The 105,594-nt window shown below is 42.0% G+C and overlaps 2 protein-coding genes and 2 long non-coding RNA genes across 6 annotated transcripts; 1 reads left to right on the plus strand and 3 right to left on the minus strand.

The window, feature by feature from the left end:
* Window positions 1-15,106: 15,106 nt before the first annotated feature.
* Window positions 15,107-27,791, plus strand: LOC116373957 (uncharacterized). The gene is made up of 4 exons (XR_004209652.1): window positions 15,107-15,303; window positions 18,706-18,796; window positions 20,355-20,475; window positions 25,909-27,791. It is a non-coding gene; the product is annotated as an uncharacterized LOC116373957 (long non-coding RNA).
* LOC109889079 (zinc transporter 7) lies at window positions 27,028-54,135 on the minus strand. Of its 2 annotated transcripts, none has more exons than XM_020480250.2 (11): window positions 53,956-54,135; window positions 53,311-53,412; window positions 52,759-52,872; window positions 49,515-49,602; window positions 49,196-49,328; window positions 42,440-42,631; window positions 41,190-41,237; window positions 39,995-40,130; window positions 28,713-28,803; window positions 28,468-28,617; window positions 27,028-28,076 (listed from the first exon to the last, which is right to left on the minus strand). In XM_020480250.2, exons 1-11 carry the CDS (start codon window positions 54,033-54,035, stop codon window positions 28,029-28,031), a joined length of 1,182 nt encoding a protein of 393 aa, XP_020335839.1. In that variant the 5' UTR covers window positions 54,036-54,135; the 3' UTR covers window positions 27,028-28,028. The 2 variants fall into 2 exon arrangements, with proteins under 2 accessions (XP_020335839.1, XP_020335840.1); XM_020480251.2 differs by having other exon boundaries at window positions 42,440-42,628; window positions 53,956-54,134.
* An 18,911-nt stretch (window positions 54,136-73,046) lies between these two features.
* LOC109889081 (vascular cell adhesion protein 1) lies at window positions 73,047-94,003 on the minus strand. 2 transcript variants are annotated; one of them, XM_020480253.2, is made up of 15 exons: window positions 93,743-94,003; window positions 93,361-93,642; window positions 92,870-93,063; window positions 92,026-92,283; window positions 89,214-89,489; window positions 84,644-88,685; window positions 84,028-84,303; window positions 82,423-82,713; window positions 81,765-82,025; window positions 81,283-81,558; window positions 79,935-80,204; window positions 77,193-77,504; window positions 76,557-76,832; window positions 74,161-74,421; window positions 73,047-73,763 (listed from the first exon to the last, which is right to left on the minus strand). In XM_020480253.2, the coding sequence occupies exons 6-15, from the start codon at window positions 84,678-84,680 to the stop codon at window positions 73,603-73,605; spliced, it is 2,421 nt and encodes an 806-aa protein (XP_020335842.1). In that variant the 5' UTR covers window positions 84,681-88,685; window positions 89,214-89,489; window positions 92,026-92,283; window positions 92,870-93,063; window positions 93,361-93,642; window positions 93,743-94,003; the 3' UTR covers window positions 73,047-73,602. The 2 variants fall into 2 exon arrangements, with proteins under 2 accessions (XP_020335842.1, XP_020335841.1); XM_020480252.2 differs by lacking the exons at window positions 89,214-89,489; window positions 92,026-92,283; window positions 92,870-93,063; window positions 93,361-93,642; window positions 93,743-94,003 and having other exon boundaries at window positions 82,423-82,743; window positions 84,644-85,614.
* Window positions 94,004-101,747: 7,744 nt separating this feature from the next.
* Window positions 101,748-103,118, minus strand: LOC116373958 (uncharacterized). The gene is made up of 2 exons (XR_004209653.1): window positions 102,069-103,118; window positions 101,748-101,968 (listed from the first exon to the last, which is right to left on the minus strand). It is a non-coding gene; the product is annotated as an uncharacterized LOC116373958 (long non-coding RNA).
* Window positions 103,119-105,594: the final 2,476 nt, after the last annotated feature.

Genomic DNA, 105,594 nt, shown 5'->3' on the forward strand with positions numbered 1-105,594 from the left:
CAGCATTGTTTTGTGTATCAGTTCATAAACCATGTGCCATGGAATCGCTACATCAAAAATCTCTTCCCTACTATTTTGTCATCTGTATGACACAGCTGTCAATGAAACTGGTATACTTTTTTTACTTATCACAATTTCTTTAGCCAATTTTGGTCTTTAATGCAGGTCCGACAGACAAGTTCCTTACTTTCTCCCCCTTCCACTTGCCTCTTCCATTTTTTGCAGTAATGCTGCAATTAGTTGGTTGTAATTATGAGTAGAGCAGACATTTACAAAGATTTAACCCTTTTATTTTATATCCAAAAAGATTGGATTTTTAATCATTAGTATATTTGAGTTTAACCATAATATTTGTTGTAATATTTATTCTGTCTTTTCTGGTTGATTAAACTGAAATCACAAACAACTTCCTATGGCTTGTTTAAAAATAGTGTGTTTTTTTTTTTCGATTTTCAAATAACTGAAAGTGAAAGGTTGTAATCTGAATAAAAGGAAAAAGGCCATTCTTGAACATGGGGTGAGACATTCTTACTAATCTGCTAGAAAACCAGTTCAGATTTAAATATTACTTTTTGAGTGACTGAAGCTTTTAGTGAGAGTTCTATCTTGCATCTTGTTTTACCCAAATATCTAGAATTGCTGAACAGGAAACTGAGTTGCTACCTTACTTTAGTTATGACACTGTCTTTTCCATCTAATTTTATGTGTTAATCTCCCATAATCTTCTACTTGTAAAGTGGATTCTGGATTTTCAAATTCAACCTTCCGCCTCAGACAGGACATTCCAGCTGAGACAACTATAATTCCTTGCTTCCAGATCCTGTTTGCATAATGTATGAAGGTGGGAAAAGCACTTGACCAGAAATTGGACAGGAACTTATGGATTCTCTTGATGTTTATTCAGCTGTAGCAGAAATAGGCTATATACAAAGTGCATTCGGAAAGTTTTCACATCCCTTGACTTTCTCCACATTTTACAGCCTTATTCTAAAATGGATTGAATATATTTTTTTCCTCATCAATCTACACACAATACCCCATAATGACATCACAATACCCCATAATGACATCACAATACCCCATAATGACATCACAATACCCCATAATGACAAAGCAAAAACAGGTTTTCATACATTTTAACACATTTTTTAAAAATAGAAAACTTTATCACATTTAGATAAATATTCAGACTCTTTACTCTGTACTTTGTTGAAGCACCTTTGGCAGCTATAACAGCCTTGAGTCTTCTTGGGTATAATGCTACAAGCTTGGCACACCTGTATTTGGGGAGTTTCTCCCATTCTTCAATTCAGGTCCTCTGAAGCTCTGTCCGGTTGGATGGGGAGTATCGCTGCACAGCTATTTTCAGGTCTCTTCAGAGATGTTCGATCGGGTTCAAGTCCGAACTCTGGCTGGACCACTCAAGGACATTCAGAGACTTGTCCCATATCCATTCCTGCATTGTCTTTGCTGTGTGCTTAGGGTCGTTGTCCTGTTGGAAGGTGAACCTTCACCCCAGTCTGATGTCCTGAGTGTTCTGGAGCAGGTTTACATCAAGGATCTCTTTTGAGAGATGGTTGTCCTTCTGGAAGGTTCTCCCATCTCCACAGAGGACCTCAGGAGCTCTGTCAGAGTGACCATAGTGTTCTTGGTCACCTTCCTGGCCAATGCCCTTCTCCCCCGATTGCTCAGTTTGGCTGGGCGGCCAGCTCAGCTCCCGGAAGATTCTTTGTGGTTCCAAACTTCTTCCATTTAAGAATGATGGAGGCCACTGTGTTCTTGTGGACCTTCAATGCTGCATACATTTTTTGGTACCATTCCCCAGATCTATCTGTGCCTCGACACAATCCTGTCTTGGAGCTCTACGAACAATTCCTGAAATCTCATGGCTTGGTTTGTTCTCTGACATGCACTGTCAACTGTGGGACCTGATATAGACAGGTGTGTGTGCCTTTCCAAATCATGTCCAATCAATTGAATGTACCACAGGTGGACTCCAACCAAGTTGTAGAAACATCTCACGGAGGATCAATGGAAACAGGATGCACCTGAACTCAATTCAATTTTGAGTCTCATAGCAAAGGGTTTACAAATACTTACGTAAGTAAGATATTTCAGTGTTTTTTATTTTTAATACATTTGCAAAAATCAAAAAAACTGTTTTTACTTCTTTACATTATGGGGTATTGTGATGTCATTATGGGATATTGTGTGTAGATTGAGTAAAATGTTGTATTTAATCCATTTTAGAATAATGCTGTAACGTAACAAAATGTGGAAAAAGTCAAGGGGTCTGAATACTTTTGAATGCATTGTACCTGCAAATATCTGCAGTATTTAGCAGCTAGAGAAATAGGTTCACAAGTGCTCAAAGGAAACAATGTCAAGGACTTTGAGAAAGTTATTTTCCCAAAAAACATAAATCAATCCCAGACATTCGTGCTCTGTTTGTTTATATGCATTTATGCAAAAAGTTACACAATTGTTGGAGCAGAGTGTTTGGAGAGCGTGATGAGAATGACAGTGGTGAAGAGAAAGAGGGGAGGGAGATAGGGAGAAGGAGGGGAGGCCCAGCACTTCATTGTTTGCCCCAACAGAACCATCTCCAATTACTGCACAAAGGGGGCTCATTCAGGCCCCGTGGACTTGAACACTGTGCTTCAATGAATGCTAAGAGGAGCCCAGAGAACGAGAGGGCCATTCTACAGGGATTCACCCACAGACTGGGGTCTGCTATCAAACACTACTCTACCCTGCTCAATCACAACCATACAGGCTCATTTACCTATAGGGCCAGATTCACTAGACGCTTTGTGTCAACATTGGCTGGCTACAGCTTTTAAATCAACCTGCATTTTTTTATTGGTTTTATACTGGGAAAAAAATACAAATGCAACATGCAACAAGTTACAGTTCAAATGAGAAAATTGGTCAATTTAAGTAGTTTAATTAGGCCCTAATCTATAGATTTCAAATGGCCTCACGATAGGCCTCAGGATCTTGTCACAGTATTTCTGTGCATTCAAATTGCCATCGATAAAATGCAATTGTGTTCGTTGTCCGTAGCTTATACCTGCCCATACCATAACCCCACCGCCAGCATAGGGCACCATAGGGCACACAGTATACTGCTCGCCGAAATGATGCCATACACGTAGTCTGCGGTTGCGAGACCAGTTGGACGTACTGCCAAATTCTAAAACGACGCTGGAGGCGGCTTATGGTCGAGGAATGAACATTAAATTATCCGGCAATAGCTCTGGTGGACATTCCTGCAGTCAGCATGCCAATTGCACGCTCCCTCAACATGAAATATCTGTGGCATTGTGTTCTGTGACACAACTGCGCATTTTAGAGTGGCCTTTTATTGTTCCCATGACAAGGTGCACCTGTGTAATGATCATGCTGTTTAATCTGCTTCTTGATATGACACACCTGTCAGGTGGATGGATTATCTTGACAGAGGAGAAATGTTCACTAACAGGGATGTAAACACATTGTGCACAAAATGATAGAAATAAGCTTTTTGTGCATATGAAAAATTTCTGGGATCTTTTATTTCAGTTCATGAAACATGAGACCAACACTTTACATGTTGCATTTATATTTTTGTTCAGTGTACATTTTCACTGTTAGCATTCATTTACTCCTGAAGTTGGGAAATTTGTGCGGCCTCAAACATTTCCGAATGCCCCATAATGTAGTGTTAACCTTTTTATTTTCAGGAGATCCAGGTGAAAACATCTGGTTATAGCATATTAAAAACCCTACTAAGGAATGTATGGCTGGATGCTATTAGTCAACACCAGCTAAATGGCGTTAGGTTACAGTAAAACTATGGCCTGAACTACTCACTGCCTCGTCCCCTCATCTTTTTGATCAATTGCCCAGAGAACATCCCATTGTTACCAGAGCCATATTTAGGTTGTCACATTTTGCAATTGCAAACTCACCTCTCCAACTTTTTCCTTTGAACTGAGTCCGTGTGTGTACCCTACAATTGTTGGAGAACGATGTATGTATCACTGTGGGTTAGGACACGCTACTGACAGGAAGCCTGGATGTCACCAGGAAATTAGACATTCTCGTCTGTACATCCCATTGCATCACATTTCTGGAAATGCATTGAATTCCTCTCGTAGTTTCAGGGATGCAATTGTAAAGGTGTTTTCTCCTGGTAGTCATCCACATAGCGAACAGCTTCGTCACCTCTCACATTGACCTTCCATTGTTTGCATGTTGGGTTTATCCGTCGTTAGGATATGTGTTATGATATGTGTGTGTAAGGACTTTTCTAAGTCCAACAGTTTTGTCTCATTGCTGAAACATGGTTATCCTGCCATGAACATTGCTCGTCAGTCCAATGAAATGCATTTGGTCGAAATAATCGTTGTCATATTTCACTTAGTTATTTTTATAATTCACTAAGGCTCATTAATAAAATGTAGTTTTTATTTTTACTCATTCTTATCCAGAATGACTTGCAGGAGCAATTAGGATTAAGTGCCTTGCTCAAGAGCACAGACATATTTTTCACCATGTTGGCTCAGGGATTTGAACCAGCAACCTTTCGGTTACTGGCCCAATGCTCTTAACCACTAGGCTACCTGCCACCAGCAATGCTTCAACTTGTGAAGTACTCCATCCACTTTTCTCTTAGTCTGAGACAAAAATGTTGTCTCCATGGTTCCAGTGATAAGACGTCATCTATGGTCTTCTACCCTCATTTCCATGTTACAATACCCCATCCACCATTTCAAGAGCAGGTTTCTCTCCAGTGTGAGCCTTGGGGGTTGTTGAGGGCATCGGGGTGCTATGACAACAGACCAGGTCTAAAGAAACACATTCTTGACAATTCCCCTGACATACATTATCTGGTTCACAGTCAGCAACATCTACCTGACATAGGGGACACTGTGAGATGTGGGAGAGGTCTGACTGCAGACAGTGGAGGAAACTAGTCGTTTCATGCCCAGATAAGAGCGTAGGAATACAAGGCAGCCTTCCTGCTGTTTATATTAGTTGCTTGTCGTTTGTGCTAAATTTGTTTCTACTAATTCTAATTGTTATACTGCACTGTCATGTTGACATGTGGGCAGTGATGCCTGCTGGCTAGGCCAAGGTTATTGGTTCTATTCCAGTGGGATCACATAATTGTAAGTGGCTTTGGATAAAAGCATTTGCCAAGTGGCATATATTATATTAAAATAAGATTGAGAAACTTATTTTTAATAAAATGTCTCCAAACAGCCACATTCAAACACCATATTTATGCCCACTCTCTTTTAGTCCACACTGTATCTCACTTTCTCTACACATCTCTCCCCATCCCCTCTCTGACTCCTATCCTTTTTGGGATACAAAACAAGTTGCACCTTTACTCTGAAAGTCCTCCCGATGCTGAGTTATAGTAGATTTAACCAAGGGGCTAAGGACTGGGAAATAGTTCATGTTCATGTGTGTGAGGAGGACACTCACCAGAACACAGTCCAACCATATTGTCCCTCACTGCAAGGACAATTTGCCACTGGCTGACTGGACTCAAACAAAAAGGGAGAGAAAAGGGAGCACAGGACAACAGAGTTCCAGTGAAAGCTGGCAGACGGAATCCGCTCAGAGGAGCACAGAATGCCATTACATAATCAGCCACTAAAAAAACAACCACAGCCATTAATTGGGCCCCAATCGCAGGTTTGGGGAGGAGCGGTGCCAGGGGAGAGCCAGGCTGTTTACCACTTGAAGGGTTAATCAGAGAGTCTTGCAATATTAGGTGAATTAGGTAGAGCTGATAGCTTGATAAGCCTAGATACCTAATACTAGACAGAGAAGAGTGGCACGCTTCAAAAGTGTATCATATCATCTACCCATTTTTCCAGTATAATTATAAGGAGAGACAAAGCAACACATCTATTATACTTCATAAGGAAAAGAGCATCATTGCAGAGTATTGGGAGCCGAGAAGCATCAAAATTGCTGCTCTAATAGAAAAAGAACACCGTGGCCCAGACATTATTCCTTCAAGTACTGTACATAAACAGGCACAGGGCAGTCCATGTTGAGTGTCCAAGGAGCAGAACTCAATTCCTCTTTCCGTCATCTCTCCCCCTCTCTTTCACCCCCCCCCCCCCCCCCCATTTCCCCACACCACTTGTGTGAAGTAAATTCTCATTAAGAACCAAATTGTTTTCAGATGCTGGCCGGGTGAAGTTTCCCAGGAAACGGCTGGGAAGCAGGGAACAGGCTGGGGTGGCAGGCAGTGTTGGAATGGGCAGAGGGAGGAAGAGAGAGATCCGGGCATGCCTCAAATCCCATTGCCAGGGTTCAGTGAGCTCCTTTTGCCATGTAAAATGTCTGCTGCCAGGCTCTTTTTGGATCTTTATAAATGGCAAGGAAGAAGCACTGTCAAGCCCTTAAGGAAATCATTTTCTTTCACTTACATTACGAAATATACAGTATTTAATTCCTCACTTTTAGGGAAAACAAATCATTCTGATGTTATGCTAGAAACAAAGTTTAAAAATGTGAAGTAGATCAAATCAAATTTTATTTGTCACATGCCCCAAATACAAATGCTTACTTACAAGCCCCTAACCAACAGCGCAGTTTTAAAAATAAGAGTAAGAAATAAAACAAACAAGTAATTAAAGAGCAGCAGTAAAATAACAATAGCGAGACTATATACAGGGGGTACCAGTACAGAGTCAATGTGCGGGGCCACCGGTTAGTTGAGTTAATATGTACATATTTAAAGTGACTATGCATAGATAATAACAGAGTAGCAATGGTGTAAAAGAGGGGGTGGGCAATGCAAATAGTCTGGGTAGCCATTTGATTAGATGTTCAGGAGTCTTAAGGCTTGGGGGTAGAAGCTGTTTAGAAGCCTCTTGGACCTAGACTTGGCGCTCCGGGTACCATTTGCCGTGCGGTAGCAGAGAGAACAGTCTGACTTTGGTGGCTGGAGTCTTTGATCATTTTTAGGGCCTTCCTCTGACACTGCCTGGTATAGAGGTCCTGGATGGCAGGAAGCTTGGCCCCGGTGATGTACTGGACCGGATATACTACCCTCTGTAGTACCTTGTGATCTGAGGCCGAGCAGTTGCCATACCAGGCAGTGATGCAACCCATCAGGATGCTCTCGATGGTGCAGCTGTAAAACCTTTTGAGGATCTCATGACCCATGCCAAATATTTTCAGTCTCCCGAGGGGGTATAGGTTTTGTCGTGCCCTCTTCACGACTGTCTTGGTGTGTTTGGACCATGAAAGTTTGTTGGTGATGTGGACACCAAGGAACTGCTCCACTACGGTCCCGTCGATGAGAATGGGGGCATGCTCAGTCCTCCTTTTCCTATGTCCACAATCATCTCCTTTGTCTTGATCACGCTGAGGGAGAGGCTGATGTCCGACAGGAAATACAATAAAACATTTTTTTTAAATTAACTTTATTTAAAGGGAATTAAATATTGACAACCATGTTTCAATTAGTAACTTGAATCACAAAGAAACAGATAATTTGACACGCTATTCAAATAACGACCTTTTACCAAATGGTTCATTGGGGACGTGTTCCAATTCTTTCAACTCTCACTTCAACTGTTAGATCTATAATACCACATTCAATTAAGGGGCCCATTTAATCATTAGGTTTCTAGAGAAATCCAACCTTGGTCTTCAAAGATGTACGTTTGGATGCGTGTCCTCAGCAAAACAATGCTTAGAGTGAAACCAAAATCCACATTGATTGAAAAAAACCTGTGAATGACTATGTGACTGAATGGTATGTTTAACTTACCCCAAAACCCAGTTTGCAGTCTTGATTGAGTAGCTTCGAATAAATATAAACCACCTTCATCACATGAAGTCACCCGTCCTCTTTTTCCTGTTTTTCGAGATGGAAGATAAAAATATCTGATCTTTTTAAATTGGTGTTCATTTAATTTACACCACAGAACTCTTCCCCAGACAGTCCTGATAATACCTTTTATTTGTTTCTGCACACAATGGCAGGCTATCAGCTCTAGACGATCTTTTACAGGCAGTTGTATGACTGCCCTCTGTCGCTCTTCCTTCAACCAAACCCTTTCTCTAAATCTAGGTTTTCATTACCAAAGTTCTCCATTTGGTGCCAAAATGCTCAACATGTAGGAAGCCTACATAGAAGCAATCTCACCAGATCAGGTTTCATATGTCTTCAAATAGATCATAAAATAGTCTTAATTTCCTCACTTGGTGTCAGTGATATCACACTCTGATCTTGTGAGAGTTAACCCCTGTTTACTGTAAATTTTATGTGATGGCTGAAATGCTGGCAAATGAGTCCAAGACTGGAGGTTTAGGAAACACACTCTGCTTCCCTATCCCAACACAATGGTAGTGCCTCACTCACTCTGTTCATTCAAAGCAGGTCATTGAAAGAGCTGTTGTGTAGAGACAAGATGGGGCCCGCAAACCCCTTCACTGTTGGCCTGCATGTTGGCCTCAAACCCTTTCTCTAAATCTAGGTTTTCATTACCAAAGTTCTCCATTTGGTGCCAAAATGCTGCATTTCTCTGAACATTATATTGATTTAATGAAACGTGGTCAGATAATGTCAAATACTTTATTGAAGGGAAGGAGATTGGATTACAGGTCTTTTCCACATAATCTCTAGGCATCTTTGTTTACACTGTAGGCTACACTGATGCAAGAGCTTGGGTATTGCCTGAACCAGCCCCATAAAAGTTCTGCTCTCTGGGTATAGTTTTACAATACACGAATGACCTAGAGTACAGTGAATCAACTAGAATCTAAACTCCAAACACATTCCAGTCAGATTAGAGCAGGGGCCTCAAACTCTTCTTCCTTTTTGGTATAATGGTGTTTGCAACAATTATATGTGCATTTCGCCACCTACTGTACAGGTGGATAATAATGATCCAAAAAGGAACAAATGTGGGGTAAAATATTTAAATTCCTTACAAACTATCAATAATGAAATATTAAACTAAATCAGCCTGGTTTTCTGTTTTAATCAGGTCCCGACACAGGCTCAGAAGGATTCTGTGATGGCAGGACATTTCCTGGCAGTGCTTCTGCCGTTAAGTCTTGGAGGCCCAAAACCTTCTCTGCTGCAGATATAATGTCCAGCTTCTTGGACTTCTTGGACACTTGTGCAGTACAATTAATAACTGTGACTATAAATGCTACAAAAACCACCTTTTCACAATAAGTGTATCCAGATCACTTGATTGAAGTATAACATTTGCTGTGGCCTCTTGCCCTCTCAATGCTCTTCACTGCCTCCACATAGGAGATTTGCTGTACAGCCTTGATCCTTGACACCTCAACCCCTTTCACCCTAACAGGGCACTCGGGGAATTCGGGAAATATGATCCCCACCAAAGTTGCAACATTTTAAATTCAGACTTTTCAAAAACATATTCCTTCCGTCTGTAAACACTTAACACATGACCAAACTTTTTACACTTCTTTCATTACATCAGGTTTTGCATGAACGCTCTTACGGCGATAAATAATCATCAAACATCAATAATACAGATACACTTAGCTCCCTTTTCCCTCCATACTAGTCAAGCGACGTACATTAACTACTCCTGGACTTTTTTCCCAACGATATTGATTATCATTGTCCAACCGATGCCAGAGACAACACCTTTTACTGGTGCCCTGCTCTGAAAATCAAAGCCGTTCACTTCATGCGTCGATAATTTCGTGAGGCACAATGCACACTGCTTTTGCTCTTTAGATACACAACATATTACTCCTGGTTACTTTGACTACATCCACTTTTTCCAACGCCGCCTTCACCATCCTTGTGGCTTCAAAAGGGTTTCCCATATAAACATCTTGATCCAAGTAAACATCTTTCTCCAAATAAACATCTTGATTCAAATAAACATCTTGATCCAAATAAACATCTTGATCCAAATTGATCCAAATAAACATCTTGATCCAAATAAACATGTTGATCCAAATAAACATCTTGATCCAAGTAAACATCTTGATCCAAGTAAACATCTTGATCCAAATAAACATCTTGATCCAAATAAACATCTTGATCCAAATTGATCCAAATAAACATGTTGATCCAAATAAACATGTTGATCCAAATAAACATCTTGATCCAAATAAACATCTTGATCCAAATAAACATCTTGATCCAAATTGATCCAAATAAACATCTTGATCCAAATAAACATGTTGATCCAAATAAACATCTTGATCCAAGTAAACATCTTGATCCAAATAAACATCTTGATCCAAATAAACATGTTGATCCAAATTGATCCAAATAAACATGTTGATCCAAATAAACATGTTGATCCAAATAAACATCTTGATTCAAATAAACATCTTGATCCAAATAAACATCTTGATCCAAATTGATCCAAATAAACATGTTGATCCAAATAAACATGTTGATCCAAATAAACATCTTGATCCAAGTAAACATCTTGATCCAAGTAAACATCTTGATCCAAATAAACATCTTGATCCAAATAAACATCTTGATCCAAATTGATCCAAATAAACATGTTGATCCAAATAAACATGTTGATCCAAATAAACATCTTGATCCAAGTAAACATCTTGATTCAAATAAACATCTTGATCCAAATAAACATCTTGATCCAAATAAACATCTTGATCCAAATAAACATCTTGATCCAAATTGATCCAAATAAACATCTTGATCCAAATAAACATCTTTCTCCAAATAAACATCTTTCTCCAAATAAACATCTTTCTCCAAATAAACATCTTTCTCTAAAAAAACATCTTTCTCCAATTAAACATCTTTCTCCAATTAAACATCTTTCTCCAATTAAACATCTTGATCCAAATTAAACATCTTGATCCAAATTAAACATCTTCATCTTGATCCAAATTAAACATCTTGATCCAAATTAAACATCTTGATCCAAATAAACATCTTGATCCAAAAAAGTACTCCAACAAGCAATGATTCATCACTCATTTTCCACAACCATTTTAGCCCTTTTTGTTCCATTCTTGGACTTCAATGTTGTCCACTCATCTCTCTCGCTAACTGTACTGGACGTCCTTTCATCTTCAAACAACACTTCTGCTTCCGTCATCTTACGGTCAAAGCTTTCCAGCCACAAACTGATTCCATGGAGGGCCTAGTGTATGCTGGTTTTTGTTTTTTTCTTTCAAGTAAAACCTAGACAATCAGGTGAGGGGAGATACTTACTTACTTACTTACTTACTAATTAGTGACCTTAATTCATCAATCAAGTACAAGGGAGGCGCTATGGAATGAGTTTGACATGTGGATTAGAGGAACTCTGTGGCACAGGAGGTTGGTGGCACCTTAATTAGGGAGAATGGGCTCATGGAAATGGCTGGAGTGGAATAAGAGGAATGTTATCAAATAAACTCAGCAAAAAAAGAAACGTCCTCTCACTGTCAACTGTGTTTATTTTCAGCAAACTAACATGTGTAAATATTTGTATGAACATAACAAGATTTGACAACTGAGACATAAACTGAACAAGTTCCACAGACATGTGACTAACAGAAATTGAATAATGTTTCCCTGACCAAAGGGGAGGTCAAAATCAAAAGTAACTGTCAGTATCTGGTGTGGCCACCAGCTGCATTAAGTACTGCAGTGCATCTCCTCCTCATGGACTGCATCAGATTTGCCAGTTCTTGCTGTGATATGTTACCCCAATCTTCCACGGTTCCCATCGTGAAGCAAGTTCCCGGACATTTCTGGAGGGAATGGCCCTAGCCCTCACCCTTCAATCCAACAAGTCCCAGACATGCTCAATGGGATTGTGCAGGTGTTGTTACATGTGGTCTGCCACTGCGAGGACGATCAGCAGTCCGTCCTGTCTCCCTGTAGCGCTGGCTTAGGCATCTCACAGTACGGACATTGCAATTTATTATCCTGGCCACATCTGCAGTCCTCATGCCTCCTTGCAGCATGCCTAAGGCACGTTCACGCAGATGAGCAGGGACCCAGGGCATCTTTATTTTTTGTGTTTTCCAGAGTCAGTAGAAAGGCCTCTTTAGTGTCCTATGTTTTCATGACTGTGTCCTTAATTGCCTATCATCTGTAAGCTGTTAGTGTCTTAACGACTGTTCCATAGGTGCATGTTCATTAATTATTTATGGTTCATTGAACAAGCATGGGAAACAGTGTTTAAACCCTTTACAATGAAGTTCTGTGAAGTTATTTGGATTAATACGAATTATCTTTGAGACAGGGTCCTGAAAAAGGGACGTTTCTTTTTTTTGCTGAGTTTACATCAAACATGGCTTCCATGTGTTTGATGCCATTCCATTCACTCCTTTCCAGCCATTATTATGAGCCGTCCTCCCCTCAGCAGCCTCCTCTGGTACGTGGGGCACAGTTCCAGAGCTAGACTTGGGCTGGAACATTGACAACTGTATCCTTTTTACTTTCACTATAGTCTCTACAATCAGAGCAAATCACAACCCCATGATCTCATCTGACTAAATAAATTGTGATTGTGAATAGAGGCTAGTAAAGGCTTAGTGACTTTAGAAAGTGAAATATGTGTATATTTGGTGAGCAATGACAACATGCCCTCTGCACTGTGGTTGTATGATCTTCCTACATGCCGTTAACAATCCCATTACTTTGTGCATTTATACTTATTATAAACAATCCAAATATGCAACCTTTGCCTACTATACCTGACGATCCACGGTTGTCTGACTGTTCTAATGACGGCTGGAAAATGGCCACATTGCAGGAAGACATGCAAAATCAATAATATTTTGAGTCAAGACGTACATTACCAGTCAAAAGTTTGGACACACCTACTCATTCAAGGGTTTTTCTTATTTTTTAAATATTTTCTACATTGTAGATTAGTAGTGAAGACATCAAAACTATGAAATAATACATATGGAATCATGTAGTAACCAAAAAAGTGTTAAACAAATTTGAGATTCTTCCTAGTAGTAGTAGTAGTTGTATTGATGACAGCTTTGCACACTCTTGGCTGTACTTGGTAGTCACCTGGAATGCATTTCAATTAACAGGTGTGCTTTGTTAAAAGTTCATTTGTGGAATTGCTTTCCTTATTAATGCTTTGAGCCTATCAGTTGTGTTGTGACAAGGTACGGGTGGTATACAGAAGATAGTCCTATTTGGTAAAAGAACAAGTCCATATTATGGCAAGAACCGCTCAAATAAGCAAAGAGAAACGGCAGTCCATCATTACTTTAAGGTCAGTTAATCCTGAACATTTCAAGGACTTTGAAAGTTTCTTGAAGTGCCATCAAGTGCTATGATGAAATTGTCTCTCATGAGGACCGCCACTGGAAAGGAAGACCCAGCGTTACCATTGCTGCAGAGGACAAGTTCATTAGTTACCAACCTCAGAAATCGCAGCCCAAATAAATGCTTCACAGAGTTCAAGTAACAGATGCATCTCAACATCAACTGTTCAGAGGAGACTGTGTGAATCAGGACTCCATTGTCGAATTGCTGCAAAGAAACCACTACTAAAGGACACCAATAAGAAGATACTTGCTGGGGCCAAGAAACACGAGAGATGGACATTAGACCGGTGGAAATCTATCCTTTGGTCTGATGAGTCCAAATGTAAGATTTTTAGTTCCAACTGTGTCCAGCTGTGTCTTTGAGACGCAGAGTAGGTGAACAGATGATCTCTGCATGTGTGGTTCCCACCGTGAAGCATGGAGGAGGAGGTGTTATGGTGTCGGGGTGCTTTGCTGGTGACCGTGTCGGGATTTATTTATAATTCAAGGCACACTTAACCAGCATGGCTACAGTACCACAGCATTATGCAACGCCATCTGTTTGGTTTGCGCTTAGTGGGACTATCATTTGTTTTTCAACAGGACAATAACACAACACACCTCCAGGCTGTGTAAGGGTTATTTGACCAAGAAGGAGAGGGATGGCGTGCTGCATCAGATGACGTGGCCTCCACAATCACCCAACCTCAACCTAATTGAGATGGTTTGGGATGAGTTGAACCACAGAGTGAAGGAAAAGCAGTCAACATGTGCTCAGCATATGTGGGAACTCCTTCAAGACTGTTGGAAAAGCATTCCAGGTGAAGCTGGTCGAGAGAATGCCAAGAGTGTGCAAAGCTGTCATCAAGGCAAAGGGTGGCTACTAGGAAAAATCTAAAGTATATTTTTATTTGTTTAACACATTTTTGGTTACTACATGATTCCATACGTGATATTTCATAGTTTTGATTCTACAATGTAGAAACTTTTGACTGGTACTGTATGTGAAAGCGTATAGTGGCTAAACAAGCTTTTAGTGCCAAGTGGCTCCAAACAGTTTTGTAAGAATTGTGCTTTGTATTCTTAAGTGAATTCTTTAATGAATGCAAGCATGTTGTAGGTACCAGCTTGTATATCTTCTGTCATAACTAATGCTGGACCATTTTAAAACTGCAGCGGTCTGTTTTCTGCTAGGTTTAGCACTTTAGCTAGCTAGCTAGCCTACTCTGTGGTCAAGACAGTTGTTAAAACGTGTGGTGTTAGCCACACATAAAAAAAGCGTGATATTTTGACATTACGAAGCTGTACTTCATTGGGCTTGGGTTAGTAGGTGCAAAGGACATCACCGTAAAGGGATTAGAAATTGTAAAGCAATACATTTGTGTCAACCAGGAAATGTACACGTCCACATTGACAGTTGCACTGGTATGGTTAATATTATATACTACTTGTGAATGCGGTGACAGACTGACAGTGATATTGTGTGCATCCTACAATCGCTCGATCACCTGTACATTTTGAAGTCAGCCCTCAAGTAGTCCAGAGCAGGTGATAACTGCATCAGGGTATAATCCCTTCTAAAGTGCATGTTATTGACTTTGCTTCTAGTTTCAGATCAAAACAAGAGTACTGGTATGACATTACATTCAAGTTTCTTTAGTTGAAATGACCATTGTAGTGAGTGGCTGGAAATCTTACAGACTGCGGCTTCAGTGATAGTTCCCACTCCTAGTGTTTTCTTAAGAATGGAGTAAAGGTCACAAATTGTATAGTTTATAGACACACACTGTATGTTTGCTGAACAACTGCTCAAGTTGGCAGAATGGGGACAAAGGTTGCCATCAGATAAAGTGAATCCATTATTGCATATAACATGACACCACTGTTTTTTAAGCAAATTCAAAGACATTGTGTGTTTTGAGTGTGATGATCTTTGACCTTAGGAGGCTATGGACGGAAGCTGATACTGGCCGACGGGGACATGGTGAAACAGAAGGGGACATGGTGAAACAGAAGGCTGATGAGCTCCTGAAAGAGTCTGAGGTCAGTGACGTGGAATTTCTTGTGGTAGGAGATCCATTTGTGACAGGGAGACCATTGATTACTGGACTTGTTTTTTATGCTGTAAAAGTTGTTCATTAACCTATTAACCCTTAGCCAAACTATCTCACCACTGCTCCAATAGGGTCAAGCCGACTTGGGGGAGATCTTAAAGAGCCTAGGATTGTTACACTATCCCCTCTGTTGCAGGAGAGCATGTCCCCACACTTCACTATACCAAGTCCCTCATGTACACTGCTCAACAAAAATAAAGGGAACACTAAAATAACACATCCTAGATCTGAATGAATGAAATATTCTTATTAAATACTTTTTTCTTTACATAGTTGAATGTGCTGACAACAAAATCACACAAAAATTATCAATGGAAATCAAATGTATCAACCCATGGAGGTCTGGGTTTGGAGTCACACTCAAAATTAAAGTGGAAAACCACACTACAGGCTGATCCAACTTTGATGTAATGTAATGAAAACAAGTCAACATGAGGCTCAGTAGTGTGTGTGGCCTCCACGTGCCTGTATGACCTCCCTACAATGCCTGGACATGCTCCTGATGAGGTGGCGGATGGTCTCCTGAGGGATCTCCTCCCAGACCTGGACTAAAGCATCCGCCAACTCCTGGACAGTCTGTGGTGCAACGTGGCGTTGGTGGATGGAGCAAGACATGATGTGCTCAATTGGATTCAGGTCTGGGGAACGGGGGGCCAATCCATAGCATCAATGCCTTCCTCTTGCAGGAACTGCTAACACACTCCAGCCACATGAGGTCTAGCATTGTCTTGCATTAGGAGGAACCCAGGGCCAACCGCACCAGCATATGGTCTCACAAGGGGTCTAAGGATCTCATCTCGGTACCTAATGGCAGTCAGGCTACCTCTGGCGAGCACATGGAGGGCTGTGCGGCCCCCCAAAGAAATGCCACCCCCACACCATGACTGACCCACCGCCAAACCGGTCATGCTGGAGGATGTTGCAGGCAGCAGAACGTTCTCCATGGTGTCTCCAGACTGTCACGTCTGTCACATGTGCTCAGTGTAAACCTGCTTTCATCTGTAAAGGGCACAGGGCGCCAGTGGCGAATTTGCCAATCTTGGTGTTCTCTGGCAAATGCCAAACGTCCTTCACAGTGTTGGGCTGTAAGCACAACCCCCACCTGTGGACGTCGGGCCCTCATACCACCCTCATGGAGTCTGTTTCTGACCATTTGAGCAGACACATGCACATTTGTGGCCTGCTGAAGGTAATTTTGCAGGGCTCTGGCAGTACTCCTCCTGCTCCTCCTTGCACAAAGGCGGAGGTAGCGTTCCTGCTGCTGGGTTTGTTGCCCTCCTACGGCCTCCTCCACGTCTCCTGATGTACTGGCCTGTCTCCTGGTAGCGCCTCCATGCTCTGGACACTACGCTGACAGACACAGCAAACCTTCTTGCCACAGCTCGCATTGATGTGCCATCCTGGATGAGCTACACTACCTGAGCCACTTGTGTGGGTTGTAGACTCCGTCTCATGCTACCACTAGAGTGAAAGCACCGCCAGCATTCAAAATTGACCAAAACATCAGCTAGGAAGCATAGGAACTGAGAAGTCACCACCTGCAGAACCACTCCTTTATTGGGGGTGTCTTGCTAATTGCCTATAATTTCCACCTGTTGTCTATTCCATTTGCACAACAACACCAAATTTATTGTCAATCAGTGTTGCTTCCTAAGTGGACAGTTTCATTTCACAGAAGTGTGATTGACTTGGAGTTACATTGTGTTTAAGTGTTCCCTTTATTTTTTTGTGCAGTGTATATGTCACAGGCGCCATCCTACTTCCGACACCAGTGTAGTGAATAGCATCAGTGTAATGCATCTTGTGGTTCTTGAAATCATGTCTCCCTGGCAGTGGGCAGAACAAATCACTAACACTTTACTTGAAGTGTTGTTCAAAATCATGACGCGTCCATAACAGTAGCTAGGTTTCCATCCAATTGTGAATATTCTGTGGATGAAAACGGGCTTAGTGTCATAACCTGCATCTTAAAATGTCATAACACATGAAAGACATTTTTATTTTTATATAGAAGGCTTATGTCAACTGGAATGACATGACTTATTGTATATGTGCCTATCAAACCTTAACATATATGTGCCTGTCATGACCTATATATTTACGCTAAGGAGAGATCTCCATGTGATCAACATAAATTCATGGTTATCTCGGACTGACGTGGAGAAACACTTACACACGTCCAAACATATTGTCCCTTGTGGCTCAGTGGGTAGAGCATGGTGCTTGAAATGCCTGAGTTGTGGGTTTGATTCCCACTTGCTGTAAGTTGCTCTGGATAAAAGTGTCTTCTAAATGACTGTAATGGACTTTTCCTGTTTACACTGCTCTAATGAAATGAATGTACTAACACTTCTTGACACACAGTGATTGACTATGGTGAGATGTTATATCACACATACTGTACACACATCACTCACCATCATAAGTTAGTAAGTATATACAGTAACCTCATTATAAACAGGTTAGAATCTGGTTGAAATAACATCATTAAAAACTGGTTGAAATAAGTTGCTTTGATGAACACCACTGTTTTTCCTCTAAACCTGCAGTTGATGCTTGCCATCATAAGCAACATCGCATGCCACAAATATTTTAAATCTCATGACCTTGGTATGTTTCAGTCCGCAATGACTACCAACTGCAGTTTCCCTTTGCTTTCCATGGAAACGGAACTAATTGAAATTGCTACAAAAACACTATCTCACAAAATCGTTTGGTATGACTGCGATGTTCAACGGAGCACCACACATTTAAGCAAAGTGTTTTTGCAGCTATTTTCCAATGGGGAAATGTTCTATGGAAACTAGTAGGACAAAACTGGACCTAACTGCTGTGTAAACACAGCAAAGTCTCTGGAAAGATCCACTGATTCATTGTACTGCACTCCCATCTGCTAGAGCCACTTGAATGGTACTCAACGTCCTGGTGAAGATCAGAATGTTTCTCTGCTCTTCTCCCCACCAAAACCACTGACCAGGAGGAGGGGAGCAAGAGTTCAGTCAAATTCTCCACTTTCCATCACGGTCACGATTTGCTCCAAGGAATGTTGGGGTTTAATAATGTTAATGACATCTAAAAACCAAGGATTCTGTTTGGGCCAAGTTTGGCTTTTGAAATAAATAAATCAAGCAGTCGAACAATAAGAGTCTGACTGCCCAAAGTACATCCAAAACCAACCTTACTGTAGCAAACTGCCAGTTGGTTTGGAATGGAAATAGAGCAGCAAAGTGAAATGGTAGACTTCATTACTCTGTCAGGTTTCTAAGGCAGCATCAGGCCATGTTTATAGTAACACTTGATGTTTATTTGGTTCTACCTCCACCACCCACAGTGACATGGTCCTGAGAGAAGTGAATACTGGAATACAATGCAGGGTCATCCATAATGCCTCCATGAACGCAGTTGAATGCTGTGGCCTCCAGGTAAGTCCACTCAAAGACATGTTGTAACCTAAAACTCACTACATCCCCACAAACATTGTCAAAAGAGCCAACTTATTACGTCTGGTCTACTAAGCCCCTTCATCTTAACTATTCTGTAGCAACGTCCCATGAAAGCAATCAAAGAACATAAATGCCATTGGGAAAGAATATCTTTGAACTGAGACGGCAGAGCAGCACGTATCCCGCTGAATGTCCAGGCCAGCCCAGGACATCATAATGTGGCCCTACATTGACCTGCCAGGGGAGCATTGTGAGCGCACGGGCCCAGCTGTCCCACCCTGCCTCTGATGTGGGGGCTGCTAGCTTAGCACAGCTGTGTCTCTCCCCAGTACCTCACGGATTAGCGTCGCTAACATCAGTGCTGGCAATTGCCAGGGTCTTCATTAGTGGGTAGTGGAGCGCATCAGATGCACTAATTGGAAGCGATCTGGCATCTCAAAGCCATTGCCAGTGAGCAATGACCGAAGAGAAGGAGGCTTTGCTTTTCTAATGAAGTGCCCAATGCCCGTTGCAAGGGGTCAAGATTTGGTGTGTTTTCCCTGCCTGTGGAACACACTGTTTCTACTGTGTTTCACCATCTCCCTCAGGGGAGGGTTATACCCTGAGGGCGTATACTATATTTGCCTGTAGAATTTACCTTTCCGTTTTAAATGTATTCCTCGTGATACTACTAATAACACATGTTAGACAATGACCAACTTCAGCTCAGATTACTTGGAATATGTGGGTTGAGAATTAGTATATTTTGTAAAACATTAGTGTAACAATTTGAAATTGGTTTCAAATAAGAGGTAAATAGATGGCTAAAATGAGCTATTACAACTGCTCTCTAATTTAGGTTTTTAAATGGTAAGAAATATATTATGAAAATGCCGGTTTAATGTGTCTTATCAGACCGGCCCTATCAAACATTGTTTTGTTCTTGCACTGCAGTGCTCTTGTGTTTAGCTTATTGGGGAAAGGGGTGTGTTGGGTCGGGTCCTAGTGAATGTTCTGGGTCTGTGTGCTTGCACGTCTTTGCCATGTGATTTTTTTTATATACTGAAAAACTAAGTCGGTTAAAAACACACACACACACACACACACACACACACACACACACACACACACACACACACACACACACACACACACACACACACACACACACACACACACACACACACAATCGATACGCTCACAGGAGCACTAAGAGACGCACTGATTCTCAGACAAGTGAACCAGAACCACAAACTCTTTATTTGAGAAACTGACCACTCTTGTCCAATGCTGTTGTACCCCATCAGAATGCAAAATATAAGCTTGTTTTACACCAATGTTTGTAAACAATGTAAACAAAAACGGTATATTCTCAACATGGTTAAAAATATTGTCATGATATGGTCATCCATGGCTCTTTCTATGAATTTGAGTGGTTACCTTTCTCCAGGCCGATCCCTCAGCTTTTTACCAAACCAGAGGCGGTGTGGCTGCTTTGTTATTGTTTCAAATAAGGATTCTAGCTTTAAAAAATGTTGTGTACATTTCTCTTGGACAGCTGTAGAACTTTGGAGAGACTGTGTCCATTGTGTTCTGGACAGACACCTGGAGACCGGAAACATTCTATGATGAAATCAAGAAGAACAGGGACTTAGGGATGAACACACTATGCCTGATTGGTGAGTGCTACAATTTCTTTGAAGTTATCAATACAAACAGATTTACAAAGTGGAAAATATGTACAGAGTAGTATGCATACACTCACTGGACAGTTTTAGGTACACCACCCCGTTCATAGATGGTGCCTACAGACAGACAGGCGTCAATTGCCCATAGCTTGCTATATAAAGCAAGCAGAGAGGCATCCAGTTACTGTTTGATTGAACGTTAGAATGGGAAAAACAAGTGACCTAAGCGACTCTGAGCGTGGTATGATGGTTGGTGCCTGGCCGCCGGATCCAGTATCTGCCGCCCTCCTCTGCATTTCACACATGACACTGTCTAGGGTTTACCGAGAATGACGCGACAAACAAAAAACATCCAGTCAGCGGCAGCCCTGTGGGGGAAAACAGCTCGTTGATGAGAGAGGTCGAAGGAGGATGGCAAGAACTGTGCACGCTAACAGGGTGGCCACAAACAGTCAAATAACAGCTCAATAAAACAGTGGTATGAAGAATGGCATCTCGAAACGCACAACTTGTCGATCCTTGTCAAGGATGGGCTATTTGCACTGACCCTACACACATTCACTAGACTATATATTTACACACTATATGCACACTCATAAGTCTATACATATATATATATATATATAAATATATATATATAAATATATATATACTCACTAGCCTAATATATATATACACACATACATACTCATTAGACATATAGAGTTGAAGTCGGAAGCTTACATACACCTGAGCTAAATACATTTAAACTCAGTTTTCACAATTCCTGACATTTAATCCTAGTAAAAGTTCCCTGTCTTAAGTCAGTTAGGATCACCACTTTATTTAAAGAATGTGAAATGTCAGAATAATAGTAGAGAGAATGATTTATTTCCACTTTTATTTCTTTCATCACATTCCCAGTGGGTCAGAAGTTTACACACACTCAATTAGTATTTGGTAGCATTGCCTTTAAATTGTTTAACTTGGGTCAAATGTTTCAGGTAGACTTCCACAAGCTTCCCACAATAAGTTGGGTGAATTTTGGCCTATTCCTTCTGGTGTAACAGAGTCAGGTTTGTTGGCCTCCTTGCTCGCACACTCTTTTTCAGTTCTGCCCACAAATTTTCTATGGATTGAGGTCAGAGCCTTGTGATGGCCACTCCAATACCTTGACTTTGTTGTCCTTAAGCCATTTTTCCACAACTGGAAGTATGCTTGGGGCCATTGTTTATTTGGAAGACCCATTTGTGACCAAGCTTTAACTTCCTGACTGATGTCTTGAGATGTTGCTTCAATATATCCACCTAATTTTCCTTCCTCATGATGCCATCTATTTTGGTAGAGATGGTGTTCTTCAGCTTGCAAGCCTCCCCCGTTATCCTCCAAACATAACGATGGTCATTGTGGCCAAACAGTTACATTTTTGTTTCATCAGACCAGAGGACATTTCTCCAAAAAGTACGATCTTTGTCCCCATGTGCAGTTGCAAACCGTAATCTTGCTTTTTTATGGCGGTTTTGGAGCAGTGGCATCTTCCTTGCTGAACGGCCATTCAGGTCATGTGGATATAGATACTTTTGTACCTGTTTCCTCCAGCATCTTCACAAGGTCCTTTGCTGTTGTTCTAGGATTGATTGGCACTTTTTGCACCAAAGTACATTCATCTCTAGGAGACAGAACGCATCTCCTTCCTGAGCGGTATGAAGGCTGCGTGGTCCCATGGTGTATATACCTGCGTACTATTGTTTGTACAGATGAACATGGTACCTTCAGCCGTTTGGAAATTGCTCCCAAGGATGAACCAGACTTGTGGAGGTCTACCATTTTTTTTTTCCCATGATGTCAAGCAAAGAGGCACTGAGTTTGAAGGTAGGCTTTGAAATAGGTACACCTCCAATTGACTCAAATGATGTCAATTAGCCTATCAGAAGCTTCTAAAGCCATGACATCATTTTCTGGAATATTCCAAGCTGTTTAAAGGCACAGTCAACTTAGTGTAAGTAAACTTCTGACCCACTGGAATTGTGATACAATGAATTATAAGTGAAATAATCTTTCTGTAAACAATTGTTGTAAAAATGACTTGTGTTATGCACAAAGTAGATCTCCTAAACGACTTGCCCAAACTATAGCTTGTTAAGAAGAAATTTGTGGAGTGGTTGAAAAACGAGTTTTAATGACTCCAACTTAATGACACCAACCTAAGCATTTCACGTTAAAGTCTACACCTGTTGTGTTCGGCGCAGGTAACAAAAAAGTTTGATTCGCTTTTTTAGATTTTGTGTGTTTGCGTCATTCATTTCTACACACTTTCACCCGTGGGAGGCTGGGACTGAACAAAGCCCTCATATTATGACTGTTTCTGCTCCAAATACAAACAGCCCTTTCCCCCTGTGTGTGCCATCCCTGGGTGCATATTAAGCAGGCCTCAATCACAGTCACAATAGCAGACTGTTTGTTTCTGTAATGGGGAGACGGCTATGAGGCAGATGGCCCGAAAGCTCATAATTTATATTTATTTGAGCTAGCGAAGCGCACACGGGAGAGCCCTATAATTCAAGGTAATGGATGCTGGTTGAAGCGGAGTCTGTGAGTTTAGGGTCACTCCCCTAAGTGTCCTATGTGTCCCCAGCTGCAAAAGGGTGTATGTGTGGGTTTGTATATATGTGAGTTCTCTGATGCTAACCCCATTGACATTAACCCCATTATTCAATTGTGTAACTGGGGAAGCCTGGCATTAGCAGTCACCTCCACACCCCAAAAGGGTGAACAAGTGCAGACAACAAAAGCAGAGGCATGCATTACTCTGATTGGGTCATCTATCATGATGACTCCCTCAGACAACATGTACTCCATAATTCTACATGACAAATCCCCATCACTATAATGGAACTAGCAGGACCATTGTTGATTGTCTTTGTGTAAGCGTCAGTGAAATTTGATGTTTCATATTATCCATCAAAATGATGTATCACTATTATCCTGGTGTGGTTTTGCATTCTCCAGAAGCATTTTCCTGAAAATGTAATGGAGCAAAGGTGACCAGAGAAGGCTGAAAGAGATAGATAATCAGATTGGTCTTGGGTCATTTGGAAAAGAAGTTGTTCATGGCCAGTTTAAGGGAAAAAACAAATGGTTCACATCTGTGGAATGATTCTTCACCACTTAGTAAATCACTTTGTAAATCAACTGCCAAACGGCTGATCTTTAATGGAATATCTACATAGGTGTACAGAGGCCCATTCTCAGAAACCATCGCTCCTGTGTTCCAATTGCACGTTGTGTTAGCTAATCCAAGTTTATCATTTTAAAAAGGCTGATTGATCATTAGAAAACCTTTTTGCAATTATGTTAGCACAGCTGAAAACTTGTGCTGATTAAAGAAGCAATAAAATTGGCATTCTTAAGACTAGTTGAGTAGCGGGAACATGAGCATTTGTGGGTTCGATAACAGGCTCAAAATGGCCAGAAACAAAGATCTTTCTTCTGAAACTCGTCAGTCTATTCTTGTTCTGAGAAATAAAGGCTATTCCATGCGAGAAATTGCCAAGAAACTGAAGATCTCGAACAACGCTGTGTACTAATCCCTTCACAGAACAGCGCAAACTGGCTCTAACTAGTGGGAGTGGGAGTCCCTGGTGCACAACTGAGCAAGAGGACAAGTACATTAGTGTCTAGTTTGAGAAACAGATGCCTCACAAGTCCTCAACTGGCAGCTTCATTAAATAGTACCTGCAAAACACCAGTCTCAACTGAAAAAGCGTGTGCAAGCAAGGAGGCCTACAAACCTGATTGAGTTACACCAGCTCTGTCAGGGGGAATGGGACAAAATTCATTGTGGGAAGCTTGTGGAAGGCTTCCCGAAACGTTTGACCCAAGTTAAACAATTTAAAGGCAATGCTACCAAATACTAATTGAGTGTATGTAAACTTCTGACCCACTGGGAATGTGATGAAAGAAATAAAAGCAGAAATAAATCACTCTTATGACATTTCACATTCTTAAAATAAAGTGGTGATCCAAACTGACCTAAGACAATTTTTACTTGTATTAAATGTCAGGAATTGTGAAAAACTGAGTTTAAATGTATAAGGTGTATGTATGTAAACTTCCGACTTCAACTGTATATCGCTTTTCTTGTAGACATTTTTATGTAGATTTACACGAGACTCCACTGTTATTATAAACTGAACATAGATATAAACGCAACATGCAACAATTTCTAAGATTTTACTGAGTTACAATTCATTTAAGGAAATCAGTCAATTGAAATAAATTCATTAGGCCCTGATCTATGGATTTCACATGACTGGGCAGGGGCTCAGCCATGGGTGGGCCAGCCAATCAGAATAAATTTTTCCCCTCAAAAGGGCTTTATTACAGACAAATAATCCTCAGTTTCATCAGCTGTCCGGGTGACTAGTCTCAGACGATCCTGCAGGTGAAGAAGCCGGATGTGGAAGTCCTGGGCTGGATTGGTTACACACATGGTCTACGGTTGTGAAGCATTGCCAAATTCTCTGAAACGACGGAGGCGGATTATGGTGGAGAAATGAACATGAACAACAGCTCTGGTGGACATTCCTGCAGTCAGCATGCCAATTGCACGCTCCCTCAAAACTTGACATTTTTAGAGTGGTCTTTTATTGTCCCCAGCACAACGTGCAGCTGTGTAATGATCATGTGGTTTAATCAACTTCTTGATATGCCACACCTGGTAGATGGATGGATAATCTTGGCAAAGGACAAATGATCACTAAGAGGGATGTAAACAAATTTGTGCACATAATTTGAGAGAAGCCTTTTGTGCTTATGGAAAATTACAGGTATCTTTTATTTCAGCTCATGAAACATGGGACCAACACTACATGTTGCGCTTATATTATAGTTCTGATCTAGCACCGGAATGAAGCACTGGCAACAACAAAAAAAACAGCTAGATTTCAATGTGCTGAAATAAAATAGAGCTATTCTGTTTGACCTACACAGTACAGTACTGGGTGCATGGCATAAGGCCACGTCCTTCATTGTGAATGTCTTTACTGCTTACAAAGGGCTTGTCTTGTCTACACCTGTCAATTAGATGCAGCTTTTAAATTCCGAACAAGATGTCTCCTCCACAGCACTTGTAGCAGTGGAAGTTGCTGAGGGGAGGACGGCTCATAATAATGGCTGGAACAGAGAGAATGGAATGGCATCAAACACATGGAAACCATGTTTGATGTTTTTGATAACAATCCACTCCAGCCATTACCATGAGCCCTTACTCCCCAATTAAGGTGCCACCGACTTCCTGTGACTTGTAGGTCTGGTCAGTATGAACCCATTGGCCTTACATTACTCCAGACCTCCACGGCAGCCATTTAATTGTTTTTCAAACAAAGTAGTGGGCTTTGAATGTACACATAAAAGCAATACCACTGTCTCTCTCCCTCCCTCCAGCCATTAGTGAGAAGATATGCGTGGGTCTGGCCAGGGTGGGAGCCGAGGACCAGGCCATCCAATACGGCATCTTGTGACCTGGCGGCCCGCTACACTCCATGATCGTGACGGGTCACCTGCACCCGCTGGAGATAGACATGCTATGTCTGTCAGCCACCACCCCCAACATACAGCAGGACCTCAACGTACAACTCCTAATGCACACACCCCATCTCAACTGACTCTCAGGATCTCTGAAGGTTCTCCACAAAGACAGTCTGAGACAGTTCCACCCAGGGCCATGTGTTGTATAGGCCTACCAACTCTTATCCATACCGTTGTTGACTTGACTCGCCTAACAGATGAACGACACAAATGCAGCAGTAGGGTCAGGGTGATGGATCAACATCATGCCATAAAAGGAGAGCCCGTGATTGCTTTAGGGCTATTGTACTCTGAATACGCCAATGTATCCGGTAGTTTAATCTCACTATGGCCTTGGAATCAGGGTCAACAAATTATCTTGACGCTCGCTGGTCGTTGTCTGTATTGTGTGTCATAAAATGTCATTAGCCTGATTGAGGAGGAAATGAAGAAAAAAGGTCACAGAGGAACAACTGCTCAGTAACAGTGTCTTGGTATAAAGTGAAGCTGTTCAGTAGTCTTGTATTGGAAAATGACAACACAGACTAAGGAAAATGCAATCAGTTATTTTAGGGTCAGTTACCCAGACCCAGATCAACCAATTCCTGGACTTTAAAACCACTTTTTAATTGAGATTATCCAAAGAGAATGCTTTTAGGTGATCAAAATGTTAGTGATTGCTACTTGCCATTTTTATTTTCTTAGGCAAATCGGAGACAACCTGGAATGCTATAGCCACCTTTTTCTGGGTCTGTAAAACCAGCCTTAATAGTATGACATTTGGTAACGTAATTATTTACAGATAGGAAATCATGGATGACAAACAGAGCAATTTCCTTGTTTAAAGATATGCACCACCTGTCAAATATGTAACAATTAACAGTGGAACTAAACAAACATTGAGATATACACAAGCTTCACCTTTTCAAGGTGAAGTTTAAACTATTATCCCATGTCAACCTCCATTCCTGCAAACACAAATAATGAGAAAGAATATAAAATGTGCAGTAAAATCATTTATTACATTTCAAAAGAAGATTGGAACTGGCCAACTGCAAACTTAAGACCAATGAGGATAATAAAATCCTGGGTTTTAGGCTAACTTCATTTTGATGTCTGTTTCAACCATCCCCTTTAACAAGGTGGTAAGCAGCTGTTCATGGTTCAAATAAAGCTGCTGTGTGCCATCCAGGGAATTATGTCAAGCGTGGTCAAGAGGAATTCTTACAACTTTCCCTTAGGAAAAATTACCCTGACAACTCTCAAAAGGATGTTCGATCAAAGATGGAACCAAAAGAGTTGGAATAAGACCCATGTCGGCCGTCTGATTCCCTCCGGGTCTTGAAGGACATGATGATTCCAGTCGCACATACGTAAACGAATGGCTTCTCACATGAGGATATGACGGATTGTCCATTATTTGATTCAAAAGGCACTTAAGAAACCCAGAATGACAGTTGAATGGCTCAAGTGTGCAAAGTGCAACTAAATGGCCAAACGGAATATGCCCCCTAGTTAATTATGTGGGACTGGTATGATAGACGTACAAACGTTGGCTTAACACAAAACGTCCATTGAAGTGTACTTAAACTCCTATCAGACAATAGTTAAATGAATTAAAACCCCATCTTAATGGGAAAAAGGATCTAACCAAGACATGCAGTATGGCCCGTGAGTTCTCAGACAAATGTCCTAAACAGTAGAATGGGTGGAAGTGTGTGTGTGTGTGTGTGTGGGTGTGCAGTGTCTGAAGCAAAGTTCTTGTTTTCCTCGCAGACGTCACATAATTGGCAGGTTTTGGTTTCCATCGTTTTTTTGTTTCCTCCCAAAAGTCAGTGTACTTGTCCTATAGCTGCTTCTGTCTTGGTCCTTGGTTTGAGATGTAAACTTTGAGATCCAGAGAGATGCGGGGGGAACATGGTGGGAAGGAACCCCCACAGCAGCACAGAGGGCTTTGGTCCCAGGACTCCCGGGGACATAGAGAGGAACGAGTCCCCCTACATCGCTGCCACTTCAATCTGGACATACAGTTGCCGTATTCCAGCCTGTGGACAAGTACAATTGAGACAAACTGTCAAGCTTTGCATCAACATCCGTCACAGTGAAGATTTTTTCCTTTCATGTCTCTGACATTTGTGGCCCGTCATTACCTAGTACAGGTGTAATGTCATTCTAATGTGGTCATGGCAGAGCTCTTAATACCTAGCTTGTCGAACTCGGATGCTACATCTGTTTCACACCTTCCACCTGGACTTGAATAGACTGATCTGCCCATAAACCAAGGAGCAACTTCATTTTGTCTGCTGACCAGTTGGCTGTTTTCAAATGTTACCAGTGATTTTGTGGTTTCCTATCTGCTGCTGGCTAATCAGTATGTGTACTTGTAGGAGAATGGCCATATGTGTTCAATTACAAAGGGATGGCTTCCGTTCCTACCTGTGTGAAAATGTTGTGTGTTTGGCTAAGAATCCATTTGCCATCAGCATCGGGTGCGATTAGCAGCTTGAGAGTGCCGATATAGACATCTGTGCATAGGGTCCAGAAGTGAGGCTCCTGCAGGTTGTACACACCCTGTAACTGCTGCACCTGCAAACACACACACAGATTTATAGTACCATTTCCCACCATGTTTTCAGCTTTGATGTGAGGGTATGGTTGACGCATGGTTGTGCAGCACTTACCCTCTGGTAGCACTCTGGCAGGGTGTTGTCCAGAGAAGGTGGAGTTCGCTGCATCAGAATCCCAATGGACTCCCTGAGCAAGGGCACCACACTGGCAGAGGGAAAGGACCAAATAAAAGTTCAGCGTGACTTATTTACCCCAACCCTACACTTTCCTGTTAACACTCACTAACCTGGCAGGCCCAGGGCATGCCAAAGTGATATTCGTGCCACTGGGTCGGGAGTCAATCTGAACAACATGAACCTTGGACAATGACAGAGCTTGCCTGGCGAGGAAGGCAGGGACCCATAACACAGGAGTGACAAATGTTACTTTAATTAGTGGAAATATGGGTAATATTTCTGCTCTAGGGCTCAATTCAAGCCCCATCTCGCAAGTTCAGCTTTACATTGTGATTTAAATTTAAACGGCAATGTACCTGCTCTAGCAGAGACCGCAATAATGGTAAATGCTGCATATGAAGGCTGTCGGAAATTCCCTTCCCATTTCTATCGCAGAATCTGTAACTCTTCAGCTTTCCAGATTGAATAGAGCCCCCAAGTCTTTGTTCCAACATAAACCTCTCAATTATCTAGAATTCCTCACAAATGGCATCACTAGGTCAAATAGGGATGTTTTGCCATCAAACCACCTAGCCATACCTTGCAGAGTTGGAAGTCACAGAAGCTTCTTTCAGAGAGCAGGAGAAGTACTTTGCAGACCAAGCCGGCTGCAGTCGAAACTACTCGCATAGTTGAACAGTGCCTTCACGAGGCTGGACAGTGCCATGCCAGCCACTCTTGCGCCTTTCTTTCGTCTCCTCAACAATCTTGCGCCCAGTCTCAAAAAGCCCATCTGTCATGGCACGTTCCGCCAGACCTGTATTCCAAAGCCACAAGGCCGACCACCACAGCATGTGTGAGCCATTAGAGGGTTTGGAGTCTTTCCCTGTCACCAAAACCACACCCCCTCCATCATCCCAGAATCCCCCCCTACACCCCAATTGGTCCTTGCCAACATGGGAAAAATAAATGTTGCCCTTCCTCCACGTCTACAGTCTTCCTTGCACTACCGTACACCACACATTAGTAACACTACTATAACCAGCTCATCAGCATAATGTGTTATTTAATCAGGCAAGTCCATTAAGAACAAATTCGTACTTACAATCACAGCCTGGCAAGAGGCGAAAGGTCTGACACTGACAACAGCAAACAGTGTGTGTGAAGTAAAACATGCTTCCATACATAAGGCAACACAAACTAGTGACATCGGGTGACAACTACATGTGTCAAACTATCAATTTGTCCTTTGAACTCCTCCAGGGACACCAGGTCCTGTAGCTTTAGGTTTGTTTGGAGGGAATTCCAAGACCAGGGAGCTGAGTAATGAAAGGAACTTTTCCATGCTTGGTTCTAATTTGGTTCTAATTTTCGGGACTGTTAGCATAAAACAATATTGAGATCTGACCTTGTGTATGTTTTCATTTCGAGCTAGGAGAGATGATAGATAAAATGGCCTTATAAATAAGAATGTACCAGTGTTTGAGCCTGCTTGTTGCTAGGCTATTGTACATTCTTCAGCTTCACCTTTAATGAGTCATACGGGTCTGGTCCAAATGTAGCAAATCTCTCTACCCTACAATCCACCATGTAATTATGAAACCGAATATGGGTGATGAGAAAAGAGAACCTTTGAGCAAATTTGATGTCAGGAACAACTTCAATCTGCAAACAGATTTCAACTGCACTAGTCTGAAGCCAAACAGAATAAGTAGAACAATAATTGTAATAACAGCCATGACATTTTTGTTTTGTGTCATTTTGTAAAAACTTGGAAAAGCCAAACAATAATTTACTAAATGTCCTTGAATTGCAGGTAAATGAATACATTAAGTTTGTTTACGTCTGTCTGTACTGTACTTTTAGAATAATAGCTTACTAGGTAATACAGAAATTAAGATTATGAAGGTATGGGCAGCCATTACAGAAGCTTTTTTTGTGCCAGCCTGACATTAACAGTAATGAGGAGCCTTTTAGTGATCCATCCATTTCCTGACTGCTCAGCAAAGCTGGCCAGTAAACTGTGGTACCACACTTAAATTCAGCACACACAAGAGGTTTGTGTAATACTGTCTGTTGTACTGAACCATGTATGCTACTGAGGAAGAAGCCAATAACCTCAGTGTATTAAGGCCATAATGTATTGCTTGAAAAGTCATTTTCGTAGTCAGGAGCTTGTCTCTTGTGTCGCCTCATGATTTGATTCAAGAAAGTAAGTACCATGCTCTTCAATCATACATTCATAACTTTCTGTAAGCCCTTTGTGCTTAATGTCTGCTAAAATACAAATGTTCATTTAAAGTAACATTTATGACCTACTCAGCTGCCTCCATGTTTGCCAATACTCTGGACAATCCTCTGAAAACAGGAAAGCTCCCAGCACGCGGAGATTGTGCTCTGACATCATACTATTGTTCCAAGCCTTCCTGTGTAGCCGAGTAGAGGCAACATCATAGACTGAGTCACCAGAGGCCCACATAGCAAAGCTTAAATCATACTAATTCATATAGCCCTTTTAACAGACTTAAAAACATTTAGCTCCTCCTGGCTTCCACACAGCCTACAAGCCACTGATCCAACCTAGGATTTAGATTATTTTTTTAAATGTAAATGTTCCATTTAATATAGCCTACACCTTCACAATAAATCCATTAATTTATTTTAGACAGGTCCAAAGAAGCATGATTTTAAGAAAAATGTAGTCCATTTCAGAAGAACAGAATAGCATACTCTGAGTTGTCCTTATGTTAGGTCCTGATCTGGCTATGCCATATGGCTGTGGGCTACACTAGTTCAATTAGCAGACAAGATTTTCTTAGAATTCCACTGCATATTTTATAGTATGAAGAACACAATTGAACTAAGCTGAATAAAATTGAAAGGATATTTTCTCCAAACGATTTGAGGGAGTATGCACATGCACATTCTGTGTTGAGCGGTTTAAGAAATAGGTCCTCCTATATGCTTAATTGGCTTGAAACGGGGGGGATACATGGCATCTAGGCTAATACTTCAGAAAGTATTCAGACCCCTTGACTTCACATTTTGCTATGTTACAGCCTTATTCCAAAATCAATTAAATCAAAATAATTCCTAAGCAATCTACACACAATACCCCATAATTCAAAGCGAAAACATTTTCCAAAATGTATGTATGTATGTATATATTTATAAATATAACAGAAATACCTTATGTAAATAAATATTCAGACCCTTTGCTATGACATTCATAATTGAGCTCAGGTACATCCGGTTTCCACTTTTCATCCTTGAGATGTTTCTACAACTTGATTGTAGTCCACCTGTGGTAAATTCAATTGATTGGACATGATTTGGAAAGGCACACACCTGTCTATATAAGGTCCCACAGTTGACAGTGCATGTCAGAGCAAAAACCAAACCATGAGTTTGAAGGAATTGTCCGAGGTACGTCTGCAGAAGGGTACCAAAAAAATTCTGCAGCATTGAAAGTCCAAGAATACAGTGGCCTCCATCATTCTTAAATGGAAGAAGTTTGGAACTACCAAGACTCTTCCTAGAGCTGGCCAACCGGCCAAACTGAGCAATTGGTGGAGACTGCCTTGGTCAAGGATGTGACCAAGAACCTGATGGTCACTCTGACAGAGCTCCAGAGTTCCTCTGTTGAGATTGGAGAAACTTCCAGAAAGACAACTATCTCCGCAGTAGTCCACCAATCTGGCCTTTATGGTAGAGTAGCCAGACCTCAGTATAAAGACACATGACAGCCCGCTTAGAGTTAGCCAAAAAGGCACCTAAAGACTCTGACCATGAGAAACAAGAGATTCTCAAGATTGAACTCTTTGGCCTGAATGCAATGCCACCCCTACGGTGAAGCATGGCGGTGGCAGCATCAGCATTTTTCAGCGGCAGGGACTGGGAGATTAGTCAGGATCGAGGCAAAGATGAACGGAGCAAAGTACAGAGAGATTCTTGATGAAAACCTGCTCCCGAGTGCTCAGGTCTTCAGACTGTAGATAAGGTTCACCTTCCAACAGGACAATGACCCTAGGCACACAGCCAAGACAAGGCAGGAGTGGCTTCAAGGACAAGTCTCTGAATGTCCTCGAGTGGCCGAGCCAGACCCCGGACTTGAAACTGATCTAACATCTCTGGAGAGACCCGAAAATAGCTGTGCAGCAATGCTCCTCATCCAACCTGACCGAGCTTGAGAGGATCTGCAGAGAAGAATGGGAGAAACTCCCCAAATACAGAAGACTCGATGCTGTAATCACTGCCAAAGATGCTTCAACAAAGTACTGAGTAAAGAGTCTGAATACTTATGTAAATGTCATATGTTTATTTTTTATAAATTAGCAACAATTTCTAAAAACCTGTTTTTGCTTTGTCATTATGGGGTAGTGTGTGTAGATTGAGGGAAAACAACTATTTAAATCAATTTTAGAATAAGGCTGTAACGTTACAAAATGTGGAAAAAGTCAAGGGGTCTGAATACTTTCTGAAGGCACTGTATATAGCGAATGAAGGATGCTTTCCCATTTTCATGCCAGCCAAGTAGGCTATACTCCTGTTGTAATGAGTAGCAATGTGCTTAATATGATTAAAGTGTATGTCAGAGTGGTTAGCGGGACAATAGAGTGTTGAGTACCAGGCAGTTAGCAAGTTTGGTAGGCTACTAATGACCATCGGCAGCATCAGAGCTTGGAGAAGCCTGATAACCGTGACTAAACAGTAACATGATTTTGACTGCCTTCATGCCTATACGGTCACCGCAACAGCCCTACCTCCATCCACACATTCTGAACGGAAGCATATGTTCATTGTTACAACATAAAAAAATTAAGGGACACAGACCCACCATGAATAAAAGTGGGCTGAGAAGTTAGCCATTTTGAGAAGGCAAGATGGATACATAAATAGTCTCAGATGCAAGGCCTTGAACATGACCAAAGCCACTGAAAAGAGGAGGATGAGGCGAAATGAGAATTCAAAAGGAACTCTGAAACCTGTATTTAACAAAATAGAGAGCCAATGGCAATGCATGACATGCTAGTGAAATCTCCGCCCCACTACCAAGACCAACGCTTCAATCTGAAGTCCCTCTGATTGAAAGGATCAAGTGAAAACCTGTTATTACTGTTGGCTACACTAGAATGGTTACATTAAACAAATGGGGGAGCGAGGGAGACAGGGGAAGCAGAAGCTCCTCTGCATTGTCATCCAAAAAATGTAATTAAAACAAAAAAACTCCACATTTATAAGAAACTACAAAATAAGTGAATACTGGTTGTTTAAGAGCTATTATGCATTAACTCATTGAGTCAAGAAAACGTGAGGGAACAAAGACAACGAAAGATTGAACAATGTAAACATAGCGTCCTATGTGACCACCAGAAAGGGCTTTCACAGTAGTAATGTGGAAGAAGGGTTCCATATCTCCCTTGGCCATTACCTGACCTCAGCCTGAAATCTCAAATTCATTACCAGCCAAAACAATGTCTACTGCCAATTCCAGTTCATGAGAGGGAATGATGGAACAGAGGTCAAAACGTAAGAGTAGGCCTTTTTGACTAATTGTGTCATTACAGTGGGTATAGAAGTGACAAATCTTAGAGAAGGCTTTCCATTTCTATGAAGGACTTGTTCGTTAAGCCTTCAACAATTGGGTCAATATATACTCCCATTCAAGTCTACTTACGACCACTCAACACTGTTAGGCCTTTATCTTACCCAAATTAACCTTTGTATGGCACTTGGGTATGTACTGTCCAAACACATATGTGACGAGTTGCCACAGTAACACGAATCCCTCTCAGCACACAATCTCTAATCAGCATTACCATAAAGGGTCTTACATTTATATTTTTTTACAAAAAATCTCAGACTACACATATACTGGAATGTAAACTTGAGAACTTGTCACGTCTTAACCACTACCTCCGGAGGTACAACACTCTCCCGACAGTTGCCCCCATCTTAGCAGGGCAGTGTAAACATAAATGTCTCGTTGAGCCAACAACCTTAGGGTGTTGTCACACTTGGTATGGAAGGGGAGCTGATTGTGGACTATAGGAGAAAGAGGGGAGAGCATGCCCCAATACACATCGATGTGGCTGTTGTGGAACGGGTCAAGAGCTTCAAGTACCATGGCGTCCAAAACACTAAGGACTTAACATGGTCCACACATACCCACACAGTCGCGAAATGGGTATGGCAGCACCTCTTGCCTCTGAGGATGAAAAGATTTGGCATGGGCCTTCAGATTCTCAAAAAGTTCTACAACTGCCCCATTTAGAGCATCTTGGCTGTATCACCGCTTGATATGGTAAGTGCACCTCCGCACAAAGGGCGGTGCGGACAGCCCAGTACATGACTAGGACCGAGCTCCCTATCATTCAGGACCACTATATCAGGCGGTGTGAGGAAGACTCGACTGCCCACTCTGCTACCGTCCGGCAAATGGTACCGGAGCATCGGCTCTCGGACCAACAGGCAGACAGTTTCTACTCCCAAGCCATAAGACTGCTAAATAGTTATGGTACCCAAACTATCTGCAATGACTATCTTGTACTGAACCTACGCACACTCACTAGACCCGCACAACATTCTCAGTGGGGGGACAAAATAGCCACAAAGGGGATTTTTCCCCCAAATCCCGGGTTGACAGCCTCCATCTCGCCATTTTCTTCCATCCAGTCGATTAACAAACAAGCTCAAAAATGCTGAAATAAGACCCCAAAAAGTCTTGCAGATGAGGTGCTTTTACAAAGGTTAAGTGTATGTTTTTAAATTTGTCTTATATTGGGGTTTACATCTGCTTGTCAATGTTTTGTGCTATTTAATTGCTCCACCCCCCTTTTCATTCTTCCGTGACTTGTCCCATATCGCACCTGTATTAAAATGAGTCCTTCATGAGCCTCGCTATGTTCCAAGAAGGAACACAACATGCTGTAAAATAGGCCTAGGCGGATTCCCTTGTCCTTACTGTCAAACATGTGAACTGTAAAAAACAAAATAGCCTTTCACGGATAGCTAACGACAAAAACGCTTTGGCTTAAGTCTCAATGACAAAACCCCACTCAGGCAGAGAAAGAGGGAGAAATTCACACTCAAGGATGGCTTTGTTCACAGATATTAACAGAACAATCACATTCCAGAGAGGAAGAAAGAACTGACTCAAACACTATGAAATGGAGAACAAGTCTACCAGAGAGGCTGAGATTATAATTTGGATAAAGGGGCCCACTCCCTGAACACTTTGCCTTTACTGTACACCATACAGCGGCACACCAAGGAAAATCCCCCTAAAACATGAGCAGCAGAGCCACTATGGAGACTACTCATGCCTCTTTCCTGCTCTGGGTCCTCACCAAATAGACCCTCTGGATTTCACTAGTTCCACCAATCACTGCGTAACAAAATATGAAAAGCAAGATATATTTTTAAGATGCCAAAATGTCACCTCACTTCTCATAGGGCCACACACTGACTACTAGTTGGGCTACATCACCTACCACTGTCTCTGTTGGGAATGGCGAGTTGATCAAGGAAAAAGTTATGTTGGGCTTAAACCTGATGTAATCACAAGTCATGTTGACTTCAGCTCCCTAAGTCAGATACAGGCTACAAAGAGCATTCCAATCAATGCTGGGCATTCTTTAGGGCTGGGTTCAACCTGTATCACTGAAGATCTGCATTAAATGTAAAAGGTCATTTCCGATTGAGCCGACATATGCAGCATTTACTGTGACTGCAGTCTCCGCGAAAGAGGGAACATTGCATTTAAATCGAGCTGTAACGCAGATCTACCGCAATACTTCGGCGATACGGATTGAATCCAACCCTTTGTGTATAGGTTTGAAGCAGCGAAACATGACAATGCACGCAGGCCTTCTGTCATTCCCTCTTGTTCTGCAGCACCAGGAGCAGTGTGTCTACGGTGAACACTGATCCACCACTAAAGACTAGGGCCGGGACAATACCATCATTGCGATACTCGTTAGTGTCATAGCGGGGGAAAAAGATTACACTTCCTTAGGAAAGCTAACGCTGGAAACCAAACTTGTTTTATGTTGTCATCCAGATTTAAAATGATTTATTTTGCAAGCTAAAGCACACAATATTTTACATAGGTTTTTAAAGGACTGTTGAAATATACTTACTCATGTTTCCATACTAGAACTTATTGATTACTTTACATGTATAAGGAATGTATAGGTTGGTGTCAATGAAAGGTGGATAGGAATTTGAGTTATGGAAAGTTACTGAGTGAGACAAGGGGAAATGCAGAAAGTTCATATTCTGGTCCTATGGCGAGAGCCAAAAGGGCAACATTCTAGTTTCAATTCCTGATAAGGCAGGTTGTCTGTGGAACTATGGAGGAATTTGGCTCGAGGTCAAGTCAACAGATGATTTGAGAATGAATTAATTGAGAAACCTCTGGGAGGGAGGCCCCCACAATGACCCTCCTACTACAGTCCTCTCTCACAAACATACAGTACCAGTGAAAAGTTGGACACCTACTCAATGGTTTTTCTTTATTTTTAAAATTATTTTCTACATTGTATAATAATAATGAAGACATCGTGAAATAACTCAATGGCGGCTAATAACTCTGGCTGTACATCTGACTGGCTTAATAATGCAAATTGAGAAATTATGTGACTAAACTCAACAAAAACTAAGAAACTTTATTATGAAGCCAAGATCAATGATAAAGAATGACAGAAAAAATAAATGAAATTATGGGCAGAAAGCCAAATTCCACATCTTTCTTCGAATCAGATGGCTTATTCATCACAAAACCATTTGATGTTGCCAATTATTTTTATGATTATTTCATTGGCATAGTGGGCAAACTTAGGCAGGAAATGCCCACAACAAAGTGAGCAATTATATTAATGTATAAAATAATAATAATAATAATAATAATAATGGAAGAAAAGAAGTGCAAGTTTGAATTTTGTAAAGTTAGTGTGGGAGAGGTGGAAAATTGTTAACGATCAATAATGACAAACCTCCTGGCATTGACAACTTAGATGGAAAGCTACTTAGGACGGTAGCTGACTCTATAGCCACTCCTATATGTCATTTTTAATCTGAGCCAAGAGGAAAGTCTTTGTCCTCAGGCCTGGAGGGAAGTCAAAGTAATTCCACTACCCAAGAGTGGTAAAGCGGCCTTTACTGGTTCTAACAGAAAACCTATAAGCTTGCTGCCAGCTCTTAGCAAACTGTTGGAAAAAATGGTTTGACCAAACACAATGCTATTTCTCTGTAAACAAATTAACAACAGACTTTCAGCATGCTTATAGAGAAGGGCACTCAACATGTACTGCACTGACACGACTGATGATTGGTTGAAAGAAATTGATAAGAAGATTATGGGAGCTGTACTGTTAGATTTCAGTGCAGCCTTTGATATTATTGACCACAAACAGTTGTTGAAAAAACTTAAGTGCTATGTCTGTTCAACCTCCGCTCTGAATCCACAATATGGCAATCTAATAGAACTCAAAGGGTTTTCTTTAATGGAAGCGTCTAATGTCAAACATATAAAGTGTGGTGTACCGCAGGGTTGCGCTCTACTCTTTTCTATTTTTACCAATGACCTTCCACTAGCATTAAACAAAGCACGTGTCCATGTATGCGGATGTTTCAACCATACACGCATCGGCAACTACAGATAATGAAAATCACTGAAACCCTTAACAAAGAGTTGCAGTCTGTTTTGAAATGGGTGGCCAGTAATAAACTGGTCCTGAACATCTCTAAAACTAAGAGCATTGTATTTGGTACAAATCATTCCTTAAGTGCTAGACCTCAGCTGAATCTGGTAATGAACAGTGTGGCTGAGGACACTGAGGAGTTGAGAAGACTAAATTACTTGGTGTTACCTTTGATTGTAAACTGTCATGGTCAAAACATAGATTCAATGGCTGCAAAGATGGGGAAGGTCTAGCCATAATAAAGAGATGCTCTGCTTTTGACACCACACTCAAAAAAGTCAGTTCTGCAGGCTACAGTTTTGTCTAATCTTGATTATTGTCCAGTCGTGTGGTCCAGTGCTGCAAGGAAGGACCTAGTTAAGCTGCAGCTGGCCCAGAACAGAGTGGCTTTGCTCTTAATTGTCATCAGAGGGCTAATACTAATACTATGCATGCCAGTCTCTCTTGGCTAAGAGTTGAGGAGAGACTGGCTGCATCACTTCTTTTTATAAGAAACATTGTGTTGAAAATCCCAAATTGTTTGCATAGTCAACATACACACAGCTCTGACACACACTTATCCCACAAGGGGTGTATTCATTGTCCCCAAATCTAGAATAAATTCAAGAAAACGTACAGTATTATATAGAGCCCTTATTGCATGGAACTTCTATTTCATATTGCTCAAATAAACAGCAAACCTGGTTTCAAAAAACAGATAAAGCAACACCTCTCGGCACAACGCCTCTCCCTTATTTGACCTAGATAGTTTGTGTGTATGCATTGATATGTAGGCTACATGTGCCTTTTTAAAAATGTATGTGGTTCTTGTCCTTGAGCTGTTCTTGTCTAATGATGTTCTGTATTATGTTGTGTGTGGACCCCAGGAAGAGTAGCTGCTGCTTTTGCAACAGCTAATGGGGATCCTAATAAAATACCAAAAACCAAACAAATCAAAATACATTTTATATTTGAGATTCTTCAAATTAGCCACCCTTCACCTTGATGACATCTTTGCACAATCTTGGCATTCTCTAAACAGCTTCATGAGGTAGTCACCTGGAATCCATTTCAATTAACAGGTGTGCCTTCTTAAAAGTTAATTTGTGGAATTTATTTATTTATGCATTTGAGCCAATCAGTTGTTAATTTTGCCGCCCAATTTTTCAGTTTTTGATTTGTTAAAAAAGTTTGAAATATCCAATAAATGTCGTTCCACTTCATGATTGTGTCCCACTTGTTGTTGATTCTTCACAAAAAAATACAGTTTTCTATCTTTATGTTTGAAGCCTGAAATGTGGCAAAAGGTCGCAAAGTTCAAGGGGGCCGAATACTTTCGCAAGGCACTGTATGTCCTGGTTTGAGCTGTACTTACAGTATCTGGTTCCATCCTGAAGATAATGCTTACAAACTGTACTGGTGAAAACCCTTTCTATGTGTATGTGCTACTTTCCGGCAGAAGTTTGACGATGGCCTTTAATTTTCTCTTTTATGGGAATATCTGTAAAATGAGTGTGTGACCTGTTGGGAATTTACTGCTGTGTACGGTCATCTCACCTGACTCCGATCAGAATGGAGATGCACATGGAGCAGATGGGGTCAGCGATCATCAGGTCATACTTCTGCATCAGGATGGCCGAGATGATCACTCCAACGCTGCCCAGGGTGTCTGCTACGATATGTAAAAACACCCCTGCAAAACAACATTGGTCGTCATAAGTATTTCATATCATCCTTATCTACAAATAAGTCCCACAACCAATACTGGGCAGAAGTTAAAACATTTGATTTTTTATTATCATTAAACTTTTTAACATTCATGCTCAACACATAAGTACACATAAGTACTTTGGAAATCAAGCTACTGTATCAGTTACAATTGAAGTTTTTTTTTAACCCAGTTGGGCAGGTTGATTTGGACTGTATGTAAGGCGCAGCTCTGACACTGGACTCACTTCCGCTGACTCTGGGCTGACATGTCACATGTATGTCACATTGTTCCCATGGGCTTATGCATTGCACCGCTCTCCTTGAGAGCAAGCTACAACTTCCCCCCACAGTCCCAAGGTCAAAAGGTTATACAACGCCAATTTCCCCACAAAACAGACTTTGTTTAGTCCTTTCATATCCACGTCGATTGAAACTACAGAAGTTGAGATATAGGCGGCAGGTAGCCTAGCGGTTAGAGCATTGGGCCAGCAACCGAAAGGTTGGAATACCTGCGCCGACAAGGTAAAGAAATCTGTTGATGTGCCCTTGAGCAAGGCACTTAACCCTAATTTGCTCTGGGGCCGCTGTACTATTACTACTACACATTTCACTGCACCTAGTCGGTGTGGAGAATAAAAACGGTTTACAGGCTAAGACAGTGAAATTATATTAATAGATACACCATTTTTTTTGTGCCTCAAAACATTTTCCCGGTGTTTAAAGGGCACTTCAACCACAAATTATAAATTGCTACTGTGCCTATAACTTTGATTTGGGCATTTTTCTGAAGACCAATCTAGCACTGCATTGTACAGGAGACAATATATTTTGTTTTATTATCTTGAACTGGATGAAAATTCATGACTACAATCTCACACACATTAAATCGGCCATTACGGAGGTGACGGATGGTGGCGTAAGCAAATATTTTAAAATAAAAATTAAACGTTGTGCGGAGCGTACATACAGTAGGTGAACAAATGAGTCAATAGCTGGATTATGCTGTGCATCAAATTAGCTAAGTCATTTAAATGTTCAGTACCTTGCAAAATCTGTTTGCTGGAGCCCTTGCCTGGTGTGTGCAGTTCATCTGGAATAAATAAATACATTAAATACAGCAGACAATTAGTATTAACTATAGAAAACATGGCAAACAACAAATTGGATTCCCAACAGCATTTCAACTGCCTGCATAGGTTCAGCGAGACTTCTGCTGGGACACAATATATAATAACAACTGTCATTTGGCAGACGCTTTTATCCAAACGTATGTATGGGTGGGTGGCCGGCCCTGGGAATCGAACCCATAACCCTGGCAGTGCAAGCGCCATGCTCTACCAACTAAACCATACAGGACCGTGACTGAAAAGGTGAGTGAAGTGCTGCCACATACAAAGTGCCAGCTCACATGTCAAACCGTGTAGTGCTAGCAAAGACTGAATTGTGGTAAAAGTGTTAGACAACAGTGAGTGAACAGTCGATTGCACATACTGAACAAATCAGGCCTTAAAAAAACAGCTCCCTTTCCCCAACAGTACATCTTTGAGTCCCGCTTGTAGAGCTGACAGGATTTGGAAGGTATCAGCAATGTGGTAATAGCGCCACCTAGCGTTATAGGCAAAGAGTCATTTTCAGCTAGAGGGCACTAATTCAGTGTGTTAGAGATTTAAAGGGTAAATAGATTGTTCAAACAATAAAGCGGCCACCCCGCCACTGATTTGATAAATAGCTGAGGTATGGGGCTGGAAAAATGTGACCACTCAAATTCATAGACACCATGGATGGTCAGTAAATCCATAGCTATCAAAATTATAGCTTTAACCATTTGAGGCTCTACAGTGTTTGTTTACAATGGCGTAAAAAAAGCATATGTTTGGGTTTCTGATGGGGTACGACAGTCGAACTAAGCTCATAGGCAAGTTACACTCTAAGAATCATGAATTTAAAAGTCCAGAAATGGATGTAGCAACCCAAATTGCACCTTGAACAAGGAATGGGCAAGAATTTATTTGGGATTGGATCCCTAAATAATGCCAACACATTGAGAAGCAGAAAACTCATTTAAAGTATCTTCAATATGAATCTACAACTAATTCTTGGGAAAATGTTGCTGGTGTTTGCATTTTCATACACCGCATATTCACTCTCCTCAAATGTTTGGTGTATTTACCTAAATGGAAATAAAACATTGAAACAAACTGAAATAACTACCAATTCGGGAACAAGAGACTGCGTGAGAATTCTCACACTGCATTACAGCCATTTTGTTTTCTGTGCCGGGTGTGGTCTCACCATGGCAGTGGGGGTCATCGTGGGAGTGACCGTGCCCTCCATGGCTGTGCCCATGTCCATCTCCATGGCTGTGCCCATCTCCATGGCTGTGCCCGTGCCCATCTCCGTGTTTGGACTCATGCCCATGCCCCCCATGGCTGTGTCCGTGGCCCGTACTGCCATTGAACAAAGAGTGGCTGTGGCCATGACCTGCTTAGATAGAAGACACAGATTATCATCATTATTACTGAAAAAATGTCAGCGGCCCAGTTTATTCTTGTGCTCAAACACCTACATCTGTGTCAAAAGGAAAACATAAATCAGTTGACATTCTATTGAACATAAAAGTGAAAGAATACACTTGGCATTGGTGCTCTTCTATTCAGGGTGCTCCCTGCTTGAGGAACGTGTTCAGCTAATTAACCTGACAAAAGTCATACTATAGTAAATGTCAAATCAAATTACATGTCACATGCGCAGAAAACAGGTGTAGACCTTTTATGGCTTAGTTACAAGCCCTTAACACTTATTTTTCTTAACTGCATTGTTGGTTAAGTAATTATTTATTTGTTTAAACAAGGGGTCCTGGTACAGAGTCAATGTGCGGGGGGCACCGGTTAGTCGAGGTAATATGTACATGTGGGGGTGGGGGTGTCGATGCAAATAGTCTGGGTAGCCATTTCATTTGAACATTTGAACTGTTCAGCAGTCTTATGGCTTCAGGGTAGAAGCTGTTAAGAAGTCTGGAGCTCCAGTACCGCTTGTCGTGCGGTAGCAGAGAGAACAGTCTATGACTAGGGTGGCTGGAGTCTGACCATTTTTTGGGCCTTCCTCTGACACCGCCTGGTATAGAGCAGGAAGCTTGGCCCCGGTGATGTACTGGGCCGTACACACTACCCTCTGTAGTGCCCTGTGGTTGGAGGCCGAGCAGTTGCCATACCAGGCAGTGATGCAAAAAGTCATGTTGAAAGATGCATTTATATTCCTAAAACTTAAGTTGAAAATGATGCTGTCGCTGCTTCCTGCTGACAAGACATTTAGATAAATATCAGGTTAAATGTCCAAATCAATAACCAATATGCAGAAACAATGTGATGTATTGAAAATATAAAATTGTAATATCTACAGTCGTGGACAAAAGTTGAGAATGACACAAATATTAATTTCCACAAAGTTTGCTGCTTCAGTGTCTTTAGATATTTTTGTCAGATGTTACTATGGAATATTGAAGTATAACTACAAGCATTTCATAAGCGTCAAAGGCTTTTACTGACAATTACATGAAGTTGATGCAAAGAGTCAATATTTGCAGTGTTGACCCTTCTTTTTCAACACCTCTGCAATCCGCCCTGGCATGCTGTCAATTAACTTCTGGGCCACATCCTGATGGCAGCCCATTCTTGCATAATCAATGCTTGGAGTTTGTGGGTTGTTTGTTTGTCCACCCGCCTCTTGACGATTGACCACAAGTTCTCAACGGGATTACGGTCTGGGGAGTTTCCTGGCCATGGACCCAAAATATCAATGCTTTGTTCCCATTTTGCCTTATGGCAAGGTGCTCCATCATGCTGGAAAAGGAATTGTTAGTCACCAAACTGTTTCTGGATGGTTGGGAGAAGTTGCTCTCGGAGGATGTGTTGGTACCATTTTTTATTCATGGCCGTGTTCTTTGGCAAAATTGTGAGTGAGCCCACTCCCTTGGCTGAGAACCCACCCCACACATGAATGGTCTCCGGATGCTTTACTGTTGGCATGACACAGGACTGATGGTAGCGCTCACCTTGTCTTCTCCGGACAAGCTTTTTTCTGAATGCCCCAAACAATCGGAAAGGGGATTCAGAGAAAATGACTTTACCCCAGTCCTCAGCAGTCCAATCCCTGTACCCTTTGCAGAATATCAGTCTGTCCCTGAGGTTTTTCCTGGAGAGAAGTGGCTTCTTTGCTGCCCTTCTTGACACCAGGCCATCCTCCAAAAGTTTTGCCTCACTGTGCGTGTAGATGCACTCACACCTGCCTGCTGCCATTCCTGAGCAAGCTCTGTACTGGTGGTGCCCCGATCACGCAGCTGAATTAATTTTAGGAGACCGTCCTGGTACTTGCTGGACTTTCTTGGGCGCCCTGAACACTTTTTCTCACGATAAATGGTTGATTTAGGTGCAATCTTACTGGCAGCAATATCCTTGCCTGTGAAGCCCTTTTTGTGCAAAGCAATGATGACGGCACGTGTTTCCTTGCAGGTAACCATGGTTGACAGAGGAAGAACAATGATTCCAAGCACCACCCTCCTTTTGAAGGTTCCAGTCTGTTATTCAAACTCAATCAGCATGACAGAGTGATCTCCAGCCTTGTCCTCATCAACACTCAAACCTGGGTTAAGAGAATCACTGACATGATGTCAGCTGGTCCTTTTATGGCAGGGCTGAAATGCAGTGGAAATGTTTTTTGGGGATTCAGTTCATTTGCATGGCAAAGGACTTTGCAATTAATTGCAATTCATCTGATCACTCTTCATAACATTCTGGAGTATATGAAAATTGCCATCATACAAACTGAGGGAGTTTTTCATCCACTCCACACATTTCTTGTTAACAGACTATAGTTTTGGCAAGTTGGTTAGGACATCTACTTTGTGCATGACAAGTAATTTTATCAACAATTGTTTACAGACAGATCATTTCCCTGTATCACAATTCCAGTGGTCAGAAGTTTACATACACTAAGTTGACTATGCCTTCATACAGCCTGGAATATTCCAGAAAACTATGTCATGGCGTTTGAGGCTTCTGACAGGGTAATTGACATCATTTGAGTCAATTGGAGGTGTACCTGTGGATGTATTTCAAGGCATACCTTCAAACTCAGTGCCCCTTTGCTTGACATCATGGGAAAATCAAAATAAATCAGCCAAGACTTCAGAAAAATAACATTAGACCTCTTGGTCGCAAATGGGTCTTCCAAACGGACAATGACCCCAAGCATACAGTGGGCCAAAAAAGTATTTAGTCAGTCACCAATTGTGCAATTTCTCCCACTTAAAAAGATGAGGCCTGTAATTTTCATCATAGGTACACTTCAACTATGACAGACAAAATTAGAAAAAGAAATCCAGAAAATCACATTGTAGGATTTTTAATGAATTTATTTGCAAATTATGGGTGAAAATAAGTATTTGGTAAATAAAAGTTTCTCAATACTTTGTTATATACCCTTTGTTGGCAATGACAGAGATCAAACGTTTTCTGTAAGTCTTTGCAAGGTTTTCACACACTGTTGCTGGTATTTTGGCCCATTCCTCCATGCAGATCTCCTCTAGAGCAGTGATGTTTGGGGCTGTTGCTGGGCAACACGGACTTTCAACTCCCTCCAAAGATTTTCTATGGGGTTGAGATCTGGAGACTGGCTAGGCCACTCCAGGACCTTGAAATGCTTCTTACGAAGCCACTCCTTCGTTGCCCGGGCGGTGTGTTTGGGATCATTGTCATGCTGAAAGACCCAGCCACGTTTCATCTTCAATGCCCTTGCTGATGGAAGGAGGTTTTTCACTCAAAATCTCACGATACATGGCCCCATTCATTCTTTCCTTTACACGGATCAGTCGTCCTGGTCCCTTTGCAGAAAAACAGCCCCAAAGCATGATGTTTCCACCCCCATGCTTCACAGTAGGTATGGTGTTCTTTGGATGCAACTCATTATTCTTTGTCCTCCAAACACAACGAGTTGAGTTTACCAAAAAGTTATATTTTGGTTTCATCTGACCATATGACATTCTCCCAATCTTCTTCTGGATCATCCAAATGCTCTCTAGCAAACTTCAGACGGGACTGGACATGTACTGGCTTAAGCAGGGGGACACCTGGCACTGCAGGATTTGAGTCCCTGGCGGCGTAGTGTGTTACTGATGGTAGGCTTTGTTACTTTGGTCCCAGCTCTCTGCAGGTCATTCACTAGGTCCCCCCGTGTGGTTCTGGGATTTTTGCTCACCGTTCTTGTGATCATTTTTACCCCACGGGGTGAGATCTTGCGTGGAGCCCCAGATCGGGGGAGATTATCAGTGGTCTTGTATGTCTTCCATTTCCTAATAATTGCTCCCACTGTTGATTTCTTCAAACCAAGCTGCTTACCTATTGCAGATTCAGTCTTCCCAGGATGGTGCAGGTCTACAATTTTGTTTCGGGTGTCCTTTGACAGCTCTTTGGTCTTGGCCATAGTGGAGTTTGGAGTGTGACTGTTTGAGGTTGTGGACAGGTGTCTTTTATACTGATAACAAGTTCAAACAGGTGCCATTAATGCAGGTAACGAGTGGAGGACAGAGGAGTCTCTTAAAGAAGAAGTTACAGGTCTGTGAGAGCCAGAAATCTTGCTTGTTTGTAGGTGACCAAATACTTATTTTCCACCATAATTTGCAAATAAATTCATTAAAAATCCTACAATGTGATTTTCTGGATTTTTTTCCATAATTTTGTCTGTTATAGTTGAAGTGTAGCTATGATGAAAATTACAGGCCTCCCTCATTTTTAAGTGGGAGAACATGCACAATTGGTGGCTGACTAAATACTTTCCCCCCCACTGTACTTCCAAAGTTGTGGCAAAATGGCTCAAGGACAACAAAGTCAAGGTATTGGAGTGGCCATCACAAAGCCCCGACCTCAATCCTATAGAATATTTGTGGGCAGAACTGACAAAGTGTGTGCGAGCAAAGAGGCCTACAAACCTGACTCCGTTACACCAGCTCTGTCAGGAGGAATGGCCCAAAATTCATCCAACTTATTGTGGGAAGCTTGTGGAATGCTACCCGAAACATTTGACCAAAGTTAAATTTAAAGGCAATGCTACCAAATACTAATTTAGTGTATGTAAACTTCTGACCCACTGGGAATGTGATGAAAGAAATAAAGGCTGAAATAAATCAATCATTCTCTACTATTATTCTGATGTTTCACATTTAAAAAAAAGTAGTGATCCAAACTGACCTAAGACAGGAATTCTTACTAGGATTAAATGTCAGGAATTGTGAAAAACTGAGTTTAAATGTATTTGGCTAAGGTGTATGTAAACTTCCAACTTCCACATGTGCAACAATAGCAATCATATCACTTGCATTTTTTTAAACAAGCACCTTAAACTGCACACGCACCAAACACTGTTTGTTTTGACAAGTGGCAACAAATCACCGCTATCGAAATTAGATTCCATGCTGTTCAAAGTAACTAAAAAAAACTAAAAATGGAAATTGGAGATTTCTTTTAATCACTGGCTAGAGAACCTGCAGAAGACCGTCGGCTACATTTTGGAGTGATGCATTTGAATTTGGGGGTCAACAAAACAGAAAGAGAAATGCAACACTTATTTGTCAATTACTCATATCGATATCACGTTGAAATCAATTGCGCAAGAGGTTGCACGTCCTGTTAAAACTAAAACAGCTCAAAAACCACACCTACTGTAGAAGACATTCTGAAGTGTTGCATTTTGTTTCATGTGGGTCGCAACACGGTAAGTGTAACGCAACACCTTTGTTAATCATTTCCATTAATATCACAATGAAATCAATAGAACGTTTGTGGTGTAGCGCGGTTTGAACGAACACTATTCAAAGGCCACAGGGAAACTTTGAGTAACCTATACATGGCTGGTTAGATGGAACTTGTAAAAGGCTTATGTATATTTTGGAATGTCGGATGTTTATTTTGGGAGGCTGCCATCATGGAAAACAGAACATACAATTGTTTTGTTAGTTAACTTAAAAGAATCACAACAAGGCATAGAATACCAACACTGACAATGGTTGACTGCTATGTAAGTGATGATTTGACAGTCAAATCCATGTATTGTTCTGTGGCTAGAAACTTAACTATTCGTGTGATTTCATTAACAAGATTTAAGTCCTGAGCATCCCAGCGCGAGTGCTAAAATTAATGGCACAAAACCAAAGATATTGATCTGTTTAAAGCAATCAATCTTATGTCATCGTGATGACTAAACTTTTATACTAACATTACCAATCTGAGGTAAAACGGGTAATTCCACAATTTTATGGGGTGAAAATGCAACATTGTGTAAGGTAGTAGTAGCAAACTGTCCACATTAGCGAAATTAACATAATTTAATATGGCAAAATAATTTAACATGTCAACTCACAAACTATTGCAACAACGACATCTATTTCTCACTCATTTAGATTTTAAAAAATGCTCTCGAACACAATTTACCAGGCGCTCTAGACTAGAGCCTTCAGTGTCTGTGCAGCAGGCTGAAAGTTTGACGTCCATAAGAGGGGTGTTTCTAAACTCTAATTGCATGTGAAGCTCAGCTTCAAGTCATGTGCATGTTGTCTGACTAGTTTCCCGACAAAACTAGCTTTCCTTCATACATTATATGAGCTAATATTAGTGTGTTTGAAAAGGGTACAGGGACTGGTGACTTCAGAGTGGACAGGGGTTAGGCAGAGAGCAGAGGGATTTGGGAAAGAGAGATACTTGGGAAAGAAAGAGTAGAGAGAAAGCCAAATGTGAGCCTGGGAAGGATGAGTGAACAACTTGGGGGACAGGCAAGTAAAGGAACCTTAGGAGAAAAAGTGATAAGGCAAACCACCTCATGGCTCCAACCAATACTATATGCATTTAGACCTAGCATAGAAGCACAAGGAGGAAGTACAGGAACTTTGAAGAGAGAAATGATCAGGAAAGGACTGACCACTTGGAAGAGTGTGATGATTAGGGGATCGTGTAGTGATATGGAGGTGCAAAGTGACACTGGAGAGAGATGTCCTGGTCCTACCTTCATCCCCGCCGTGAGAGTGGCCGTGGCCCCCGTGCTGGAACACAAAGATGCCAACCAGGTTAACCAGCAGTCCAGCGACGGACACAGGTAGCAGGCGATCGTGATTCACGTGTGGCGGCTCCAAAGCCCTCTGTCAGGAGCAGCAGGAGACAAGACCAGTCAAACATTAAAAAAACATTATTCAGAATGGATCATCTTAAATTTAAAAAAAGGTAGATACAATTGTCAATTTCAGTCCAAAAAAATAATTGTCCAAACACATGGCCCATCAACCTGGTTTCATTATGTGATATCATGAAAATAACTTGTGACATACCTCTACACCTTCTGAGAAAATGAAGAAGGCAGTGAAGATGAGGAACAGGCCATTCACAAACCCTGCCAACACCTCTGCCCTCACATACCTGGAAAAAGAGATAAGAATTAGAAAAACAATACACACAGGTAAACAATAAAAGGCTAATCACCTATCCAAATACCAATGGGATTTAAAACAACTGCACCACCTTTGTTACATGAGTAGCAATACACACATCGAAATGTGTACTGAAGGTAGGGCTGTGACAGTCATGGAATTTTACATGTCTTATTTGTCAGTCAAACGACCACCGTTATAGTCGCTGGAGCACATTGCTCCTCTCCTCCTAACTGTCACAGTGTGCCCTGTTTTGGTAAGCCATTGAGTGAATGCATTTCATGATAATAGTTTGTAATAGTTTGCAACAAGGAGCAATGAAGTTTCATCACGTTGTAGAGTCCATGTGCCCATGGAAATTGAAACTTCCGAATTCAGCAGTCTTCAGTCAGCCGTTTGTTCCACAACACAAAATTCTAAAACTTTGTCTCCGCTCCTCTCGCTTTATAACAGCTGTTATGTGAACCAGGCTTACTTTTACTTGACTACTTTTGGGTAGAGTTTATCGACTTAAAAATTAAGTTCACAAAAAATAAAATGGTTATGACTTATTTTCATCACAGTCTTCATCCATAATCGTCGGTTACACGATTATACATTTACCGCACCAGCCCTAAGTGAAGGTGCACATTCTGTCACAGAAAGTTTTAGTGCTCACTAGAAGGATTGGAAACCACTAGAAGGATTGGAAACCCTGGATATCAATAAAGGCATAAGATCACAAATAATGTATCCGTATATGCTTGGAAAATGGAGACGTCACAAACTTCAATGTAAACATGTGCAGACACCTTATTAGTTTGAGACAACGTAACCTTTGTAGCTTCACTCTTTGCTAGCACTCTACATCAGGGGTGTAAAGCTCAATTTGCCCCACGGACCGCATACAGTCTTAGTTGAGGTCTGGACAGCCGCTCTAAATTTTTTTATATTTATTTGTAATGGGAATATTTAAGATGAATAAAGTTAATATTTAGTTAAGAGTAATTAACACAATGCTTGACATTTATACGTTTTCCCTTCCTTCAACACACATGATTTCCAGAGTTCTGTTTGTGACACTGATGTGTAGGGGTTGATGTTCACGAGACTTGATACTTGAATGTTATAGGTTGTTCTCGTATCATCTGATAGTGATTGACATCAGAGCTACTGAAGGAACAAGTACTGAGGACACACTAATTATTATAAACTGAGAAAAAAAACGTCCTCTCACTGTCAACTGCGTTTATTTTCAGCAAACTTAACGTGTAAATATTTGTATGAACATAAGATTCACCACTGAGACATAAACTGAACAAGTTCCACAGACATGTGACCAACAGAAATTGAATAATGTGTCCCTGAACAAGGGGGGGGGGGGGCAAAATCAAAAGTCATTCAGTATCTAGTGTGGCCACCAACTGCATTAAGTACTGCAGTGCATCTCATCCTCATGGACTGCACCAGATTTGCCAGTTCTTGCTGTGAGATGTTACCTAACTCCTCCACCAAGGCACCTGCAAGTTCACAGACATTACTGGAGGGAATGGCGCTAGCCCTCACCCTCCGATCCAACAGGTCCCAGACGTGCTCAATGGGATTGAGATCCAGGCTCTTCGCTGACCATAGCAGAACACTGACATTCCTGTCTTGCAGGAAATCACACACAGAAGCAGTATGGCTGGTGGCATTGTCATCCTGAAGGGTCATGTCAGGATGAGCCTGCAGGAAGGGTACCACATGAGGGAAGACAGCGTTGAGATTGCCTGCAATGACAAGCTCAGGCCGACACACGGTCCCATACCATGGCGGACCCTCCACCTCCAAAACGACCCCGCTCCAGAGTACAGGCCTAGGTTAAATGCTCATTCCTTCGACGATAAACACGAATGCGACAATCACCCTTGGTGAGACAAAACTGTGACTCGTCAGTGAAGAGCATTTTTTGCCAGTCCTGCCTAGTCCAGAGACGGTGGGTTTGTGCCCATAGGCGACGTTGTTGCCGGTGATGTCTGGTGAGGACCTGCCTAACAACAGGCCTACAAGCCCTCAGTTCTGCCTATTGCAGACAGTCTGAGCAGATGGAGGGATAGTGCGTTCCTGGTGTAACTCAGGCAGTTGTTGTTGCCATCCTGACATCTGCAGTCCTCATGCCTCCTTGCAGCATGCCTAAGGCACGTTCACGCAGATGAGCAGGGACCCTGGGCATCTTTCTTTTGGTGTTTTCAGTATCAGTAGAAAGGCCTCTTTAGTGTCCTAAGTTTTCATAACTGTGACCTTAATTGCCTACTGTCTGTAAGCTGTTAGTGCCTTAACGACCGTTCCACAGGTGCATGTTCATTAATTGTTTATGGTTAAATGAACAAGCATGGCAAACCGTGTTTAAACCCTTTACAATGAAGATCTCTGAATTATTTGGATTTTTACAAATTATCTTTGAAAGACAGGGTACTGAAAAAGGGACGCTTCATTTTTTGCTGAATTTAGTATTGATGACATTATAAACACTGATTCTGTAGCAGGTGGCATAGTCACCGCCTTTTGTTTTGACTTCATACAAGCCTCTCGGGCTTATGTTTAGAGAACATTTGGTACTGTCCGATTAGAATATAAAGGGCGTTGCCAAGAGGCCTGTTAGACATTTTCTCTACTTCTGTTCTGGAGATGTCTTCCTGTTGCAACTTATCAACAATAGCGCTTCTTTTTTATTCACCTGAAAATATCCTTTACATAATAGCGACGAGGATGGGATGCTAAGGATTTTCACCGTGTTGGTTGAAAGCAGCTTCAGAATCAGCTCTCTGGAGGGGAGTCAAACGTGAGTACTCCTCTTTTGTGGAACCTTCTGTTGGGGTTTCCCTTGGCATCTAAAGAGTACCACGCAAGAACCTTGTTGTCAAGAAATAATCTTGGTTTTATTAGTCAACTTGGTTAATATGATGCCGGTTTAAAGACACTTCTGGAGCCGTACGACAGTGTAGTCTGTTGGTACGTGGTGGAAAATCCTCTAGGAGCAACACTGAAAACACGGGAGACAGGTACGTGAGTGCTCGGTGTACCTCAATTAAAACATCTTACAAACTCCTTTCGATACTGCTATAACAAAAGATCAAACCACCCACCTATGTTTGAAACCCCTGGTCTACATTGATTGCATACGTACCCATATGAGAAAGAGTCATTTGACCTCCACCTGGAGATCACTGAGGCTGCAAGTCCGGCTAAAAGCGCAGTGCAGTCGAAGAACATGTGAAAGGAATCTGATATCAAGCCTAAACTGAGAGCAAAAGAAAAACAGTACTTTTAGGAATGACTAAGTAATGGCTGATAAAACAATAACATATTTATTCTTGCATATATTAGTTCTAGCTAGCTCATTACTTGTCTATGGGAAGACATTACATTTTATGATAGTGACATTTGAATACTAGCCTGGGAGACCAGACAGATAATCAGCTGGTTCCAGGTAATTTGAACACGTTGCAGAGAGGATGTCCTAGCAGAAATTAATGTACAGACGTCAAGCTGAATATACATTTTAATACACATTGGGGAATAACAATTATCAAAGTAGCTCAAATATATATAGTTTGTGGTGCATTCCCACTGATAGGGGCAGTGCAAGCAACGGTTTATGGCACAATGCTTAGACATACGTGGCACATCCTGAAATAAGAGTTGCGTGTTTTTCGATTTATATACGGTCAGAACTTACCTGTTACTCCATATGCCGTACGATAATTCCACAAAAGCAAAGGACAGATTCAGACAGAGAAAGAAAAACAAATTGCGTGATGTTGTATCAGATAGGATTGATCTGGAAAATAAGAAATTGCACTGAGTTAGAATCCCAGCTGATGAAAGCCGCAAGCTAGCGCGAGTTATAAAACAAGCTAGCCCTGCGCTAATCACAACAGTCAAGCGTATTGCTTTTGTTTGGCAGTTTATGAATGAGAAGTAACGTTAGCTATAGCAAATATTACATTCATTTAGCTGTAAAGCATTTTGAGCGAATATAAATATTGAATATTATACAACCGCCCTAGGTTAGATAGCTACTACTAGATAGCTAAGTAAGTCGGAAGTAACGTTAACGTTAGCTAACTTCCAGCTGTGTTGGCTAGTTAGGACATCCATTCCGGGATCTGAAGCTAAGTTAGCTAGCCAGCTAATGTCCCCTATAAATAGGTCTATGTAACGTTAGCTGACAACAATATCTCTCTGGTCAACCAATATAGATTGTAAAGTAGCTAGCTAATGAATCCATTATGTTTCAAGAAGCATCAGATTTTGGCATTTTCAGATATCTGAATTAGCATAGATTCAAAAGAGCTAAATAAAACATAAAGACAGAACTTACCTGAACCATCCTGAAATCTTGGCAAGGAGGTTGAATTTGGCTGGCTTGTACTCGTCGTCTTTTATAGATAATGGTAACATTTTAGCAGTCCCAGACTGTGGCTAGGTAGCGACTGTTGGTTTGTGCTGCAACCACCAACTCAGCTCCTTCAAGCAGGAGATGAGACATGCATCCGGTCAATAGAGGGCGCTCGCGCTGCCAAACATATTTTACTATAAACCTAAAGCGAGTATGGCACAGGTTAAATAGAATAATAAGGTGGATAGGTTTTGAGACATAACTAAAATAAAGCCAATGATATGTTGGTGTATGGATACAGTTGGCTATCCTACATTCGGGGGTTCTGTTCCCCATAAGATACTACTGCTACCCAGAATCCTTAATCGTAATAGAAGGCTATGCTACTACCCATCATATCATTTCAGTTGCAGTGATGGGACAAGACTGTAACTACCAATTGGATACCACGAAATTTGGGAGAAAAAGGGGTAAAAAAAGAAACAACTTTTTTTTAATACAACACTTTCACCATCACATCAGATACTGTCTCAGATCAATTCAGCCTACAGTTCTTCACCCTGAGTAGGCTACATTACCTTGATTGCACAATAGTGCTTACAAATACAATGTCATTACAAAAAGTCATTACAAATGTTTATCCTGTGTCGCAGATTAATTTCTGATTCATTCAACAAAATAATATATTTATTTTCATTTGAATGAAAAACATGCTCATGGAAGCTTATAATTCACATTTCCCAAATAAAGTCTAAAATGGAACAAAGTTTGAGTTCCTCATCTAACAATCTAGTATTAAGGTTGCCAAAATTCAGTTTTCCATTATAGGAAAAACATAGGCTACCCTATATATTTTTTCATAGAAAACTTGTCAACTTTTATCAGAAATGTATTGAAATTAAGCCCTCAATGATGTAAAGCAATTTTGTTAAACTTTAAGCCGAGTTTGCTAAAAGAAAGGTACAACATGCAATATGAAGAATCTGCCAATGTATTTATCTTTTTGACCACTAGATACCCCCCAAGCTCTGGATAAGCATTGCTGGTGATGGCATGAAATCTACATTGCTGTTTAGGCTGTTGAGTAAAAAAGACCGACAGAAATTAGAGCCAATGTATTTAGAAAACGTATGATATGGCTATACATTGGACTGCAAACACTACAAAACATTGATTCTTCCACTGTGAGAATAGTGCTGCAAGTGCATCCATACAGGCACTAAATTCCTGCTCTTTATTATAAAAGGATAATGCATGAATCCCAGTGAGGATACCACATTAGGGGAAACCAGGGAGTGCTGGGAAATAACCGTCATCTATCAGGAATCAAGGTAAGAGCCAAGTGCAGACTGAAGTAACAATGTTTATTGTAACCACAGGAGCAGGCAAACAACAGGTCAAGGCAAGCAGGGATCGATAATCCAGAGCAGAGGCCAAGGTACTGGACGACAGGCAGATGTCGGTAATCTAGAGGTGGCGGAAAGGAACAGGACGGCAGGCAGGCGGGTCAGGACAGGCAGGCGGGTCAGGACAGGACAGGCAAAAGTCAAAAACCAGGAGGCCGAGAAAAGGGTGACTAGGGAAACCCAGGCGCTGAGCCAAACAAGATGAACTGGCAACAGACAGATAGAAAACACAGGTATAAATACACAGGGGATAATGGGGAAGATGGACGACACCTGGAGGGGGGTGGAGACAATCACAAGGACAGGTGAAACAGATCAGGGCGTGACATCATCTCAAGTTTGGCAACTTCCTCTGCTTATAAAAAGATCCAAGGAAGGTCCTCTCCTCCCCTGTGTTTTACACCAACACAATTTCCCTCCTTTGCTTAGAGAAGGATGATGTCTGTGCTACAAGTTTGTTGTTATATGTTATTCAATGTAGGTATGCTGGCCAATGCATTAATTGTATCTGTCTGGTGAAATAAAATAAAAAAGTGGAGGCATACAGTAGGTGACAAAGAGACACTTCACAAACATGAGAGCTGTTGGATTCTCAGATAATCAAGCAACAAGTGAAGGTAATGATGAGAAACTGGGCATAAGGGCTGAATATTAAACAGTTGAAAAAAAGCAATGTTTGTGAACATTAAAACTGTGCTTCCAGAGGGGAAATGTTCCCATGGTAACTGTGTCTGTTGATCCAAATGGAAGAACCAGACACACACAATACGTGCTTTGATAAAATCCCAGAACTGACGAAAGTACAAAAAAGTTTGGGTGCCTAAAAAGTTTAACAACACCCATGCCCATCTCATAAATTACCACTAGGACAATGTTGGCGAGGATTTGATTTAGTTCTACAGTTGTTCTTCTGTGAATTTCAATTATTTATTTATTTTGCAATTTGCATAAGTATGGGAACTGGCATCCAAACTGGTTGTCACGTTGCAGTGCCATAAATTTGCTACCCAAAATTGGGTAACATCCTTCACCTAATGCCAAGCCTTCATTTAGCCTCTGAAATTGTAATCCTTATTAAACTGTTGGTACACTTTGAATAATCTTAGGATTATTCAACAATCTGAAATGAAGAAAGAGAAGTATAGTCCCAAAACTTTATTGTATAATGACTTTCATATTCTTTTGCCATTTTTAATCACAGTACAGTACTGATCCAAAAGACAAAGAGACTGGTGTATAAGGCAGAGTATGAAATAAGGGCCAACGTCTTCAAAGTCTTCTTTCATTCAATAACTTTATGAATATGTATTACAACAGTATAATAAGTGTTTTGTTTGGGAGTATAACACAAAAATCGTGACTGTCAATGAATGGCTAACCCATTCTGGTCTCATTAACATGAAATGGTCTGCAAAACAACAAGTCATAAGATGTTGTCTAATACATGAAGCAGGAACAAGTTCCTCTTTGATGTCTATAGAATAACAGATGCTCCTCAGATGGAAAAATGTACACAAGGTTATTTTGTAAAGGATCCTGTTCCACACATCCCCTGATTCTGTATGTCACCTATGATCTGTCTTGCCTATTCATTCCTAAAGTTGTATAATGTGCACTGTTGTTTTGACAATTCAGAAGACATCCAAACCTTGCCAGGATTTTTTTCAGCCGTTGTGTCCATGGTACAAGCTATGTGTTTTTGAACATCTTGAAAAATGCATTATTGCAATATTACTTTGTAAATTTAGAGTATAGTACAGTATAGATTTGGATAGAGAATTGGAGCGTCCTCCTGTTAAGAAATAGCCCAGATTTTATGATTTCATCTCCAGACCACCATCGCACAGTTCATCTCTCCAAAGGCATGTCTGACTAAAATAATTGTGTTTACCTTGGCACTTCTCCAGCAACCAGACACTGGGTCAAAGTGTAAGTCAGCCTGGTTTCAGTTTGCATACCCATTTCTAATCAAAGTCCTGAAGAATGTGAGTCTCTTCCTTTACAAGACTGGGGAATCGCTATATACAGTAAACCACCACTTTTGTGCTGAAATCTTTTATTATGCTTATGATATATTAGCATACAAATGCATGCATGTCAAATTTGTACTGAGATGGTCCTTGGTGAAGTTGTGAGATATAGTTGCCTGTCCAATGGTGCTCTTTAACCCTTGTGTTGTCTTAAGGGTAAAAAATGACCCGCCACGATGTTTAACAGCAGAGAAACGCCCCCAAGAACACAAAGGCAACCTGCCTAAATAACTACAGATCCGTAGCACTCATGTCTGTAGCCATGAAGTGCTTTCAAAGGTTGGTAATGGCTCACATCAACACCATTATCCCAGAAACCCTAGACCCACTCCAATTTGCATACCGCCCAAACAGATCCACAGATGATGCAATCTCTATTGCACTCTACACTGCCCTTTCCCACCTGGACAAAAGGAACACTTACGTGACAATGCTATTCATTGACTACAGCTCAGCGTTCAACACCATAGTACCCTCAAAGCTCATCACTAAGCTAATGATCCTGGGACTAAACACCTCCCTCTGCAACTGGATCCTGGACTTCCTGACAGGCCGTCCCCAGGTGGTGAGGGTAGGTAGCAACACATCTGCCACGCTGATCCTCAACACTGGAGCTCCCCAGGGGTGCGTGCTCAGTCCCCTCCTGTACTCCTTGTTCACCCACGACTGCATGGCCAGGCACGACTCAAACACCATCATTAAGTTTGCAGATGACACAACAGTGTACTACCTCACCGACAATGACGAGACAGCCTATAGGGAGGAAGTCAGAGACCTGGCCGGGTGGTGCCAGAATAGCAACCTATCCCTCAAAGTAACCAAGACTAAGGAAATTATTGTGGACTACAGGAAAAGGAGTACCGAGCACGCCCCCATTCTCATTAGTGGAGCAGGTTGAGTGCTTCAAGGTCCTTGGTGTCCACATCAACAACAAACTAGAATGGTCCAAACACACCAAGACAGTCATGAAGAGGGCACGACAAAGCCTATTCCCCCTCAGGAAACTAAAAAGATTTGGCATGGGTCCTGAGATCCTCAAAAGGTTCTACAGCTGCAACATCGAGAGCATGGTTGCATCACTGCCTGGTACGGCAACCACTCGGCCTCTGACCGCAAGGCACTACAGAGGGTAGTGTGTACGGCCCAGTACATCACTGGGGCTAAGCTGCCTGCCATCCAGGATTTCTACACCAGGCGGTGTCAGAGGAAGGCCCTAAAAATTGTCAAAGACCCCAGCCACCCCAGTCATAGACGGTTCTCTCTACTACTGCATGGCAAGCGGTACTGGTGGCAAGTCTAGGACAAAAAGGCTTCTCAACAGTTTTTACCCCCAAGCCATAAGACTCCTGAACAGGTAATCAAATGGCTACCCGGACTATTTGCATTGTGTGCCCCCCCAACCCCTCTATTTACGCTGCTGGTACTCTCTGTTTATCACATATGCATACTCACTTTAACTATACATTCATGTACATACTACCTCAATTGGGCCGACCAACCAGTGCTCCCGCACAGTGGCTAACCGGGCTATCTGCATTGTGTCCCACCCACCACCCGCCAACCCCTCTTTTACGCTACTGCTACTCTCTGTTCATTATATACACATAGTCACTTTAACCATATTTACATGTACATACTACCTCAATCAGTCTGACTAACCGGTGTCTGTATGTAGCCTCAGTACTGTATAAAGCCTGTCTTTTTGCTGTTGTTTTATTTCTTTACCTACCTATTTTCCACCTAGTACCTTTTTTGCACTATTGGTTAGAGCCTGTAAGTAAGCATTTCACTGTAAGGTCTACACCTGTTGTATTCAGCGCACGTGACATATACACTTTGATTTGATTTAATAAATTATATTTGTTCAAAATGAAATTTGATTACTTTTCCTAGAGTGACCCCAACATCAGAAAAAGTGAAACATCGCCTTTGTTCATATTTCCATGAAAGCTGTACACCAGCAGGGTACAAAGATTGTTAGGGTATTTTTGACCCGGCAGTTATAAAATCAATTACACACCACAAAGACACACACACACACACACACACACACACACACACACACACACACACACACACACACACACACACACACACACACACACACACACACACACACACAATTAGAAATTGAGATTATGTGTGCTACTGATTGAACTTCGACAAAACTAAAACTTTATTGTGCAGGTGCAGCATCTCCCCTCCACACCCCACACATGACTCAAGTTCACAGACAAAATAAACAAAATTTCAGACAAATTAAACAAAATTTCAGACAAAATAAGAATTACTTGAAAGCCTTGTATACTTATTGGGAATGCAGTCAGAGGCTATAAAGGCGCTGCAGATGACAATCCCCCCAGTTCTCTCTGCTGAAGCCATGAGTGCACGTTTCACTGCCCAACAGGTCGTAGATCAGATTTTTTTCAGATGTCCAGGAAGAACAAGAGAACAATGATTTAGAAGAGGAGGAGGTATCTGACGAAGAATATGGGGAAGAAATCTCCCATGCTGAAAGAGAGACATTTTTGTCAAAGAACAGCAAAATAACATGGTCCTTGTCAACATATGACAACCAGGGCAGGATGGCAGGACAAAATGTCATAAGGATGTCCATGCCCAGTTGTCCATGCCCAGAACATCGCCTCAACATTCTAAATGTTCATCACACCAGCCATCGAAAAAATCCTCCTGGAGATGACAAATTTGGAGGGTTTCCGTAAATATGGAGACAACTGGAAAAGAATGGATGAGATTGACCTGCGTGCCTACACAGGGCTGCTAATCTTAGCGTGTGTGTGTAGGTCCCAAGGCAAGGCTACATGTAGTCTCTGGGATGCAGAGAGTGGAAGGGAAATTTTCCGTGCCACGATACCACTGAAAGTCTTTCACACTTTCTCAAGAATGCTACGATTTGATAACCTTGAGTCAAGACCTGCAAGACATGTGAGAGACAAACTGGCGGCCATAAGAGAGGTCTGGGAGAAGAGGTGGAGCGTCAGCCATACCTCTACAACCCTGGGCCTGAAGTAAAGGTAGATCAGCAACTGGTTCCATTCTGAGGTACATTTTTATTTTCATATCTGTAATGGAAGTGATTTTCAATGTTAATTTTATTATGTATTGCTGTAATATCATTGATTTATGTGATTGTTTTCTGTGACACTGATACTAATTACTGATAGTAATCTCTTTTGTCAAAAGGTCGCTGTCCTTTCCGGCAGTATATGCCCAGCAAGGCAGCAAAGTATGGCATCAAGATATGGGTGGCCTGTGGCGCACAATCCAGTTACCCTTGGAAGATGCAAGTCTACACAGGGAAGCCAACCAGTGAAGGCCCGGAGAAGAACCAGGGGATGCGGGTTGTGCTTGATGTGACAGATGGACCGAGGGTGCACAATGTCACGTGTGACAATTTCTTCACCTCTTATGAACTCAGCCAGCAGCTCCTGAAGAGGAAGATCCCCATGGTTGGCCTTCTCATCAAAGTTTGCCTTCACCCCCACCACCACTCTAGTTTCTTACCTTCCAAAGAGGAACAAGAATGTGGTCCTCCTGAGCACACTGCACAAAATGGCTGAGATCAGTGATCGTGAGGACAGGAAGCCAGCCATCATCCTGGACAACCACACCAAAGGAGGCATGGACAACCTGGACAAGGTGATTGGAACTTACAGCTGCAGGATGATGACTGCCCGCTGGCCCCTGGTCATCTTCCATAACATCATTGATGTGTCCTCATTCAATGGCTTTGTGATATGGAAGAAGAGCAACCCTACCTGGATGCCTGATAAGTGCAACAAGAGGAGGGTGTTCCTGGAGCAGCTGAGAAAGGCACTTGTAACCCCACACATTCAAAGAAGGGAGCGCCTCCCCACCACAGCAGCCCCTGCAGCGCTTGTGAAAGCTGTTCAGGGGGCTGAATCTTGTCTTGATCCACCTGAGGCTACAGCTGTGGCAGGCAAGAGGAGGAGATGACAATTCTGCCACCCCAAAGAAAAACTACAAAACAAATGCTATGTGCTGCACATGTGAGAAATACATCTGCAAAGTCCATGCACACACACTTACACGCATACTGTCCTACATGTGCTAATTAGAGTTGATTGATTTATGTTCTTCACGTTTTTGTTTTGTATCTATTATCTTATTTTATTCTTATTTATTGTTGTTGTTTATACACCTTGTGAGTGGGGGCAATGGTTAAAAAATGGGAGAAGACTAGTATTTTGTAGTTGAATTCGTTGTTGTACAGTATATAAGAATAAAAAATAAAAAAAAAGTTCAAGACTGTTATTGTTTCCATTCAATAAAATGCATTCACAACTACTTTCTGCACATTTCTGCTACTTTCTTAGGCTATACAAGTGCTATCTCTTGCAAAAAAAAAAATGTTTACACCTATGCAGTACCTTTAGCAATAATAATAATAAACCTCTACTTTAGTAAGGACTGGTGTGTTGTAATAAAAACAAGGGGTGTCCACTGATTAAATGCAGTCTGTCTGCATTGTGAAGAGGGAAAACCCAGATATTCACAAAGTTTGTGATAAATGACAGGTTGTTTCTTCATGCAAAATAGATTTGGTGTCACGCCCTGACCTTAGATATCTCTGTTTTTCTATATATTTTGGTTAGGTCAGGGTGTGACTAGGGTGGGTACTCTAGTTTTTGTATGTCTATGGGTTTTTGTATGTCTATGTTGGCCTGATATGGTTCCCAATCAGAGACAGCTGTTTATCGTTGTCTCTGATTGGGGTTCATATTTAGGTAGCCATTTTCCTAATTTGTGTTGTGGGATCTTGTCTATGTATAGTTGCCTTAGTGCAGTAGCATCTTGGGTGTTGTTTTGTTAGGTGAGTTTCAGTTTATTAAAATGATGTGGAACTCTACTCACGCTGCACCTTGGTCTCATCATTATGACGACCATGATATTTGGGGTATAAAATTAATTTAAGATGCTTTATTTTAGGGGTTTAGTGAAGGAGTGTTTTTTTAAACCGTAGGACAAGGGGAGTATACGGAATGTTAAGACTACACAAAGGTTAAAGGGTTGCATTGATGTCTATTCAACCATTCTAAGGTCATCACAAATTATGCAGCCTGTTGCTCTCCAAGAGCAGAGAACACACAGACAGTACCGATTTCTGCTTAATTAAGAATGCAAGTCTTGGCCAAGCATTTTTATCATCATTGCTAAAACTACTTTAACCAAGGTAGACACGTGGCAAGACAAAGTATCCATTCAATGGGTCAAGTACTTCGGCCAAATGCTAAGTTCCACCGTAGATTAATAAAACAATTAATTTTATTCATGTTTTATTTAACCGTTATTTAACTAGGCAAGCTAAGTTAAGAATAAATTCTTATTTACAATGATGGCCTACCCAGGCCAAACCCGGAGGACACTGTGCCAATTGTGCGCCGCCCTATGGGACTCCCAATCACAGCCGGATGTGATACAGCCTGGATTCAAACCAGGGACTGTAGTGACGCCTCTTGCACTGAGATGCAGTGCCTTAGACAGCTGCGCCACTGAGTAAATAAACCCATCTGCAGCAGGCAACAGGAAAGCAAGCATAACTTTGGTGTCACTTTGAATACTTCTTAGTGCACCTTGTGCAACCACTTTATCCCGGACAAATTGTTATTTCGAGACACAAGCACATGCTTTCCTCATTGATTTTCATAAGGAACTTGGAACTTCAAACATAGCGTTCCTGCATGGATCAGCATGCTTTGGGAAGGCCTTAGGGATGTGGGGGAAGGCAGGGGGAACATGAAGGAGGGAACATGGAAACACAGGTCATTGGAGAAGATAAACACTCTACTGCCCTTGTACTCCCTTACATTTTTCTCCCTAGACAAATGTTCTGACATTTATTGACTAATATTAATGGTAAGTTAACTGGCAAGCATTCTAATGAAATATTCCAAGTCAATTGTTTTGTGTGATGTAAATATGAACTGTGAGGGCCTCCCAAGTGGCGCAGTGGTCTAAGGCACTGCATCGCAGTGCTTGAGGCGTCACTACAGACCTGGGTTTGATCCCAGGCTGTGTCACAGCAGACCGTGACCGACAGACCCATGAGGCGGCACACAATTGGCCCAGCGTCGTTAGGGGAGGGTTTAGCTGGCCGGGATTTCCTTGTGCCATCGCGATTTTGCGACTCCTTGTGGCGGGCCAGGTGCCTGCAAGCTGACTCGGTTTCCAGCTGGTCGGTGTTTCCTTCAAACATTGGTGCGGCTGGCTTCCGGGTTAAGCGAGCAGTGTGTCAAGAAGCAGTGCGGCTTGGCAGGATCGTGTTTCGGAGGCGGCATGGCACTAGACCGTTGCCTCTCCCGAGTCCGTAGGGGAGTTGCAGCGATGGGACGGGACAAGACTGTAACTTCCAATTAGGGAGAAAAAGGGGTACAAGTACAAAAAAAAATAAGTATAAACTATGAAGATTTCTCACCCAGTCTTGTTGTGCAAACTACACAAACAACAATCAAAATCAGGTCTGTTGGAGACTGGTCGAGTTCAACCCAAACCCGGACCACATATGCCCCTCTGGCAACAGGGGTTCGAGCCCTGTCTCGACCATTCTGTCTGTTCCCCAGCTCACTAGCCTTGTCTATACCTGATTCTAATATGCATCCTATGTCCTGATCTTGTCCACATTCTGATTGTGCCCACATTTTCAGACGTGGGCTTACACATTGTGTTAAAATGTGTCTTTTAACCGTCCATTGTGATCAGATTTCTTGGTCCCTCCCTGCAAATTATCTGGCAGATATATTTTTTCAAAATAATATTGTATTATTTATTGTAAGAAACATATTGATGCCATAAGTCAATGGTGCCACCCGGCAATGATTTTAGAGGGCAGGATAATTGTGATTTAAATGGTTTCACTGTCCAGATCCATCTACACTTGAAAGATATGCAGACACAATGGGTCCCTGATTACCTCCCGAGATATCGGGAAGATATTTTCACTATCAGGATCACAATGTGTCTTTTAATAATCTACACCTGTCTAAAAATGTGGAGACAAGATCAGGACAAAGGACACATGTTAGAACAAGATATATACAAGACTACTGTCTCCCTTTCTACATTCCGCTGTCCTATCTGCCAAAATAAATAGAAATATGAAAGGGGGTCAGAAAATCTGATCCCCTTTAAAAAATAAAATTATCAAAAGCAGGTGTTGACCATCCATCTTGGAAACAACTAAGTATGTGGGGACATTTTGAGCAAGAAGTGAACAGGACCTCAGAGGTCCCTGGAACGTGAAAATGTCAGCTTGTAGTTTTTCATGTAAAACAACCTATATGGCTCAAATAAGTGAAACCAATGTTTAGTTCCATAGGGACACTGTTTTCTATAGGCGAAAATGTGATTTTTTTGGCATGTCTTAAAGAAAAACAGAGTGATCTTGCTTTTATAAAATATATTGATCACATTGATATTGATGCTGTATTTGACTCAAGTTTTGCCGACAGCAAAGGCCCCATTCGTTCATTCTAGTGCTTACTTGGTGGAGATTGTTTCAATCAATCCCAAACAAAAAAGCAAGTAGACTATTTTATAGGTTATTATACTGTAATTACAATTTTATCAAGTCCTTTCTGAGTACATACTTGGTCATTTATGTTTTGTAATAATAAGTGCGACCAAATTGCAATCAACAGAACATAATACATAGCCTGGTCCCAGATCTGTTTGTGTTCTTTTGCCAACTCCTATAGTCATTGGCAAGACAGCATTAACAGATCTGGGACTAGGCTGTATGAAACAACCCTGGTGCAACCGACATCTGCTAACCCACAGGGGTCCCCCTCCATAAAAAAGGTTGGAGTGGTAATCAAACAAACAACAACCCTCGGCAGCAGCTTTAGTCTAGTTCTAAAATAAAATATGTCTATTTAGTCTAGTTCTAATTATAAAAAATACGTTGTCACAAATCTGGAACCATTGCCGTTGCTAACAACCAGCACCGTTGCTAACAACCAGCGCCGTTGCTAACTACCAGCGCCGTTGCTAACTACCAGCGCCATTGCTAACTACCAGCGCCATTGCTAACTACCAGCACCGTTGCTAACAACCAGCACCGTTGCTAACTACCAGTGCCATTGCTAACTACCAGCACCGTTGCTAACTACCAGCGCCATTGCTAACTACCAGCGCCATTGCTAACTACCAGCTCCATTGCTAACTACCAGCACCGTTGCTAACTACCAGCGCCATTGCTAACTGCCAGTGCCATTGCTAACTACCAGTGCCATTGCTAACTGCCAGTGCCGTTGCTAACTACCAGCGGCATTGCTAACTACCAGCGCCATTACTAACTACCAGCGCCATTGCTAACAACCAGCACCGTTGCTAACTACCAGCGCCATTACCAACTACCAGCGCAATTGCTAACAACCAGCACCGTTGCTAACTACCAGCGCCATTACTAACAACCAGCACCGTTGCTAACTACAAACGGCCATTGCTAACTAGCGTAGCTGGTCCTAGAGCCATATATTTTTACATATTTATTAACTTATCTCCGGACATCTTCGGAACTACCCACAATAAACATTTCTCAATGTCATATGGCGAACTGGTGCTACCTATCTAGTTCCAGCTGGCTAATGTTAACTACTAGCCGTGCCAGTGTTGGCGCGACTATGTACATCCATGAAGAGGAAACCATATAAATGAATGCAAAAAACTTTTTCTCCTGTGCGTTTGGTATTGGAGGTCCAGCAAACGAGTGAGTGTTGTAATAGTTTTCTATCGTTTGTAGCTGGTGCAGTAATACCCACAAGGATGGGGTTACAACTCATTTGTGGCCCAAAAAACGAGAAGCAAGCGTTGAGGTCGGAATGGTTTGCCCAATTGAAGCGAGGGTGTTGGAGTATGAGAATCATGCCCACATCTACTGTATGCAGTGCTTGTAATGGCTGTTTGAAGAAGAGGACCAAGGCGCAGCGTGGTAAGTGTTCATGATTTATTAATAGAACTGAACACTGAATAACAAAAACAAAGAGAATGAACAAAACCGAAACAGTTCTGTCTGGTGCAGACACAAAAACAGAAAACAACTACCCACAAAACACAGGTGGGAAAAGGCTACCTAAGTATGGTTCTCAATCAGAGACAACGATAGACAGCTGCTTCTGAGAACCACAACTGGCCAAACACACAGAAATAGAAAACATAGAACACAAAACATAGAATGCCCACCCCAACTCACGCCCTGACCAAACTAAAATAGAGACATAAAAAGGATCTCTAAGGTCAGGGCGTGACAGTACCCCCCCCCAAAGGTGCGGACTCCGACCGCAAAACTTAAACCTATAGGGGAGGGTCTGGGTGGGCATCTATCCGCGGTGGCGGCTCTGGTGCGGGACGTGGACCCCGCTCCACCTTAGGCTTGGCCCACTTAGGTGGCGCCTCTGGAGCGGGGACCCTCGCCGCTGACCTCGGACTGGGGACCCACACTCTAATGTGTTCAAAGTTAGGCTGTGGAGAGAACCTAATACAATAATAGATACTATAGGAAGAGTTTTCAATTGCACATCTGACCAAAATAAGATTCAAATGTGGTTTTTGATCAAAATCAAAAGTGATATTAATTTCCAATATCCCTCAATGTGCTTTTTCACTCCTTATTCTGGTGTAAGTACAGGGCTGCTTAGTATATCGGAAACCAATCAAATCACAATAAAATCATGAAGTATATTTTATATATTATAAGTATATTATAAGTCTTCATAAATTAATAACAGTATTTCTACTTAATGAAGGTGAACAGTAAATGTATTCCAATGAAACTGCTTGCGAACACTAATTAATTCCAGAGAAGGACTGTTTTTTTTCTTCATATTCAGCAACATGCATTTTTAACCCATTCAGCAAAATAGCATTTTTAACCCATAGTCTTGGGATCCATATGATCACAAAATAGACCTATACCCAAGGAGATCCTCTTCACCCTTAACACGTTCCGCTACAAATGGGTCTCTCGCTCACTGTCTGTAGAATTTGAGACATCAGTGGCCTGGATAAACTTACTTTGCCATCTCTCCAAGACAGACCACAATGCTCCATTTGCCCCTCGCCTACTCTCTCACGCGTCTTTGTCCTCGGGGGTTGTCTTTGTCCTCTGGATATTACACCCGTCTTTCCTTCTAAAGCCAGGCATCGGGGCTGTTTCCATGGCGACTAGCCAATATGGTGGAAAGGGAAAAGGAAATAGACAATAGACAATAGACAATGTGCTGAAGAAAGGAGCTGGGAACATTATAAAGCCTTGTTAAAGCAGCAATGCCTTGTTCTGATTTGTCCACCCTGATTTATTTGCCATATTGAGAACGACTATCAGTGCCTATGGTGGCTCAATATACGTTTGATTAAAGACATCAATGGCCATCATTTAAAGTAACCTTTAAAGACAGAACATGGAAGCTTGTTATGGACACTAATGATGTTTGAAACCCAATGATTCAACAGTTTAGTTTGGTGTGACATATCCTCAGTGTGCTAGACCTCTCTGAACATGCAATCTGATTGTGTAAGACACCTGGGCCTCTTTTCACTACATAATTGAGAAACTCAATGTTCCCTGTAATTAAGAATAGATACTACACTCTTATAAATTAAGGTAACAGTTGAAATCAAATAAGGTTCTTTAGAATGATGCCATAGGGGAACATCAAAGGGGCATTTCACCACTGCTCTAGTTAACAATATTGGTGTTTCCAATTGATGTCAGAAATATAAAATGTGTCGCACCAGCCTTCGCTTTGGCTCTCCCTCCTGTCCAGCTCAGGTGTTTGGCATCCCCGGCCTTCTAGCTGCTGCCAAACATACTGCTGGCAAATGCCCTTCACTCATCAACCCCGGACTTGTCTCATCATCATTACATACACCTGGTTCCAATCCCCACTCTATCACTGTATATATACTCCCTCTGCCGTTTGTCTTTGTCGGTCATTGCAAATGTTACTTGTTTTCCTGAGAGGAATCTCGCCTACTTTTTCCTGACTGCTTTATATTTTGCACTTTGGGTTCACCCTGTGCTTTTTTGTTTATGAAGATATATATATACTTGTTATATATATACTTGTTCTCAACCAGCTGAGAACAAGTTCTCATTTAAAACTGCAACCTGGCGAAGATAAAGCAAAGCAGTGAGACAAAAAACAACAGCACCGAGTTACACATGGGATAAACAAAAGGGATAATGGGATAAATAGAAGTAATAAATATAACAGAAGTACAGTCAATAACAATTGAAAAATCTATATACAATGTGTGCAAATGGAGTAAGGAGGTAAGGCAATAAATAGGCCATAGTAGAGAAGTACAATTTAAAATGACAATTTAGCAAATTTAGCAAACACTGAAGTGATAGATGTGCAGATGATGATGTGCAAGTAGAAATACTGGTGTGCAAAAAAAAGTAAATATAAACAATATGGGGATGAGGTAGGTAGTTGGATGGGCTATTTACAGAAGGGCTGTGTACAGCTGCAGCGATCGGTGAGCTGCTCAGATAGCTAATGCTTAAAATTTTGAGCACAACAGCGTTTGGGTTTCGTCCCGCTTTGATCTATGGTGCTTTAAATAAACTCAGTAGTTCTAAACCTGCGACTGCCTCCTGCCTACTCCTCTCTACAACAGTGACAAAATGTCTGTGTTTGTATCCAGCGCTTTCAGCCAGCTAGGAACTGAAGACTCAACTGATGGGGATGCCTTGTCGTCGAACGTTGAAAGTGATGCTATTCCATCGAGTTTATCCTTCCCTTCAAAGAGGAAGGCATCTGATCAGCCAACATCAGCACAGCAGAATAGAGGGCAAGCTGCGAACTACATTTCTTTATCTAAACCAAAATATAGCTATCTAGCTTTCATAATACGCTGGCAAGGCATCCCAAAGCATGCCAATGTAATTAGCCAGCTGCTATCTGGCGATGCGATTTTAACTTTGCAAGCTAACATTAGCCTTCTCAGGTTACGTTAACTAACCATTAGCTAGCTAACGGACTACCTCAGATGCTAACGTGACTATATGCGTTCTATTTAGAGTCCAATCCCATCAACATTTGAAGAGGCTTCAACATCAAGCTCAGCACCAGGAACGAGTGTATGTCACCTGAAATCTACTAAATCTTTCCATGATGAGAAAATAAATATACTGGAACCAGGCATAAACATGGTCCACGTCTTGTCATAGTTGGTGTGTTTAAAATTAGGCTATAACATCGCCTAAACCAGTTACCGTTACCAACACAATAAGAGGTTCACCAGCTGAAGAATGTTCTGGAACCTGCCTGGAACATTCAACCAACACAACATCCATATTCAGTTAGACTGATGTTGTAGTATGGTATGGAATGCCTAATATGCTCATAACTGAATTGTGATATAGATATTTCTAGCTGTTGTATTTATTTAATGGTGTTTTATATATACATTTTTACAAGTGTACTGACAAGTTACACAATTTTTCCAGCTGCATCGGAAACTAATGAAGTGTTGACTTCAAATTCAAATAAAATGTTATTTGTCACATGCGCCAAATACAACAGTTGTAGACCTTACGGTGAAATGTTTACTTACAAGCCCTTAACCAACAATGCAGAGTATGAAAATATGTGCTAAATAAACTAAAGTAACACAATAAAATAAGAAAGTGGCTATATACAGGGGGAACCGGTACCGAGTCAATGTGCAGGGGTACGGGTTAGTTGAGGTAATTTTGGACACCGATTTGGCCGATGTTATTTTTTTCTTTTCTTACACCTTTATTTAATCTTTATTTAACTAGGGAAGTCAGTTAAGAAAACATTCTTATTTTCAATGATGGCCTAGGAACGGTGGGTTAACTGCCTCGTTCAGGGGCAGAACGACAGATTTGAACCTTGTCAGCTCAGGGGATTCAATCTTGCAAACCTTACAGTTAACTAGTCCAACACTCTAACCACCTGATTACATTGCACTCCACAAGGAGCCTGCCTGTTACGCGAATGCAGTAAGCCAAGGTAAGTTGCTAGCTAGCATTAAACTTATCTTATAAAAAACAATCAATCAATCATAATCACAAGTTAACTACACATGGTTGATGATATTACTAGTTTATCTAGCGTGTCCTGCGTTGGATATAATCGATGTGGTGCGTTTCGTTGCTCCAATGTGTACCTAACCATAAACATCAATGCCTTTCTTAAAATCAATACACAGAAGTATATATTTTTAAGCCTGCACATTTTGCTAAAAGAAATCCAGGTTAGCAGGCAATATTAACCAGGTGAAATTGTGTCACTTCTCTTGCGTTTATTGCACGCAGAGTCAGTGTATATGCAATAGTTTGGGCCGCCTAATTTGCCAGAATTTTACGTAATTATGACATAACACTTGCCAGTTGGTCAGCACATGCTCGCAGTACACGTCCTGGTAATCCGTCTGGCCCTGCCTGAAACACCCTGGAAAAACACTCCAAATAGTGTCTAGTGGTGAGGTTTCCCGTTAACCCTTTAAATGGGATGGTTATTTGAAGAACCATACAAAAATTAAAAGCTCCAAAGAACCATTATTGTTTCTACAATATTATGGAACCAATAATGGTTATTTTGATGTTTTTTGGGTGTTGAGCCTGATTTGCATATTTCCCATGGTGCATTTAGAGGAAATGTTAGAGTTAAAATGATCTATATATTGACAAGATATTGGACGGACCACTTTAACAATGCGATTAAATGTCTGCAAAGGTGGAAGACAGGCGGTAGCAGGCAGGAACATTCTAGCAACAATAGGGCAGACACACGTGAACAACAGGCACAACTCTGATATAAAATCGTTTTTCTGAAATTTGCCGGGATGCCATGTGCGTCCAAATATATCCTAAACAATCCTAAACACTTATGTTCTAAACAACCTTAACATTACCACACTTCTATTTGATCAAATAATCCCCTCTTAGCAAATTAGGAATTCAATTTTATGTTGACCAAATTCGACACTCTCATTGATCTTCAGGCAAAATATCGCCATGTCACGCAGACAAATTTTAGCCTCTCGGTTTGCTTCTTTCTCTCTGATACCACCCATTACTGTGTTTGGGGTCTTATGTATCAAGTGTCTCAGAGAAGGAATCTTGATCTAGCGTCTAAATAATCTGATTCAATATGATCTAAAAGGGAAAACTGATGCTAGCACTTTGATGACGCTTTTTGACTATGGCATAAGAGCAACGCAAGATGTACATTTTCCAAAAATTCCTAATCTTCTATTGTCCTCAACGTATGATTCATGACAGGATTCAGCCCTCTGTGAATATCAACATCCCAATATAATATATATGAATATAACATCCCAATCAACCAGTCATGTGGCTTTCACCCAAGTGAGATCCTAAGTGAATATGCTATCATTGCATTATTTAAGACGATACAATACATATTTCATAAGGCCTTATTTTGAGGGCCTAGTTTACCCTAATACAGTGGCCTGAAACTCACGGTTTGCAGGCCACATCAGGCCAGCAAGTCGCATTATACTGGCTTGCAAAGTGATGTGTAATTCCGATTGGAATCCAGCCAGAGTGGGGACAGCTAACATTTCAAATTTTTAAGAGTTAAGAAGACTAAGATAAGAGACTACATAAAGGATCTAAACTCTGCATCGTTGGGAAAGAGCTTGTAAGATTCTGAGTGGCGCAGCGGTCTAAGCCACTGCATCTCAGTGTTAGTGGTGTCACTACAGATCCTGGTTTGAATCCCTGCTGTATCACAACTGGCCATGTTTGGGAGTTCCATAAGGCGGCGCACAACCCAGCGTTGTCCAGTTCAGGGTTTGGGGTAGGCGGTCATTGTAAATAAGAATTTGTTCTTAACTGACTTGCCTAGTTAAATAAAGGTTCAAATAAAAATAAATAAAGCATTCAGTACAAAGTCCCTGATACTTGTTGAAACGTTCCCTGGCTTTCCCCACTGCAACAGGAGACCCCAAACCCAAAGCTCCTATTTCAATGAACAGCTTTTAGTTATGGAAATAAATATTTAATAATGAACATCTCTACAAATGTACATTTCAAACACAATTCACAAAAAATAGGACACAACATATTCACAACATACAAAGGAGTATGAACAGTCATAAACATAACAAATACATTCTATATAGGCTTTGATTTAAAAACAACAGCTTCTTTAATCACGTACCAAACCGGCTATAATATCCCACAGCAATAAAGAAAATGGTGTGGGACAAAAATACTCCATGCACATTGCACACATGCAAACACTTCTAGTAAGTGTCCACATTAAAGCTGGAATCCTTAATGGTGAAATTGCAACATCCGTTTGCGATATTACATCCACAAATAAGTTAATGCAAACAACAAACACTGTTTTTTTCCCCTGCAGCGGACATGATTGCACGCACGAAAGAACACCATTTTTTTTTACTACAACACTCCCCAGCTCTGCTTCGTCAACAAAATAAAAACAATAACAACAGCTGTGGGGGTGGACAGTGGCACTGTTTCCCCTATATACAAAAAAAGCTATGAGGCAAATACAGTTTACCTTGCTTCTCTATATTACATTACCACAATACCGACTTCACCTATTGTTGGGAAACCACCAACATACTGATATAACAAAGTTAATTTAAACTGTACATTTCAAATGCATTGTAATTAACTCATTAAACATTTCAACTTTTTATCACAGCAAATTACAAATGGTATAATTTTGTTTAAAAACATGTAACATATTGCATTCATCCAATAGTTGTGACACTTAGACATCAATGGGTTCAATGAAAGCTGCCAAGAAGTGAAAAAAGGAGCAAATGATAGTTAGTTGCAAACAGTTAGATTTATTAAACATTTGACTGACTTCTAGCTTAGGTTGAATAAAAATGAAAAACATCCAGAAGACCACATCTCCTTAAAGGTACTTCTCTTTTCCTCTTCCAGTAACATCCAAAGGTCATACGGCCTTATCGGCCATACCTCTCGTCTGTTCCCTCTCCACTCCAGGTAGGTCTGTCCCTTGGTATGCCTCTGCACACAGTGTAAAAGTCATTTTGCCTGAGGAACCACAAAACACTCACCGATGTGATACTCATACAGTACATGGTCATTTTGGTAGCACAAGTGGGGGCCACAATCTGGCTCTGGACCGCAGGTTTTAGACTCCTCTAGTCTATGCAGACCCGGGATTACACTTTGCCAGCTCATAGAAGCCCTTCCTCCTGGCTCTCCTCAGGTAGTCCAGGATTAGGCCCGTGGTGGTCACCATGATACCCACACAGACAGCAGGAATGACTACGTGGTTCCAGTCTGGTGAAGTACTGAAGTGCTTCTCTGGAGGCCAAGGGAAGAGGGGAAGAACAGGGAGACAGTGAGGACGAGACAGATTGGCTAACATTTTTGATTTTATGTTTCAACAGCATTCGAGTCCTCTTAAATGACACCAGTGTTTGTTATTGGTGGATGGAATTTCCTTGGCTTTTGCAAGCTTCACTGTTCTCAAACTACTGTACACTGTTGTCAGGTCTATCTCCGAGTTCACTGTTCCCAATTTCTCAGTTCAACATGGGGTTCAAAGTGGTTTCAAGTAACTGGTTTTATTGTGAATTATATTTCATATAATAATAACAAATATAATAATTATATTTGTGGTGAAGGGAAATAAAGAGCTCTCTTCCTGTTTCTTCTAGTATGCCAAGCTAAAGAGCGAACACTGAACCACATCACTCACCTATGACGTTAATGCTGAAGATCTCGGTCTCATAACCCAGGTCATTGGTAACATTCACCTGGTATAGGCCTGTATCATTGGGCGTAAGGTTAACCAGCAGGAAGTTCCCATCCGGGGAGTAGAGCTCTGTGCCATTATCCAGTTTCCTTAAAACCACAGCAGGTGGGGGGAAACTGACAGAGTGACAGCAGATGGTGACATTTTGGCCTTCCTGCACCTCAGCAGATGGATATATCAGGACTGTTGTGTTCCTAGGAGGTGCTGGACATAAGGAAAATAGAACACACATCAATGCTGAGGGAAGACAATTGAGAATTGAATTTTTTAAATTAATATAGTACAGTTATAGTCTGAAATACTGTACGACATTTAGTCTATTGGCAGTTTACAATGCAACATACAATATTTATATAAATGTATGTCGACACCCCACTGTCATAGGATGCCACATTTCCAACAAGCCAGTTCGTCAAATTTCTGCCCTGCTAGAGCTGTCCCGGTCATCTGGTAAGTGCTGTTATTGTGAAGTGGAAATGTCTAGGGGCAACAAAGGCTCAGCCACGAAGTGGTAGGCCACATAAGCTCACAGAACAGGACCGCAGAGTGCTGCGATAAAAATCGTCTGTCCTCGGTTGCAACACTCACTACCAAGTTCTAAACTGCCTCTGGATGCAACGTCAGCACAAGAACTGTTCGTCAGGAGCTTCATGAAATAGGTTTCCATGGCCGAGCAGCTACACACAAGCCTAAAATCACCATGCGCAATGTCAAGCATCGGCTGGAGTGGTGTAAATCTTGCCGCCGTTGGACTCTGGAGCAGTGGAAACGTGTTCTCTGGCGTGATGAATCACCATCTGGCAGTCCGACGGACAAATCTGGGTTTGGCGGATACAAGGAGAACGCTACCTGCCCCAATACATAGTGCTAACTATAAAGTTTGGTGGAGGAGGAATAATGGTCTGCGGCTGCTTTTCATGGTTCGGGCTAGGCCCCTTAGTTCCAGTGAAGGGAAATCTTAACGCAATAGCATACAATTATATTCGAAAAGATTCTGTGCCTCCAACTTTGTGGCAACGGATTGGGGAAGGCGCTTTCCTGTTTCAGCATGACAATGTCCCCATTCAAAAAGGCGAGGCGAGGACAATACAGAAATGGTTTCTCAAGATCAGTGTGGAAGAACTTGACTGGCCCGCACAGAGCCCTGACCTCAACCCCATCAAACACCTTTGGGATGAATTGTAACGCTGACTGCAAGCCAGGCCTAATCTCCCAACATCACTGCCCGACCTCACTAATGCTCTTGTGGCTGAATGGAAGCAAGTCCTCAGAGCTATGTTCCAACATCTAGTGGAAAGCCTTCCCTGAAGAGTGGAGGCTGTTATTGCAGCAAAAGGGGGACCAACTCCATATTAATGCCCATGATTTTGGAATGAGATTTTCATACAATTACTGTCTGTTACATTGTTGACTACTGAGCAAAATGTGTGAAACTACTGACAACAGTGTGTGAAATATCAATGAGGCATGTTCTATAGAACCCATTATCTAGAATGACTTTATGTCATTTCATGTGGTTGAGTTCCTGTGCAGTGTTAAGTGTGGTATAAGTGTGATATTCTATTTTGGTACAGTGTGACAACAGCTCAGCCAATGACGAACTTATAGAGCATGTTCTTAGATACTGACAGCTCCCCAGACGTGGAAAAAGTACTCAATTGTCATACATGAGTAAAAGTAAAGATACCTTAACAGAAAATGACTCAAGTAAAAGTCACCCAGTAAAATACTACTTGAGTAAAAGTCTAAAAGCATTTGGTTTTAAATATACTTAAGTATCAAAAGTAAAGGTATAAATAATTTCTAATTTCTTATATTAAGAAAAACACAATTTTCTGTCTTATTTTTTTTTTAAATGGATAGCCAGGCACACATTCCATCACTCAGACATAATTTACAAACAAAGCATTTGTGTTTAGTGAGTCCACCAGATCAGAGGCAGTAGGGATGACCAGGGTTGTTATCTTGATAAGTGTGAGAATTGGACAATCAAAATGTAAAAAGTACATTATTTTCTTTAGGAATGTAGAGAAGTAAAAGTTGGCAAAAATATAAGTAGTAAAGTACAGATACCAAAAAAAGTACTTAAATACTTTACACCACTGCAGCTGCCACATGATGATAGAACGGCCACACTCCAACAAATGAGAGCAAATAACAGACCATAAACAAGAAGCAACAACAAGAGATCTGTGGGTGTAGAGAACAGTGACTTCATTGAAGAAGCAAAAAAAAGCTAATCAGGGTTAGGGAAAGTTTACTGTTGTTGCCAGTATGAATCCGTGGGAGCGGAATAAAGACTTGATGTGGTGTGTTCTTGCCAGAAGCCTGGCACCCACCTTTGACTGTAATGTATGTGCTAGCTCGCTGGCTGCCGAGCTCATTGAAGGCCTCGCACCGGTAGAGAGCAGAGTCTGCTAGCAGGGCAGAGGAGAGGGTGAAGGAGGTGGAGGAGCCATTGCTGGACTGGAGTTCTATATCCTGGTCCTCAGAGAGTCTCCTCAGCACCATACGTCCCACCGGAACTCTGTCCGACAGGCAGGACACCGCCACGCTCTCCCCTTCCTTCACCTCATTGCCTGGGCTCACTGTGATGGTGGTTCCTCTGGGGGCATCTGCACAGCAAACATCAGACTCAGTTTAGGTTTATAAACACAGACATAGGTTATAAACCCTCACTACACAACTGCCATTCACACCTCAAGGACTGAAGTTCAACTTAGGATTCCCTAAGTTGAAGGCACCAAGGGGGTGGACAACCCACCATAAACACATGTGATTCAAGCAATTAACTGTTCATGGTCCTCCATTCAGAACACAATGTGTGGAATCCGGTGTGTTATAATGATGGGGCGGAACAAAATCCTGTACCACCTTGTGGCTCTCTAGGACCATCCCAATCCTTATCTACCCCACGGCCATAAAAAAGTTTATGTTTTTTTTTTCAGATTTCAATGATCTGTAAAACCACTTACAGTGGAGCTCCAGTACAGTCACTGCCTGCCTCTCTCTCCCACTCTGAGGGACTTCATCCATCTGAAGACTGACTCTGCAGGTGATCTGTCTGCCCTGGTCCTCCGGTCCAATCGAGAAAGAAAGCGTTGACGTCACATTCTGGAGTTCACTGGAATACTGTCCCATCTCGGAGGCTAGCTCGATTTCCCCATCAAGCCACTGGATCTGCAGGAGACTAGCTGGGTAGACGTTGGCTACCAAACAAAAAAAGATGCCAACACCGTGTTCCAGAAAGGGGCCAGTGTTCTCGATGATAGGGTCCGAGGGGAAAGCTGGGGGAGGAGAGAGAAATGGGTAGATTAAAATATTAAAATGTGACTAAAAGAAGCTGAGACCAGATAGAGATGTGAGCGAGTTAGTCAGGCATGTTGAATGGTAGACTCTTCACTTTGAAGGTTCAAAGATGTGGTGTTTCAAATCCTAATGTTGGGACCTGACAAATTCCCATAAGATACCGTTTTTTTTAATGACTTCCAGTAAGGGAGGCATTAATCCACACAACTTGTGAAACATCCCTCTGAATATAATCGTGGGTCAAAGACCTGGAATACAGCAACCCTTACCCCCTTCAACACAATGACATTCACATCTAGGAAATATGAAATGTCTTCACTTCAGTGACCCTGGAGTGTATTTATTATTCTTCACTTCTTGGTGATCCCTCTCCCACATTGAACCAGACTACTGATCCCAGTGCAATCCGACAAAAGCAAACTGGACCTCTGCCCATGTTATGTGGGAGAGCAGCATGAGGGATCATTCAAGCTTTAAGTCCTACGTTTGGTTTCATAAGAGGAGGAGTATTCTTCTAACCTCCTACAAAGCGTCACTGAACTCTTTCCAAGTCAGTGAAGTGAACCTAAGCATTACCCAAAACTGAGCAAAACAGTTACTGTATCAACATAAACGTGTAGAATTTAATGTGGCCATGGTACCACTGAAGAAGTGTAAGGCAAAAAAACACACAACCCCAACTAACTTTGTTTTCAACTGGACATTTCCAATTAACCTTGAATTCATCGTATCAATCTGGCATTGGACTTCTGTAAAAAGATGGCTGATGCAAAGCACGTTTCAAAGCAAATACATTGACCTAAACCAAGCCATCTTCCTGATGATGTACAGTGGCAAGAAAAAGTATGTGAACCCTTTGGAATTACCTGGATTTCTGCATAAATTGGTCATCAAATTTGATCTGATCTTCATCTAAGTCAAGACATTTTACAAACATAGTGTGCTTAAACTAATAACACACAAATGATTGTATTTTTCTTGTCTATATTGAATACATAATTTAAACATTCACAGCGTAGGTTGGAAAAAGTTAGTGAACCTCTAGGCTAATGACTTCTCCAAAAGCTAATTGGGGGTCAGGAGTCAGCTAACCTGGAGTCCAATCAATGAGACGAGATTGGAAATGTTGGTTAGAGCTGCCTTGCCCTATAAAAACCACTCACAAAATTTGAGTTTGCTATTCACAAGAAGCATTGCCTGATGTGAACCATGCCTCGAACAAAAGAGATCTCAGAAGACCTAAGATTTAAGAATTGTTGACATGAATAAAGCTTGAAAGGGTTACCAAAGTATCTCTAAAAGCCTTGATATTCATGAGTCCCAGGTAAGACAAATTGTCTATAAATGGAGAAAGTTCAACACTGTTGCTACTCTCCCTAGGAGTTGCCGTCCTGCAAAGGTGACTGCAAAGCACAGCGCAGAATGTTCAATGAGGTTAAGAAGAGTCCTAGAGTGTCAGGTAAAGACTTATAGAGATCTCTAGAACATGCTAGCATCTCTGTTGATGAGTAAGATATGTAAAACTCTAAACAAGAATGGTGTTCATGGGAGGACACCACGGAAGAAGCCACTGCTGTTCATCTGAAATTTGCAAAAGTGCACCTAGATGTTCCAAAATATTCTGTGGACAGATGAAACTACAATTGAGTTGTTTGGAAGGAACACACAACACTATGTGTGGATAAAAAAAAGGCACAGAACACCAACATCAAAACCTCATCCCAACTGTAAAGTATGGTGGAGCTGCTTTGCTGCCTTAGGGCCTGGACAGCTTGTTACCATCGACAGGAAAATGATTTCCCAAGTTTATTAAGACATTTTGCAAGAGAATGTTAGGCTATCTGTCTGCCAATTGAAGCTCAACAGAAGTTGGGAGATGCAACAGGACAATGACCCAAAACACAGAAGTAAATCAACAACAGAATGGCTTCAACATAAGAAAATACACCTTCTGGAGTGGCCCAGTCAGAGTCCTGACCTCAACCCGATTGAGATGCTGTCGCATGACCTCAAGAGAGCAGTTCACACCAGACATCCCAAGAATATTGCTGAACTGAAACAGTTTTGTAAAGCGGAATGGTCCAACATTTCTCCAGACCGTTATGCAGGTCTGATCCTCAACTACAGAAAACGTTTGGTTGAGGTTATTGCTGCCAAAGGAGGGTCAACCAGTTATTAAATCCCTGGGTTCACATACTTTTCCCACCCTGCACTGTGAATGTTTACACATGTTCAATAAAGACATGAAAACATATAATTGTTTGTGTTATTAGTTTAAGCAGTCTGTGTTTGTCTATTGTTGCGACCTAGATGAAGATCAGATCCAATTTTATGACCAATTTATGCAGAAATCCAGGTATTTCCAAAGGGTGCACATACCTTTTCTTGCCACTGTATCGTATACTCACAGAAGACCTTGACCTCAGCGTGCTTGGCCTTGATGACAGAGCCACACTTGGCCTCACAGGTGTAGGCTTGCTCGTTGATCAGCCCAAGTGGGCCCAGGTAGAGCTGGGAGAGGGAGTCCTGGGTGTGTGCACGGCTATGGACCGACATGTCCAGCATGCTCCTCCAGTAGAAGGCTGGCTGGGGACAGCCCCAAGCCCGGCAGGAGAGCACCAGGTTGGATCCCATCTCAGCCGTCACCCCCACATCCATCGCCACCTCCAGGGGATACTCTGAGAGAATAAAACCACAGGAGAGAGGATAGATGGCGTTGCAGTTTCTATGCCCAGTTCAATTGAATAGAGAGAAATTCAGTTCAATTTGATTCTGTTCCGTTTTGGAAAAATTCTGTTCAGTTAATTGAGTTAAATTAAAACTACTATCCTGCAAGAAAAGCTCTTAGCAAAATCAAATATCTCTACATCTTAATCTACAACAGAAAAAACAAGGCAAACATTACAGTGTATTAAGAAGAGTAAACACACATCACAAAGTAAAGTTTCATCACAAAAATAATCTGATGGGTAACACAATGAACATTTTGCCAGAGCCCTCCACTCCACATGATCATCACCAATAGTATTAGAAACATGTACTTTATTTATCAGATTCTCTTATCCAGAGCAACTTACAGGAGCAATTATGGTTACATGCCTTGCTCAAGGGCACATCAGCAGCTCCTGTACTTATCTCATCTTACCTGGAGGTGTGAAGCCTATCCTCAGAGTGAAAATAGCAGCAATCCACATTGGAGAGTCTCTCAAATGTCTGTATGAGTGTGAACAGATCATTTACTATTTCTGCTATCTGCTATGCCACTGTTCTATGGCTCTTCTACCCAGAGGGGAACCTACTGGCTTGGTGACGCAACACTGTTTGCTCCCCAGAGAATGTGGGTTATCAGTAAGTTTACTAAGACAAATTCCCCTTTTACGATAGAACATGCCTCTTACCTGTACATTACTAAAGTAACATTCTGTTCATTCTTATAGTTCAACTGAAGGACAACCACCCAGACATACTGGTGACCTTTTTGCAGAACAACAGGGCATACTGTATTTAGGTTACATTTTACATTGAAATATATTATACAACTACTTTGGTAATTATGTGTAATACACTGTATCAAGGCAACTATTTTGAAAAATAATTTGGCCAGTTTCCATTATTAGAATCCTGCCCTTGTTTAATGTACAAATCTGAAATTACATAATTCGACTCTGGTAACTAAAGTAGTTATAGTAACTACTGTGCAAAAGCATAAAGTCAACTTAAAATGTAATATTACCCAAATGTTTAAAAAAATCTCACCTTCAACAGAGAGCAAGGCGCTGACCTTCTGACTGCCATGTTCATTGAAGGCCTGGCACTGGTAGAGAGCAGAGTCTGCTAGCAGGGCAGAGGAGAGGGTGAAGGAGGTGGAGAAGCCGTTGCTGGACTGGAGTTCTACTTCCTGGTCCTCAGAGAGTCTCCTCAGCACCATACGTACCACCGGAGCTCCGTCCGACAGGCAGGACACCGTCACGCTCTCCCCTTCCTTCACCTCACTGGCTGGGCTCACTGTGATGGTGGTGTTGGTTGGGGGAGCTGCCAGAAAGGAAATCATCCAGGATGGAGAGCACAAGACAAAACTTTAGCTTGCTAGTTTAGACATTGTTTTATTGAGATTTCTCCTCCAAACATACTTTTTAGACAAAGCAATAAAGATTACCCCTAAATATTAAACTATCTAGTGACACCAAACAGTAATGATCCAAAATACAAAACTAAGGGGAAATTCAAAGTCATCCTACCTTGAACAATGATGTTCACGCTGGCTGTGATGTTTCCAATGGTGTTGCTCACCACACACTCATATTGACCAGCATCCACCAGTGTCATCTCTGTAAGGACAAGCTCCTCGCTCTGCCCCACAATAACAGCCTGTCCATCTGGACCAATGGCCTTCCACTGTGTATCTGGTCTGGGGTTCCCTTCAGCATGGCATGACAACGTGAGACTGGAGCCAACTCTCACAGCAGTCGGCTCAGATATTGATATATTCTGTGGCGCATCTGGAGAAAATAAAGAATACATTTTTGATGTGGTTGTTGTAGGTAGGTCTCAATCTAATCCTTATTCATGACTCAAATTCCATTGCATTCCATTGAGACATTGTTAATTGCTAAACTGCGCATGGTAAGTGTATCATTTGAAAATCAAAAGATGATTTGTTGCCATTATGAAAGTTAAGTTCCAAATGTTTCCAAACTCTATAGTAGTTCAATTGCACCAGTTGTCCTGGGGAAGTCCTGGGTGTGTGATTTTCCTTTTGTGAGGGTGGAGACAGAACTCTCAATTTCTAACATATATAAACAGAAATTAATCACACAGCTGACCAAATTCTGCAAGATTTTACACTGGGTTAACAGAGATTACCCGTTGTCTAACATTTATACTTTAGTAACTTACAAAGCACTGTGAGAGATACGGTGGTTTCCTTGGTCTTCTCTTCATCAGGCACACCATCCTGATCGTGAGAGGCTCTGCATGTGATGCTTGTCTCTTTGTCCTCTGGGGTTGGCGTGAACCTGTAGGTAGATACAACGGACTCTGCGTCTGTCTGGAGCATGCTGTCTCCTCGCAGCCACTCAAGTCGCAGGTGCTCCACGGGATAAGCATCTATCACCTCACATGTCAGAGTGTTGGACTGGCCCAAGAGAAGATGGTCGTAGCCTGATATGACAGGTGCCTCTGGAAATGCTGTAATATCAAATGTCGATCGTAGGGCAGCTACACATGTTTGAAATTGAAATTGGTAGACCTCCTTTCAACATGTACAGTGCCTTCAGAAAGTATTTATACTCCTTGACTTATTCTACATTTTGTTGTTACAGCCTGAAATCAAAATTGATTAAATAGATTTTTTTTACCACCCATCTACACACAATAACCCATAATGGCAAAATGAAAACATGTTTTTAGATAGTTTAGCACATCTATTGAAACTAAAATGCATCTCTAATTTACCTAAGTAATACATGTTAGAATCACTGTCGCCAGTGATTATATCAGTTTTGAGTCTTTCTGGGTAAGTGTTTAAGAGCTTTGCACACCTGAATTGTACAGTATGTGTACATTATATAAAAAGTATTAAAACTGGTTGTTCATTGCTAGACAGCCATTTTCAATTCTTGCCATAGACTTTCAAGCTGATTTAAGTAAAAACTGTAACTAGTCCACCTAGGAACATTCAATGACATCTTGGTAAGCAACTCCAGTGTATATTTGCCTTGTTTTTTATGTTCTTGTCCTACTGAAAGGTGAATTTGTCTCCCAGTGTCTGTTGAAAAGCAGACTGAAACAGGTTTTCCTCTAAGATTTTGCCTGTGCTTAGCTCTATTCCATTTATGTGTATTCATAAAAACTCTGTAGGCCTTGCCGGTGACATGACAAGCAAACCCATAACATGATGCAGCCACCACCATGCTTGAAAATGTGACTCAGTGATGTGTTGGATTTGCCCCAGACGTTATGCTTTGTATTCAAGAAGTAAAGTACATTTCTTTGCCACATATTTTGCAGTTTTACTTTAGTGCCTTCTTTCAAACAGGATGCATGCTTTGGAATATTTGTATTCTGTTCAGGCTTCCTTCTTTTCACTCTGTCATTTAGGTTTGTATTGTGGAGTAACTACAATGTAACTCCTCAGTTTTCTCCTATCACAGCTATTAAACTCTGTAACTGTTTTTATGGGGTATTGTGTGTCAGTCAGTGACACCAAACCCACATTTAATCCATTTTAAATTCAGGCTGTAACAAAACAAAATGTGGAAAAGTCAAGGGGTGCAAATACTTTCTGAAGTCACTGTAGAACTGATTCAATTGGACTGATTCAATTCCCTAATGAATTAAGTTACATACGGCTGACTTTATAATACGTTGTGTGATTATTAAAGTATTAATAAACAATTTATTGATCCATTCATATTTCATTTATAAGCATTCATGTGCATTTTATATTGGCTAATTACAATGGTTTATGATGGCTTACTGAATCAAGTTTAATGAACTTACAGTACACTTTGACAACCACACGCTGTTGTTTGTTCAATGCTCCGCAACTGACTTTGCAGAGAAGTATGTCATCATGTACTGTCATCACAGGGTCAAAGGCCGCCACGGATTCCGATCCTGAGGTGTGTATTTTAGCAAACATGGGCTTATCCCCCAGCAAAGCCCAGGACATAGTAACCTTTTCGTTACAATCCTTCACCGAACATCGCAGCTCCTGCCTATCACCAACTCTGAAAAATGCACTCTTTGGTTTTAGCTCCACATGAAATGCAAAGGCTGAAATGTAAAATAAGAATGAATTAGAATTCCCATTCATAATCAATAACACATAACGGTAGCTATAAAGTAGTCTAAGGAACGTTGAGGTCATGACAGTCAATTATTAGTCATAAGGTAGGCCTATTAGTAAATTATAATATTTAGCCTACTATGGCTGCATATGTAAATATCGTCAAGTACAATACTGACATTTTCTGATTAGTTCACATCACAAGCCTACCCATAATCATATTAAAATGCATGAAACACAGTAGGCTTCCTACAGTATATAGATTGAAGACAAGTCACACTGATTTTAAAGTATAAATCTGTTGGAATGATAGAAATATAAGCTTACCTGTTACTGGTAGTATCACTATCCATAACAGAGACATTGAGCTAGAATGTAAATTTCCTTAGTCCTCCTTTGTTATGCTGTGGATGTTGTGTCTGGTCTGCCCAGTGTCCAGATCCAGAGCCTGTGGATTTATCACTTGTAATAGGGGGGATACAAACAGGGGGAAAATATATATTTAAAACACCCCCTTAAAATACCAAGGATGAATTCCCCCACTCTTTGAGTGGCCTCTAGTCTCGGTCTCTGTCTCTCTCTCTCTCTCGCTCTTCTTTCTCTCTCTCTTTGTCTGGTTTGGTTGTGAATGACAACCCCCTCTGCTGGTTTAAATGGAACACAAGATGGTTTCCTTTAAAACATGATTAAATTATCTTTTAGCAGAGGAGCAAGATATTTGGGATCCCTCTGAAAATCACAGACATGATATGTTAACTAACATAGACATGTTCCATATTTATGTATTTTATCTGTCTGGTTGCCTGCCTGCCTGCCAAGTATTTTTTTAAATTGAATTTAACCAGACAAGTCTTATTTACAATGACAGCCTCTCCTAACCCGGATGACGCTGGGCCAATTGCACAATATGACTCCCGATCACGGCCAGTTGTGATACAGCCAGGGATTGAACCAGGGCCTGCAGTGATGCCACTAGCACTGAGATGCAGTGCCTTAGACCACTGCACCATTAGGGAGCCTAAATATATACAACACGTATTGAGCTAAATTAAATCTCCATTAACATAAATATGTGTAGGCTATCTCTATGGTTTACCACCTAAATGCAGCATTAAGTATACCCATAGCAATATAACTAGAATATATTTCTAGGACAACACCAATGCATCTGAGGATATAGATGTCCATGTGATGAGACCAGTCGGATTTACAGACCAGTATCCTCTCATATACAGTGCATTCAGAAAGTATTCAGATCCCTTGACATTTTCCACATTTTGCTACGTTACAGAGTTATTCTAAAATTGAATCCATAGTTCGCCCCTCATCAATCTACACACAATATCCCATAATGACCAAGCAAAAACAGGTTTTTAGAAATTTTTGTAAATCTATTAAAAATACAAATCTGAAATATCACATTTACATAAGTATTCAGAACCTTTACTCAGTACTTTGTTGAAGCAGCTTTGGCAGCGATTACAGCCTTGAGTCCTCTTGGGTATGACGCTACAAGCTTGGCACACCTGTGTTTGGGGAGTTTATCCCATTCTTCTCTGCAGATCCTCTCAAGTCCTGTCAGGTTGGATAGGGAGTGTCGCTGCACAGCTCTTTTAAGGTTTCTCCAGAGATGTTTGATCGGGTTCAAGTCCGGGCTCTGGCTGGGCCACTCAAGGACATTCAGAGACTTTTTCCGAAGCCATTCCTGCGTTATCTTGGCTGTGTGCTTAGGGTCATTGTCCTTTTGGAAGGTGAACCTTCACCCTAGTCTGAGGTCAAGAACACTCTGGAGCAGGTTTTCATCAAGGATCTCTCTGTAGTTTGCTCTGTTCATCTTTCTCCATCCTGACTGGTCTCGCAGTCCCTGCCACTGAAAAACATCCCTACAGCATGATGCTGCCACCACCATGCTTCACTGGATAACAGCTGCACCCCACCCCCAAATTACTTCCCGCGGCTATGGTCAGGCGCCTTTTGGATCGTATGAAATTGCTGTGGTATCTCAATGAGATTTCAGGGGTGCTGGAGGGTGTGGAAGAGCACTGCCCTGGTATAGAATGTACACTCTAAATCAGTCTTACTTGTTGAAAAACAGACACAGAGAGAGTCTAGTACACAGAGTGCTCCGTGTTCATCAATTTTAATAATAACTTTTAGCTAGCTGAGTGCACAAAGTTTCTTCAGGAATGTCCTTTTCTTGTTGTTTTGTTTTAAAATCTCACCCCTCTTCAAGAGGGTCACTACGCTCCAGATCGCCTTATGTGCTCAGAGGTCCTTGATGAGGATCTATCCCATCAATACCCCATGATCTATTTTAAATGTAAGACTATGTTGCATATTTAAAATTAAATTGGTGACTATGGAAACAAATAGAAATGTGATTAACAATATTTTCAATATCCAACTTTATCCTCTGCCTTTTTATCCTCTAGTTTTTCTTGGAGAAAAGATATAAAACACATTGATTGCAATCTGGTATGAAACAATCAGAAGCAAAACGAAGGACCTCTTGGACTTCCTTGAATTGTTGTTATATCTGGATTACTATTCATATCAGGGAAATCTTCTTGCTTCAAAACATTACAAAAATATAACAAGTGTGTGTTTGAGGTGGGGGAGAAGGGCACCGATCATATTTGCAATAGAGATGGTATAGCATTACAGTAAAACCCATACACAACCTATGTTGTAGACTTTCTGGAAAGGTTCAAATCCTTCCATTGAACACAAGCATTCCATTTATTTCCGTTTGATTGTTAAGAACAACCTGTTATCTTCACAATATACACTGAGTGTTCAAAACATTAGGAATATCTTCCTAATATTGAGTTGTACCCCCCTTTTCCCTCAGAACATCCTCAATTCTTGCGGGACTGAGTGGCGAGCGGTCAAAGGCACTGCATCTCAGTGCTAGAGGCATCACTAGATGTTCGATCCCGGGCTGTATCACAGCCAGACATTGAATATCCCTTTGAGCATGGTGAAGTTTTTAATCACACTTTGGATGGTGTTAGGTTCTAACTTTTCAGAGTAAATAACTCACGGACACTAGAGAAGCTTAACCAAGTTTAATTCTTCCCAAAGGGTCATTACAGCTGTATTTCTCACCATCACAATTATATATACCCCACTATAGACACTCCTCCGGCTCTCCAATCCTTACATCTTATGGTTCCACAGGAAGAGAGTAATAGGGTAATAAACCCTTATTACTCCCTTCAGGGGATCTGATCTGACCTCAACCCCTCCTTCGCCTAATCCACAGATATCCATCTGCTCCCCTATAGCAATCCTATGATCTCCTCCCGTACACACAACACATTCCAAAGCCATGTCTTTCTACAGAAAACAATTAACTTCTGACATAAAACCCAGTCTCTTTCACTCCTTATATTCAATGCTTATGATCATTTATTTAATATCTCAATGTTCAGAGTTCATCCCGAATCCAACAATGGTGTATCAATACACCCAGTCACTACAAATATACAGGCTTCCTTCCTAACTCAGAGTTTAATGGCTGTGATAAGAGAAAACTGAGGATGGATCAACAACTCCAAAATACTAACCTAAATGACAGAGGGAAAAGCAGGAAGTCTGTACAGAATAAACATTTTCCAAAACATGCATCCTGTCTGCAAAAAGGTGCTAAATTAAAACTGAAAAACATGTGGTAAAGAAATTAACTTCATGTCCTGAATACATAGCGTTATGTTTGGGGCAAATCCAACACAAAACATCACTAAGTACCACTCTTCCTATTTTCAAGCATTGTGGTAGCTGCATCATGTTATGGGTATGCTTGTAATCAGTAAGGACTAGGGAGTGTTTTGGGTTAAAAAGAAATGAAATAGAGTTAAGCACAAGCAAAACCCTAGAGGAAAACCTGGTTCAGTCTGCATTCCAACAGATACTGGGAGTCAAATTCACCTTTCAGCAGGACAATAACCTAAAAACAAGGCCAAATATACACTGCAGTTGCTTACCAAGACAACATTGAATATTCCTGGGTGCCCTAGTTAGAGTTTGGACTTAAATCGGCTTTAAAAAAAACTAGTTATTCTATTTTGAATTCAGGCTGTAACACAACAAAATGTGGAATACATTATTAAGGGGTATGAATACTTTCTGAAAGTACTGTATATTAATCGCTGTTAAACTCTGCTGTATGAATTGATAATAAGGCACTCTGGTTGAGACCATCTGAATGGCTCCGGATTAGATCCCACACAGTGAGGTGATTTAAGGTAGCATCACTTCAGCCATTTAGCTAACATGAATCCTGCCACGATGCCTCCTGTGATTCCGCTGACAAGACTGCCAGCCACTGCACCCACCATCTGAGTGAACACCTTAGACTCGGGCTCCGCTGCAGGCACAACAGAGGGACACCACAGTTACATAACATGGCATTTTAGGGAATGTAGTACAAGTAGTGCAAAAGCCTGTATTACTAAGCCGTTTAAAGATGTGGAACTGGCAATATGAACAGCAGTAAGGTTTGACTGGTTAGTCTCCATGTAGAAACCTCCACGTTTCCTTTTTACAAATGACTATCAATCTATAAATCAGTTCTCTTTAACCACTTAATTCCTTGATAGCATTTTCTATTTACTTATACCAGGGCTCTCCAACCCTGTTCCTGGAGAGATACCGGCCTCTAGGTTTTCACTCTAAACTAGCACACCTGATTCTAATAATTAACTGGTTGATAAACTGAACCAGTTAGTTACAACTGAGGTTGAATTGAAAACGGGACAGGAGCTCTCCAAGAAGAAGGTTGGAAAGTCTTGACTTATACATAGACTGGTAATTTTGTGAATCAATATACATTTATTGATGGAGGAAATCATTACAAGGCAGCAAATATGACAACACACGGGTGGCTATTACGTACCTTGAACAGAGGCGGTATAGAATGCTCTCTCTGTATTCCCACTGTGGTGAATCACTCTACACTCATAGATGCCTTGGTGGTGCTCTTGGAAGTTATCTATGATTAAATGGCTGTTTGTAACCATGGCCTCCTTGGGTAGGGCCATATCTGGGATTCTGGTCCAGATGTACTGTTTGGCTTTGGGGTACATGTCTGACAAGCAGGTAAGGTTCAGCTGAACCCCATAGGAAATGGCCTGCAGTGGGAAGGACTGGATACTTGTGTTTGCTGGTCCGTCTGCAAAGATCAAACAAATGTTGTTAAAAATGCATAGATAATATGAAAGTATATACACTGAACAAAAATGGTATATTTCAATTTCAAAGATTTAGCTCAGTTACAGTTCATATAAGGAAATCAGTCAACTGAAATAAATTCATTAGGCCCTAATCTATGGATTTCACATGACTGGGAATACAGTTGTGCATCTGTTGGTCACAAATACCTTAAAAAAAGGTAGGGATGTGGATAAGAAAACCAGACAGTATCTGTGTGACCACCATTTGTCTCATGCAGTGCGACACATCTTGTTTGCATATAGTTGATTAGGCTGTTGATTGTGGCTTGTTGTCCCACTCCTCTTCAATGGTTGTGCAAAATTGCTGGATCTTGGTGGGAACTGGAACACGCTGTCGTACACGCCAATCCAGAGCATTCCAAACATGCTCAATGGGTGACATGTCTGGTGAGTATGCAGACCATGAAATAATTGGGACATTTTCAGCTTCCAGGAATTGTGTACCGATCCTTGCGACATGGGGCCGTGCATTATCATGCTGAAACATGAGGTGATGGCGACGGATGAATGGCACGACAATGGGCTTCAGGATCTTGTCACATTATCTCTGTGCATTCAAATTGCCATCGACAAAATGCAATTGTGTTCGTTGTCCGTAGCTTATGCTTTCCCATACCATAACCCCACTGCCACCATGGGGCACTCTGTTCACAACGTTGACATAAGCAAACCGCTCGCCCACACGTCTGCCATCTACCCCATACAGTAGAAACCGGGATTAATCCGTAAAGAGCACAAATCTCCAGCATGCATCGAAGGTGAGCATTTGCCCACTGAAGTCGGTTATTTGAACATCTTGGCCATGTTCTGTTATAATCTCCACCCGGCACAGCCAGAAGAGGACTGGCCACCCCACATAGCCTGGTTCCTCTCTAGGTTTCTTCCTAGGTTTTGGCCTTTCTAGGGAGTTTTTCCTAGCCACCGTGCTTCTACACCTGCATTGCTTGCTGTTTGGGGTTTTAGGCTGGGTTTCTGTACAGCACTTTGAGATATCAGCTGATGTACGAAGGGCTATATAAATAAATTTGATTTGATTTGATTTTGATTTGATTTGGTTACGGGGCCGAACTGCAGTCAGGTCAAGACCCTGGTGAAGATGACAAGCACGCAGATGAGCTTCCCTGATATGGTTTCTGACAGTTTGCACAGAAATTCTTTGGTTGTGCAAACCCACAGTTTCATCAGCTGTCCGGGTGGCTGGTCTCAGATGATCCCGCAGGTAAAGAAGACGGATATGGAGGTCCTGGGCTGGCGTGGTTACACGTGGTCTGCGGTTGTGAGGCTGGTTGGACATACTGCCAAATTACCTAAAACTATATTGGAGGTGGCTTGCAGTATAGAAATTAACATTAAATTATCTGGAAACAGCTCTGATGGACATTCCCGCAGTCTGTGTTGCCGATTGCACGCTCCCTTAAAACTTGAGACATCTGTGGCATTGTGTTGTGTGACAAAAGTGTACATTTGAGTGGCCTTTTATTGTCATAAAACATGGGACCAACACTTTACATGTTGTGTTTACATTTTTGTTGAGTACAGATGTCAAAATGCTGTCATTTGTAAATGCAAATAGTACAATTATGAATCAAACGATGATGCGGACACGGTCAACCACTCACCACTGCGACCTGTATGCTCTAGACAGCTGGCCCTCGCTACATATTCATCGCCAGACCCACTGGCTCCAGGTCATCTATAAGTCTATGCTAGGTAAAGCTCCGCCTTATCTCAGCTCACTGGTGACGATAACAACACCCACCCGTAGCACTCGCTCCAGCAGGTATATCTCACTGGTCATTCCCAAAGCCAACACCTCTTTGGCTGCCTTTCCTTCCAGTTCTCTGCTGCCAATGACTGGAACGAATTGCAAAAATCGCTGAAGCTGGAGACTTATATTTCCCTCACTAACTTTAAACATCAGCTATCTGAGCAGTTAACCGATCGCTGCAGCTGTACATAGCCCATCTGTAAATAACCCACCCAATCTACCTACCTCATCCCCATATTGTTTTTATTTACTTTTCTGCTCTTTTACACACCATTATTTCTACTTGCACATCACGATCTGCACATCTGTCACTCCAGTGTTAATATGCTAAATTGTAATTACTTCCCTACTATGGCCTATTTATTGCCTTACCTCCTGACGCCATTTGCACACACTGTATATAGACTTTATTTTTTTTTCTATTGTGTTATTGACTGTACGCTTGTTTATTCCATGTGTAACTCTGTTTTGTTGTCTGTGTCACACTGCTTTGCTTTGCTTTATTTTGGCCAGGTCGCAGTTGTAAATGAGAACTTGTTCTCAACTGGCCTACCTGGTTAAATAAAGGTGAAAAAAAGACATTGTCATAACAATTAGCGTGGGCATATTATTACAGTTCCAGTACCATCAGATAATGTATCTTAAGCTTAGCAATGTGGAACCCCTGCTTGTTGGCCCCTGGCTAAAGTAGTTAGTAGAACACTTACATTGCACCTCCAGTTTCATCTCTTCCTTTGCCTCGGACACCATGTTCTTGGCCACACACTGGTAAACCCCTTGGTTGCTGCGGTGTAGCCGGCCCGTGACATTTCCTTGTGCATGTCGATGCAGATTCTTGGGCCACAGCTCCCCTTTTCTCTCCCACTCAATAGTAGGGGTGGGGTTGCCGTCACTTCTACAGCTCATCACCACTTCCTCCTCTTCCATCCCAGATGAGGTTGCACTGATGTTGATCTTAGGTGCATCTGGAACACAACAACACATTACTATGAGATATCTGAGGACATATCATATTATCATATTGCTTCAGGATCTATCTGATCCTGTCTGATCTACATGAGTGCCCAGGGAGTGGCGCCTTGAGGGCGATTAGTAATTCAGCATAAGTCAAACAGTTCAATATCTCAAGGATTAAGTGTACTGTACTGCCATCAAGGTTGGAAGGAGGCATCTTTGAACACAGTGAATAATTTCGGTAACACTCTACCGAGAGCATCCAGGTACAATGGTTTCTAACCTGTTAAAAGCATGTAGGAGCCTTTATAATGTCTTATAACAAGTCTTATTTGCTATGTTTCTCTATGTGTAACATTTTCTGACATCCCAAACTGGCTGGTATTTTAGTCCAGATCATTAGGATTATAAGACATTATAAAGGGGTTCAAACATACTCATGACAAGTCTTACACTGCATAGCTGCATCATAATGCATTATACATGGATGCTTTCAGTAATGTGTTAGCATTATTTATTCACAAACTAACTAGGGACTATCACTAAGACACCGTATACCCATTCTGAAGTGAATCGGAATTGTAATAAGGTACTCACAGTGTATGTCGAGACAGTAAGAAACCTGTTTTGAGTTATTTCTCATGTCTGCTTTCACTTCACAGGTCAGACTCTTCCCAGTATAGTCCCTCAGGGCAGTAAGAGTCAGTGTGTCCGACACGTTAGCTGCATCCAAAGTCTCCTGAGTTTCATCTTTAAGAAGTTCGCTTCCTAGATACCAGCTTATGTGGACACTGTCAACGTGGTCAAATGCATCAACACTGCATGTTACATCACAAGCCACATTTTCCGTCAAAATACTTGGCATCACCAACACAGGTTGACTAAAAGCTTTAAAATCAGAGAGAAGTTGATGGAGAGTGATTTTGCTCTTTCACACGATGGCAAAACAAGTTATTTAGGCCTTGGCTAAAGTAGACTAGCATTAATAATTTACAGTGTAAATATGTCAAACTATTCAAGACATTACTCAAGGCATTGACAGTAGTTTTTGAGGTTATGTCATCACATGCTACAATTATTCTACTTACCATAGACAGTCATCTTGACAGATTTTAGTTTTTTCTCTGAACTGCCATCGCACTTTGCATCACAGGTATATCGACCCGCATCCTCAATCTTCACGTTGGAAAATTTGAGGGTGCTGTTTTTGGTTCGCACACGATCAGAGTCAGTAGTAGCTCTTGTCCAGCTGAACTGTGGTGTCTTACAACTACCAACGCAAGCACAGGTGAACTGGAAGGCTGAACCTGCTAGCACAAATACCTCATTTCCACGAGGTGATATGGCGACTTCTTCTATCTGACTACAGACTACAAAACAACAAGACATACATTAATTGAATACATAAAATATCCAAAGCATAAATGGAATTAATAATATGAATTTATTGATCAGAGAAAATATGTTTACCTGTGACATGGAAGAAGGCACACAGTTGAAGAAGTTGCATCTTTTTCATATCCAGTTAGAATATTGAGCTTGAATGTAAAGTTTTGCTGCAGAGCTTGGCCACTCGATGTGCAAGGTATCCTCCCTTTACTTTAAAAAGACTGGACATTCCAGGATTCTGATGCCAAAAAGGGCTAAGCTAGATCTTTTCCTGTTATTATGGGCTCCTTAAGTCATTTCCAAATGGAAATAATGATGGTGACAGGAAACCGTGTGTGTGTGTGTGTGTGTGTGTGTGTGTGAAAGTGATGATAAAGAAGCCCCTAGTCTCCTGTAATGGCCAGATGTGACACAAAGTTTTGCACTTAAAAATGTTGCTTTATTAAAATGAACACAAACTGATTTACAATTAGCATATAACACTATTACAACCATGGTCCATAAAACAGTATATTGAAAAATACATGAAACTAGACAAACTAGTGTTATACACAATGTTGTTACAAATATTTTACTAATTTGTTGAGTGTGCTTCCAGTTGACAGTGTATTCCATAATGGACCTACAGAATAACGCTGTAACAGCATCACTAACATTTTCCAATTGAGAGTAACATTATAGTGTATTTTTTTTATTGCGTTGTCAGGTAGGCTTTCTAAAACACTGTAGCAGCTGTATCCTTACAATAACCAATGTCATAGCAGTTCAGATTATGTTCAATTCATCTCGGCCAAAAATGTGACTATTTTGTCTTGGGAGAAGCTGAGATATTGTATTCATGGTAATGGGCTCAACTCCAACTGCAGACCCTCTCCAAAATTCTCTCTTGAGCATGGATCGGAAATATAGACTATGCGCGCAGCGCGCCTGTGGTGATGCTACAGAGTGCAGACACTAGCTCAACAAAGACCTATAAGAAGAAGAATGGAGCAGCACGCAGGTTCATGTTAACACTTAGCCTACACATCTAGCCTATTGCACCCAGTGTCTTCATTAATATTGAATGATTTCCAGATACTGAAATAACTAGAAGCGCAAATAGGCAGGTTAAACAGGGGAAGGCCCTGGGCCCAGGCCAAAAGAGGGCCCAATAGGCAAAAAATAAAACAATAAACAAATATATACAGTATATATTATATATACAGTATACAGTTGAAGTTGGAAGTTTACATACACCTTAGCTAAATACATTTAAAATCAGTTTTTCACACTTTAGTCCTAGGAAAAAGTCAGTTAGGATCACCACTTTATTTTAAGAATGTCAGAATAATAATAGAGAGAATGATTTATTTCGGCATATATTTCATTCATCACATTCCCAGTGGGTCAGAAGATTACATACACTCAATAAGTATTTGGTAGCATTGCCTTTAAATTGTTTAACTTGGGTCAAACATTTTGTGTAGCATTCCACAAGCTTCCCACAATAGGTTGGGTGAATTTTGGCCCATTCCTCCTGACAGAGCTGGTGTAACTGAGTCAGGTTTGTAGGCCTCCTTGCTCGCACACGCTTTTTCAGTTCTGCCCACAAATGTTATATAGGATTGAGGTTGGGTCATTGTGATGGCCACTCCATTACCTTGACTTTGTTGTCCTTAAGCCATTTTGCCACAACTTTGGAAGTATGCCTGGGGTCATTGTCCATTTGGAAGACCCATTTGCAACCACGCTTTAACTTCCTGACTGATGTCTTAAGATGTTTCAATATATCCACATAATTTTCCTCCCTCATGATGTCATCCATTTTGTGAAGTGCACCAGTCCTTCTTGCAGCAAAGCACCCCCACAACATGATGCTGCCACCCCCGTGCTTTACGGTTGGGATGGTGTTCTTCGGCTTGCAAGCCTCCCCCTTTTTCCTCCAAACATAACGATGGTCATTATGGCCAAACAGTTCTCTTTTTGTTTCATCAGACCAGAGGACATCACTCCCAAAAGTACGATCTTTGTCCCCATGTTCAGTTGCAAAGCGTAGTCTGGCTTTTTTATGGCTGTTTTGGAGCAGTGGCATCTTCCTTGCTGAGCGGCCTATATCAGGTTATGTCGATATAGGACTCGTTTTACTGTGGATATAGATACTTTTGTACCTGTTTCCTCCAGCATCTTCACAGGTCCTTTGCTGCTGTTCTGGGATTGATTTGTACTTTTCGCACCAAAGTATGTTCACCTCTAAGAAACAGAACGCGTCTCCTTGTTGAGCTGTATTTTTTATTTTTTATTTATCTTTATTTAACTAGGCAAGTCAGTTACGAACAAATTCTTATTTTAAATTATGGCCTAGGAACAGTTTGTTAACTTCCTTGTTAAGGGGCAGAATGACATATTTTTACCTTGTCAGCTCGGGGATTCAATCTTGCAACCTTTCGTTTACTAGTCCAACGCTCTGACCACTAGGCTACCTGCCGCCCCAATAGTATGACGGCTGTGTGGTTCCATGGTGTTTATACATGCTGTGGCAGACCAGGGGGTTGGGTCAAGACGTTTACACAGATCAGACACAGACAGAGTATGATTAGGGTGTTTATGAAATAATAAATCAAAAGAAAAGGATAGATCTCCCCATGAGACCCTCTCTGGGATACCGTCTTCTGGGCTCCGGGTCTTGCTGTATCCTGTCGGGCACACAAACTCAAATTCCCTCGTCTTTGCTCGGGCACCGTCTCCAACTACACGGATGTCATCTTACTTCCCCCAGTCCTCTCCTGTGTGATGCCCTTCTGGCAGCTTTATGAGGCTTGTACAGCTGGTGAGCAATCAGACATTGATTACTCACAAACTCCCCAATCACCCCCAATTAGTCCTTGGCGGAGAGCCCGTCGAGACCTGGCACGTCCAGCAGATGGAGCCATCGCCTTGTGATGTACACTCCGTTTGTCACCAGGCCTCGACGAGTCTCCCCCTGGTAGCTGACCTGCTGTACGCAACTTCACCCCCCCCCCCAGCTATGTCGGGGAGGGGACTGTCATCAGTGCGACGTAGGTCTCCCTTCTCGATAGGTCATCTGCGTTTCCATGCTTCGCCCCTGACCGGTGCACAACAGAAAAAGAGAAGCGTTGAAGGGACAAGAACCACCTGGTGACCCGATCGTTTATGTCCTTTCCCCTGGCCATCCAGATCAGGGGAGCATGGCCAGCATTTCCCCTGGCCAGAGCGTGACCAGGGTGAAGTGGGTACCCAACAGGTAATACTTGAGAGTGTTTAGCGCCCACTTCACCGCTAGACACTCTTTCTCCACAATGGAGTACTTCTTCTCTCTAGGAACCAGCTTTCTGCTGATGTACATGATGGGGTGCTTCTCCCCATCGTGTATCTGGGACAGAACGGCGCCTAGTCCCGTATCACACGCATCCGTCTGGACCACCATCGGAACCTAGAAATCGGGCATTACGAGAATCGGATGGGAGCACAGTGCTTCCTTCAGATGGCTGAACGCCGCTTCTGTCTCGTTCGTCCATTTCACTGTTTTCAGGGGGCGGGCCCTAGTTAGATCAGTGGGGGGGAAGCTATAGCCACAAAGTTGGGGATAAATCTGCTATAGTATCTTGCCAGTCCCAGGAAGGACTTGACCTGTGTCTTGGTGCGTGGAACGGGCCAGTCATGCATCGCGTGAACCTTCCTCTCCTGGGGATTGACGTTCCCCTGTCCGATCAAATACCCCAGGTACTCCACCTCCTCGAAACCTAGTTTGCAATTCTTGAGGTTCGCTGTCAACCCGGCTGGTCTGAGCGCGTCCAGCACCGCCTGGAGGCACGTCAAGTGATTTTCCCAGCCCTGGCTGTGGATGATGATGTCATCCAAATAGGCTGCTGCGTACTGCTGATGGGGTCAAAGTACTTTGTTCATCAGCCGTTGGAATGTGGGTGGGGCTCCGTGGAGACCGAACGGGAGTACCCGGTACTAATACAACCCGTCTGGTGTCTTCTCCCGGGAGGAGGCTGCCAACGATACCTGCCAATATCCTTTGGTCAGGTCAATCGGTCAATGAGCTCGTCCACCCTCGGCATGGGATATGCGTCGAACAAGCTGATGTCATTCACCCCCTGGAAATTGTTACAGAAGCGGAGGCTACCGTCCGGTTTGGGCACCAACACGATGGGGCTGCACCATGCACTGAGGGACTCTTCAACGACACCCATCCTCAGCATAGCCTCCACTTCCTGTTTCACAGCCTTTCTTCGGACCTCCGGAATCCCATATGGCCTCTTTCTTACCATTTCGCCGGGCCGTGTACGGATGTGGCGTTCAATGCGGGTCATGTGGCCCGGCTTCTCGGAGAACACTGCCGTGTTCCGATCGACAAGCTCCCTGAGCTCTTGCTTCTGGGCCGGGTCGAGGTCCTCATTGCTCGGAACCACCACTGGTCCCGTTGGCGTCCTGGGTTCCGACCACAACACGGCCAAGGCTGTTCTCTCGTGCCACTTCTTCAACAGGTTCACGTAGTAAATCTGTTGATGTTTCCGTCTCTCCGGTTGTCGTAGACGGTAATTGACAGGTCCCATCTTCTAGACCACCTCGTATGGTCCGTGCCATGTTGCCAGGAACTTTATTTCGGCTGTGGGGATTAAGACGAGCACCCTGTCTCCCACCTGGAATTCTTGGGGGCTGGGCTCCCCGATTGTAGACCTGGGCATGGGCGCGTTGGGCCTTCTCCATATGTTGGGCCTCATGACGGGCCATATGGCTGTCATCCGCTCCCTCTTCGTCTCCACTTGCTCTACCACGCTGCATAATGGGGTCGGTTGGGCTTCCCACACCTCCTTTGCGAGGTCCAGTAGGCCGCGTGGCCTCCTCCCGTAGAGGAGTTTGAACGGGGAAAACGCAGTGGAGGAGTCGGGTACTTCTCGGATTGAGAACATTAGGTGGGATAGTAGCTGGTCCCAGTTCTCCCCATCCTGCTCGATGACCTTCCACAGCATCTGTTTGAGTGTTTTATTAAAGCGCTCGACGAGCCCATCTGTCTGCGGGTGAAAAAAGTCCAGATCTGCTTGATCTGCAAGGGGGGAAAAAACTCTTTCATGATGCTGGACGTAAACTTCGTACCTTGGTCTGTCAAGGTCTCGTTCGGATGCCCACCCGGCTAAAGAGGTGGAACAGCTCCCGGGCGATTCCCTTGGATACCGCCGCCCGTAGTGGAATGGCCTCGGGATACCGGGTGGCATAATCTACTATCACCCGGATGTACCGGTGTCCTCGTGCTGGTTTAACCAGGGATCCCACTATGTCCATGGCGATGCGTTCAAAGGGCACCCCGATGATCGGTAGGGGGACCAATGGGCTTCGGGAAGTGGGCTTTCGGGGCTGTGAGATGACACTCCGGGCAGCTGTAACAGTAGATGTCCACGGCCCTCCTCATCCCGGGAGGCGATCCGTTCCCGGGTCTTCTCCATTCCCAGGTGCACGCCCAATATGTGGGTGTGGGCCAGCTGAAGAATGTTTCCCACGTACAGTTGGGGCAGTAATAATACCTCTCGAAGTTCCCCCTGTTGGCGTGACACCTTATACAAAAGGTTATTCTTGATTTGGAAATGGTGGTATCGCCAGTCACTCACTCCCGGAAGTAGCTGTCCATCCACCGCTATCATTTGGGCTGCGGCAGATTTCAAGTTCGGATCCTCCCACTTGGCCATCCCGAATTGTCCCCTCAGTTGGCCCCCAGCGGGGGTCTCGACTGGACCCTCGAAATCGAGGAGGGGGAGGATGGGCTCCTCTTCCAGAGGTTCCCCAGGGGGTTCGGGTTCCGGTGCCCCCTCCAACTCCGGAGCCGTATACCCATGCTGGTTAACCGGTTGCTTCCGGGCCACACAGGCTATTGGTCGTCCCCGCTCTCTTCCTCGGCCGGCTCGTACCTTCTTCCTCAACTCGTGTCCCCATAGGGCTGTGAACAGAGGACAATCCCGTCCCAATAGGAGAGGTACCGGCAGTTCTGGCACTGCACCCACTGTAATCTGGCGGCTCCCTCCCTCTCTTTGTGGGCTATACTCGGCCTTGTCTCAGAATGGTAAGTTGGTGGTTGAAGATATCCCTTTAGTGGTGTGGGGGCTGTGCTTTGGCAAAGTGGGTGGGGTTATATCCTTCCTGTTTGGCCCTGTCCGGGGGTGTCATCGGATGGGGCCACAGTGTCTCCTGAACCCTCCTGTCTCAGCCTCCAGTATTTACGCTGCAGTAGTTTATATGTCGGGGGGCTAGGGTCAGTTTGTTATATCTGGAGTACTTCTCTGGTCTTATCCAGTGTCCTGTGTGAATTTAAGTATGCTCTCTCTAATTCTCTCTTTCTCTCGGAGGACCTGAGCCCTAGGACCATGCCTCAGGACTACCTGGCATGATGACTCCTTGCTGTCCCCAGTCCACCTGGCCGTGCTGCTGCTCCAGTTTCAACTGTTCTGCCTGCGGCTATGGAATCCTGACCTGTTCACCGGACGTGCTACCTGTCCCAGACCTGCTGTTTTCAACTCTCTAGAGACAGCAGGAGTGGTAGAGATACTCTTAATGACCGGCTATGAAAAGCCAACTGACATTTACTCCTGAGGTGCTGACTTGCTGTACCCTCGACAACTACTGTGATTATTATTATTTGACCATGCTGGTCATTTATGAACATTTGAACATCCTGGCCATGTTTTGTTATAATCTCCACCTGGCACAGCCAGAAGAGGACTGGCCACCCCTCATAGCCTGGTTTCTCTCTAGGTTTCTTCCTAGGTTTTGGCCTTTCTAGGGAGTTTTTCCTAGCCACTATGCTTCTACACCTGCATTTCTTGCTGTTTTTCTGTACAGCACTTTGAGATATTAGCTGATGTACGAAGGGCTATATAAATACATTTGATTTGACAAGTTGCGGTTTTGTCTCACCAGGGGTGATGTTCACGTTCGTGTTTATCATCGAAGGAATGAGCGTTACACCGAGGCCTGGAGGTGGAGGGTCCGTCATGGTCTGGGGCGGTGTGTCGGCCTGAGCTTGTTGTCATTGCAGGCAATCTCAACACTGTCCTCCCTCATGTGGTACCCTTCCTGCAGGCCCATCCTGACATGACGTTCCATGATGACAATGACACCAACCATACTGCTTGTTCTGTGTGTGATTTCCTGCAAGACAGTAATGTCAGTGTTCTGCCATGGCCAGCAAAGATCCCAGATCTCAATCCCATTGAGCACGTCTGGGACCTGTTGGATCGGAGGGTGAGGGCTAGGGCCATTCCCACCAGAAATGTCCGGGAACTTGCAGAGTGGGGTAACATCTCACAGCAAGAACTGGTGCAGTCCATGAGGAGATGCACTGCAGTACTTAATGCAGCTGCTAGCCACACCAGATACTGACTGTTACTTTTGACCCCCACCTTTGTTCAGGAACACATTAATCCATTTATGTTAGTCACATGTCTGTGGAACTTGTTCAGTTTATGTTAAAATTATTGAATCTTATGTTCATACAAATATTTACACATGTTAAGTTTGTTGAAAATAAATGCAGTTGACGAGAGGACATTTCTTTTTTTGCTGAGTTTATTCATGCACCAGAAGAGACTAATTGACCCTTTCGGTTTCGATTGACTTCGCAGTATGGCAAACAGTTACTATTAAAAATTTTAAAAACATTATTTCAAGTGCATCTTTGTGGAGTATTATACAAAGATATTTGGTAATCGACATTCATGACAACGATTGTCTGTGGCTGTTTAAAATCTCTTTCAAGATAAGAAATGTAGGTTAACAACCCAGCTTAACAGAGTTGATGCAGAGCCTTTATTGCAATAGGAGGCTCTGAGTTGATGTGCCTTAGTTGTTGTCATTGGAAATAAATATGCTATTTATAAAGAGATGCTATTTTCAGTTAGCGTTTTCAAATAAAGCATTTAACCTTTTTGACAGCTGAAAGGATAGAACAGCTGTCAAACCAAGACAACCAGAATCAGTCAGAGCTTGTGTTCCTGCCTTTGCTATAATAAAAATGTTAATTCTTATCTGTCAAGATGGCAAGAGTTCTAAAGAAACAGTAGGAGCAAGAAAAAATCATTTACAGAGGCAAGAATCTTGAAAAGTATATTTTTTAATTGTGTTACTTCCTTCAAAATTTGAGGGTGCTGTTTTTGGTTCGCACACGATCAGAGTCAGTAGTAGCTCTTGTCCAGCTGAACTGTGGTGTCTTACAACTACCAACGCAAGCACAGGTGAACTGGAAGGCTGAACCTGCTAGCACAAATACCTCATTTCCACGAGGTGATATGGCGACTTCTTCTATCTGACTACAGACTACAAAACAACAAGACATACATTAATTGAATACATAAAATATCCAAAGCATAAATGGAATTAATAATATGAATTTATTGATCAGAGAAAATATGTTTACCTGTGACATGGAAGAAGGCACACAGTTGAAGAAGTTGCATCTTTTTCATATCCAGTTAGAATATTGAGCTTGAATGTAAAGTTTTGCTGCAGAGCTTGGCCACTCGATGTGCAAGGTATCCTCCCTTTACTTTAAAAAGACTGGACATTCCAGGATTCTGATGCCAAAAAGGGCTAAGCTAGATCTTTTCCTGTTATTATGGGCTCCTTAAGTCATTTCCAAATGGAAATAATGATGGTGACAGGAAACCGTGTGTGTGTGTGTGTGTGTGTGTGTGTGTGAAAGTGATGATAAAGAAGCCCCTAGTCTCCTGTAATGGCCAGATGTGACACAAAGTTTTGCACTTAAAAATGTTGCTTTATTAAAATGAACACAAACTGATTTACAATTAGCATATAACACTATTACAACCATGGTCCATAAAACAGTATATTGAAAAATACATGAAACTAGACAAACTAGTGTTATACACAATGTTGTTACAAATATTTTACTAATTTGTTGAGTGTGCTTCCAGTTGACAGTGTATTCCATAATGGACCTACAGAATAACGCTGTAACAGCATCACTAACATTTTCCAATTGAGAGTAACATTATAGTGTATTTTTTTTATTGCGTTGTCAGGTAGGCTTTCTAAAACACTGTAGCAGCTGTATCCTTACAATAACCAATGTCATAGCAGTTCAGATTATGTTCAATTCATCTCGGCCAAAAATGTGACTATTTTGTCTTGGGAGAAGCTGAGATATTGTATTCATGGTAATGGGCTCAACTCCAACTGCAGACCCTCTCCAAAATTCTCTCTTGAGCATGGATCGGAAATATAGACTATGCGCGCAGCGCGCCTGTGGTGATGCTACAGAGTGCAGACACTAGCTCAACAAAGACCTATAAGAAGAAGAATGGAGCAGCACGCAGGTTCATGTTAACACTTAGCCTACACATCTAGCCTATTGCACCCAGTGTCTTCATTAATATTGAATGATTTCCAGATACTGAAATAACTAGAAGCGCAAATAGGCAGGTTAAACAGGGGAAGGCCCTGGGCCCAGGCCAAAAGAGGGCCCAATAGGCAAAAAATAAAACAATAAACAAATATATACAGTATATATTATATATACAGTATACAGTTGAAGTTGGAAGTTTACATACACCTTAGCTAAATACATTTAAAATCAGTTTTTCACACTTTAGTCCTAGGAAAAAGTCAGTTAGGATCACCACTTTATTTTAAGAATGTCAGAATAATAATAGAGAGAATGATTTATTTCGGCATATATTTCATTCATCACATTCCCAGTGGGTCAGAAGATTACATACACTCAATAAGTATTTGGTAGCATTGCCTTTAAATTGTTTAACTTGGGTCAAACATTTTGTGTAGCATTCCACAAGCTTCCCACAATAGGTTGGGTGAATTTTGGCCCATTCCTCCTGACAGAGCTGGTGTAACTGAGTCAGGTTTGTAGGCCTCCTTGCTCGCACACGCTTTTTCAGTTCTGCCCACAAATGTTATATAGGATTGAGGTTGGGTCATTGTGATGGCCACTCCATTACCTTGACTTTGTTGTCCTTAAGCCATTTTGCCACAACTTTGGAAGTATGCCTGGGGTCATTGTCCATTTGGAAGACCCATTTGCAACCACGCTTTAACTTCCTGACTGATGTCTTAAGATGTTTCAATATATCCACATAATTTTCCTCCCTCATGATGTCATCCATTTTGTGAAGTGCACCAGTCCTTCTTGCAGCAAAGCACCCCCACAACATGATGCTGCCACCCCCGTGCTTTACGGTTGGGATGGTGTTCTTCGGCTTGCAAGCCTCCCCCTTTTTCCTCCAAACATAACGATGGTCATTATGGCCAAACAGTTCTCTTTTTGTTTCATCAGACCAGAGGACATCACTCCCAAAAGTACGATCTTTGTCCCCATGTTCAGTTGCAAAGCGTAGTCTGGCTTTTTTATGGCTGTTTTGGAGCAGTGGCATCTTCCTTGCTGAGCGGCCTATATCAGGTTATGTCGATATAGGACTCGTTTTACTGTGGATATAGATACTTTTGTACCTGTTTCCTCCAGCATCTTCACAGGTCCTTTGCTGCTGTTCTGGGATTGATTTGTACTTTTCGCACCAAAGTATGTTCACCTCTAAGAAACAGAACGCGTCTCCTTGTTGAGCTGTATTTTTTATTTTTTATTTATCTTTATTTAACTAGGCAAGTCAGTTACGAACAAATTCTTATTTTAAATTATGGCCTAGGAACAGTTTGTTAACTTCCTTGTTAAGGGGCAGAATGACATATTTTTACCTTGTCAGCTCGGGGATTCAATCTTGCAACCTTTCGTTTACTAGTCCAACGCTCTGACCACTAGGCTACCTGCCGCCCCAATAGTATGACGGCTGTGTGGTTCCATGGTGTTTATACATGCTGTGGCAGACCAGGGGGTTGGGTCAAGACGTTTACACAGATCAGACACAGACAGAGTATGATTAGGGTGTTTATGAAATAATAAATCAAAAGAAAAGGATAGATCTCCCCATGAGACCCTCTCTGGGATACCGTCTTCTGGGCTCCGGGTCTTGCTGTATCCTGTCGGGCACACAAACTCAAATTCCCTCGTCTTTGCTCGGGCACCGTCTCCAACTACACGGATGTCATCTTACTTCCCCCAGTCCTCTCCTGTGTGATGCCCTTCTGGCAGCTTTATGAGGCTTGTACAGCTGGTGAGCAATCAGACATTGATTACTCACAAACTCCCCAATCACCCCCAATTAGTCCTTGGCGGAGAGCCCGTCGAGACCTGGCACGTCCAGCAGATGGAGCCATCGCCTTGTGATGTACACTCCGTTTGTCACCAGGCCTCGACGAGTCTCCCCCTGGTAGCTGACCTGCTGTACGCAACTTCACCCCCCCCCCCAGCTATGTCGGGGAGGGGACTGTCATCAGTGCGACGTAGGTCTCCCTTCTCGATAGGTCATCTGCGTTTCCATGCTTCGCCCCTGACCGGTGCACAACAGAAAAAGAGAAGCGTTGAAGGGACAAGAACCACCTGGTGACCCGATCGTTTATGTCCTTTCCCCTGGCCATCCAGATCAGGGGAGCATGGCCAGCATTTCCCCTGGCCAGAGCGTGACCAGGGTGAAGTGGGTACCCAACAGGTAATACTTGAGAGTGTTTAGCGCCCACTTCACCGCTAGACACTCTTTCTCCACAATGGAGTACTTCTTCTCTCTAGGAACCAGCTTTCTGCTGATGTACATGATGGGGTGCTTCTCCCCATCGTGTATCTGGGACAGAACGGCGCCTAGTCCCGTATCACACGCATCCGTCTGGACCACCATCGGAACCTAGAAATCGGGCATTACGAGAATCGGATGGGAGCACAGTGCTTCCTTCAGATGGCTGAACGCCGCTTCTGTCTCGTTCGTCCATTTCACTGTTTTCAGGGGGCGGGCCCTAGTTAGATCAGTGGGGGGGAAGCTATAGCCACAAAGTTGGGGATAAATCTGCTATAGTATCTTGCC

Source organism: Oncorhynchus kisutch, linkage group LG4 (genome assembly GCF_002021735.2).
Source record: "Oncorhynchus kisutch isolate 150728-3 linkage group LG4, Okis_V2, whole genome shotgun sequence".
Lineage (NCBI taxonomy): Eukaryota > Metazoa > Chordata > Actinopteri > Salmoniformes > Salmonidae > Oncorhynchus > Oncorhynchus kisutch.

Coding starts and splice junctions, on each gene's coding strand:
- LOC109889079 (XM_020480250.2), bottom strand. CDS start 54,035: ATGTTACCATTATCTATAAAAGACGACGAGTACAAGCCAGCCAAATTC. Junction 41,238..42,439: donor CGATGACCCCCACTGCCATG/GTGAGACCACAC, acceptor TATTTATTCCAG/ATGAACTGCACACACCAGGC. Junction 28,618..28,712: donor TGCCAGAGTGCTACCAGAGG/GTAAGTGCTGCA, acceptor GTGTGTTTGCAG/GTGCAGCAGTTACAGGGTGT.
- LOC109889081 (XM_020480252.2), bottom strand. CDS start 84,680: ATGTCTCTGTTATGGATAGTGATACTACCAGTAACAG. Junction 82,026..82,422: donor CGTATCTCTCACAGTGCTTT/GTAAGTTACTAA, acceptor TATTTTCTCCAG/ATGCGCCACAGAATATATCA. Junction 74,422..76,556: donor CACATACATTACAGTCAAAG/GTGGGTGCCAGG, acceptor CCTTATGTCCAG/CACCTCCTAGGAACACAACA.